This window comes from Sorex fumeus, unplaced genomic scaffold (genome assembly GCF_029834395.1).
Source record: "Sorex fumeus unplaced genomic scaffold, SorFum_2.1 ptg000063l, whole genome shotgun sequence".
NCBI classification, from domain to species: domain Eukaryota; kingdom Metazoa; phylum Chordata; class Mammalia; order Eulipotyphla; family Soricidae; genus Sorex; species Sorex fumeus.
In genome coordinates, this window is record NW_026606120.1 from 35541372 (window position 1) to 35685550 (window position 144179).

General features: G+C 45.7%; 1 protein-coding gene across 2 annotated transcripts; it reads left to right on the top strand.

Moving 5' to 3' along the window:
• Positions 1-3109: 3109 nt before the first annotated feature.
• On the top strand, positions 3110-75635 carry SNX4 (sorting nexin 4). Of its 2 annotated transcripts, none has more exons than XM_056126854.1 (14): positions 3110-3250; positions 16862-16983; positions 24544-24679; positions 24757-24906; positions 25608-25655; positions 30280-30335; positions 35667-35739; positions 56327-56388; positions 62729-62794; positions 65898-65987; positions 67441-67540; positions 70030-70175; positions 72003-72117; positions 74365-75635. In XM_056126854.1, the coding sequence occupies exons 1-14, from the start codon at positions 3110-3112 to the stop codon at positions 74410-74412; spliced, it is 1353 nt and encodes a 450-aa protein (XP_055982829.1). In that variant the 3' UTR covers positions 74413-75635. The 2 variants fall into 2 exon arrangements, with proteins under 2 accessions (XP_055982829.1, XP_055982830.1); XM_056126855.1 differs by lacking the exon at positions 3110-3250 and adding an exon at positions 3323-3340 and having other exon boundaries at positions 16861-16983; positions 74365-75633.
• Positions 75636-144179: the final 68544 nt, after the last annotated feature.

Below are 144179 nucleotides of genomic sequence, written 5' to 3' on the forward strand. Positions count from 1 at the left end.
GGTACTGTGTTTGGCATATGGAATACGTCACGGGGAGCTTGCCAGGCTCTGCCGTGCGGGCGAGATGCTCTCGGTAGCTTGCCGGGCTCTCCGAGAGGGGCGGAGGAATCGAACTCGGGTCGGCCATGTTGGCTGCGTGCAAGGCAAACGCCCGACCGCTGTGCTATCGCTCCAGCCCTATACTGGAGGGATGGAGGATATAATTCAATGATAGAGGCCATACTTTACCTGCAGAAGACCCTCAATTCAGTGTTCAGTACCTATCTACTTCCCCAATAGTTCTCTTCCAAAAAGTAAAATATTTTAGACGCAGAGCAATAATATAAAAGGAAAAGAGTGGGGCAGAGAATATAGCTGGTAGGTACTTGTCTTGCATTTACCAAGCCCAGTTCTGACTTTGGCACACATATGTCCCCTGGAGGACCACCATTTGTGGTCTCTAGGCAGAGCCAGCTGTGACACCCCTGTCAGACACCCCCATCCCCACCACCGCCACCACAAAAATAAACTAGAAACCCTTGGCTTCTTTGAAACAAGGACTTCTGACTTATTCTTGTGTGTCTCTTTCTCTGTTGGGGTCCCATGTTTTTCATTTTAATAATACTTCCCCCCAGAGAGTAGGAATTATTTTTTTAAGAAGCTCAAGAGTGGATGCAGCAGAATATTCTAGCCCATGAATTTAGGCTATTATTATTTTTTAACCAGGTAGTGACTTGCCACCCTGTATATCTTTAGTCCCACCAAATTTATTGCATTTAAATAGACATTAAGACCCATTAAGACTCAGATGTGTACTGAGTTGTGTATGGTATCTACATACTGGTTAGTGGAATTTGTAAGTCGTGGCCTATGTGACCCCAATGCCTCCGTGTCATCAAAAATAATTAAGAAAATATTGAGTCCCTCACTTCACAATCTGGTACTTTATTTTGCCCCTCTAGAAATACTTGGCACCTGAGGAGCCAACTTCTACAGATAAATTCTTAAAATGCTTAATTATATGACTTTAAATTTTGTTAAATACAACTCCTTAGTGGAACTGGAGTGTGGCTTTTCAGTAAAGTGCATGGCTTACATGCATGAGACCTGGATTTGATCCTGCCTCCCTCCCTGATTCCCTGCAAATGGTTAACTTAATGTTATTCCCCTCCCCCAAGAAAGGCAAATTAGTGTGGTTACTCCAGAATCTACACTGGAAGATCTCTTTATACAGCGATGGAAACTGAGTGGTGGATTACCAGAAATAATAGGAAAGGAAGGAGATGATTCTACCAGATGAGAATTTTAAAAAATAAAGGTAAGGGGTGGGAGGGGGTGGGGCCGAGTAGGCGCTTGCCTTGCATGGAGCTGAGCAATGTTTGATCCTGGCATCCCATCTGGTCCCTTAAGCAGGCAAGGAGTGATCCCTGGCACAGAACCAGGAGTAAGTCCTAAGTACTTCCAGTTATGGCCCCCAAACAAAAGGTTGGTGGGTTTTTTTTGTTTTGTTTTGGTTTTTCTTTTTCACACAAAAAGGGATACGAATAAAGGCGAAACAGGTGCCCCTATTATTTCAGAGTTACTATTTTCAGTGCCAGTGTTTTCCCACTGAGCTACATCCCAGGCATTAGTCACTGCTTTGCCGCGCTTTTCCTTGTTCCTACTCCCTGCTGGTTTCCTGGTTGTCTAAAAATCCAGGAAAAGGCACAGGATAGTTAATACAACTTGTCCCTGGAAAGAAATATCAACTTCCTATAATAAAAGGCTTCTAAGTTAAAAATAGGCTTTTTGAGAGTGTGCCATGCATAAATAATCCCCATGCATAAATAAATATTTATCTAAAGATACAATATCTTTAGACATTTATTGAGTAAATGTCCTAGGTTTGGTAAGAGAAAACTAGTTAGGATAGGGTCCCTTATCTTAAAGTAGCCCAAAATCTTGTTGAGGCTGACAAATGCGTAATTACAAGGAAGGTGATAACTGGTCGTTGTTGGGGGCACATTCCCTGTGCTGGAGGATTACTCCCGGCTGTGGCAGGCTCAGGACCATGTGAGCTGCTGGGGATTGAACCGGATTGGGTGAATGCAAGGCAAGTGCCTTTTCCACGGTGGTGTCTCCATGGCCCCGATAATTGATTTATATATGAGTAAGGTGATATTGACATTTGGGTGTGACTTAAAGGTGAATGGGAAATTTGCCATCAGGTCTCAAAAAACCTTTCAGTAGGAGGAAATTGTGTTAAGAGTGTGAAATAGCCATTTGGAGCGAAGATCAGTTTTCCTTTGGAGAATGTAACGCCTCCTTCTGTATAGCAGGTACCCCGAGGCACTGGAGTCTCACACACAGTCAGGACCTTCGGTCTGGGGCCAGAGTGATAGCAGCAAGAGTCAGGGTCTATTAAAATCCCATGGGTTTGGGTTTGAGGAAGGAAGCTCGCCTTCAGGGCGCCGTCCATGGCCCGTCCCCAGTAGTCTCCCGCACCCGGGGCCAAGAGGGAGCCCAGCACAGCGTGGGTGGCCTCCCACAAACCACAGGACCATTCTGTTACCAGGCGAATGACAAGGAAACAAGTCCCAAAGCTTCAGCTGCAGACACCTGCAGAAGATCAGCAACCGCAGGCCTTTCTGGACCGCGGCACTGCTGGAGCCCCGCCAGGGCTGGGAGCGCTGAGCACTGTCCAGCCTGCGCTGAGCTAACGATTCACGGGCCCCTCCGGGTAGTCGAGCCCGTGGCGCCTCCGCAAGTGGGGAAACAGGCCAGACCGCGGTCTCCCCTCATCTCCCTTGAGCTGCGAGTTCTCTGGGCGCGCGCCCCCCGGGCACGCCGGGGCTGCACGGGGCTGCGACCTCTCCGGTTCCAGGCTGTCACAGTACCAGCCAGCCGCGCCGGTCTCAGCCCGGGCCCATCCCCATCCCGGGGGCGGGGCGGGGCGGGGCCTGCCGGGGGCGTGGCATGGAGATGGGCGTGGCGGGGGCGTGGCGTGCCGGGGGCGTGGCGGGGCGGGGTGTGCCGGGGCGGGGCGGGGCGTGGCAGGGCGTGGCGGTGGCGTGGCGTGCCGGGGGCGGAGCGCGCCCGGGGGCGGGGCTCCGGGAGGCGCGCGCAGGCGCAGTGCGTCCGAGCTGCGGCCATGGAGCAGGCCCCTCCGGAGTCCGAGCGGCCGGTGCAGCCGGCGCCCGTGGAGCCGCTGTGCCCGGAGTCCCCGGGCCCGGGAAGCGAGGGCGGCGACGGAGCTGTGGGGCCCCCCGCCGGGCGCCCGGGAGCCGGCGCGGTGAGCCCGCGGGGCCGTGCGCGCGGGGCCGAGGTGCGGGCCCGAGGAGGACGGGGCCGCGGAGAGGAGTCGGGCCTGTGCTCGGCGGCGGCGCGGGCGGCGCGGGGTGTGCGCGGGTCTGGCCCGGCCCGGGCCCACAGTCGGCGGTGCCCGCGGCTCGGCCATCGCTCCGCCCCGCTGCGGGTGGGCGTTCTCCTGGAGCGGACCCTGGTGCTCATCCCCGTGAGGGAGGGTAGGGGGCGAGCCAGCGCGGAGCCCCTCTGCGTCTGCTCGGTTGGGGTGGGGGCCCGGGGCTCGCTCCTGACTGGGCACCCGCTCCTGGCCGCCGTGGGCCGAAGCGGGGTCCAGCGCGTGGGTGCAGGCCCCGGCCGTCCTGCTGCCTCTCCGGCCCCCGCAGCGCCCCTTGGCTGGGGGCCTGGCCGCCGGCCCCGGGGTCGCCCCTGCCCAGGGCCCCACCCCGGGAGGACACGTGCCGGGCAGGGCCAGCCCGCGGCCGCCTGTGGCCTCTCGGCTCCTCGCCCGTGGCCCGCCGACTTTGAGAGTGATGAGAGTGAAGTACCTTTTCTGTGACTGGTTTTCTCAAAGTCGCGTTTTTGTGACTCATCCCGTTAGTTTATGAGTTTAAACCTACGGAGGTCCAGCTGCTCCCCCTTGCACCCTCCAGAGAGTTGCCGTTTCTGGGGAGGATTACTAGCTAGGGGCAGAGAAAGGAGGACGGTTAAGCAGGCAGAGGGCATGCGTTGACCTGGGCTAGGTGCTGCCCCAGTGGCCTCCTGGGCACGGCTGGGCACGACCCTGGAGCCCCTGGTCCGTGTGGCGCCCCGGCACTGCAGGGCCCCTGGCTCCTGCGTCGCGATGGCTGAGAATTGCTGGAAATAACTGCAGGGTCTCCTGAGGACCGCCTGCGAGGACTCCCCCAAATATATGCTGCTGCTTTATTCTTTCTTCAGTTTCTTCCTTTCTCCCTTCCTCCCTTTCTCTTTCATTCTTTTAATCCTTTGGGCCGCACCCGGCTGTGCTCAGAACTCATTTCTGGCTCTGCAGTGCTGGGGATTCAAACTGAGGTCAGCTAAATGTAAATAAGCACTTTACCCCGATACCGTCTCTGACTGTACCATGAATTTCTTCAGGTTATATGTTTTTTGGTGCAAAAGCCTAAGCTTTGGCATTGGAATTGCTTGGTGGTTTGGGATTTGTATGTGAAATTACTAAGTGATGCCAAATTGTTTTCTAGGGTGATGGTACCAGCTTGAACTCTCATTGTCTCATTGTCATATATGCTCTGGTCTCACTAATATTAACTATTTTCATAGTTTACAGTATTTGTAAATCTTGTGGCTATATAGCAAAGCAATTTTAGGGAGTTTTGAAAGGTATCAGAACTTTGGTACAACTTTCGGTACAACACGATTTAATTTTGATTATATAATTTAATAAGAAATTTTTGTTAATAATATTTTATATATGCATTATATGTGTGTGTATATGTATGCATATGCTCTGTATGTGCAATGTGTATGGTGTTGGGGCTCACACTTAGAACCTCATATGTGCAAGACCTGCTCTACTGCTAAGCCACATCTCCTGGCACCAGAGAATCATGGATTTTTTTGGTGAAAATCTTTCAAAAATTAACTTGTAAGTCCATCTGTACTGATGAAGTCCATTGTTAATTTTAAGCTAAATTCCAAATTCATTAGAAATACGTGGTGGAGTAGAGAGAGAGTACAAGGGCAAAGGCGTGTGTTTTGCACACGATCTCCTTGACAACCCTGCCATCACATGGTTCCCAAACATTTACTAGGTGCTACCGCAGAGCCCTGGAGCCCTGAGCACACTTGGCTGATCCTTGGCACAGCCTAAGGAGCACCACATTCTCAGGCCCTTGGATTGAACCAATGTCTGGCTGGCTGAGAATCACAGGAAGAGCCCCCTGGGCCTTCTGAGCATGCCTGAAGGCCCCCTCCCTGTGGAGGAAGCCTGTCTATGGGACGAGGGAGAGGACTTGAAGGACTGGAGCACATAGCGCCAGGACCCTGGTTGGACGCCAGCACTAGATGGTGTCTAGGTGCCACTTTGTGACCTGGAGGCCCCTAGGAAGGCCCCTGGTGGCTGGGGAGACCTAAAGACAAACAGCCAAAAAGCTTGTGTATGTTTAGTGTCAGGTATTTGACAACCCAAAGTTGCCTTATAGTAAAAGTTATAGTTGTATAATATTACTTGATGTTTTAACAAAATGTAATTATGAGATCATTGTTAATAACAAAATTTGTATTTCCTAAAACAACTCCCAAATTTTATAATTCACAAGACACAAGTCAGTTGGACAAATATTTAATGATCATTAGGAGTTAAACATGACATATACGTTCACATCGTCTTTCTACTTATCGTCTCTCTCCCAAGGAGCCCAAGTCCACTTCCTTGAGCATCATAGGATTCATTTTTTTTTTTTTTTTCGTAAGAGCAAGGTTCCCGGGCTTAAAGCCAGGACCTTATACATGGGAGAAATGCACCCAGCTAATGAGCCACATCCTGGAATGTAAGGGCCAGCTTTTTCTTCTCCCTGTTTCTATCCACTTCTTTATCAGCCCCCTTGAAAAATAATGTCGTGAGTCTAGCCACTTGGTAGTGAGTAATGACTGATACAGACAGTGGACTAGGCAGAAAGGTAAGTTAGATTTGTTGTTCATGTATGCCATATACAATCAGATTCTACTTTTCATTTAATTTTCAGAATTACTCCAAAAAAGGAAAGTGATGAGAAAGCAAAGGCTCAGAGCGAAATTACATGGCCAAGATCATAAACTAGTTAGTGGTGTGCCTACATTTGCACCTCAGTTTGAAATCAGTGCTATTTCTATTAAGCTTTGTTGTTTATTTTTTTTTTTAAAAAGGTGGGGGGGTTATTTGTTTTGGGGGGAAGTTGCTCTGCACTCAGAAATTACTCCTTGTGCTGCTCAAAAAAAAAGTTTCTTGCATGAAGTTGACCTGTTTGGTCCCCAGCAATGGCAGGTATGATTCCTGAGCACAGAAAAGTGCTCTAAAGTCTCACAGATTTCTCCAAAACTGTATATAAAATGCTGTGATTCTGTTTAGATTAAGTTGCAGTTTTCAAAAGAAAAGAAGGAATAAAAGATGTGAGACTTTTTTTTTTCACCACAAATATAGGCAGATGTTGTGCATAGAGAGCAGAAATACTGTAGCACTGTCCTCCGGTTGTTCATCGATTTGCTCGAGTGGGCACCAGTAACGTCTCCGTTGTGAGACTTGTTACTGTTTTTGGCATATCGAATACGCCACGGGGAGCTTGCCAGCCTCTGCTGTGCGGGCAGGATTCTCGGTAGCTTGCCTGACTCTCTGAGAGGGATGGAGGAATCGAACCTGGGTCAGCCGGGTGCAAGGCAAACTCCCTACCCGCTGTGCTATTGCTCCAGCCCAGAGAGAGCAGAAATATGCCTCATAATTCTTATTTTTACTGCAAATTTTAGATAGAGTGTAATTTGTGCCATTTGCTCTATATTTAGTTTTGGGTTTTTTTTTTCTTTTGGTGTTTGGGCCTCGCCCAGTGGTGTTCCTGTGTATTGCTTGAGGTCACTCTTGGCTGTGTGCAGAGTACTATGATGACAGGGCTCACCCGTAGGACTCCCACATACAGAACATGGGCTGAGCCCTTTGAGCCACGTCCCCCGTGGCTGCCCTATACTTGAGAGTAGTAGAGACAAGCGTTGCAAGACTTTTCTGGTTTTAAATCTCTTAACCAGGATTCTGTTTTTTGTCCTGTAGTATCAGGGTTGAGCATGTTCAACTGACTGGTTTGGTCCCCAGCAATGGCAGGTATGATTCCTGAGCACAGAAAGCTGCTCTGAGTCTCACAGATGTGTTGCCATTGAGCCACATCGTGAACCTGGGAAAATAGAAACAATTCCCTGACTGCTATGGCAAAAGTAAATATCTGTGGCACCCTGCAATAATACAGCACCTGATAGGCGAGAAATATTTGGTGCATCAACTCTAGTTAAGAGTCAGGGGTCTATAAACTCTTATTCTGTGGTTTCATTTTTACTGAAGAGAGCCTGCCGTTTGCTTCCTTTTTCTAATTAGAAGTCACTTTTTCTTTTGTACCTTTCTCTGTGAGGAAGAGGGGGGAGAGGGCAAGGGAGAGACAGACTGTATGTGTGTATCTGCACTCAGAAATTACTCCTCGCAGTGCCTAAGGAACCCTTGGGATGACGGGTTTTGAACCCAGGTTAATCACATGCAAAGCTAGTGCCTTACCCCCTGTACTATCTCTCCATGCTCCACTTTAAAAAAAATATTATTTTCACTTCTATTTGATTTAGCAAACAGAAAAATGAGGAAAGGAATTTATTCTCCAAGAAAGTAGTAATTAGTGTTGACCAGAGAGGAAATGGCAAGGGAATGAGGTACAAACAATTCTTTATTTGGATGGAAGATTCTGTTCCAGTCAGAGTGAACAGTATTTGTCCAGAAATGAACCATTTTCTGAGAAACTCATGTGATTTTTCAAAGGGAACTGCTCCAAACCTTGGAGTGCTGATAAGAATACCTGGGCAGTAAAAGCATTGTTGGGGAAGAACCCATGTCTCAGGCATGCACTTTGCAACTTAGTCATATCCTTGGCTGAAATATATTTATTTGTAAAAAATCTCAGCTTTAGGGGTTGGATAGAGAGAGTGCTTGCCTTGCAGAAATCTGACCTTAGTTCATTCCCCAGCACCCTGTTTGCCTCATCAGGTGTGACCCAGCCACACCCTCCCCCCAATTTATAAAATTTATAAAATACTAAGAACCCTTTTTCCTTGAAAAATTTCCCCTAAGTACATTGTTCTTCTATTTCCTCATCCCAGTCCAAAATTTTTAGTGTGTATTTATTTCAAAAGTGAAAAAGTGAACAGGAAAATTTTTCTATGGAATTTCATTGCTTTTGTCTCCAATTATGGAGAAGACATTATGAGTTTCTCAGTCTTTGGTAGGGGACCAAAGCAGTGCTCAGGGGACCAGAACACCACCCCTAGTGTTAGCCGACCCGGCGTGGAGACTGAGCCTGCCTGTGAGTGCCAGCCTGAGTTCTTGGTGCCCAGGCCTTGTGTGCTCAGCCTCATGGTGCCAGAGGCCATCAGTACCTATGCTAGACGGCTCATCCCATCCCGGGAGCAAACTTGGAGTTTGCGCATGTGAATCAAATCTGCCTTTTGAGTCATCTTCCTTGCCCCAATTTCTCTGTCTTTACTTTTGTGACCATTTTGAAGATTGGAAAACAATTTGTAGAATGTCCTTTTCAGATTTGCCTACTGTTTTCTAATGATTAAATTCAAGCTATCTATATTTAAATTTTGGTTTTGTATTTTTTTTTTTTGCCTTTTTGGGTCACACCTGGCGATGCACAGGGGTCACTCCTAGCTCTGCACTCAGGAGTTACTCCTGGCAGTGCTCAGAGGACAATATGGGATGCTGGGAATCGAGCCCAGGTCGGCCGCGTGCAAGGCAAACGCCCTACCCGCTGTGCTATCTCTCCAGCCCCACTATGTTTAAATTTTGATTATTAAGAAATATATAATGTATTTGACCAAAATGTATTTCTCATCTCTGTATTTGGTTTTCTCTCACAGCCTCTGACTTAGAGCTCCCAAACCTCTTTGAAGCTAGGGAATTAGTTAGCTCGGTAGAATGTCTATTCTGTGTGTATGAGGCCCACGGTTTCAGCCTTTCCACCACAAGAGCTAAAACCTAAACCCCATCCTGCCTGTAAAACTCTTGGAATTTCATAAATGTTAAGAATAACAGATGTCTTTTGTTATGTGAATGAGGTGCCTTTTGGATTTCACCTGAGGATGAGGCTAGTTTGGCTTTCCCTCTCACCCTTCTCCCTCCCTTCCTTCCTTTTTTTTTTTTTGCCCCCCCCCCCCCCCCCCCACCTCTCCTTGCTCTGGGCTTACTCCTGGCTGCACTCCAGGCGGGGACTATATAGGGTGCCCGGGATAGAACCACATGCAAGGCCAGCACCCTACCCACTGTGCTGTCTAGCCCTTGCAGAGAAAAACAAAACAAACACACAAAACTTTCAGCCACCCAACAAACTTTACCTTTTTGTTTGTTTTGGTTTTGGAACCAGACCCAGCAGTGCAAGCTCAAGGATCACTCCTGGTGGTGGTAGGGAGAATATATGTAGTGGCATGAATCAAACCTAGGTTGAATGTCTCATTGTCCCGCTCCCCCCACCCCCCCTTTATTGTGGAATAAATGGCAGGGATCTCACACACTTTTGATTCTAGTACTTGCACACACCTGACCAGAGAATGCCATGCATTTGTGATGCTGAGCCCCAAACAGTAGATCCTCTGGTATGTGTATCTGTGACACTGGGGACAGGACTTGCAGCCTCAAGTTTGTAAAGAAAACAATTACTCTTTTCCTCTTTGTTTTGTGAGAATATGTTTTGAAATTGAAAATAGATTTATTAACCTGCAAACAAAGAACCAAACTGAGGTATAGTCAGGCATTCACTTGGGATTAAAGAATTTCAATACAGGGTACACAGTCCATTATTATTATTTTTTTTAATTTGTTTTGGTTTGCAGGGAGCCACACCTGGCCATGCTAAGGGGTTACTCAGAAATAACTTCCTGGCTGAGCTCAGGGACCCATATGGAGTGTCTGCAATGAACCCAGGTTGGCCTTGTGCAAGCCCAGAACCCTACCCTCTGTACTATCTCTCCTGCGCCAACAATCCTTTAGGTTTAGGTAGAAACCTAAAATGTGTCCCAAGAAAGGACGAGAATTAGGGTTTGGGGGGGGGGGGGGGAGCGGTGGGGGAATAGAAAGATGAAGCAAGTTGTTAAAGGAAATTCGTGTTAGCAAGCTGTACATCACTGGTTACTGATCCATCTGGAGACCCAGACAGAGATGAATAAAGCGAAGTTATTTGGGGTGCGTTCCTAGGCGAACCCTATGAACCTCTGATCAGTCTGGAGTAGAGCAGAACCCTGGGAGAGACTTAGCAGATTTTTAAGTTGTCTTGGGCGGGAGAGATAACCAAGACAGGAAAGATAACCAGGTGGGAGTGGGGCCCTTGGTAGACACAGAGTAGAGCCTAGGGGCTCTGCTGAGGGGCTAGTCCATCTTTGATTACAGGAATGTGTGTCTGTTTTATCAGCTGGTCATGTGATCCCTGAGTGAATTACTAATTCTTTGCTCTGACAAAAATCCACTCAGGATGTCTATTCTATTGGTTACACAAAGAAGGGTTCTTGAAGTGTGCAGTTTTAACCTACACCAAAGATCTTTGGACAAGTATAAACAAGACTGTAATTAGATATTTTTTTAAAAAAATATTGAATGCAGGGACTGATAGTATGTGCTCTTCATGTGCTTCACATTTGCAGTTTTCTACTGTGGCATTCTATTAAAATGATTTTTCTTAAGCATGGATTTTGTATCTTGTTCCTCATTAAACATTGTTTGTTGGAATGGATTTTGTGCTTTTTTCCCCCATTTGTTTATTCTGTTTTGAGGCCACACTCAGCTGTGCTCAAAGTTCCTCCTGCCTCCGTACTCAGTGATTATTACTGGTGATGCTCAGGAGACAATATTTGGTGCCAGGGATTGAACCAGAGTCTGCCATATGCAATACAAAAGCCTTACCTGATGTATTATCTCTCAGGCCTCTGTTTAACATTTTTTGTTTTGGGGGCCACACCTGGCAGTGCTCAGGGGACCATATGGGATCAAGCCTGGGTCAGCCATGTGCAAGGTAAACAGCTTACCTGCTGTGCTCTTTGTGTGGCCCCAGAATTGTGACAGCTTATTTCGGTTTGGGGGGCCATGCCTGGTAGTGGTCAGGGCTTGTTCCTGGTTCTTTGCTCTGGGATCACTTGTGATGCTTGGGAGACCATATGTAGTGCCTGGGATCCAACCCAAGTTGGCCACCTGGAAGGCAGGTGCTCTCCCCACTGTGCTATTGCTCCAAACCCCTTCCCCATTTTACTTTTAACAGTTGTATTATTATATCTGTGTACCGTAAAATTCGCTTGTGGTAAACAGTGATTTTCAGTATGTTTACAGACCACAACACAATTTTAGAATATTTCTATCTGGATCCCACCGGGAGTGATCCCTGAGCACAGAGTCAGGAATGACTGCTGAGCAGCTGGGTGTGGCCCAGAAACAAAAAGAATATTTCTATCATCCTTCAAATTTCCTTATTCCCTGTTGTAATTAATTCCCTTTTCCCATCCTTTATGGGGTGACTGTTGTGTGCTCTCTGTGTGTCTCATTGGCTGCTTTGTACGTTAGTTCGTAGTTAGGAATATTTAATATAAATCAACTCATTCTGTTATGGTTTTAGTCTGACTTGTAAATTTTTGAGGTTTATCTTATAGCATGTGTAAGTAGATGTTTTTTGTTACTGATTATTGTATATTGCTTTTTAGAAAAATTATTCATTAGTAGATAGACATTGAAGCTGTTTTTGGTTTATAATTAATTGTTAACAAGAGCTAATAGTTATTTAGTTGATAGTTAAATGGCTATTAGTTTTGACCTTTCATATGCAAGTTTTTGTATAGATGTATATTTATTTTTCTCTCAAGATAGATTTGTAGGAGTGTAATTTCTGAATTATATGATAAGTTCTATTTTTGAACGTGGTTGTATCATTTACCATGACCACAACAATGTATGAGGTTCACACTCTCTACTTTTGGTAGCGAGGGTTGTGGGGAGAACCCACACCAGGGTGCTCAGGGCTTATTTCTGACACTGTGCTCGGGAATCACTGCTAGGGAACCATATATGGCTCAGGGAACCACATATAGTTCCAAGAATCCAAGCTGGGTTGGCAGGGAAAGGACCTTAATCTCTGTACTATTTCTTCAGTACCTTTCTACTTTCTTGTCAGCCTTTGGCAGTGTCTGGCTTGATTATAGCCATTGTAGTGGAGTGTGAAGTGGTTTTAATTAACATTTCTTTAATTGCTGGTGGTGTTGAGCTTTTTTTCATTTGCTTAGTTTTATACATATGTGTGTAGCTTTTTTTTTTTTTTTTTTTTTTTGCTTTTTGGGTCACACCCAGCGATGCCCAGGGGTTACTCCTGGCTCTGCACTCAGGAGTTACTCCTGGCGGTGCTCAAGGGACCATAAGGGATACTGGGAATCGAACCCGGGTTGACCGCGAGCAAGGCAGACGCCCTACCCACTGTGCTATCTCTCCAGCCCCACATGTGTGTATCTTTATAAATGTTTACAAATACTTTTCAAATCTTGCTCATTGAAAAAATTGTGTTTTCGTGCAGAATAGAGAGTGGGGAGGGTGCCTGCTTGGCACACAGCTGACCCAGGTTTGATCGCTGGCACCAGTTATGGTTCCCCAAGCCGTGACGTCCCCCAACAGTGATCTCTAAGTATGATCGAGTGTGTCCCAAAAGACAAAAATAAAGACTGTCTTCATTTTATTTATTTATTTATTTTTCTCTTTGGGTCACACCCAGCAATGCTCAGAGGTTACTCATGGCTCTGCACTCAAGAATCACACCTGGCAGCCTGGCAGTGCTCAGGAGACCGCATGGGATGCGAGGATCTAACGCAGGTTGGCCATGTGCAAGGCAAACGTCCTACCTGCTGTACTATTGCTCCAGCTCCAAATTGTGTTTATTATTGAATTGTTAAAGTTGTTTAGATATTCTTTGGGTACATGTTTGTTTTTTCAGATAGTATGATTTGTGGATGATGACTTTAAAATTTAATTTTATGAAAACACTGTAAGTTACAAAGTTATTCACAATATAGTTGTTTTAGGCATTAGTGTTGCAGCACTAATCCACCACCAGTGTGACTTTCCCTCTACCACTGTCCCCAGTTTCCGTCCAGTCCGCTAGCTTATCCCCTTAACAGGCACATTTACTTCAAAACTTGAATGACAAATGGAATTATTAGAGAATAAATCAGTAAGTTAGTTTGTGATGATTGATTACTATATGATTTTAACCTAGGTAAATAAAGAAATTAAGATAATTTAATATAATGCCTATTGTCATTTACATAAATAAGTGTTCAATTCTGACATCTAAATGTATCGCATTAAATTTTACTTTGTACTTGGGTTCCATTATGGTAACACTCTTGTCTTCCCTGTCATTAGCGAATATTCTGTAGTTTACATGAAACTCATAAAGCCTACAAGAGTAAAATTTAGTGAGAGGATTAAGAAAAAGAGGAAGGGGCAGAGAGAGGGTACAGCAGGGAAGGCACTTGACTTGAATGCACCCTACCCAGGTTCAATTCCCAGCATCCCAAAGGGTCCCCTGAGCACCACCATCAGGAGTGATGCCTGAGTGCAGAGCCAGGAGGAATCCCTGAGTATCACCCGGTTTGGTCCTTCCCTCCAAAAAAGAGAAAATTTAAAGGGGAATGTCTGCATAGGCCTGTGAAAGTACAGTGCTTTATCCTAAGAAAGGGAATATTATTATTGTCTTTACATTAGAAAATATAGGTACTGCTTAAGTGTCTGCTAATGCAGATGTAAGAGTTTGAAATAAAAACTAAAAATTACTGGTAAAGCAGAACATTTAATGTAATTGAGGCATTGATTCATTATTTAAAATATATGAAATCCTTTGCAAGCTAGGAGTAAACATACTTTTCTTAATCTAGTAGAGGCAACCATAAGCACCATGAGTAAGGGCCGTACTCAGTGCTCATTCTGGGAAGTTTTCCTGTCTTTTAAAGAAGATCCTTTTATGCTTCTTGTAAAACTGGTTTCAAGACTGAATTCCCACAGCTATTGCCTGTCCCTGAAACTGTATCGTTCCTTCAAATCAGAATGATAATCTAGCTGCAGAGAGTATTCTTGGTGACATGTTTGTTTCATTAAGGTTTTGTACTTGGATAGATCTGCGTGAGTCCTAAAGGACTTTCCTTTGTATACAAGTACGTTTTTGATCTTGCTGTTTTCAATATTCTCTCTCGTTAGATTTTCTCAATTTGAGTGCAGTATGTTTTGAGGATTTCCTAGTTGAGTCAGTTTTCACTGGGACCCTTCGGGCCTCTTGGATCTCGCTGCCTGTATCTTACCTATGATTTCTGTAACTGTTGTTTTTTTTTTTTCATCAAATTTTTCTTCCTGTTCTTCAGGGACTCTGATGATTCTTACATTGTTCCTCTTGAACTCATTCCATAGTTCCCCTGGTATGCCGTTCATTTCTTTCAGACAGTTTTGCTCCTTCTATTGTTTTCTGGCAGTTTCTCCGTTACTGGTGCCCACTCAAGCAAATTGATGGACAGTGGGAGGACAGTGCTACAGTGCTACAGTATCAGCCAGTGCTCTTGATCTCGGTGTTTGGCTGTACCATCCCTGTTTTGGTTTTGGGGTTGGGTTTTGCTGTTTGTTGTTGTTGTTGGGGGTTGTCTTAGATTCCACCTAACCCTCTTTGGGGACTGTTTCTGGCTCTGTGCTCAGTGATCCCTCCTGGAAGTGCTCAGAGAGCCATTGCTGAGTGAGAGGTTTTGTTTTGGGACCACTCCTGACTGAGATTGTACTCACTGTACTCTCTCGCTGGCCCCCCCGAGTGAAGGTTTTTTGACCGTCACATAGCAGTTTCTGTTCAGAGTACATAGTTTTAATTTTTTGCATGTAAAGTATCACCACTGTAACTTTTCCCTTTACCTTTTGTTTTTGTTATCCGTCTTTCTACTTCCCCTTCACACTCTGCCCCTTAGTTATAATATAGTGTTGTGTATTATTTTGGGCTGGAGTGATAGCACAGCGGGTAGGGTGTTCGCCTTACAAGCGGCCAACATGGCCGACCCGAGTTCGATTCCTCTGCCCCTCTCGGAGAGCCTGGCAAGCTACCGAGTGTATCTTGCCCGCCCGGCAGAGCCTGGCAGGCTCCCCGTGACGTATTCGATATGCCAAACACAGTAACAACAAGTCTCACGATGGAGACGTTACTGGGCCCGCTCGAAAAATTTGATGAACAACGGGAGGACCGTGACCGTTTTATTTTACCTTTTTTTGGGGGGGGTCACACCTAGCGATATACAGGGGTTACTCCTGGCTTTGCACTCAGGAATTACTCCCGGTGGTGCTCAGGGAACCATATGGGATGCGGGGAATCGAACCTGGGTCAGCCACATGCAAGGTAAATGCCCTACCCACTGTACTGTCACTTTAACCCCATAATATAATTTTAAATTAAAGCTCACACAGAATTTGAGAGCAAGCAAGGCAGAAAAAATAAAACCACTAGAAGACATTTTGTGGAGTTACTCTTTATCTTTCTCAGTGGCCCTGTCTAGTGTGCTTTGTTCTTTTTGATGCTTTGATATTTTCTAGAACTGGGAATGTTCTAGAAAAGAAAGAAGTCCTTCCTTCTTTCCTTTCTTCCTTCCTTCCCACCCTGTATGCTCAGGGCATACCCTGAGCACTGCACTCAGGGATCACTCCTGGAAGGACTCAGGGATAATATGGGGTGAAAGGAAGCATATCTGGGTTAGCTGTGTGCAAGGCAAGTGCCCTGCCCGCTTTTCTTATGGGTGGGGCTTATTAGGCACAGCAGAAATTTTGCTTTCTTGGCAAATTTAAATTTGACTATGCCTCCTGCTTTTTAGTTTTTTGGGGGGTACCGGTACTCCTGGCATAGTGTTTGGGTGATCATGCAATGCTAGGGTGTTAACACAGGGCTTCCATGTAAAACATGGGTTCCAGTCATGTATGGCATCTTACAGACTCAATATTTTAATTAAACTGCTGATATTACCTTTAGCATATGTATATATAGTATTCTATTTTTTTTGTCAGAGACATTGATAACACTAAAAATTAATTGTAAGGATTGTTCATCATTGAATTAATATATTTTAATGTTTATTATGCATTTGGACTGGAGCGATAGACAGCGGGTAGGGCATTTGCCTTGCCGACCCGGCTGACCCGAGTTTGATTACTCCACCCCTCTCGGAGAGCCTGGCAAGCTACTGAGAGTATCTCGCCTGCATGGCAAAGCCTGGCAAGCTACCCGTGGCATATTCGATATGCCAAACACAGTAACAAGTCTCACAATGAAAATGTTACTGGGCCCGCTCGAGCAAATCGATGAACAACGGGAGGACAGTGCTATAGTGCATTTTTATGCAGTTTCTAATGTCTTTATAGATTTATTCATTGATTTGAAATGTCTGCTTTATTGGCGAAAAGAGTTAGGACACACCTGTAATGTTTAGGGGCTACTCCTGACTCTCCTCAGGCGTGACCCTCGCAGTGCTGGGACTGTGGGGTTTCAGGGACTGAATTGGGGTCAGCCATATGCAAGACAAGCTCTTTACCTCCTTTATTCAGTCTTAGACAACAGCCTCCCCAGCCCTGAAATGCCCACTTTCAATAAATAGATTCCATCTTAAAATAGCTACTAAAAAAGTTTCATGTACGTGATGTGTGGATAGATTATTTGCTTCTGTCATTAGCAACACCTAGCAACTCAAGAAATACAAGAAACTTACTACATGAAATATATACCAGTAATGGATTTTATTTTAATTGCTTATAGTTTCCTCCCACACTGTATTAAAGATTTTTCTTTCATTTGTTTTTATCCAGATGACAGAAAATAATTTTGGCTTGAAGAAGATAGAAATTAGTGTTTCAGAAGCAGAAAAGCGAACTGGAAGAAATGCTATGAATATGCAGGAGACATATACTGCTTACCTCATTGAAACAAGGTGAGTATTGAGAATTAAGAATCAGGCTTCGGAGCCAGAGAGATCATACAGGTGTTAAGGCACTTATCTTGTATGTAGTGTACCCTGGTTCAATCCCTTTCACCATGTGTGGACATCCCGAACACTATCAGGGATCACTCTTAAGCATAGAGCCAGGAATAGCCCCTGAGATCCTCTGGAAGTGACTCCAAAACTTAAGAATGAAAAAAATAAAAGAATTAGATTTAGATAGAAAAAAGTTTAATATATGCGATATGTGGATAGATCACTTGCCTCTACCACTTAGCAGCCCCTAGCAACTCAAGAAACATTGGAAACTTACATAAAATATATAATAGTAATAAATTTTATTAGAAAAAAATTTGATAACTATTGGTATAAATTCCGTTACATAATTGAATTTTTACAGAATATTCTAGAAGAATTTTTTGGTTTGTTTTGGTTTTGGGGCCATACCTGGGCAGTTCTCCAGGGCTGCTCCCGATTTGGTGCTTGGGAGACCATGCAGTACCGAGGAGTGGGCGTGGGGCCCTGGCAGCAAGGCAGGAAGTTTATCTGGCACTCACCTTCTCGGCTCTTTGTTTCTTTACTTTTTAATAAGCTACACGTGTGTCTCTTCTGGTATGACTCTTTGTAGCTGCATAGAGCATAAGCTTTGTGGGAAGAGGGAAGATTAGTATTTCTGACCTTTTTGTTTTGGGGCCCTACCGGATGAGCTTGGCGTCCTCCTGGCTCTGCACTCAGATGTCTCTCCTGGTAGGGCTCAGGACCTTTTTTGTTTTTCCCTTTTTGGGTCACACCTGGTGATGCACAGGGGTTATTCGTGACTGCACTCAGGAATTACTCCTGGCAGTGCTTGGGGGACCATATGGGATGCCAGGGATCAAACCCGGGTAGGCTGCAAAAGGAGAGAGACAACAAAAGGGAGTGCCCTGCCACAGAGGCAGGGTGGGATGGGGGGTGGGAAGGATACTGGGATCATTGGTGGTGGAGAATGAGCACTTGGTAGAGGGATGGGTACTCGATCATTGTATAACTGAAACCCAAGCACAAAAATTTGTAAGTCTACAACTGTACCTCATGGTGTTTCACTAATAAAAATTAAAAAAAAAAATCCAGGTAGGCTGTGTGCAAGGCAAACACCCTACTTGCTGTGCTATAACTCCAGCCTAGGGCTCAGGATCTTATAGGGTGCTGGGTCAGCCACAGGCAAGGCAAACACCTTACCGCTCTCCTATCACTCTGACCCCTAATACTTTTGATCCGACATCCAGTGTGGTACCCACCCCGCCCCCGTTTCCCCCTCCCCCCCAAAAAAACCACCAGGAGTGATCCCTGAGCACAGAGCCAGGAATAAGCCAGAAATGAGCACCACTGGGTCTGGTCCTAAAACAAAACAAAAACCCAAAACCCTGAAGAGGATATTTTCAATATGTGCCTGTTTCTTTACCCAACTGGGTAATAAAATTAGGTCCTTTTTACTTTTACTGCTGAAGAGATTACTTTTTTGTTTGGTTGTTTTTTAGTTTTTGGACCACACCCAGCGATGCTCAGGGGTAACTCCTGGCTCTGCACTCAGGAATTACTCCTGGCGGTGCTTGGGGGACCATATGGGATGCCGGGGATCGAACGCAGTTCTGCCATGTACAAGGCAAATGCCCTACCCGCTGTGCTATCGCTCCGGCCCCATAAAAAGTTAATGTTTTTAATTCACTTGATTCTTTTTTTTTTCTTTTTCCTGGGTTGGGATAGGGAACTTCGAAGTTGTGCTCAAGGAGCCTGTTTGCCACTTCCAGTGGTATTTGATGCTTGGCCAAGTAGCCAGACATTTTAGTGCACGTGCCTGGTGATGCAGCACTGCTCAGGCCCAGTGGTGCTGGAGATCGAACTCAGATCCTTATGCATCGCTGGCTCCTGACCCCTTACCTATCTCCCACTCATCCCTCACTTTTTTGAGGGGGTCATACCCAGCGATGCACAGGAGTTACTCCTGGCTCTGCACTCAGGAATTACTCCTGGCGGTGCTCGGGGGACCATATGGGTTACTGGGAATTGAACCCGGGTCGGCTGCGTGCAAGGCAAACGCCCTACCCTCTGTGCTATCACTCCAGCCCCTATCCCTCACTTTTTAAATACAAGTAGGAAGTCTATTTAACAGTTTCCTTTAGTGTTGCAGTTTTTGTTGTCTAAGAGTGAGTAAAGGTAAGTGACATTAATGATTAATTTCTCCAGACTTTTATATTTTCCTGCTTATAGATTATGAACCCTTTAAAAATATGGTGCTGGACCTCAAAAGAAACAGTGAAGCCAGCCCATCGAATTGGAAAAACTAGTCACCCAGTACCCATCTGATAAGGGGTTAATAAAGATACATAAGGCACTGGTAGAACTTTACTAGAAAAAGATACCCAACCCCATCAAAAAATGGGGAGAAGAAGTGAACAGAAACTTCCTCAGAGAAGAAATTCAGATAGCTAAAAGGCACATGAAAAAATGCTCTACATCATTAACCATCAGGGAGATGCAAATCAAGGTAACAGTGAGATATCATCTCACACCAAAGAGACTGACACATATACAAATAACAACAACCAGTGCTGGCTCGGATGCAGGGAGAAAGAGACCCTCATTTATTCATTGCTGGTGGGAATGCCAACTGTTCTAGCCTTTTTGGAAAACAATATGGACATTCTCAAAAAACTAGAAATTGAGCTCCCATATGATCCAGCAATACCACTTCTGGGAATATACCCTGGAGGCCCAGAAACACTCAGCAGAAACACCATCTACACTTTTATGTTCATTGCAGCACTATCCCTAACAGCCAGAATCTGGAAAAAACCCTAGTGTCCGAAAACAGACTCTGGATTTAAAAAAAAAAAAAAAAACTATTGCATACATCTACAGAATGGAATACTACACAGCTATTAGAAAAAATGAGGTTATAAAGTTTGTCTCTAAATGGATGGACAGGAAGAGTATCATGCTGAGTGAAATGAAAGTAGAGGGACAGGTACAGATTGGCTGCAATAGTCTGAGACTGACATCCAAGGCCAGGAAAAACAGGCCAGAAAGACTGGTCAGTGGTTGGAAGCTTGCCATGAATGTGTGGGGGCGAAGGGCGTTAGGATAGAGAAGGGACCATTATGGCAGTGACAGTTCTAAATTATCACTTTGGCCAAGGACTGAGTGTTGAAAGCAATTAAGGGATATAATGATAACCCTTCAGCATCTGTATCACAACCCATATGCCTAAAATGAGAGAGAAAAGAGGTGCCTGCCATAGAGGCAGGCTGGGGCAGGGAGTGGCTTGAAAGGGTGGTAGGGAAACTGGGGCCACTGGTGCTGGGAGATTACATTGGTGGAGGGATGGGTGCTGGAACATTGTGTGACTGAAACACCATCAGGAACAATTTTGTAATGCTCTGTCTAGTGGTTTCCTAATTTAAGAAGAAGAAGAAGAAGAAGAAGGGTGCTGGAGAATTAGTCCAGTGGATAAGGCGCTTGCTTGCCTGGCATCCAGCCAACCAGGTTCAATCCTCAGTGTCTGTCCTACATAGCCCCCCAGGCACCTCCAGGAGTGATTCCTGAGTGCAAAGCCAGGAGTAAGCCCTAAGAGCAACTGGGTATAACCCAAGAACCAAAATAATAAATAAAATTAAAATGGAGTAGAAGTTGGGAAGCAGTATCTTGTCATTGCTTAATTTCTCTGATTTATAAAACTGTCAGATACCATTTACTTTTTTGGTGAGGGTTAAATGTTGCATCTCAAACAAATTATGTGTTTTTATTCTATTAAATATTTGTTACTTAATTGGATAAGTGGGGTCATTTTATAGTTCAGTAAAAGTCTCTGCTTTTAATGTTTTTTCCCAGTTATCAGTGTCTTGATATTTAATTTCTTTTTGGTTTTGGGGCAACACCCGGTGGTGCTTAGGAGCTGTTCAAGGCTCCTGCTCAGGGATTGCTCCTGGTGGTACCAGAGATTAACCCTGGGCTCCAACATGCAGTGTGTGCTTGCCCCGTTGAGCTAGTGTCTGCTTTCAGTGGCCCTTATTTGGGTTGTGGGGCCCATACCCAGCATGGTGCTACTGGGGGTTGCTTTGGAGACCGAGTTGTGGTACCAAACCTGAGGGTCTTCTGTGCAAGAACATGAGTCATTTGAGCCATCCCTCTAGTCCTAGAAATGGCCTTTATAGGGCCATGATTCAAATGCCAGTGCACATTGAGCCTCACACCCTGCACAGTGAGCCCAGGCACCTCTGGGGTCCCCAACAATTAAGTAGAGCACATCCACCAAACTGTTTCCCCAGCCCACTATTGATTTTGAAGACAAAAAAAAAAAGAAATTTGGCTTAATCCTACAATTTTGCCATAGGAGCTATTTTTTTTTTCATTTTGAATTTCAAACTGTTTTCTTTTAATATGAAATGAGTCAATTTGGTGACCAACTTTTATATTTTTTAAACATTGAGCATTTCCTGCTGAGCTTGGCATAGTGTGCATGCTTAAAATGTTATCCCAAATTTAATGTAACTTCTGGGCTTTTATGCCCTAGTGTACAAATGTGGATTTCTTGAGAAGCTGAAAGTCTTCCTTTTGGAATTGGAAAATAAGAAGGTCCTGGCGAGATTGTTCAGCAGGTAGGACATTTGCCTTGCACACAGTCAGCCCGAGTTCAATCCCTAACATCCCATGTGGTCTCCTGAGCACCACCAGGAGTAATTCCTGAGCATCGCTGAGTGTGGCCCAAAAACCAAAAAAGAAAATAAGAAGGTCCTGATAAGTATTAGAAGCTTTCTAACAGTGATTATACTAGTAGAAATATTACATATTATCAAGCTAATTTCATATATTGTACATGATTTTACCCTAACTTGGCAAATATAAATTGAAATTTGGGGGAGCCATTCCCAGTAGTGTTCAGAACTACTTACTGGCTCTGCACTTAGAGATTACTTCTGGCTAGACTTGAGGGACTACATGGGATGCCAGGGCTCAAACCTGGTCAGCTGTTTAAAAGACAAGCGCCTTACCCAGTCTGGCCCCCCTATAAATTGAACTCTTAAATTAATATGACGAATCTTTGCCTATACCTCTTTATGTTAAAGATATGAATTCCTCCCCCCCCCCCCCCAACCACACACACACTTTACTTAAGCACCGTGGTTTGCAAAGTTGTTCATGATGATTTCTTACAGGCATTCAGTATTCCAACACCAATCCCACCACTTATGTCACCTTCCTTCCATTGTTGGCTCTGTTTTCCCAGCCACCCATTAGGCTTGCCCCCATAGCAGGTCCACAAAAATTTTATTTTATGTTGCTTTTTACCAATAAATGACTAACAGAATGATTAAAAAATATTTCTTTAGAAAAGAATCAGTGAAAATTATTGTATCTCATCATGGGGACATTACATCCTTGTCTGAGCTATTTCTAAGATGTTACAAGTTAAGCCTTTTGTGTTAATGTTTTTATTAGTGAAGATTGGTTGGCTTCTAGTTACATCCTATCTAATCTGGTGTACTACTACTGGATTATTAGTTTAGATTTAAAGTTGAGGGATATCACATGGTTGCAAATGCAACCATGCATTCCAGAAAATTCAGAATTTTTAACTGGGTATTCCAGCTGGAATTAAAATCTTAACTGGGATATGTCTGAGAAAGTTTTGCGGCTAGTTGATCTCTTTCGAAGTTTATTTACGAATCTCTGGGAAAAGGCTGTTAGATGAGCATCTGTGAGGGCAACAGCAGAGGTGATTCATGGGCATGGTTTCCAGGGCTTCTGGAAGTACAGGAAAGTACATCCCAGCTCCAAGGAGGCCTGGAATTTTCTACCTTAGGACCCACGTACCTGAAATTTTTAGCAGGTTTAGTTCTCTGTGAGGCACAGTCCTGAGGTGATGGAGTCCAGCCCCAGACTTGGCAATGGTTTTGGGGTCTGGGAACTAGTGGCTGCCAGGGCTTTGTCTGGGTAAGCACTGTCCAGCCCCACTCTGAGTGCACCCCAGGAGTCTCAGCTGGGAATGGGTGTCTGGGAAATTTTTGTGGCTAGTTGATCTCTTTCAAGATTTATTTATGAGTCTCTGGCACAAGGCTGGTAAATGAGCTTACATGATGGTGGAGGTGGTTTGTGGGCCGATATATGAATTTTTATAACCCTTTTCCCCACTCTTTCAGAGTTAATATTTTGCTTTTGTGAATACTTCCTAGTACCTGGATGCATATGGTATATTCATAACCCTGAATTGAGGTTTTGGCAATGTCTGGGTTTTCAGCAAGAATACTCTCTCTTTGTGTCAGAGGTGCAATTAAAACTTATTTATATTAGGTCCTGTAAGATAGTTCAGAGGGATGGAGACCGTGCTGTAAGTTTGGTTCCTGACACAGCTGTAGCACAGAGTCGGGGGCTGGTCTAGACCCAAGCAGCAGGACTTGGCTTGGATTCCCAGGCCCCCACTTCCCCGCTTGGGGGATCTCTTAAAAATAACAGATAACTTTGTGTTTAATGAAACAGTAAGTCAACTTTACTGTATTTGATGAATTAAAATAATGTATTAATTGATTTTTATTATATATTGAGACTTTTAGAATGTTCCTGATGTGACAGTTTCTCTTGAAGTTAAATAGGCTATAGCAGAGAGAATGTGGTTGTTCCGAGAGGTTTGGAACGAGATGGATCTGATGAGCACTGTGCCGTAGGAAGAGCGTGCCCCTGTAGGTGCCACCTTATCCACACAGTGGGCACAGTGGTCCCCACAGAGTTCTTGTAAGAGTTGGGGCTGGAGAAATTTGCAAGAAGAATTCGATGCTTTAGAATCCCAAGTAGAATCAATTCAGCGGGTGTTGGCTGATTTGAAAGTACAGTTATGTGCAAAATTTGGAAGCTACATAAATCTTGAAGCTGATGAAAGTTAAACATTTTATAATTTTGTTTAATAAACTTGAATATTGTTTAAAATGGCAAATTCCCTTCTTAAAATGGTATGGAAAGTAAACTTGCTTTAAAAAATTTTTTTCATTTATTTAATGGAAGCGCCTGTTTTTACATGTCTTGCTTATTTATTTTTTATTTTTAAAGCACAGTATTTATCTTTGTATTTTGCATAACATGAAGTGTAGGGGCCATAATGTTATGTTGTTAAAGTCAATTAAGCAAAAAAGAAAATAGAACAGTAGCACAGCAGGTAGGGCGTTTGCTTTGCACGTGGCCAACCCGGGTTCCATTCCCAGCATCCCATATGGTCCCCTGAGCACCGCCAGGGGTAATTCCTGAGCGCAGAGCCAGGAGTAACCCCTGTGCATTGCCAAGTGTGACCCAAAAAGCAAAAAAATAAATAAATAAAATAAAAAATAAATGAATAAATTTAAAAAATAAATAAATAAAAAATTAAATAAGGCTACTTGAAGAATTCTTTACTCGGGCCTTGTTTGTAAGCATACATTAAGTGGGATTATAAATTTTAAAGCTGTGTGTGTGTGTGTGTGTGTGTGTGTGTGTGTGTGTGTGTGTGTTTTAAGAAAAGTGATAATGCTTGTCTGTTATTTCTTTCAGGTCAGTTGAACATCTTGATGGTCAGAGTGTCCTGACTGACTCACTGTGGAGGCGGTATAGTGAATTTGAGTTGCTGAGAAACTACCTTTTAGTGTGCTATCCACATGTTGTTGTTCCACCTCTACCAGAAAAAAGGGTAAGAAATGAAATGACAGTATAATGTGTAGGTATTTAGCACTGAGGTTATTCTTCATGATTGTTTTGTTTACCTAGGCAGAATTTGTTTGGCATAAGCTTTCTGCTGACAACATGGACCCGGATTTTGTGGAAAGACGACGGATTGGTTTAGAAAACTTTCTCTTGAGAGTTGCTTCACATCCCATTCTTTGTAGAGACAAAATCTTCTATTTGTTTTTAACACAGGTATTTTTCTTCTCTTTATTTTTTCAGAAATTCATTGACATGGGATTTTACTTTCTTTTAAGTTTAAGGCTTTTTTTTTTTTTGGAATAGCTTTGTTAATGTGCATTTCGTTGTTTGCCAGGATTATAGATTGCTTCATTCTTTAAGGTTTTTTTGCTAAAGATATACAAGATGGGAGACACTGGGAGATAATAGAACGGGTAGGGTGCTTGCATGCAGCCAGTCTGGATCTGATCCCTGGCACCCCTGGTGGTCCCCTAGCCCCACTAGGAGTGGTCTCTGAGAGTGCAGAGCAAGAGTAGGCACTGAGCACTGCCAGGGGAAACCCAGAAACAAACAGGAAGATATTCAGGATAGTGCTTTTTGATGACACTGTCTCTCAGGCTTCAAAAGTGACAAATTTTAATTTAAATTTTTTTTTACCTGAAAGAAGAACGTAGCTACAGATACTCTATTTATTTATTTATTTATTTATTTGGCTTTTTTGGGTCATACCTGGCAGTGCACAGGGGTTACTCCTGGCTCTGCACTCAGGAATTACTCCTGGCGGTGCTCGGGGGACCATATGGGATGCTGGGAATTGAACTCAGGTCGGCCGCGTGCAAGGCAAACGCCCTACCCACTGTGCTATCACTCCAGCCCCCTGTTTAATTTTTAATATTTTGTGTGTTTTTCATATTTCTAAAAATTTACTTTTTTAGGAAGGCAACTGGAAGGAGACAGTGAATGAAACTGGGTTTCAGCTGAAGGTAAGACTGTGTGAAATAATTCATTGTTCCTATACAGTACCATGTACTTAGTGGAATACTTGATGTTATAAAGTGAGTGATGTTGGAAATTAGCTTTGTGTTTAGTATCAGTGATAGTGTTTTCAAAGAAACTCTGCTGTTTGCTTTGGATATGTATGATTTTAGTTTTGCTGGTGAGAATGTGATGGGCATTATTTGTGGGTTTAACTCTATTGGGGAGGAACGTTTGACGATTTGTTTTTGTTTTTGGCCGTACCTGGCAGTGTGCTCAGGGTTACTGCACTCAGGAATTACTCCAGGCAGTGTTCAGGGGATCATATGGGATGGCAAAGATAGAACCTGGAACTTGGGTCGGTCATTCCATTCTCTTTTCCCTATTGTTCCAAAATAATGTTCACTGGTTTTGCAGGGTTTGGAAAGTTGTCATCTCTTTTGTAAACTGAATGTACAGGTAGTTAAAATGTAAAACAAATTGACAAATGGGCCGCGGGTGTAGCTCAATGGTAGAGGATGTATATTGCATGTACAAGGCTCTGAGTATCCCTGGCACCATAAAAAGAAAGTAACATATACTTGACGCCAAGGGTGCATGTGCCTTAGAGCATGTGTGAGTGCACCAGCACCACACACAAAAATTATTTTAAGAATTTAAGTTGTAAAAACTTTTAAGTTGATAAATGGTTCGTGCAATATTATAATAAATGCTCAACATGCATGGGCAACAAGAAAAAAAATGTCTTAACAGTAATCTTAAAACAGTTGTCCAAGTATTAGGATATAGGCATATGAAATTTAGCATAAAAAGAAAAAAATTTTTTTGATTTAATTTTCTGGGCAACATCCAATGATTCTCAGGACTGACTTCTGCCTCTGTGCTCAGGAATCCACCACACCTGGCTGTGCTCTGGAATTATTCTTGGATCTGTACCTAGGGATTACTCCTGGCAGAGCTTGGGAGACCATATCAGGTGCCAGGGATCAAACCCAGGTCGACCACGTGCAGGGCAAGCACCCTGCCTGCTGTACTATCTCACGACCTCTTTGACAGGGTTTTATTAGGACTATGGTCGAAGGTGTTAGCAGTTTACAATAAAGGAAAATGCTAACTAGACTAAAAATTTTGTTGATGTCTCTGTATAATAGAAAATACATAAAATTGTCATAAACCATTGGCCATTACTAAGCTGTTGCCAAGCAGTGGCTTGGGGCGGGGGGGCGGAAGAGGTATATTAGAAGTGCTGTGAGAACAGTGAGAGACCTGGGGACAGCGGAGCAGTGAGCATGTGAGCCTCTTGTGTACCCAGCTCTGGCTCAGTTCCCTCCACCTCCCGGGAGGCCCAGGGTCCTTCACACCATAGGGTCTGAGCCCACAGCATCCTTAGACCCTGCATTAAACAGCCTGCTTGCCCAGAAATCAGGGGCTTTGCTGGCGCCCTCAGAACTCCTAGCACAACTTCGGGGCTCCCCCTCCCCTAAGAAAACGAACAGTGTTGAAGCGTCTTGGGCACTTTGGTTCAGGCTGAATGCAGTAACTGTACATCAAAACTGTTAGCACGGTTGTAATCATAATACCTAAACTATTTTTAAAAAATCGCTGTCATTGATTTTATCATCAGTTTAGTAACTACTTAACAGTTTGTCCTTGAACCTAATTTTTAGCTTTGACTTTGGTGATCTTGAGAACACTCTTGAATTTCTCATTTATACAAGCTAACATATTTTCAGAGTGATTTGAGTCTTCTGTGTGGGTGCCGTCTGATTATATTTCTGAATACGGTAGCTTTGTGTTAGAAATCTCCCTTCCACTTTTTAAAATTTATTTGGGGGCCACAGGTAACTGTGCTTGAGGGCTGCTTCTGGCATGATGCTCAGGAGTTGAACTCTGTCTCTAGCCTCTCTGGCCTTTATTTTTAGTTTAGTTTATTTTGGCTTTGGGGACATACCCGATGGTGCTCAGGGTCCACTCCCAACTTTGTTCTTAAGTTGTTCCTCAAGTTGCAATTTTGTTGTCAAGTTGCCTTCCTTGATTTGTTTTATTAGAAGATTTGACCTTGACTGTTGATGGTCATTCTCTTTATATGAGATGATGGAGAAAGAGGAGAGAGAGAGAGTGAAGGGGGCGGGGGGGAGAGAGAGAGAGAGAGGGAGAGAGAGAGAGGGAGAGGGAGAGGGAGAGGAAGAGAGAGAGGAGAGAGTGAGTTCTGGCTGACTCAGGGCACCATATGAGGTACCAGGCATCAAACCTGGGCTGGCTGTGTGCAAGGCAAAGCACTTACCGACAAAACTGTTGCTCCATCCCCTCCTTAAATCTTTTAAAAGAAATCATCAGGCTCAGAAACACTGATAATTTTTTTGTTGTTGTTTGTAGGTGCTCTATGCATCATAAATTTAAATAACAGAACTTTTCAACATAAAAAATGCAGAAAAAAGAGGAATCAATCTAGAAGCCAGGAAGGAGGCATGTTAGTGAGGGGCCCAGGCTGGGTTGTAGCAAGTCAGGGTTTGGGAGTTACGATAGAGATAAGGGACATCGATAGCTCAGGGGGCTGGAGCACATGCTTGGCGTCTTGTGACTGAGTTAAATCCTTGGCACCACATGGACCCATGGGTACCAGTGGGAGCAACCCCCAACCGATGGCCCCTAAATCAGAAAGAAAATGTAAATATAACAGGAAAGACAAGCCCCAGGACAAAGAAAACATGTAGGGACCAGAGCAGTAATACAGTGGATTGGGAGTTTGCCCTTAAACAAGTGCAAGCGAGTGCCTTGCCCACTATAGTATCCCTATCCCTGCTGATTTTGTTTGTAAGGACTTTCACACACATCAGTTCATTTGTCCTTCAAATACAAGAAAGAGTAACATGGTGAAATGCCACTTTGTGCTCGTGAGACATTTAGTTTTTTGTAATAGCTCTTTCAGTTTCTTACAGTTCAGTCTAGGCCATACCACCCTGAACAAACCTGATCTCTTAGTTTCTTTTGGTCTGAACTTCTAGAGAATGAATTTATAGGAGTATATAATTAATCCAGAAAAAAGTAATCTGAGGAACCCTTAACTTGTGTGTTAAATTTATTATTTGGGGGGGGAATATTTATAATTATAGATTGGAAGTTAGAGTAGTATAAGGTTTTCTGTTTGATTGGAATTTTCAAAATCATATCACATTGTGAGATTGATTCCTGATTGAGCGAACTAAACTGTTCGCCTTGTATGCCTTTGTCAGAAAAGTAATTTGGTATCTTTTTTAAAATGAGGACTTAGAGTGAGACTTGGTTATATTAAGTTTGCGATAAAATATTTAACATCGATATCTCTCAGAGAGCAGTTATTGAGGAATATAGTTTAAACATTGTGCTTCCTTTCCTGCTCATTCTTCCTCAGGCTGAGATATTCATTACTCTTCTGACTTGCTACTCTAGAGCAAACATCAAATCAACAATGTTCAGCAGGCTCTAAATTTTAATTGACTTAAAAGTGTCATGAGAGCGCAATCAAATAAAATTTAAAATAAGATTTAAGCTATCAAAAAAATGTTTTGTAGTCTTTATTCTTCCAAACTATGCCCACATTTTCTTACACTCCAGTGTCTTCAGTTACCTACTTTTTAAATAGGTTGTATAGTTCATAGTTGTTCTGTTAGTATGCTAAGCAGTATGAATTTATTTTTCCCTGGAAGTGAGCACTGCCAACACTGGGTGGGACTCGGAAGACGGCTCAAAGGACTGGAGCAGATGAGCAGATGCCTTGCATGAGGGTTCCCTGGTTCAGTCAGTCCCCAGAACTGCATGGTCCCCTGAGTAGCAGAATATAAACACCCCTCCAAAAAACAGAAAAAAGGGTCTGTCATGATTTGATTAACCGAAAAGTCCTGTCAAAATCTGACCGAATCCTGTCTACTTCTTATATTGCAACTTTCTCCCGTTTGCTTATAACTTGCCAACCATACTGACCTTTCCTAAACATTCCAAACTCGTCCAGCTCTAGAATTTTTTTCTGCATATTTCAGATCTTAACTCTCCACCTACAAGGTGGCTTGCTTTTCATTAAATTATCATTTTATCTGTAAAAATGAGATAATATTTTCTTCCAACTTGAAAGTAATTTGTCATCTAACTGGTTTTAGTATATAATATTATTTTAGCACAGCCTTTTCTATATTTTTTCTTTTCTAAAGCACTTAACATGAAAGTGAGAAAAACCAGTGTTCCCTAGGTTTGATTCCCTCTGAGAGCTCCACTCACCTATATGAGCTCTCAAAGCAGAGCAGTTTCGTTTATTTGTACGATTCATTGCTTTTTTTACTTTGGAGAAAAAATCACTTACTTTTTCCATGCGACCTGTTTTGAGCCATAATTACGCAGAGCTGTGTCCCTTCTTCGTGTCTGGATGTTCACAGGTTTTTCTTTACGTCATTGACTGTCATGTATTCAGTTTAATGTATGGCATTTTTGTAGTTTTGAAAAAATGATTACTGTTATATTTTTAGGTGTGCCTGCTGTGCTCATTATAAATGCTATGGAGAAAATTGTGCTTGAGCATCTTGTTTCTAAAGGGGAAGTAAAACTGTTTGGATTTATACCCTGAAATGTAATTGTATTAAGTGAACAAATTATTTTTTCCAGGCAGACTCCAGGTTAAAAGCGCTTAATGCAACATTCAGAGTGAAAAACCCAGACAAGTAAGGTTTTGTTTTAATACAAGTTACAGTGTTGTTTTGAATGATGCCTATCTATTTAATTTTTCATTTCTGAATGTATGCACTTTATTTGCTAAGTATTTTTAAATAACAGTTCACTTTTAGTGAAACACTTTTGTAGTCTGATAAAACTGATTGAAATTTGATAACATAATTGGGTCTAAGATTGAAAGTAAAGTTTTAGAAAAGTAAACCAATGCTTTTTCCTAGAATTTATTGTTGGTGAAGTTGTCAGAAAAATGAGTAATTTTAATTTCATGTGATGTTTCTAATGACTTTGTTTCATGTGTAGAGGCAGATTGTATATTATATGTAGTTTTAATAATAATAAGTTGTCTACTTTTACATACCACGAAAACTTGATAAAAAATGCATACCCATATTAATAACTTTAGAGATTTTTTATATAATCACTGTTACTGTCACTGTCCTCCCATTGTTCATCGATTTGCTCAAGCAGGCCCAGTAGCATTGTGAGACTTGTTACTGTGTTTGGCATATCAAATACGTCACGGGTAACTTGCCAGTCTTTGCCGTGCAGGCGAGATACTCTTGGTAGCTTGCCGGGTTCTCCGAGAGGGGTGGAGGAATCGAACTCAGATCAGCCGGGTTGGCCGCGTGCAAGGCAAACGCCCTACCCACTGTGCTATCGCTCCAGCCCATCTAATAATTACTTGACCTAATGTCAGTTTTGTATACATGACGGTATCTCTATTTTGTTTTTGTTTTGGGGGACACACATGTCAGTGCTCGAGGATCACTCCTGGCAGTTCCAGGCTCCTGGCCCATATGTAGTTCTGGTGACCAAACCCAGGTTGACCTGCTGCTCTATCACTCTAGCCCCAGGCATTTCTCTGTTAAGGGTAGTCCTGTTTACAAAAATAACTTCAGGATGGGATAGTAATATTTTGGTTTTGGTCGTTCTCTGAATTCCTGGATAATTCAGGCCTTTTGTTATGTGGACCTTTGTGTGGCATTTGATTTGTTGAAATTTTCCAGTTAGACATATTTTTAGTCACATGAAGTCTTTTCATTTTGGCAGCCGAAATTTATGAGTGCTGTTAGCATTCTTCTAGTTAAACATTTCAGCATTCATATATATGTGTGTATACATATACGTATATGTATGTATCTATGTATGTATACACACACATATCTATATGATGTGTGTATATGTACTAGGATTGCGGAAAAATCTCTAAAAGCTTGAGCACAGGCAAGCTGAAGCACCAGTTATTCCTGGCACCACATGGTCTACAGAGCATAGGTGCAGTCACCTCAGTGCTCCCCAGCACGGCTGTGTACCCCTACGTAGTACACGTCATGTGTATTCTTACCAAAAGCCAAGGTTGCATAGTCTGATGACTTATTATGCCTGACTTTATATACCATAATGTGTTCATATACTGCCTGTTTTTTTTAAATATGTTTTAGCATAAATCTTTTATTTTAAAAATTTGCTCGTGTATCTTTGGACCTCCCAGTAAGTGTTCAAGGGACCGTGGGGGCTACTTTTGGCCATTCTCAGGCAGTTAAGTAGGTGGTTCTTTAGAGGACCTTCAAACGAAGTCCTTCAAAGACCCTGTGGTACCAGCGAGCACCACGGTCACACCCAGACGTGTGGAGGGGAAGCGTGTGATGCTGGGAATCCAGTCAGGGTTAGGTGCATGCGTGCCCCAGCTCTCCATCTCCCCAGCACTAAGGCGGTGTTTCTAACTTTTGGTAATTTGAAGTTGTGATGGTAACAGCAGATGAGGCTCAGCAGCCTGGTGCCTGCCTCATATCTCCACAATGCAAACGGAAGGAAAAAGGGAAAAATTGCTGTTATAACCATAGAGAAGTTTTTGGGTTTTTTTTTTTTTGAGAGAAGTTTTTTGGGGTTGTTTTTTTTTTTTTTTTGAGGTTTTTTAGACTTAATTTTTATGTTTTTGGTGTTATCAGGGATCAGATTCAGGGTCTCATACATGAGAAGTGTTCTACTGCCGGGCTGTATCCTTTGCTTTCGAAGGATGTTTTTGTGTTTGTTCGGGGCCATACCTGGTAGTGCTTAGGGTTACTCCTGGCTCTGTACTCAGGAATTACTCGTAACAGTGCTCAGGAGATCATATGGGATGCCAGGGATCGAACCCAGGTCGACTGCCTGCAAGACAAACACCTTACCCACTGTCCTATCACTTTGGTCCCAAGATGTTATTTTTTAAGAGTAATTTTAGATTCGGCGTGAAATTGAAGTCAAAGTACAGAGTTCTTATTTAAATGCTGTCTCCAGACATATACGGCCTCCTTCACTATGATCATTCACCACTAGGGTGGCACATTTATTCAAATCAGTGAACCTGCATTGACACCATTGTCACCTAAAGTTTGAAGTTGATACTAAAATTCACTCTTGGTATTGTATGTTATCTAAATTTTGAAAAGTGTATAATGATATATCTCTAGATCATATTAGGCAGGTATTTTCACTGCCCTAAAAATTCTATCCCTTGCCCACTGTCCTGGCAACCACTGATTTTTTTTTACTGTTTACTTTAGAATTTTGGTTTTTTCAAAATGTAATTTATGTAGCCTTTTCATATTGACTTTACTTAGTTATATGCATTTAGGGTTCCACTGAGCTTTTTATAGGATTACAATGACTTCTGTGGTATATTAGAGGTATTCTCCAGATTAAGAACAGAAAAAAATCATTCTAGAGTCAGGGAGACGGCTCAGATGTTGGAACACATGCTTTGAGCTAATCTGGGAGCCCCAGATTAGACCCCTCACACTGAGTGGTCCCTTGAACACTGATTAGGCAACTCCCATGCACTGCCAGGAGTAGCCATTGAGCACCATTGGCTGTGGCCCCAAAAAAATTTTTAGGAAGTTTTAAATTAAAGTGTTTGTTTATGGAAAAAAAATTTAGAAAATTTTAAATTAAAAAAATTTATTTGTGGAAGTAAATAGAATTAGTAGCTTATCAGTTGAGTATTTTTCAACTTAATAAAACACATTTGTTAATTGGATGTCTTTCCTTTTCTGAACAAAACCTGATTTTCTAGATTGCTAAATTTTATTTTGTATACATATTATACATAGAATTTCAAATGTGATATGACCAAGCCAATTTTTGTTTTTAAGTTCATGTTAACATATACAATTGTTACCTAAAGTTCATGGTTAAAGAATCACCTATATCAGTCATTGTTAAAAGTGTCCATATATATGTATATATACAAACACATTATACCATAAATATAATCTCTTTTAGATCTAACTGCCTTAATATTCATCCTGTTATTAAAGTGGTTCAGAGCCCCAGAAATAGCTTAGTGGACTGGAAAGAACATTTTGCATTTAGGAGGCCTGAGTTCTATCTTCTGCACACCATGATTCCCTCAGCACTGCCAGAAGGGACCCCTGAGCCCCTAACCATCTCTGGATATTCCATAAGCACCTCAGTCACCAGGAGGTGAGACCCCTGTCTTACTGAGATGCCCTCGGTAGTGTTTGGTTGGCTGGTTTTATGATACCAGAAGTCTTGTATATTTGAAACATTTGTTCTACCTTAGAAGTGTTTTACACAAATACTGTGTAAGTTCTTTGCACACTAAAATTGGAGGTGTAAGAGGTAGGTGAAGAAATTGAGTACCAGAGATGACTTGAGGTGTGAGAAAAGAACATTTATGTCAAGGAAACAAAGTTTTGAGGAAAGTGAGACCAATTTTTCACATTGATGAACAAAAGGGTCATCTAAGATAATAACTAAAATATGTCAAGTAAGATGAGAACTAAATTATGTCATTGGATTTTAGCAGCATAGAAGTAATTGGTAACTTTGACAGGAATATCTCTCCAATGTAGGGAACTAGTAGTGATGGAGGAGGTGAGAAACAGTTTTGGCTGCACAGATAAGGCCTTGTAAAAGCGTGGCTATAAAAGAGATAGGTATTAAGGCACTCTTGCTAGGTGGGTGCATTGTCATGGAAATAGATGCGTTGTTTTTGTTTTGTTTCATTGTTTGGTTTTATCAAGCTAGATTATTGGCAAGAAGGATCCTAGAAGGAAGGAAAGGAAAGAAGGACAAAAAAATAACAGATGTGGGTAGATCTTCAAAAGTTACTCAGTTTATTGGCTAAAGATGTGAGTGATTTTTATCAGATTGCTTCTGATTTATCTGTGGGCTTTATTTGCGAGTGAGGTTTTAATCAGGTCTTCATGGAAAGTGACAGCGAATAGATTACTGTGAATAGTGACTAGAATGGCAGTGAATCAAAGATGAGAGAGTCAAGCCCTGATATCTTTTGATAGCTCTTAGAAATTACCTAGGTTGGTAAGAGGAAATGCGGAAATGCTTTTTCTTTTCTTTTCTTTTCTTTCTTTCTTTTTTTTTTTTCCACTTTCTGGATCACACACAGCAATGTTCAGGGTTTACTCTTGGCTCTGTACTCAGGAATTACTCCTGGCGACCATATTGGAGACTGGGGATCAAACCTAGGTCAGCCACGTCCGGCCATGCCCTACCTGCTATCTGTGCTATCTGTGCTCTTGGTCCCAAGAGGAGACACTTGTATCAGCAGTAGCATGATCACTCTGAGAAATACCATCTAATAAGGACCTCATTAGAAAAAGAATAAAAATGAAACTGTTACATAACTGCATTGCGAAGTTCAGTAGCTATGAGGCTTTTTTTTTTTAAATGTAGTTCCTAACATCTTATTGTTACATAGATTGGGGAAAGTAATTATAGAAAGGTAAGGCTTCTATCTTTTTTCTAAGTAGACTTCCTTTTCTAAGTAAATAGAATTCCTCAAGGGTTATATTCGTAAAATTTCTCATGGTAAGAAAATTACTTGTTGTAACCCGTAGAGGTTTAAATAAAATTAGGGTAAGTCCAGGGGGGGAAAAATCACAAAGATTATTGAGCATCATTAGGATTGAGTTTAAGTTTATAGTTTCACCATAAGATCCTTTAGCACCATAGATTTCCCCCCTGATTCTTGTTTTCAGGCCATTTTTTTAGGGAGTTTCTGGGGATCCAACCCAGGCCTCACACATGCACCTCACACACGGTACACTACTGTACCACAGAGCTGATCGTTGTCCCCTTAAGTTTTATCTCTAAGTCCCATGGTGTAAATTATGAAGTATGACAACTTTCCTTGGTTTTAAAGATATCAAAGAAAAGCATGGTGGTTTTATTTCAGAACTTTAAAAATTACTTTGTAACTGTTCGAGGTTAAATAAAATCAGTTTTATTAAGCTCATTAACGATCTTTCTGTTTTTACCTCTTTATGAAAAGAAAACTGGTGTTTTATTTCCTTTTTCAGGAGATTTACTGAACTGAAACACTACAGTGATGAGCTGCAGTCTGTCATCTCACATCTCCTTCGAGTTAGAGCTGTAAGTGATTTCTCAGGGATTTTCCAGATCTTTTGGCATACATTTCTAAGGAAGTGTTTATCACTTAATCATTATATTTTTAATAGTATGTATAAGAACTGATTTAACATTCAAATTTGGTGTGTTCGTCATCCAAACTGCATTTATTTTTAAAAGTGAGATTTTTTCTGTCATAAGCAGCTTGAAAAATTTGTTTTCTCTGTGGTTTGACATCTTGTCAAGAAACCTACCTTTTGGGGCTGGAGCAATAGCACAGTGGGTAGGGCATTTGCCTTGCACACGGCCAACCGGGTTCAATTCCCAGCATCCCATATGGTCCCCTGAGCACCACCTGGGGAAATTTCTCAAGTGCAGAGCCAGGAGTAACCCCTGTGCATCGCCAGGTGTGACACCCCCCCCCCAAAAAAAAGAAAGAAACCTACCTTTCAGTGTTGGAATATAATAAGTGTAGGTTTTTAAAGTCGTGTATAATATTATTATTTTGAGGTTTAAAAAGAGGTCTGTGGAATAATTTTTATATGTTAGATTATCCTATGTCTGTGTGCTTAAGTTGTACTAAATGAGCTTATGAGTAATAGCCTACCATGATAAAAGGAATTAGAAATTAAGGAATAATCATTATACTTAAATCTTAAATTTGACTGTTACATATATGGAGGAAAATACTTTTGGGTAAGTTAATGAACCTGGAAAAAAGCTGTGTAATCCATGCTAGTTCTTTGTGGGTAGTCTAGAGCAGTATTTTTCACCTGGGGGCTATGTACCCTTCCCTGAGTATTCCAAGGGGACAGTAGATGAAATTCATGTAAAAGGCCAAGTAGTGTGACAGAAGGCCCACTGAAAGTAACAAGCTCAGAGGGGCCCCTGGCTGGAAGAAGATGGTTCCTCAGAGGTTACCTCAGAGCTTTCCTCTGCTCAGGGCTTCTGAAAGACACTAGGTTGTCAGACTGAAGATGCTGATTGGAATCCTCTAGAAATGAAGTATGTAATCTGGGATTTGTTTTAATGGAAGTCTATTGACAAGGGGTGGAGAGACAGGTTTGTTTGCTTGTTAGTGGTCCACACCTGACAATGCTTGGCATCTGCTCTCAGCTCTGTGCTAGGGACTCATTCCTGCAGTGCTGGGGGAGCAAACCTGGCCCTCCTTCAGGCAAAGCATATGCTCACCCCTTTGAGTCACCGCTCTAGTCCCTGGGAAGCAGCATTAGGTCAACCTAGATTGGCCTTAGTAACAGTGTTTGAGGTGAGTATTAGAAATATAACCTACTACCCTACTTGCATTTGAAGACTTCCATAATAATTAAATAAAATAGAATAAAAGGAAGAATTCCATCTGAATCTACTCAGTGTCCTGGTTAAACATTCAGAGTGCCAGTGGAATACGGGAATAAGTTTTAAAATGTATCTGTAGGAAAAACAACAATACCTGTGAGAATTACTAGGCAAAGTCAAGAACTAAGGACTGTGGATTAATGAGGTAAAATTTCAAGACCTTTAATTTTCTTGAAATTGCCCAAATGAATTAGACAGTTTAGTGGAAAGCAGCAGAAATTATATTCATCAGATAAATTGTACAATTCAGAATTATATTCAGAATTCAGCAGAATTGTATTCATCAGAACCTTAGAAGTGAGTGATAAATTGAATAAAGTTTAACAGTTAAATCATCAAAACCACAAAGCATAGGGAATAAATTTAGATGTGATCAAAGGAGGGAGAAATGATAACCATTTTAGGGCACTGGGGCCAAAGCAATAGTACAGCAAGGAGGGCATTTTTGCCTTTCACGCGGCTGCCCTAGGTTGATCTTCAGTATCCCATATGGTCCCCTGAGCACCGCCAGGAGTAACTCCTGAGTACAGAACCAGGAGTAACCCCTGAGCATCGCCAGTTATGACCCATAAAGCAAAAATTAAAAAGGTATGGAAGAGTCTTTTAGAGTAAGACATATAAGAAGACAAAGCAAATAAGGTAATAAAGTAGATAAGACAAATGATCAAGTAAGACGAATAAGAAGGTCATGACGAAGATAGTTAGAACTGGTTTATAAGTGTGGCTGATAATTATCTGTAAGATTATAAAATTTTACCACGATAAAGAAAATGCTTAAGCATTTCCCACAAGGCTTTCCTAGCCCTTGTGTTCTGTTTTGATTTGGGGACCTTCCCATGACCCCATGAAAGTGCATCAGTCCCGGTAGCTCTGCGGACCTTGCTGTGCTACGGATTGAACCTGGGACTCTGCATTACAGGGCTGTATTTCAGCCTCTGAACGCCTTCCTTGGTCCTTCCTTTTGTTCTTTTATACACTCAACTTTTGCTCAGCTGTCTTTTTTGTGTGAGCAGGGGTGTTGAGCCACACCCAAAGGTTTTCAGGGTTTACTCCTGGCTCTGTACTAAGGGATAAGTCTAGGCAGTACATAGGGGACCATATGTGATGCTGGGGGTTGAATGGGTTGTTTATGTACAAGGCAAATGTCTTGACCCTATACTATCCCTCTGGTCTTCTGCTGCCCTTCAAATTATTTTTTCTTTTTATTTTTTGTTTCGTTTTTTCGGACCACACCTGGAATGCTCAGGCTTACTCCTGGCTCTGCACTCAGGAATTACTCTTGGCAAGCTCGGGGGACCATGTGGGATACCAGGCATTGAACCCCGGTCTGCTGCATGCAAGGCAAACACCCTACCTGCTGTACTGTCACTCCAGCCCCATCCTTCTAATTATTCTTAAGCTTTCAGATTTGTTTCTGCCACAGGACTAATTTGCTTTTTCCTAGGTTGTCTTTCACTCTCGTTGCTTTTCTGTCAAGATTCTCTCATAGCTTATTCACTTTTTAATGACATTCAGTCCTTGGTTCAAATACTGCCACGGTGAAATATTCCCTCAACATCTTAAATGAAATACGGTACAGGTTTCTATCATTTTCTATTATTTCATCATCATTGTCTTTATAGCAATTCTGTCTGATCTTTGTTACTCCTTTGTTGTCTCCCTGCAATAAGAAGTCCATAAGAACAGCAGCCAGGCTTCTGACTGCTGAGCCCCAGGACAATGCCTGACTCGTGATATATTCACTAAATGTTTTAGTGGTTGTACATGCTGATAGTTGTATGCCTAAAATGAGATCATAAGGTGATGAAGGCATTTGCCTGGCACATAGCCAACCAGGTTCAATTTCCAGTCGGGAAGTTAAGCCAACCAGGGAAAATTGGTTAGTGCTGCATATGTGAAAAGAACTTTTGAATAAAATGACCTTGTCATCAAAGAAATTGTAATATGTGAGAGTTGTGGGTGCATATCTTTATCCTAAGCTTTATGAAAGCAGACTTCAGAATCTTGATTGACCTGATGGTTTGACTTCCTAATGGCAAGGGAATGCTTGCTATATAGTCAGAGTAAAGTGCTAACTATAAAAATGAGAGCTCTGCAAGTGAAATACACAAAATGCTTTCTGATAAGCTAAGGTCTGGTTGTTCTAAAATTGAGAGTGGCTATTCAGTCGATAACAATAGAAAAGTGAAGTAAATATATAAGATTGAGACCTGTGCTGACTGTAAAGAGCACAGAAGCACCACAGGAAAGACCTTTTTCTAGTGTTCAAAGCATCAGGACAGGGAGGCTTAGATGCTATTTGATGAATTGAGATAGTTGAATTGTTAACAGATGGAGAGAGAATAAAATCATTTCACTTCTTTTTGTTGAGTTTTTTTTTAATTGAATCACCGTGAGATACAGTTACAAAATTTTCATGTTTGAGTTTCAGTCATATATTGATCAAACACCCATTCCTCCACCAGTGCACATTCTCCACCACCAATATCCCCAGTATCTCTCCCCCTACTAGACCTCCCTCTGGCTTTGTGGCAGACAATTTCCCTCATCCTCTCTCTCTACTTTTGGACGTTATGGTTTGCAATACAGATACTGAGAGGTTATCATGTTTGGTCCTTTATCTACTTTCAGCACACATCTCCTATCTTGAACGATCCCTCCAACCATCACTGACTTAGTGAACCCTTCTCTATTCCAGCTTCCTTCTCCCCAGCTCATGAGACAGGATTCCAACTATGGGGCAATATTCCTGGCCCTTGTGTCTACTGTCCTTGGGTGTCAATCTCATGTTATGTTATTTTATATTCCACAAATGCATGCAGTCATTCTGTGTCTGTCCCTCTCTTTCTGACTCATTTCTCTTACCATGATACTTTCCATGACCATCCATTTATAAACAAATTTCATGACTTCATCTTTCCTAACAGCCGCATAGTATTCCATTATGTAGATGTACCAAACTTTCTTTAACCAGTCGTCTGTTCTCGGGCACTTGGGTTGTTTCCAGATTCTGACTATTGTGAAAAGTGATGCAATGAGTATACAGGTGCAGATGTCATTTTTGCTGTGCACTCTCTTTATGCACCCTCGGGATATATTTCCAGAAGGGGTATTATGGGGTCATATGGAAGCAATTTCTAGTTTTTGAAGGAATGCCCTTATTGTTTTCCAAAGAGACTGGACCAGTCAGCATTCCCACCAACAATGAAAGAGAGTCTCTTTCTCCCCACATCCATGCCAGCATTGGTTGTTCTTGTTCTTTTTTGAAGTGTGCCAGTTTGAGTTGTGTGAGGTGATATCTCATTGTTTTGATTTGCATCTCTCTGATGATTGGTGATGTCGAGTATTTTTTCATCTGTCTTTTGGCCATTTGTATTTCTTTTTTGAGGATGTTTCTGTTCATTTCTTCTCCCCATTTTTTCATGTGTTGGAAGTTTCTTTTCTTGTACAATTCTACTAATGCCTTGTATATCCTGGATATTAGCCCCTTATCTGATAGGTATTGGGTCAACAATCTTTCCCATTCCATGGGCTCTCTATATTTTGGTCACTGTTTCTTTTGAGGTGCAGAAGCTTCTTAGTTTAATGTAGTCCCATTGGTTTATGTTTGTTTCCACTTGCTTGGTCAGTGGTGTTTCATCCTTAAACATGCCTTGAGCTTCAATGTTATGGAGGGTTCTGCCTACATTTTCCTGCACGTACCTTATGGATTCATGTCAGACATTGAGGTCTTTAATCCACTTTGATCTGACTTATGTGCTTGGAGTTAGACAGAGGTCAGAGTTCATTTTTTTGCAGGTAGCTATCCAGTTTTCCCAGCACCACTTGTTGAAGAGGCTTTCCTTGTTCCACTTTACATTTCTTGCTCCTTTGTCAATGATTAGCACTGTAGCACTGTCCTCCCGTTATTCATCGATTTGCTCGAGCAGGCACCAGTAATGTCTACAACAAATTGTGAGACTTGTTGTTACTGTTTTTGGCATATCAGATTCATCACAGGTAGCTTTCCAGGCTTTGCCATACGGGCAAGATACTCTCGGTAACTTGACAAGCTCTCCGAGAGGGGAGGAGGAATCAAATTCAGGTCGGCCACGTGCAAGGCAAATGTCCTACCCCCTGTGCTATTGTTGCAGCCCATCAAAGATTTTAAGTGATCATATATTTGAGAGTCTGTGACAGAATATTCAGCTCTGTTCCATTGGTCTGCAGGTCTGTTTCTAGCCCAATACCATGCTGTTTTAATTATTACCGCTTTGTAGTACAGTTTGAAGGTGGGGAAAGTGAGTGATGCCTCCTGTCATCTTTTTCCCAAGGATTACTTTGGCTGTTCATGGGTGTTAATTGTTCCATATGAATTTCAGGAGTGTTTTGCCTATTTCTTTGAAAAATGTCATGGGTATCCTGATAGGGACCGCATTAAATCTGTATAGTGCTTTGGAAAGTATTGCCATTTTGATAATGTTAATCCTCCCTATCCATGAACAGGGGATGTGTCTCCATTTCCTATTGTCCTCTTTTATTTCTTGAAGTAGTGTTGTGTAATTTTCCTTGTATAGGTCCTTCACCTCTTTAGTTAAGCTGATTCTGAGGTACTTGATTTTCTTAGGTACTATTGTGAACAGGATTGTTTTTTTAATGCCTCTTTCTTCTCTTTCATTATTTGTATATAGGAAAGCCATGGACTTTTGGATGTTGGTTTTGTAGCCTGCCACTTAACTATGCAAACCTATTGTTTCAAGGAGCTTTTCAGTAGAGTCTTTAGGATTTTCTAAGTATAGTCTTCATATCATCTGCAAATAGTGATAGCTTAATCTCTACCTTTCCTATCCTTTTATGCCCTTGATATCTTTTTTCTTGCCTAACTGCTATGGCCAGAACTTCCAGTACTATTGAATAGGAGTGGAGAAAGCAGGCAACCTTGTCTAGTGCCTGATCTTAGAGGGAAGACTTTTAGTTCCTCCCCATTGAGAATGATGCTTGCCGTGGGCTTGTGGTAGATGGCTTTACTATCCTCGTAATCACTGTCATCACTGTCATCCTGTTCTTTGATTTACTCAAGCGGGCGCCAGTTAACATCTCCATTCGTCCCAGCCCTGAGATTTTAGCAGTCTCTCCTTACTCATCTTTCCCAATGACTGGAGGCTCTTTCAGGGTCAGGGGAATGAGACCTGTTATCATTACTGTTTAATACACCACGGCTAGCTTGCCAGGCTCTGCCGTGCAGGTGGGATATTCTCAGTAGCTTGCCGGGCTTTACAAGAGGTGTGTGTGTGTGTGTGTGTGTGTGTGTGTGTGTATACATATATATATATATATATATATATATATATACCTTTTGGTATCAGGGTGATATTTGCTTCATAGAAACTATATGGAAGAAATATATATATTTCTCTATCAAATATGTTGTGGTAATTATGGAAAATGGGTAAGGAGTATCTTATGATGTGTCACACTTCACAGCTTTACTATATTAAGGAAAATTCCTTCAGTGCCAGTTTTGCTGAGAGTTATCATCGTAAACAGGTGCTGGGTCTGGTCAGGTGCTTTCTCTGCACCTACTGATATGATTATTTGGTTTTTATCTTTTTTTTATTGATATGATCGATTATGTTGATTGACTTGCGAATGTTAAACCATCCTTGCATCCCCGAGATGAATCCTACTTGGTCATGGTGTATGATCTTTTTGATGAGTCATTGGACGCAAAGATCCTCAACAAAATCCTGTTTGCTAGGATTTTGTTGAGGATCTTTGTGTCTGTGTTCATCAGGAATACTGACCTGTACTTCTCTCTCTTTGTGGTATCTCTGTCTGCTTTTGGTATCAGGGTGATATTTGCTTCATAGAAATATATGGAAGTGTTTCTGATTCTTCAATTTCCTGGATAAGCTTAAAAAGGATTGGGAGTAAGTCCTCTTTAAAGATTTGGAAGAATTCACTAGTGAATCCATCTGGGCCAGGAGTTTTGTGTTTGGGGAGACTTTTTATTTTTGTTTTAATTTCCTTAATGGTGATAGATCTGTTCAGGTATTCCAGGTCTTCTTGTTTCAGCCTCAGGAGGCTGTAGGAATCCAGGAATTTTTTTATTTCCTCGAGGTTTCCTTGTTTTGTAGCACAAAAATTCTCAAAGTAATCTCTGAGGATCCTTTGAATTTCTGTGGTTTCTGTTTTGATGTCCCCCTTTATGTTTCTGATTCAGTTTATGAGGGTTTTCTCTCTCCCTTTCTTTGTGAGTCTTGTAGAGGTTTAGCAATCTTATTTATTTTCTCAAAGAACCAGCTCTTGGTTTCATTGATCTTTCAGATTGTTTTTTGGGCTTCCATCTCATTAACTTGTGCTCTAAGTTTTATTATTTCCTTCCTCCTGCCTGTGTTTGACTCCTTTTGTTGGTCATTCTCCAAGCTTTGAGGTTAGGTTACTTATGTGGGCTCGCTCTTCTTTCCTGAGGAATGCTTGCAGAGCTATAAACTTCCCTCTTAACACAGCTTTTGCCGTGTCCCATAAGTTCTGGTAACTCGTGTCCTCATTCTCATTTCCAGGAATCTTTTGATTTCCTCTTTGATTTCCTTTCTAAGTCTCTTGTTGTTCACCAGTGAGCTGTTTAATTTCCAGGTGTTTGATTTGGTTTTCTGTTCGTGTGTGTGATTTACTTGTTTTCAGCACATCATCGTCTGAGAAGATCGTTGATACAATCTCTATTTTCTTAATTTTATGGAGGTATGTTTTGTGGCTCAGCATGTGGTCTATCTTCGAGAATGTCCCATGCACACTTGAGAAGAATGTGTATTCAGCTTTTTGAGGGTGAAGTGTCCTGTATATATCTACTAAGTCCCTTTCTTCCATTTCTTCCCTCGGATAAAGTATGTCCTTGCTAAGCTTGAGTCTGGTTGATCTATCAAGAGGTGATAAAGCAGTGTTGAAATATCCCACTAGTATTGTGTATCAATGTCTTTCTTCAAGTCTAGGAGTAGTTGTTTTAAGTATTTTGCTGGTCCCTCATTAGGTTCATATACATTTAGGAGAGGGCTGGAGCCATAGCACAGTGGGTAAGGGCGTTTGCCTTGCACATGGCCAACCCGGGTTCGATTCCTCTGCCCTTCTTGGAGAGCCCAGCAAGCTACCGAGAGTATCCCACCCACAAGGCAAAGCCTGGAAACCCACTACCGTGACGTATTCAATATGCCAAAAACAGTAACAAGTCTCACAATGGAGACATTACTGGTTCCCATTCGAGCAAATAGATGAACAACGGAAGGACAGTGCTATAGTGCTACATTTAGGAGTGTAAGTTCTTCCTGATGTACAGATCCCTTGATCAATAAGAAATGACCTTCACTGTCTGAAATCAATGTGGTCTGGTACCAGAATGGCTACCCCAGTTTTTTATGGGAGTTGTTTGCCTGTAGAATTGTTTTCCAGCCTTTGACTTTGAGTCTGCCTTTGTTTTAACTGTTCAGATGTGTTTCTTGCAGGCAGCAGAATATTGGATTAATTTTTTTTTTCTTTTTGGGTCACACCTGGTGATGCACAGGGTTACTTCTGGGTCTGCACTAAGGAATTACTCCTGGCGGTGCTCAGGGGACCATATGGGATGCAATCCCTGGTTGGCCGCGTGCAAGGCAAATGCCCTACCCGCTGTGCTACTGCTCCAGCCCATGGGTTCAATTTTCTTATCCATCCTGCCACTCTGTGTCTTTTACTTGGTGCACTTAGCCCATTGACATTGAGAGAGATTATTGTTATGGGGTTTTGTCCCTTCTTTCTGCTAAAGTTTGGTGTATTTGAGGGGCTTGTCTTATCTTAAAGTAGCCCGTTTAGTTGTTCTTATAACAATGGTTTTGAATCCATGAAGTTCCTGAGTTGTTGTTTGTCTGTGAAACTGTGTGTTGTTTCTTCTGATATAAATGAGAGTGTAGCTGGGTAAAGTATTTTTGGTGAGGTTTTTATTTCATTGAGTTTTTTCACTGTATCCCACCACTGTCTTCGGGCCCTGAGGGTTTCATCAGAGAAGTTGACTGTCAATCTTAAGGATGCTCCTTTATAGACAATTTCTTTCTTTGATCTTGCTGCTTTCAGAATTTTGTCTGAGGTTTTCATCATTCTGATCAGGATGTGTCTTGGAGTATTTTACTTGGATTTCTTCTAGCTTGTACCCTTTGGGCCTCCTGAATTGGTTGCATGTGCTCTCCAGCTCTGGGAATGTCTTAGCAGTGATGTCTTTGACAGTTTCTTCCTGTCCCTCTGGGACTCCAATGATTCTTATGTTATTCAACCTCTTGGCTTCATCCCGATTTTCTCTTGACATCTCTTGGTTCATTTTGAGTCTCTTCCATTTCTGCTGTTGTCTGGAGATTTTCTGCACTTCATCTTGGAGCTCACTGATTCGGTCTTCAGCAGCTGTTATTCAGTGGGCTTCTGCGTTGCTTTACCATTGTGACCTGTTGACCTGTGCAGTTTAGACTTTCATGCTCACATTACTGTTGAGTTTTTGGTGTAATATTAATTGAGATGGGGCTAATGAATTATTGGCCTAATGTGTTTCTCATGATCGAGCTGCCCTAGTGAAAGTTCCACCTAAGGATAATTTATGGTTCTTATGGGATATGGAGGGAGAGAATAACTTGTGGTAGCTAATGCGGCTGTGACTCTGGACAGCACCCCCACTGGGCCTATATCTGGATAGGGAGAGATTAAGCAGGTCCTTGAAAGTTGGTTGCTATTGGTGTGGTCCAACTGGGTTCCCATCCCCCGCAGATCTGGGCTTAAAAACGTCATTAAGTTTTGTTTTGTTTTGTTTTTTATAATTAAAAAAATTTTTAATAGTGAGACATCATCAGGTACAGTTGCAGACTTACACATTTTTGTGCTTGGGTTTCAATTATACAATGATCAAACACCCATCCCTCCATGAGTGCCCATTTCCCACCACCACAGATCCCAGTATCCCTCCCATCCCCCATCCCCCTCATCCACCTTGTCTCTGTGGCAGGGCATTCCCCTCTGTTCTCTCTCCTTTTGGGTGTTGTGATTTGCAAAAGAGGCATTGAGTGGCAATCACGTTTGGTCTATATCCTACTTTCAGCATGCTTCTCCCATCCTGGGAGAATCCTCCCAACACCTTTATTTGGTGTTCCCCCTCTTTATCTGAGCTCCCTTTTCCCCTAGTATGTGTGGTTGGCCTCCAAGTCATGGAGTAAAATTCCTGGTACTGTGTTTTTTTGTTTTTTAATGGGGCTACACATGATGGTCTGAGTCTGGTACTGCAGTGCTCAGGTCCTGTGATTCTAGGCCACAAAAGGAATAGTTGGTGTGTCGGACTTCCCAGAGGCACATGTGGCAGGGATTGAACTCATCACTTCATGCATGCCATTTGCTCACACTTTGGAATTATATCACTGGCTCTAGAGAATTCTTTTGAAATACAAAGTGGGGGTGGGGTGGGGGAGTTCGATAGACTTACAGGGTGAATATTTGTAGAGAAATGGCCCAGCTCCACAACTTCTCTTGAAAAGAACATGCTGCTGCTAAATGTTCCCAGGTAGACCAGTTCTGGCTGACAACTCTGGGGCCTTCTCGGAATGGGAGCAGGCAGAGTCCCCTTCCTGCTAAGGGCAGAGCAGTTGAAGCCACCCCTGACACCTCCCCGATAGATGCGTCCAGCTCCACAGCTGAACCTCCAAGTGACACATATGCAACTGCACAGACCTCCAGTTGTCAGACTAGTCGGGTCCCAGCAATATGCCTGATCAGGGGACAGGCCAGGGTGGTAGGTGGAAACTGGGAACATTGGGGAAGAGAAGATCACACAGGTGTTGGATTGGTGTTGGAACATGTAATGCCTGAAACGGCTGTAATATGAACACCTTGGTAAATCATGGTGTTATAATAAATTAGTTTTTAAAAATTTAGTGTCAACCGTGCAGCCAGAAGAGCATATTAACTTAGGGAAGAGCTGGCTTTGGAACATCTCTGTAATTTAATGGATTCTTCTGGCAAATCTAGTAACCCTTCAGAGTTTGCTTCTATTTTCTCTTCCCTCTTTTGTCTCTGTTGTTGCAGTGACCAGGTGTCACACACACTTGGCGAGGGGGTGTCAGGAATCGCATACCTACCATTAGTTGTGCTACTCGTGCTTCTGTTGCGAGCCAGGGATCATTGCTGTTCACGTGACACACAGGGATCTAACCCATGGCCTCTTCTTGGAGAGTAAGCAGGCCCCACCCCTACGCCCCACCTCAAGAGTTTTTGTTTTTGTTTTAGTGGGAAGACTTGCCGGGCTCCCAGTAGACACTCAGTTACTATTTGTTTTACAGATGAGTGCCTTATTCATAGAGTTGTGATTCTCATAATTTAATAAACTAAAAAGGGAAATAATATGGATATCTCATATTTATTTGCCTCTGTGTATCAGTAATGGTGTTCGTTCAAGCCTACTGGTTTTTTCTTTTCCGGGGAGCGGGGAAGGGTTTCCCAAGTGATTCTCGGGAGGCCCAGGCAGCTCTCTTCCAGCTAGGCTAGAGGGTCAGTGCAAAGGTCATACCTGGTGATGCTTTGAGGACATGTGTACTAGGGAAGAATCAGGGTCTGCCTCTGCAAGGCTTGCATCTCACCATCTTTCCTGCCTCCCCACAGGGCCCTTTGAAGGTAGGTGCTGTTGTTGCTCCCATTTCACAGATCAGAAAAAGATCAAAGTTTAAATAATTGAAATTATGGAATTTTCCTAATATCACATTATAAATAGGTCTATGGTACCAAAATTTAGTGGTTGTTGCTTCTGTTGATTTTTTAACTTATTTTTTGTACCACACCCAGAGGTGCTCAGGGATCCTACTTGGCAGGGCTCAGGGGGCCATATGGGGTGCTGGAAATAGAACTCCGGTCAGCTCAGTTCTATCAGACAAGCACCTTACCCGCTTTGATGACAGAATTCAGAACTTTACCTGATTCCCAGCCCTTGGTCTTAACTAGCTACAATGATACATTGATGAATGGCATGAAAAGATAACTTTTGTTTGTTTTAAGCAAGTAAATTTTTTTATTTTTGGAGACTCCATTACTAAACTCCTTTCCCACATTTTGCTTTTTTGTTTAAATGTCTTTCTACTTCTGGGCCGAAATTATTTGCTTTTAGTAGAAGAACATTTAGTATTTCATAGAGTCAATTTAGTGATCACTAATTCCTTTTTTAAAAATTTACTTAAAAAAACTGTAAACTGTGGTGACACAGTTGTTCATAATACACTTGTTATGGACATTGTTATGGACCCAACACAGTCCCTCCAGTCGGTGTGACCTTCACTCCACCATCGTCCCCATTTTCCCAGCTATCCCCTAGCCTTACCCCCTTAGCACAAATCATCTATTTAAATTGCTTGTTACCGCTCGATGGCTGATGAAATCATCGAAAAATACTCGGTCAAAGCAAATTTGTGAAAATTGTTGTATCTTACCACAGGATAATTAAGTTCTTGCCTGGAGGTCTGCAAAGCTGTTCGTTGCTGGTTGAGCCGTCTGTATCCCTTCTGTTTATTGGGCTTGGTCCGTTGCTTTCCCGTCTGATTTGGAGTGCTCCGACTGGCTGTCAGCATTGTGGAGTTTGGAGGTCTCGTGCAGCTGCAGCTGCTCTCGAACTCCAGGATCTATAGAACTGGACCGATGTCTGAGCTTACATGGGAGCTGTGGGAGGTGAGGGAGGTTTCCCAACCCTGTTCGGAGAAGACCCCGGAGTTTTCAGCCTAGAAAGCGGTGTACCTGAAATTGTTGGCAGTTTGTGTCTCTACAGAGATTAGTGAGGCAGTGTTGTGGGTTTGGCTGCCAGGTCTCCAGCGGGGCGGGACTTGCCTGCCCCCTCTGGAAGACACCCCAGAGTTCTCAGCAGGCAGGCTGCTATACCCGTGAATTTTAGCAACATGGCTCGCATCTCCTCCAACATTGAGTCATGAATCTGTAAACCTGAGCCAATGGATTAGTTTACTCAATGGCAGCTGTGGGATCTGGGTGTGTCACAGACTATCTTGGTGTTTTGTTTTGTTTTTCTTAACCATTTTTATTAAGGTACCAGTGTTTAAAATACTGTTCATCACACTTGTCAGGGGCCAGAGCAATAGAAGCCGTTAGGGCTTCCAGTAGAGGGTAAGCATAAGCGTTATGAGTGCCACATGTTATAAGTTTGCCCTGTCCTTTAAAGACTTCCTTTAAAGTTTCTCGCAGATCTGGTAACAAGGCTGTGAATTCCCTCAGCAGTTGCCTGTCTGCGAAGCTCTGTATGGGTCCTTCAAATCTGAATGATGATCTGGCTGAATGGAGTATTCTTGGGGGGATGCTCATTTAGTTGAATTTTCGTACTGTGTCCCTCCATTCTCTTCTCTGGCTTGTAGACTCTCATGTGGTAGGTCTCCCTGAATCTTAATGGGCTTTCCTTTGTGTGCAGTTTGCTTTTTTGATCTTGCCGTTTTCAATGTTCATCTTCTTGGATTTTGTCGTTCTGTCTATAGTGTGTCTGGGAGTTTCCTAGTTGTATCTGTTTTCAGTGGGACCTTTTAGGACCTTTGTTTCGGTTGCCAGTGTTTTTCAACTCTGACAATATTTGGGGCTTGGAGGAAGCCACACCTAGCAGGGCTTACTTTCGGCTCTACTCAAGGATCACTCCTGACAGTGCTTGGGAGCTGAATGTGGTGCCAGGGATCAAACCTGGGTCAGCTGCATACAAGGCAAGCACCCTACCTGCTACACTCAGGCCTTACTTTGGCCCAGCTCTGGGAAATTCTTAGATTTCTTGAACTGTTGTCTCTTCATCAGATTCACCTTCCTGGTCCTCAGTCTCCAACGATTCTTACGTTGTTCCTCTTGAGCTGATTCCAGGGTCTCTAGTGTGTTACCCATTTTTTTAGACTTTTTTCTATCTTCTTGTTTTCTAGAGGTCTTCTCCATCGCATCTGGGAACTTCTTTTCTTTAACTGCTCTTATTCTGCTGTTCAGAGCTTCTAATGAGGCTTTGTTTTGGTTTTGGTTTTTGTGGGAGTGGAGTGGGCCGCACCTGGCAGTGCTCACTCCTGGCGGGGCTTGGAGGACTGGGGATTAAACCCAAGTCGGCCGCATCCTAGGCAAGGGCCCTATCCACTGTACTGTCACTCCATCCTCATCTACAACCACACCATACTCTTCATTGAGTTCGGTTTTGCCAGTAGTTTTCTCATTTCAGTTCTCATATTTTCTTGTGCTTTGCTGACTATTTGTGCCATCATTTCTTTGAGCTTATTAACCCCCTCACCGTGGTGTCACTAATGTTTTTTGCTGGTTGATGTTGTTTTTGTCTTTCATGTTCCTGTTTTTGTTCACTGAACTAGGTGGACTTTTACAAGCCTTCCCCATTGGCATTCCCGTGTTTCTGCTGTGCTAAGGGTGAGTCCTTAGACCCCCAGAGAGACGGAGGGAGCAGACTCGGAGTTGCTCTTTTCCTTCTCTGGCTGTTCACCCAGTGATAATCATAACTGTATGTGAAATACGCTGGGTAGACTGGTGGTAGGGCCAGGTATGCTACCCACACTTAAGAACCACCTGTGCTGTGAGCTGTTAATATGGTGGAGAAGGGTGTGGAGGCTTCCTGGACATAACCAAAAAGGGGGGATCAGCCTCCCAGTCCAAGTAGAGCCAGTGATGTTGGCTAGAGATGACACCTGGAAGGGTGGTCAACGAGCAGACTGCTTTTCAAGAGAGCGGATTTTCATTGAGCAGCTTTAATTCCGCAAAAATCATTACAGATGGATTTTTATTATAGCTACATTTATGATGAATTATTTAAAATGGATCATTTTATTCATAAACACAGCTTTTTAAATATTTCCACATTTCCATCAAAGTACAAAGCCTTAAATTCTCCAAAATTAAACCCTGAAGTAAAAATGAGCTGGAATTTAATATTAGTTGTTTGAGTCTAATCCCTTGTTTGTCATAATTATATAAATCTGTCTTTAGGGGAAATATGTCTTATTATTTTTTTAAGGGGAAATCTATTTTAAAAGGGATATTTAAATTTGCTAATACTCTAGCGACATCGTGTCGTAGCACTGTGGCACTGTTCTCCCATTGTTCATCGATTTGCTCTAGCGGGCACCAGTAACGTCTCCATTGTGAGACTTGTTGTTACTGTTTTTGGTATATTGAATACATCATGGGGAGCTTGCCAGGTTCTGCTGTGCGGGCGAGATACTCTCGGTAGCTTGCTGGGCTCTCGGAGAGGGGCAGAGGAATTGAACCCGGGTTGGCCTCGTGCAAGGCAAAAACCGTACAAGCTGTGCTATCGCTCCAGCCTCAAGAAAATGTAATTTATAATTACTAAATGAGATACTATTTAACTTTAATTTATGGTTATTTATAAAAACAATAACATTTATGGCCCAGGAGATAGCTCAAAAGGTAGAAAAATCACATGCCTGTGTGCATAAGCCCCTGAATTAAGTCCCAGCACTGCCAAGTGTGACCCAGTTGATAAGGAAAAGGTGGTTCTATTCAGTGGCTGCTCGGGAGGTCCTTGAAGGGTGGAACACATGCCCTTGCTTGCTAGAGGCCGTTTTTGATCACCCAGCCGACAGTCACAGCTGGACCAGGCATCACGGGGACCCCCAGCCCCGTCACTAACAGCCAACTCTCACAGCTGGACCAGACATCACTGGGAATTGCCCCTTGAGCCACAGAGCACTCCTAGGAGACCTCTATAAAGGAATAAGAGCTTCTCCAAAGGAACGCCAAGTGGCAGGTAGTGCCAGTGCCGCAGGAAGCCCCAGAGGCCAGAATGAGAGGTCTCGGAGGTTTCAGAACTGCAGAGGCTTTAGCATTGGCATCATGGCACCAGTGCCCATGCTGATAATGATAACGACCGCCCCCTACCCTCCCAGGGCCAGGGTTGGGGGCAGCTTCCTGGAGGCAATACCAAGGACAGGGAATGGGTCCTTGGTATTTCCAAACTAGGCCACTTGGACAAAGACATTAAGATCAAGTCTGTCTTAGAGATCTGTCTCTTTCTCTTGCCTATCAGGGATCTTTTTTTCTGGAACTGTTCCTCAAAGACCAAGTTTCGAAGATCATGCCCTTGGGCTGACTATTGGACCAAGTTTCAGGTTTTTGGATTTTGTTGGCATTGGGGATTATATATTATATACTGGAGCGATAGCACAGCAGGTAGGGTGTTTGCCTTGCACACAGCCAACATGGCCGACCCGAGTTCAATTCCTCCATCCCTCTCGGAGCTCCTGGCAAGCTACCGAGAGTATCTCTCCCGCAAGGCAAAGCCTGGCAAGCTACCTGTGACGTATTTGATTTTCCAAACACAGTAACAAGTCTCACAATGTTACTGGGGCCCACTCGAGCAAATCGATGAACAACGAGAAGACAGCAACAGTGGAGATTATTACAGATATATCAATCTATAGGTAAAATGCTTCAAGGAGGTGGTCACTGCCATTCGAGGGACCTGCATCTTGGCCAAACTCTCCATCATTCCTCTGCCGGGATTGTAGGGGAACAGGTTCGGCAAAAGCCACAGCGTATTGGTGTGCCTTGCCCCTGCCCCAGGGGCACAGACAGAGTCCAGGACCAGTGCCCATGATGTTGCTGATAGTGATAATGACCGGCAGTGATGGCTGCTACACCTGGGCCATGGGCTATCCCACCACTCTGGGCAACTGCCAGTGCACTTCAGGGTCCCCAATGCACTTCAGGGTCCCTGGTGCATGCTGCACCAGGTGCACGCCACAAACTCCTCCCACCAGAACCAAAAGGCAAAAACAACCCATTGTCTTCACAAATTTTTGATCACTTACCTAGTACTTCAATGCAGATAAAGAAGGTATTATCATAGTTCCATTCTAGTAGATGATGAGAATAGAAGATGACTTGGTCTGTCCTCCCCCATCAATTCTTAGATTTTTAGATTCTTAGAATTTTAGAAGGAACAGATGTCAACAGAAATGATAGTGTTTCACTTATGAATCCCTAGGTAAACGCATCAGTATTCTTGATTACCAAGGACCATTGAGTCATTCTGGGTCATAGTAGTTCATGTTTTATTTGTATACCATCTTTGTTTCTTCTTTGGAAACAGTTTTTGGGCTGATGCCTCATTTATAAGTAAAATAGTTCTTCCTGTAGTTAATCATATATATGTATGTGTGTGTGTGTGTGTGTGTGTGTGTGTGTGTATTCTTTATGGACCAAAATATTTTCCAGAGCTCCAATTACTGTATAGAAGCTCCTTTTTATCAGCTGCCATGAGTTTTATATGAATATGTATATGCAGGCACACATTTTCTTTTTCTGGGTGCCAGAGATTGAACCCAGCGCCTTATAAGTGCAAGGATAATGCTCTATTTTTGAGCCATATTCCTGGCCCTGGGAATGATAAATTTTTAAAAAATTAACTTGAGCAGATAAAGCTTGGTGGCAGCGCATGTAGTTTACATTTGTGAGGCCCCAGCACTGCAAATAATAATGATGATGATAATAATAATAAAAAGAAGCTTTAACTGTAATTCACTAACATTTTCTTGGCATATTTATTTATGATCTGCATGCTGCTTTTTATTTTTATTTTTACATGTTTATTTAACAAACTCTAACCCTTTTCCATGTGTAATTTGGATGATAAAATGCTCGGTTTTCAGGATTGAGATTTAAAAGTACTTTGGGGCTGGAGAGATAGTTCAGCGGGTAGGGCATTTGCCTTGCACGCAGCTCACCTGGGTTCAATCTTCAGCATCCCATGTTGTCCCCCAAGCACTGCCAGGAGTAATTCCTGAGTGCAGAGCCAGGCGTAACCCCTGAGCATCGCTGGGTGTGACCCAAAAAACAAACAAAAAAAAGTATAAGTACTTAAAGTAGAACTCAACCAATTTCATCCTGATCTCTCTCTCTATATATATAAATATATATATGTGTATATATAAATATATATGTGTATATATATATACACACAAGGCTCAACCTTTAACAACATGTTAGTAATCTCTCATATAAGGGCTTAATGGCTCCAGGGTGAAATACAACAACCTTCCCACACTTTCCTCTAAGGAAACTTTTTTGGATCATTTTTAGCAGATTCTTCATAACAGGCAATCTAAAATAAATTATTTAGGACCTGCTTTGGGGCCAGGTTTGGGTGGTGGTGGTGAAATTCAAGATAATGGTGGTAGGAAGGTATTATGGTGGTGGGATTGGTGTTGGAATATTGAATGTAATTATTGCGAAGAACTTTAAAAAGTAAAATTGAATTAAGAAAAATAATAAAAACAAATCACAAGTATCTAGAAAAAAGCATTGTTGTAGAATTTTGGAATGCTAATATATAAGATGTTCTCTACTGCAAACCACCTCTCTTGAAAGATCAGATTTATATATGGTCTTAATGTCAAAAATTTTCCTGAAGTAAAGAAACCTGTTAAACTTTATTTATTGTCTTAATATTTCTCAAACTTAGTCATTGTGGGAGGCCCAGAGGATTGATTGCTGGCACTGCATTGTCCCTTGAGCCCTACCAGAAGTGACCTTCAGAGCATTGAGTCAGAGAACAAGCCCCAACACCAGTGGGTAGCCCCAGACAGAAACTAAATTAAAAATAATCTTCCATAGTCTGTAAGAAGTGTCTCAAAAATAATTGGAAGACAGTATACTAGAATTTTGTTTCATTTTGAGGTCACACCCGTGGCTGCCCCGGGCATACAGGCTTTGTGCTTAGGGATCACTCCGAGGGCTGCTTGAGGACCATATGGGGTTCCCCAAGTTGAGCCCAGGTCAGCCACGTGCAAGGAAAGGACCTTATCTGCTGTACAATTGTTCTAATCTCAGTCCAAGAGTTTCTTATTTAGAGGTTTATCGGCAGCCTCTGAAAAGTTTTGAACAATATAAAAGACCTTGAATCTTGGTTTGTGTGTGTGTGTGTGTGTGTGTGTGTGTTGGCAATTTTTTTCCTGCTGGTGAAAAGTAAATATATTCAGCTTTGGGACCAAATGGTCCTCCTACAGTCTGTTCATCTCTGCTAGGAAAGCAATCATAGGTTAATATGGACGAGCTGCTTCATTAAGGCCACTGGGTTTACACACTCCCGCTATGTTGCGGTGCATTTTCTCAGAGCCAACCATGAGAATGGGAAACATTTTACCGTCCTCTTACACTGTTCCGTGTATTTATAATGATTTGCTCTTTTATGTTCAACTGAAGTATCGAGAGGTTGACTTATTCTGTGGTCAGTGCCTAATTCCTCAAATTACTCATGTTTCAGTAAGGTTTTAGGAGAGAGATTCATTCTCCGAGTTTGTGTACCATAAATATTTTTTTAAAGACTTTATGTTGGATTAACAATTCCAACTGTATTTCCATAATACTTTAGGAGAAAATTAAGCAAGTTAATTACCATACGTAGTGTTTTATAAAATTTGCATGAATAAGACAATGAGTATTTTCTTTCAGTGATTTATGTTATGATTGTTTTTATTTAAAATATAATGTGTTTTCTTGGTTACAAAGGGTTAGCGTGACAAAGTAGTGTTGAAGTATATTGTGTTCAGCATTTATGTCTAAAAGTTCAATTAAATTGAAAATGTTTATATTCTTGTGATAAATCCCATTTAAAGATTTTATCTTAAGAAAATAGTCTAAATCTCGAAAAAGCCGTTTCCTCAGGAACTTACTATTTATAATACTGAAAACTCAAGAATAAATATTTTTACAAGGTGTATATGTATTTGGAGAAGCTGGGACCAGACCCTACTAGTGCCTGAGGGCTACTCTGGCACAGTTCAAGGAGGCTGGGCATTGCAGGTGATCTTACTGCGTGCAAGACAAATGCCTAAACCCTTGTACAATCTCCCTAACTCCAAAATAACTTTAACGTTCTTTAGATTAACAGGTTAAATTTCATGTAACTATTCAAGGTGATATTTATTATGAGTAGAATATTAGCACTCGATATAGACCATTTAAAAACAATAATTAGAGCCTGTATACAGAAAGAAGTATGAAAGCAATTACATAACTAAATAACTATAGAGTACTGATTTTGCTTTTTTCCCCCACAATAAGACTTTCAGAGATTTATTCTTTGCCATATTTTCTAAGTTTATTGTACCAATAAGTAATATCTGCTTTTATGTGTGTATGTGAATTATTTGTTTACTTTTTAATGAGACTGAATTTTTTTCCCCTCAAATAATCTGTATGGAATTTTGACCTAATAGTGCTTTCTTTTAAATATTTGTTCTAGAGAGTAGCAGATCGTCTCTATGGTGTATATAAAGTACATGGAAATTATGGGCGAGTTTTCAGGTAAGCACTCGACAGATTTTAATAAACAGCAGGCAGAGGCGGGAGGAACAGCACGAAGGTCACATGAGGCCCTGAGTCTGCCCCCCTTCGCTGTGGCACTAATGCCCTAGTATCCCTGGGCCTGAGCGCTGACCCTTCATGCTTTTGCCATTGAGCAGGGTGTCTGGTGCGAGGACTGCTTGGGAGCTTCTCCCTATCCCCACCCTAAGCCCTCCACTCCCCCAAAACAGAACAGCTTTTCGCCTAACAACTATAATTCTTAAAATACTGAGTCTGAAAAATATGTTTTTGAATGTAATCATTATCGGATTTGCCATCCAAGCCTTCTTGGTGTGAGGCCTCACACTTTGCAAGGCAAGAGCTAGGATACCCTTGTTACAACTGGGTGTGATCTCCCGTCACTTTATGTAATGTATAATAAATGCTCCTGTCTGGGGTGCTTGGGATTGCCAGCCACGCAGAGGCATATGTCTTCCCCGCTGTCCTGTCTCTCTCCATGCCATCATTTTGGTAGCTATTGCCAAATTACCCTGTATAGAAGTATACCCGCTAGCAAAGTTTTTATATCAGTATCTTCACATCCTCACTCGGTGTGTTAATAAATTGCCTTTACCAGTTTGATGGTTTAAAAAAATATGGCTTCTTACTATAGCTGTAATTTGTGTTTCTCTAGTTATGAAGCTCACTAACCAGTGAACTTTCTTGTCACTTGAATAAACTTCGTGTGTTCAGCTGTTGCTCTTTTTTCTATTTGGCTTGCTTTTTCTTGATTTGGTGCGGGAAGGGCACACCTGGTGGTGCTTGGGGAACTTTTCGTAATGGGGATTTCATTCAGGACTCCAGTATGCAAAGCTCCAGCCCTTGGAGCCATCTCCGTAACCCTGTTATCCAGAGAAACCAGAGGTGGTTGAGCTCACTGAAGCAGGTGATCAGGAACCGGAACGAAAGCAGCTGGCAGTAGAGGCGAAGGGGGGGCGGGGGGGCACAGCTAACTCCAATAGACCCTTCCAGTTCTTCACACATTACTGAGCTCCTGCTACCATAGTGAGTGCTAAGAATACTAAGATTTAATTTGTGATTAATGTCTGGGTAAGAAGATCGTAACAAAGAGTGCAAGGGGAGGGCGCGAGACTGCCATTGGATGGTGCGTTTGTCTCACTTACACAGCCCAGCCAGGATTAATTCCTGGCACCGCATATTCCTGACTCTGCCAGCATTGATCCCTGAGTGTAGAACCAGCTGTGTAAGCCTATAGCACTGCTCTAGTGTGGCCAAAAAAAAAAAAAAGAATGTAGAAGAGCAGGTTTGAGGGTGAGTTAAAGACTTGTTTTGGATGAATTGTTCTACTATGGCCAGAGCAGTAGTGCAGTGCATAGGGTACTTGTCTCACACATGACTAGCCAGGCTCAATCCCTGGCGCCACATGTGGGTGCTCAGTCCACCAGGAGTGACCAGAATGCAGAGCCTGGAGTAAATCCTGAACACTGCCAGGTGTGACCCCAAAGCAAAGCAAAAAACACTATTTGAATTAAAGATTTCTCTTAAGCAACAAAAATTTGGACCAAGAGTCTACGTCACAGATGAGAGCAGTGGTTTGGACAGTGTTTCACAACTTTTTTCCAAATATAGTCCCCTTCTAACCTTTCTTCGACCCACTGTCCTACTGGTCCTACTGGTTGGTCTTCTGGCCATGTGCCCTACCTCCCACTCCCCCATTTTACACGAGTTTTACCTGTGGTCCCCTTCAGGAATGCTGAAGGTAAGGGACCATAGAGCCCCTGGTTGGAACCACTTGCTTAGAGCACACTTTATAAGCATATAGGTTTGCTTCTCAGCATCCTGTATGGTTCCCAAGCCCCACCAGGAGCGATCCCTGAGCACCCTGTGGCTTTAAAGCAAAAATTAAAAGAACCAGCGAGGAGGGGCCAGAAAGCTAGTTCAAAGAACTGCACATGTGGCACTGCCTGGAGCCACCGAACACCATTGTATCCCCAAAACAAAACTTTTTTTTTTTTTTTCGGTGATGCACAGGGGTTGCTCCTGGCTCATGCACTCAGGAATTACTCCTGGTGGTGCTCAGGGGACCATATGGGATGCTGGGAATCGAACCCAGGTTGGCCACGTGCAAGGCAAACACCTACCTGCTATGCTGTTGCTCCAGCCCCACAAAGCAGTTGTTTCAAAGAAACAGTGGGGAGACTGTTCGAAGAGTGGCAAAGAAAAGGTGTGTACCGTGTCAAGCAAGCAAAGAAAGTAGTTCAGGAAGGTGAAGGTTTCTATAATTCTCAAAGCTGAGATTTTCTTCTGCACTGAGAATGTAGTACAGTGTTAGAGTATGTGCTTCATGTGATTGGCAGCAAGAGAGAGAGAGAAAAAAAGAAAACAAAAAAAGAGAAGGGAAAGGAAGGATGAAAGGCAGCAGGGAAGCTCTTGGATGCAGGAGGGTCAAACAGGATCCCTGGCCTCTGTCCCATGCAGCAGCTGGGCTGTCAGAAACTTAATGGACAGAGGAAACTGACTGTGGACCTGCTGTGTTCCTACCCAGTCATGTACCATCTCTATAGAACCGGGAACAGCTGGGGACAATTGTATGCAGATATATTTGAGAGCTTCTATCAGTTTTTGCAAATTTTGCCTTTTTTAAAAAAATTTGATCTCTGGCATCAACTGCACGTGCCAAGTGCAGACTCAGTGGTACTGGCTGTTTGTGATCTTAGTGCTACAACCGAATGTACAAACACTGCAGCAGCAGCCCCCGATCATGGCAACGCACACACATATGTATCTGCCACATGGGTCACACTTGTATGTTACCGTGTAGACTGTACCAACAGAAAGAATCGTCACTGCCAAAATTTCATGTTACATTTTAGTTCCACATTGGTCCAAAGTAGAGCATTATCAATGAAGCCACTAGATGGTGAGAAGCACGAATTGCAGTGCCAGTGACTGTGGGATTTTTATGTACACCTAGATAATGAACCTCTTCTCTTTCTTTCTCTCTCTTGCTCACGCGCGCTCGCTCTCTCTGGCCAGAGAGAGAGAGAGAAAGAAAAAAAAGAGAGAGATAAAAGTTTTTACCTTTCAGATGTAAAAGCAAATTTATTATTCAGAAGACTTGTGCCATGTTTATTATAGGACTTCTGATGTCCATGATGAAATTTCCAATTTGGAGAAACAGTGATGAGTGAAATATAGGGACTGAGGTGGGCAGAGAAATAGCCCAAAGTGCTGGTCACACGCCATTTGGAAGCCCCACTTTGAGCCTGAGCACCGCCTTTTCCACCAAACACTGTTAGGGACCGCCCCTGAGCACAGTCTGGAGTAGACCCAAATGATGCTAGGTGTGGCCTAAACCAAATCCCAAATCCCTTCTCCCCACCAAAGAAGAAAAGGGTTGATGAGCAATGTCAGTTGTTGAGGTGCTTTTTACTTATTTATTTTGGGAGTGTCGGTTGTTAACCTGTGAAAGTAATGACAAAGTTGAAAAAGAGCTTAATTGGTTCTTATGCTTTGGTTTGGGATTTAAGAAGGGAAGAAATACAAAACTGGTTTAATCCGCTTCACGTTCGTTTAAGTTTTTTCTAATGTGTACCACAAGTGCTTTTATTGAGTTAAGCTTTGGTAAGTTGGAAATTGAAGTGAAAGACTGGATTAAGAAAAAAGATTTATGGTGAGTGGAAAGGGATTTTCAACATGGGAAAGACAGATGGCAAGATAGGCATATGTAAGAAATGAGAGGAATTAGATGCCCAGAGAAGTAATAGGAAAGGTTGCATGGTATGTTTATGTCACATATTGCTAGTGCTTTTTTTAAAATACAAGAGTTTATTTTGTATTCTGAAGTTCTTAGGCTTTGCAGCCCCTCCTTGATTGCAGCTTTGACTCTAATTCAGGGTAGTCGACAGGCCATTCTCAGTAGGGGCCATTATCATTGTCTGTATTTTCTTTTGACTTCAGACTGAGCCTTTCCAGTGAACCTGAATTGGACTGAATACAGAGGTGGATTCATGCTGCAGAAGATTTAGGAAAAAAGGAGAAAAAAAAATTTGTGTTTTCTTTATTTATTTGCAGCTGATGAAAGTTGTCAAGAGCTAATAGCATGAAGTTATAATTGTTAATTGAACATCTTAAATACATTAATTGGACATCTTTAATACATAGAAACCATAAGGAAGCAACCTAGAAAGAAACAACTCTCAAATTATAAATAATCTCAAATAATTTAACAAATATTAAATTTAAATATAAATGGTATAATTCTTTTCAAGGGATTCCAGAAAAATAGCTGATGTTTTTCAAAAAGACATTTGCAAAGGCAAATCATGAGAGGTACATAAAATTGGTTGTGTACCTCAGAGTTGAAAAACACGGAGTATGTTTAATGATTCTGCATTTGACTTTTCTAATTTGGATTAATGTGGGTACAGAGCTCCTGTTTGTTTGCTTGTTGTTTGTTTGGGGGCCATGTCCACCAGTTTCCAGGCTTTCCTCCTGCTCCGCAGTTAAGGATCAGTCCTGGCAAGCTCGGGAGGACCATATGGGGTGCCAGGGATCGAACCAGGGTCAGATACGTGCAAGGCAAACACGCTGTCTGCTGAACTCTCTAGCCCAAGAGTTCTTTTGACTAAGAACAAGAAAAGGAATTATCAGCTTGGAATTTGAAAACAGTGCACACAACTGGCAGTCTATACTAGTCTCAGCTCTGTCTCTGATCAGCCACCTGACCCTAACTTTAATTGTCTGTTCAGCTGTGAAGTTAAATGAAGACATTTCAAAACCCTTAGTTAGCTCGTAACTTTAAACAAAACTGTATACAGAGCTATAAACAAGTAACATCTTTCACCGCAGACTGATGAACACAAGTTTGGGTGACTAAGTTTAGCTCTCAAGCGCTATCACTTTCGTTGTAATTTTATCCCTATTTTAAATATCTCTCTTTTAATAGTAGGATATTCCTGGAGGCCCTCCCCCCCCCCCCCACGTTCCCCTTTTCTTCTCTTCCCTTTCCTTAGTTATATTGTTGCAATGACCAAAACTCACACCCATGCCTAGAAGTGTTGGTGCATTTTGTGGTGGTGTCCAGCAGGGGTTCCACATCAGGTTCTCATGGGTACTCAGAGGGCCACACTTCTTTAGTGGCATCACTTACACACACGCTCACCTGTGGTCACACTTCCTGGGTATAGTACTTGCCCAGTTCTTAATTCTGGTGCTTACCAAGAGTTGTACCCCTCTAGTTGAGCATGCTTGCACACACACCTGACTGCTTGTGGCACCGGGGATCACAGGGGAAAGAGGGCAGGCTCAGACAGGCGAGCATGCTTCACACAGGCAGAGTCACTGCATCAGATCGTGCCTCGTAGTTGGCGTGCTTGGAAGGCAGGCTCTAAGCCCCTGAGTTCTCTCCCAGAACCCCATCCTTTCTCTAAAAGTCATAAAGTAATAGAGTTGGGGCTGCTTTAGTGGTATTGGAGTTCAGAGTTTTGCATTTTAATCTGATTTTTTGGTTTTGGGGACACAACTTGTTGTGCTCAGGGTTTATTCCTATCTCTGAACTGAAGCTGGGTCGGGGGGCTTTGGGGGACCATGTGGGGTGCTGGGGATCGAACCCAGGTTAGTCACATGCAAGGCAAACATCTTGCCCACTGTACTATCTCTCATACCCTATTTTGCCAATTATTATAAAAACATATAAAAAGGAATTTTTATGTGAAACATTTTCTGGGAATGATAACAAAATAAGTTTGTAATTTTAGTGGTAGTAGACTTTATCATGCAGCTTTGGTTCAAGTTAGTGAAGTTGTACTATGCACCTAATATATCTGTGCAGATTTCTGCATCATCCTTAACTGTTAGATACTGGCATATAACCAGGAATATACATCAGAATGTCCATTGAGGCCTGTAAAAATACTTGCCTCAGTTGAATCAAAAGTGAGACCATTTGCCGTTTCAGGAAGTCCCACAGTCAATTCAGTGGACACCCTAGTGAGACGCTTCACTCAGTAGGAAGCTTTCAGCACTTTTGGGTTGAATGGTTTTGCAGGGGTGGGCTGAGGACTCCTCCCAAGCAGTGCTCAGGAGTTCAGGGACTCCACTAGTGATTCCGAGCCAGACCAGCTGGCAGTACAGTACCAGGGTTACTAGGCCATGCTGGTGGCAGTTTCTGAACAAACATTTTAAAGTTACACTTGTATTTAGTTGTAGTTTTGAGCCACAGATAGTCAATCCAAGTATAAATACATTGTCTATAAGCCGTCTAGGGATGAACCTTATAAAGGATTTCATGTGATGTTTCATACTCTTGATACTCATGGTTATGTCTGTTTCTTCCTAGTGAATGGAGTGCCATAGAAAAGGAAATGGGGGATGGATTGCAGAGTGCTGGCCATCATATGGACGTGTAAGTATCTGGAGAATTAAGGTAAAACAAGATGAATGGCTGGTGAAAGGGGTGGAGTATCCACCCTGCATGCAAGAAGGCCGAGGCCAAGAAGCACCTGGCTGCCTGGGCACTGTGGGTGGAGCACTGAGCTGTCAGTCTCACGTATGGGGCACTGCTGAGGAAGCCCAGCAACACAGCAAAAGGCCTGGTCAGTAACAAGATGGTGGAAATTCTTCTGTCATTGGCTCACATGTATATTATATTTTATACCTACCTATATGCTTATGTGTTGTGACATTTTAAAGTTTATTTCAGGAACAAAAGGTGAACTGAACATTCGGAAGTCAGGCCTGTTCACATACTAGAAGAAAATCTTTCATATATTTAAAAAACATTTGGACGTCTCTTCACAGTAAAACTTCTCACCAAACCAGGGTGAATGAGAGGGATTATAGAGCTAACAACTGAATTTAACAGGGGTTAAGATACAAGATGAATACACTAGAAGTCATTGTTATACTGTCAGCAACAATTGGAAAATAGACATTAAAAACAATAAAAGCAATACTGCTTATCATAGAATCGGTTCAGACCAACTGTACACTAATTTGTTGTTGGTCACTAGGGTACCTCTGGCAGTCCCAGGAGGCCAGGCTGTGCTGGGCGTCAGACCTGGGGCGGCCCAACGGGCACTCTAGCGCTTTGTCTCCTTGGTCCTAACTGCCCGGTTTTTAACCCATCTGCTAAATTTCTTGGTTTTTGTTGCTCAGCCATAGCCTTCAGTACTCAGGGCTGCTCTCTGCAGTGCTCAGGGGACATGTGGTCCCAAGGAGCAAACCCGAGGATCCTGCCTGCAGAGTGTGCACTCTCGCCCTTTAGCTGTCTTCTGGCCCTCAGACAGTTGAACCTTCCTGCATTCTGTTGGCTCAGCATTTTCAGTACTTTCGGAACTGAGAATTCTCTCTCTGGTTGATTTATTGAAGTGTTAAGTGATGTCAATCCCAGTAAAAGCATTCACTCTTTCCCCTTGCATCTTTCTACCTACCTCTGTGCTGTTTATCACTCCCCTGTGTTCCTGTCGTCAGATCGTCACTTTGGTCCCCCTCTTTTTAAAAAATTCTTCAACAGCTCTTTCAGAATCATAAATTTCCTACTCTCAACTGTACTCAGTCATGTAGAAAAAAATTCCACTCTTAACAAATGCAAGCTTGTAGTTATAGAATATATAATTTTCCTATTTTTATAAATCCTATAAACAGTGTTTTCAGTCAGCTGTAATAAAAGCTTATTTTCACAAATTCAGTAAGTTTCATTTTCTTGCCTACATGAAGCAGCCTGGAGACATAAGAATTATATTATTTTTATTCCCATGAGAAGTAATCAGAATTAAGAAATAGGACATGACATAGACCAGGTCCTTATGGAACTTATAATGGGATCAGAGACATAAAATGAAATTCTAAATTGTTTATAAGAAGTCAGAGATGAAGGATCACAGATGTGGCTCAGTGGTATAGCACATGCCTTGCACATGGTTCCACTTCCCAGCACCCACAAAGTATAAAAAAATTATAAAGAGATCTGTGCTTATTGGATCAGGGGAAACTGCAGCTCTGAGAGTGAAGGGCTTGTTCAGATCTAAGCAAAGGTGGCTATTGAGAATATGAATAAAGGCTAAATTTCTTGTAATGTTCATTTGCTTCAATTTTTCTGAGCTTTCTAACATTACTGTGTACTGCTATCAGGAGTGTATACTGTTCTCATCTAATTTTTCTACCAATTTTCTTTCTTTTATAGTATCTTGGAATAATATATTAATATGTACATACACAAATATATGCTTCTTTAAAACCTGTAATAAGAATTTTTTTGCCCCCTAAGGCATTGCTGATAAAAATATTTATAAAATTAACATGGTGGGCCAAAGAGATAGCACATGGAGTAAGGTGCTTTCCTTACAAGGAACCAGTTCAGGTTTGATCCCTGTTGCCACATATGGTCCCCTGAGTACTGCCAGGAGTGACCTGTGAGCACAGATTCTGGAGTCAGCCCCGAGCACAGTAGGTGTGGTCCAACCCCACCCCCCTACCTCAAAACATTTTATCATGTAACTCAGTATTGTTATAAATGTTTACAAATGTTTTGTCTCACTTTCCGTAATTTACTTGCTGGGACAGTCAGTGATCTGTGGACCATACATTGACAATTACTTCTTTTTTTTTTTTTTTTTTTTTTTTATTTATTTTATTTATTTATTTATTGACTCACTGTGGGAAAAGTTACAGAGCTTTCGGGTTTAGGTCTCAGTCATGTAGATACCAAACACATTTCCCTTTATCAATACTCATTTTTAACCCCAAACCCCAATAGACCCCCACCTCCCACCCCTCCCAATTCTTTGTGAGGCAGATGAGTTCTAGTTAATACTCTATCTACTTTGACTAGATAGATTATTTCGATAGAAGATGCACAATTATTGTTTAGAGTTTACGACCCCCCCCCCCCCCAATCAGACATGCTGAAACAGCGTTGTGAAATGATTTGCTTTCTACAACTTGGTTTAAGAATAAAATGATGTCACGCGGATTGCGGCCGCGCAGTTTTGAATTTCTGCTATTTTACTTATTGACTCTGGAAGAATTTCTATTAAAAGTTAGCTAGTTAAGAGATTGGTTTCTGTGCCCTGGAGTCGTGGCTGTGCCGGAGAGCCGCTCGTGGGGGGCAGCTGGCGACCTCGGTGGGGCGTGGGGGACGGCCCACAAAGCCCCCCTTCCCATGAGGTCCCCGCCGCTCCCCCGAGCCCGGCTCAAACCCGCTTTCCACAAGGCTCCCGTGCGGCCGCCATCTTTCTTTCCAGAGAGGAGCGGGCGGGCCGGTCAACGCCCTTCCCCCTCCGGGCAGGCTTGGTGGCGCGGATCAACACAAGTCCATTTGCTTTTCTGCTCCAAGAGGCTGGTTCTCTGTGCTAAGTCCTTGTGCCTCCGGGGCCGTGGCCGTGCCGGAGAGCCGCTCGTGGGGGGCAGCTGGCGACCTCGGTGGGGCGTGGGGGACGGCCCAGAAAGCCCCCCTTCCCAGACAATTACTTCTTTAAGATAAAAGACATGCATTGCTTTTCCAATAGGTATGCATCTTCTATTGATGATATTTTGGAAGATGAAGAACATTATGCAGATCAATTGAAGGAGTATCTTTTCTATGCAGAAGCACTGAGGTAAGTTTAAGGAATGGTCCAGATGTGGCTAGTCACCAAGACCATTTTACAGTTGTTAAAAGCAACTATAAAATAAAGGTAGTAAGATGATTTTTAAGTGAAGTCATTCCTCCAGATATTGAATGAACTTTCACTGAATTTCTCATTATTTCAGAGTGCTAGGTATAGAAATTTAAGGTGTGTCTTCATTTGAAACATACTGATAAATTCATCAATTTCAGACACTAGGTTGCCAAATACTGTGGAAAATTATAGAAGAGCCAGGGGTGTGACTGATGTGATAGAGCACATATGTGAAGCCTTGGATTTGATCTCTGTCATGGCATGTACCCCATGACACTAGGTATGAATCTGGTAGCCCTCAGCACTGTTGGGTGTGGCCCCACAACACTAAAATACTATAGAAAGCTGGGGGTGTGGCTTGGTGGAAATGCACGAATTAAAGATTCGTGTCTTACTGACTTGGAAAGATTTCTATGGTATATAGAATTTTATTTTTAAATAGTGAGCACTTACAACTTTAAAAAAAATAAAATAAGGGGTGGGTGGCCAGAGGTATAAACAGGTAGGGCATTTGCTGTGCACATGGTCGACCTGGGCAGTAGCACAGGAAGTAAGTGCTTTCCTTGCAAGGAGCCAACCCAGGTTTGAGCCCTGACACCCCATATAGTCCCCTGAGCACCGCCAGGAGTGACCCCTGAGTGCAGAGCCAGGAGGAACCCATGGGCACTCCTGGGTGTGGCTGCCCCCCAAAAAAGTGGAGGTGGGGGTCCACACCTGGTGGTGCTCAGGGTTTCCTCCTGGCTAAGCTCAGGGGACCATCTATGGTGCGAGGATATGCCACATGCATGGTAAGCACTTACGCACTGTGCTGGTGCTCTGGCCATACTTACAGTTTTCAGGACAAATATTTCTTAAAGACAAAAAGTCACTGAGATGCCTCTTCAAAGACTGCGCATTGCTTGTGAGATTCCAGCCTCTGTTCCTACGTTATTCTTTGAAATGTGATAATGTATGTTTTGTATTGTTTCTTTGGGTTTGTTTGGATTTTGGTTGCTTGTTGGTGGGGTGGGGGGGGAAGTACACCCAGCGGTGCTCAGGGTTTCCTCCTGGCTCTGCACTCAGGAATCACTCCTGAGTGCTCTGGGGACCCCCTGGGATGCCGGGGATCAAGCCCGAGTTGGCTGCATGCAAGGTCAGTCAATGCCCTTTGTGCTGTGCTCTGGCCCGGATTCTTTTTAATGTTGAAAATCTCCAGGAAGCCACTCTTGTTTCAGTACATATAGGTTTTATGATTAGGTTCTTCAAGATTACATTTTAAACTTGAACATTCTGGTATCAGCTTCTGACCCTAGTAAGACATTATAAATGTTTTCCCGTTAACTGTAAAAAAAGTTTTAGCATGTTGAAAAAGAGAAGCCTCAAAATTGAAATTGCAGTGCTTTTTCCCCAGGGCGGTGTGCAGGAAGCATGAACTTATGCAGTATGATTTGGAAATGGCTGCTCAGGATTTAGCATCCAAGAAGCAACAATGTGAGGAACTGACAACTGGGGTGAGAGTTTTCCTATTGAAGTCTCTGGTATTGTTGCAAGCCTTACATGGAATGAGCAACAGTTGTTTTTACAGGGGCCTAATGTGTGGCAGCTTTATAGTTCTTGGGGTTGCCTTGATGTAAGCTATCTGTGAAACACTATAATGTTGTGTAGTATTGTAGGGATCTTGCTGTTGCTCACTGTGAAGAGTGCCCTTTGGAGGCCCAGGGTTTCTAACTCAGTGGTAGACCACTTTCCTCACGTATGTGATACTCCGAGTTTGATCCTGTCTTTGAGATACACAGACAAAAAACAGCAGTTCTTTTTTGGGTAAATCCAAGTGAAAAAAACACTAGTAAATTGAAATACTGACCTGTAGAAAGTTTGGTTTACTTAAAAGCATTTTCACTTATTGCATATCCTAACGCTGAGCTTCTGTGGGCTCCATTCTGGTATGCTCTCAGTGAGTGCTTGCAAATAGAGTTCTGTATCATCAGCTTCCTACTCTGGCTATTTAATTGGCATAAGTTAGTCTCAGAATTATTAGCACTCCTAATGATCTAGTTCAGAAGGGTAGAGCACAGGCTCTAGAAGCTACTTGATAGTTAACAAGCACTTTGCTTCCGAAGGTCACCACTGCTACTCTTTGCAAAGTGGCATAGATATATGTGGTCAAAGTCCTTTGACCATGAAACAGGTATGTACCACGCTTGGCTTACTTTAATTTTTATTTTTTTAATTGGGCTGGAACAGTAGCACAGCGGGTAGGGCATTTGCCTTATATGTGGCCAACCCGGGTTCGATTCCTCCACCCCACTCGGAGAGCCCAGCAAGCTACCAAGAGTATCTCACCCGCACGTCAAAGCCTGGCAAGTTACCCATGACATATTCAATATGCCAAAAACAGTAACAAGTCTTACAAGTTGTTGTGAGATGTTAGTGGTGCCCACTCAAGCAAATCGATGAACAGCGGGAGGACAGTGCTACTTTTTTAATTACTACTTCGTCACTCTTTCGGACCACACCAAACTCTGCTGAGAGGTCACTCCTAATGCTGCTCCGGGGACCATGTGTAGTACCAGGAATTGATCCAGGGTCAGTTATATGCAAGCAAATCCTCTTAACCCATTCTCTCTCTCTCCAGCCTTTTATTTATTTTTAGGGTTTTTGTTTTGTTTTGTTTTGTTTGCAAGGGCTGGGAGTGGACCACACCCAGAGGTGCTCAGGGCTTACTCCTGGCTCTGTGCTCAGGAATTACTCCTGGTGATGCTCAGGGGATCAAACTCGGGTCAGCCGCATACAAGGCAAATGCTATACTATAGTATAGTATACTATACTATAGTGTATAGTGTAGTGTATACTATACTATAGTATAGTATACACTATACTATCTCTCTGGCCCCTGATTAAAACTTAGGAACTTCCCAGGCCATTTGTTATCTCCAAATTCTGGTCTCTACAAAGGGAATTTGGTTCTCCCACATGTGAATGGAATTTCTCTCAAACTAGAGAGTGTGGAAATGTTAAAGCATTGAAACTTAAAACTTTTCCCAAGTGACTAGGCTTTTATTTCCATTTTTGCCTATTGAATTTTACCTATTTTTTTAAACCTCAGAATAGTTTGGAGGTTTTTTGCTTTTTTTGGGTCACACCTGGTGGTGCACTGGGGTTACTCCTGGCTCATACACTCAGGAGTTATTCCTGGCAGTGCTCGGGGACCCATATGGGATGCTGGGAATTGAAGCTGGGTCAGCCACGTGCAAGGCAAACACCCTACCCGCTGTGCTGTCACTCCAGCCCCTCAGAATAGTTTTTAAAATAGGTGCACTAATATAAAATACAAAGTTGCCCTTATACTTCACCTAGAGGTTTTCTGTATTATTCTAGGATTAGAAATCATTATAAGAGCTCCCTGGTTATAAGGCTTATAGAGAGCTTTAAGGTGTCGGAAATTTTCACGTTCCCTTTTCTTTACATTTTTAGTCTAATAAAATACGCAAAGCATAAAATTTGTCATGAACCATTTTTGTTCGCTTTTGGCCACACTCAGTGGTTGAGGGCTACTCCTGGTTTTGCTCAGAGTGCATGGTGTTCCCGGTTCAAACCCTAGCCTCCCACAAACAACACATGCACTGACTAATTAGCTGTCTCTCCAGCTCCCATGCTAATAACCATTTTTAAGTATACAGTTAATTATTACTAAGTACTTTAGCATTGCTATGCAGGCAACCTTCAGGACTTTTTCTTGTAGAGCTGAAACTCTGTACCCACTAAACATCAATTGTCAGCTTCCTCCTCCAGCCTGGCACCCACCCGAACCTGTTCTGCTTTCTCCTTGTACGAATTTCATGACTCTAGATTCTTCACTTAAATGGAAGCGAACAGTATCTTTCCTTTTGTGACTGCCTCATAATGTCTGCAGAGTTGTAGTCCATGTTGTTGTGTATTTGGGTTTCTTTCCTTTTTAAGATTGAATACTATTTTGTTGCATGTTTACATTTCCCCTTAGACTGTGAGAACATTTTCTCTGAAGGGAATGACTAACAAGCTCTTTGGTCAAGAAACTCCAGAGCAGAGAGAAGCCAGAATAAAGGTGCTAGAAGAACAGATCGGTGAGGGAGAACAGCAGCTGAAGTCTAAAAACTTGGAAGGCAGGTAAGAGTGTGGAGGGGCCTAACCAAGCGAAACAAGGACTGCTTGGCAGGTAGTTTCTTTGCTGCAGTTCTTCTTCCATTAGCACCCCTGCTTTACGCTTGCTCTTCAGAAACTTCAGGGATTTAATTTCTTTAAAAAATTATCAGCGATCATGTAATAGAAACCGTTTCAGTGTGCAGAAAAGAGAGTTTCGTCTTTGAATTATTATTTTCATGCACTTTATTGGACTTCTGTTCATTGCACATGGCCAGTGCCTTTACTCATTATCTGACACAGTGTGATCATTGTCCGTGCCCCGCTCGCGTGTGTTTCCTTCAGGAGGCCTCCTCCTGTACTACTGGCATCATGCCGCTGTAGCTGAACAGTTTGTTTTGTGTTTTGTTTTTTGGGGGGGGTGCCACACCTGTTAGCTCAGGACTTATTCCTTGTTCTGCACTCAGGGATCACTCCTGGTGAGACAGCATGGGGTGCTGGGGACTGAGTATGGATCAGTCGTGTGCGTGCAAGACATCTGCCTCCTGTGCTCTGGATTCGCTGAGAAGCGTAGTATTGGGTGGGTGGGTGGTTGTGTGACTGTTCATGGCCAAATTACAATTTCTTCAAAGTCAGTGACTTTTTTTTTTATCTTTATATTCCAATGCCTTGCATAGGTCTTGATATATAACTACTCTATAACTATTTCTAGAAATTTAAATTTTTTAAGGTCTGCCATCACTATTTAGACTCATCTGATAGTAAGCCAGGGCAGGCAAGAGTGCATCCTTGGTTTTGAATTGGTTTTATTAGTTTTCAGAACTGCAGGGCCGGAGACCATAGGTAGGGCACAGGAGACAGTACAGTAGGTAGGGCACTTGCTTACACTCCGCTGACCTGGGTTCAGTCCCTGGTATCCCAGGAGTGATTCCTCAGTAGAGCCAGGAGTAACCCCTGAGCACTCCTGGGACTGGTAATTTTTTTTTTTAAGAACTGTTGGCATAATGTAAGTTAAAGTCTCATTTATAGACAAATATCACTCAGAATTCTTAAAATTCTTTTATTTAATGCACACTGCACTGTAGCACTGTCCTCCCATTACTCATTGATTTGCTCGAGTGGGCACCAGTAACGTCTCCATTGTGAGACTTGTTACAGTTTTTGGCATATTGGATATACCACAGGGAGCTTGCCAGACTTTGCCTTGCAGGCAGGATACTCTCGGTAGCTGGCCAGGCTCTCCGAGAGGTACGGAGGAATTTAACCCGGGTCGGCCATGTGCAAGGCAAACGCCCTACCTGCTGTGTTATCACTTCAGCCCTATTTAATGCAAGTATATAATAAATATGATATACAGTCTTGATCTTTTAAAAAAGAAAGTTTTTAATCCAGTGGCCCCTGGAAGCTACTTCATGTTACCTTTCAGATCTTTCGTCTGTCAGACTTTGAAAGCAGGTTCAAGGGACCATTAGTCTCTGTTAACAGGAATAATCTGAAGCAGGAATTTTTTTTTTTTTCCTTTTTTAAGCTGTTGTGGAGTCCCTGTGGTGCCTGGGACTTGGCAGTTCGGGGAGTGAGCATGTGCCTAACACATAAAAGACTTGGGCTTTACCATTGGAACCACATCCTAACCCAAAGCTGAAGTTCTTCTGACAAAAATATGGGTTATTAAAATGTCAAAGAATGTATGATGGTCTCTCTTTCCCTAGTATAATTTTCAAGAAGAGAAAAAACAGAAATGTCTTACAAAAGCTATTGTTTACCTTTATTTGGACGAATACCATGTCAGATGAGAACTGATTCTTTGAATTTATAGTTTACTTAAGCAAGAATAGTAACCATATTTTATTATAGAGAATTTGTGAAAAATGCTTGGGCTGATATTGAACGCTTCAAAGAGCAGAAGAACCGTGACTTAAAGGAGGCTCTCATAAGTTATGCAGTCATGCAGATCAGTATGTGCAAAAAGGTGGGTTTTGGTTCCTGTGAAGGTACTTGTATATTTAGAAATGTCTACAAAGTTATTTAAAACTAACTTTTCTTACTTTAGATCAAAGAATTGTTGTTTTAATTTTTAAAGGTTATTCCTCTCTCCTTTCTAGAATGTGTCCTAGTGCTAAATCACTTTAACTTTTTTAAGAAGTGCTGTAACCAAAGTATCAATTACTGAGATTCCACTCATCTATAAGATTCACATTTGTATAACCAGTTAATAAATTATCTTTGAAAATACATTCTGACAACTTTTCTTTGACTATGCAATGTTCTCCTAGAGGGCAGTAAGTGCGCTTCTTTTGCTAGGAGAGGTTTTGGTTTTGGAGATTAGGGGCCACACCTGACTGTGCCCAAGTTCTGTGCTCCTCTGTCATGCTCAGGGATGAGTCCTGACAGGGATCAGGGGACCATATGTGGTGCCAAGGATCTAACCAGAGATGACCGTCATGCATGCAAGGCAAGCATCTTACCCCTGTACTATCTCTCGAGCCCCAAATCCATTTTTTTTTAGGTCACACCCGGCGATGCTCAGGGGTTACTCCTGGCTCTGCACTCAGGAATTACTCCTGGCAGTCCTCAGGGACCGTATGGGATACTGGGAATCGAACCTGGGTCGGCCATGTGCAAGGCAAACACTCTACCCACTGTGCTATCGCTCCAGCCCCCCCCAAATCTACTCTTAAGAGGGATGCATTCTATAATTGGAAAATGGCTGAAGCATTATTTTGGGAAAATGCTTTGATTGTTAAAAAGACTTGTTTTTAGAGTAACTTCATGTAACTGATGCTGTTAAAGGTGATGAACATTGAAACTTAGTCTGGCTACAAGCTGGTGGGGTCTTACCAGTCAGTGCACACACAAGTGCTGACGTTGTGTGGAGTTCCGTGGTGTGGAGTTGTGTGGAGTTGGTTGGAGTTCCGTGGGTCCCTGTTTCTGTGCTGCTCTGTTTCCTCCTGCCTCTGCCGATTTGCTCCACACTGACAGTCTCTCTCTCTTACCTGCTTTCCTTAGTCACTGGGAAGCTGAAAGGTCAGGTCACAAACTTTTTAGAATTGGTTGTGTTTTTCTGAGTTTTTTTCCTGTTGTTTTACGATGCAGGGCATATGCTTCTTGTGATTTTTTTCTATTTCTTTTCTAAAGTAAAATGCAGACTACAGACCTTATAATGTCTTAAATAACTTTTTCCTCCCTTTGCTTGAGGGTGGGTACTTGCAGGTGATAGGAGTTAATCTCTGAATAAAAGTGACATCCTCTAGGCATATCTGAATGTAATGTCCCAGGGCTGGAGAGATAATCCAGGGATTAAGGCACTTGCTCTGGACTCTGGTTCAGTCCCCAGCACTGCCAGAAGTGGATCCTGAGCGTGGCCAGGAGTAACCCTGAGCCAGTTTGGTCCGATTTACTGGCATATGACCTACGTGTACCCTAAGATAGTAACTTAGTAAACAAGTTTACACATTCATGCTGTTAGTGAAAATATATGTTCACTGCTGGAATGATTCTTGAGTGCAGAGCCAGGAGTGACCCCTGAGCATTGCCAGGTGTAGCCCAAAAAGCAAAAAAAAAAAAAAAATTGTTTCTGGGGCCGGAGTGGTAGTATCGTGGTAGTGACCCCTGAGCATTCCTGGGTAAGGTGTTTGCCTTGCACGCGGCCAAGATGGTTTCAATCCCCAGAAGCCCATATGGTCCTCCAAGCACCCTCAGGAGTAATTCCTAGGTGCAGAGCCAGGAGAAACCCCTGAGCATCCCTGGGTATGACCCAAAAAAAGCAAAAATAAATAAAGAATTTTAAAAAACAAAAACAAAAAATCTTTGTTTCTGTAATTCTTTAGATTTTCCTGTACTTTTTTCCAAACACACTGTTTTACTTTTAAAATATTAACTATATTACTCATATTACTCAACATTGCTGATTACTGGTATTACCATTGAGAGGGATTTGGTTCTTTAACATAAAATATCTTTCATCAAAACATTATTAGAGAGATTACATGCAAATAATTGTTTCTCCTTTTCAGAAACATTATCTGTTCACTAGTACTAGCCATTGCCAGAACAGTATTTTATTTGCTGGACTTGTTTGTTATTAATTATTCCAAAAAGTTAAACTTAGTAGGCAAGAACCCCTAGTATGCAAATAACCCAAATATTGCAGCTTTCTAAATCCTTCCAAAATCACTTTTTAATTTTCCCTTTTTATTTTATATTTTATTTTTTTAAGGGAATTCAAGTTTGGACCAATGCTAAGGAATGCTTTAGCAAGATGTAATCCTTCGAAACGAATTTCTCTTCAATCAAAATGTCCCAAAACAGAAGCACAAGTAAATTTATTTTTAATTTAAGTTGTTAACCCAGTAAACATGAAATGCAAATTGATTAGATTTAACTTTTTAAATTTTAACTGTAGTTGTGTTAATATTGCATAAGAAGGATAGGATGTATTTTAATAGTAAAGATTAATTATTATAATTTGAGGTTTTGGGGACTGGTGCTGATTCTAAAATGTTTGTTTGATGATACATACCAACAGACTGTCAGGCTTCTGAACCAATGACTTGATGTCAAGATGTTAAGTAATTTCTAGATGTTTGTTTCAGTGTCAACTGTTTGACATCTGTGTATGTAGGGAGTTGTTGTGTTTTTTTTCCCTAAGATTGAGTTTCTATCTTTACTTGGTAAGACCCGCTAATACTGTTAGGAGGGTTAGTTTTTCTTGCCTTATAGTTGAGCTGTTTGGTTTGACAAGGCTCAGCAGAAACCTAGTGTGAAATCAAATATTTTCTCTCACATTCAATGATGTCCCCAGTAACGTCCACATATACTAGAAAATGCCTTCAATTTTTGTTTTACCGGAATTTTGATATTGGTCAAAATTTTGTATTAACAACGAAAAAGACAACTTCTCAGAGTAAGTAGAAGAATATACATTGTTATGATAGAGAACTTGCTATATAGAAAGTTTTAATTGAATATGTTATTACATATTACGTATAAGCATTAAATTCTTAAATTTTTCTTAACCTCAGCAATGAGCCTAAATCTCCTCTGTTTGGCTCTCTACACATGGCACTTCAGGGTACAGATGTAGCATTTCAGTGTATGAGACATATGCGGTAACTGTGTTAACATCTTCATTATTCACATCCTTTCCTATTGCTTGGCTGTAATTTTTGTAAAGATAAATTATGTTTCTATGTGTGCTTATTTGTGGTATATTTTCAGAAGCCAAGCTCCCTCATTGTGCTTGCTTTTCAGAATCTTAAATGTGTACTCATTACTAATTATGTAAAAAAAAATAAAAAAATTCCCAGTACTGTTTAGCATTTGACTTTTTTACATGTTTAAAATGTTACTGGATTTTTGTGCTGTTGCCAAACTTAAAAATAAAGTATTGTGCTGGTTTTCAAATGGTTTGGGTTATTTTTAACAAGTGATATATGCATTTTAGAACCTGATGCCCTGTAAGAAAGCATACCAGTACATGCTAAATTTTGTGTTGAAGTGTTTACCTGTGTAAATTTGCCTTATCAAAATGTTGGTTTCTTTTTGAAAGATAAATAGTGTGCTGAAACGATAAGTTGCTTTGAAATTTCTAGCTTTTAAAATGAGGCACACCCTTTGGTGCTTCAGAAGTACTCCTGGTCCAGTACTTAGAGTTGCTTCAAGTTTCTTTTTATTGTGGAGGCCAAGTGCATTAGGCTCCAGGGGTCACGGTGGTGCTGGGAAGAAGTAGAGGAGGGGGAGCCTGCGATGCTGAGATTGAACCAAGGTCCTTGCACATGTAAACATGCTTCTTTTTTTCAAACGTGGGAGTGTTTGTTTCTCAAATGTGCTGTTTATTGAGACACTGACTAAGATGACTGAAGGGGACAGGAACTCCACGTTACTTTGTTTTTTAATTTTTTGTTGAATATCCATGAGATAGATCATTACAAAGTTTTCATGATGGGGTTTCAGACATACAATGATCCAGCACCCATCCCTCCACCAGTGTACATTTCCCACCACCAGTGGCCCCCGTTTTCCTCCCACCATCCCCGACACCCCACCCCCAGCCTCCCTCTATGGGAAGCACTTTCCTTCTTGCTCTCTCTCTCCTTTTCCTTTTATGCATTATGGTTTGCAGTACAGGTGTTAAGACGTCATGGTGTTTGTTCAGGGCATTCAGTATTTTTATCTGGATGGTGAGGCTGGAGTAGCTTTTGAACTGGGTGGCCACTTTGGGGTGTGGATGTAAGGCTTCCGAAGTAGAGGGAGTTGTGGGGAGGTAGCCCATCCTGACCCCGAGAAAGCCTGGAGATATTAGTCACAAAACGCACATATCTGAGTTTTCAACAGGTTAGGTCTTGGTGAGGTCCATCCTGAGACGGTAGAGTCAGGCCAGGGGCATGGCAGTGACTTTGGATTGTGGGAGCAAGTGGCTGTTGGGGGCTCTGTTTGGGCAAGCACAGGCCAACCTCCCCTCCCCCCCCCCCCCATTTACCCTAGTCTATTCAGCTATGCGCGGGTCTGAGATTAACTGTAGCCTTTAATCTTGCTGATATTTATTTATGGGTCTCAGAAGCAAGGCTGGGAGTAGAGTTTACATGGTGGCACTGGAGCTGGTTCATGGGGATGACTGTCCATGTTTCCAGGAATACTGGAAGTGGGAGGAGGTAGCCCATTCCAACTCCGAGAAAGCCTGGAGATTTCAGTCACAAAACCCACGTATCTGAATTTTCAACAGGTGAGTTAATATCTCGGTGAGGTCCATTCTAACAGTGGAGTCTGACTGAGGGCATGGTGGTGATTTTGGATTGTGGGTTCTGCTTGGGTGGGCACCAGGCTAACCTGCCCCCCTCCAGTTTACCCCGGTCTGTGCAGCCATGCACAGATCCAAGATTGTTACTGTGTTACTGTGCTTGGCATACCGAATACGTCACGGGGAGCTTGCCAGGCTCTGCCGTGCGGGCGAGATACTTTCAGTAGCTTTCCGGGCTCTCCGAGAGGGGCGGAGGAGTCGAACTCGGGTCGGCCATGTTGGCTGCGTGCAAGGCAAACGCCCTACTGCTGTGCTATCGCTCCAGCCCGATCCAAGATTAACTGTGGCTTTTGATCTCTTTTGAGATTTACTTTTGGATCTCGGAAGCAAGGCCAATAAATGAGCTTCTATAGCTGAGCCAGAGGTGGTTTGTGGATGTGGCTCCCACATAACTTTTTACCGTTGAATTTCTCAGGAAACTTGGTCCTGAGTTGTTGGGATCCAGCCAGAGGCACAGCGGCAATTTGGGGGTATTAGGAAGCCTGAAGCCACTGTCAGGCTGCTGATGCACTTGCCCCGCAGGTACAGTTGACCTGTTGACAGCACCCCACCCCCTCAAGGAATATTCTTTACCACTTCCCTGACCCCTATACATTTTTCCCTATACTTTTTTGAAAAGATGAAATTGTTACATTCAAAAGTCATCTATGTGAACACACATTTCTATTTGATTGTGTTGTTTCTTGACTCATGAAATAAAGTACTTGCCATTTGCAGTTAAAAATCAAAAGCTGATGCAGAAAAGGTACCTGTAACCCTGTGTTTATTGCAGCACTTTTCACAGTAACCAAAATCTGGAAACAACCCAAGTGCCCAAGAACACATAACTAGATTTAAAAAAAAAAAAAACGATAGTACAGGGGCAGCAGCAGGTAAAGCACTTGTGTTGCATGCAGCCAACCCAGGTTTGGTTCCTGGCATCCTATATGATCCCCTGAGCACCACCAGGAGTAATTCCTAAGTGCAGAGCCAGGAGTAACCCCTGAGCATCACCAGGCATGCCCTGCCCTCCTCCCCTCTAAAAGAACAGTGGAATACTACATGGCCATCAGGGGAAAATAGGTAATGGGGCTGGAGCCATAGTACAGCAGGGAGAGCATTTGCCTTAAACCTGGCCAACCCAGGTTCAGCCTCCTGCATCCCATATGGTCCCTGAGCCCTGCCTGGATTGATTCCTGAGTACAGAGCCAAGTGTAAGCCCTGAGCACCACTGGGTGAGGCTCCCCGCCCCATACTCCCCCCAAAAATAGAAATGAAAACAATGAAGTGATGAAATTTGCTGATACATGGACGGACATGGAGAGTGTCATGCTGAGTGAAATGAGTCCAAGGGAGAGGGCAGACATAGAATGAGGACACTCGTTTGTGGGCTGTAGAGCAACGTAGGAGTGTAATGCCCAAAGACAGTAGAAATGAAGGCAAGAGGACTGGTCTGAGTAAGATTCTTGTCACAGAGCGGGGAGGACAACAGGTAGGCCAGAAAGGGACCACTGCCAGTAAAGGAGGAAAGTGATCGCTCTGGACAAGAGCTGGGTGCTGAAAGGAGCAAAGTGATGCGCATGACACTCTTTCAGAAACAGTATTGCAAACCACAGTGCCTAAAGGGAAAAGGTCAGTAAGAAAGACGTCTGCCATAGTACGCAGGGTGACAATAGGGAAACGGGACATTGGTGGAGGGAAGTGGGCCCTGGTAAGGGTTGGGTGCTTGACACTGTATGACCGAAACTCAATCATCAATAACTTTGTATCTCACAGTGATCCAATAAGTTTTTTATTTAAATTTTTAAGTCAAAAGCTGGGGGCCAGAGTGCTAGCTCAGTGGGCTGGAACTGCTTTGCACGGAGGAGGCCTGAGTTTGATACCTGGCACTGCATGTTCTAGCACCACTGTGAGCGACCCCTCATGCGGCCTGGGAGGAGCCCTGAGTGTGGCTGGGTGGGGCCCAACAATGGGGAGTCAACAAACAGCTTTTACAGAAGCAGCTTAGTAAACAGAATTGTATAGTTTTTGCCTTTTTTTTTTTAAATCTTTTTGGCTTTTTTGGGTCACACCTGGCAGTGCTCAGGATTACTCCTAGCTCTGCACTCAGGAATTACTACTTGGCATTGCTCTGGGAACCATATGGTATGCCAGGTAATTGAACCCAGGTTGGCCACATGCAAGGCAAACACCCTACCTGAGGTACTATCGCTCTGGCCCCCATAATCATATATTTTTTAAAAGATATATTTTCCCTCCAAGAGGGCCTCCGTCCCTCTCAGAGAGCCCGGCAAGCTGCCGAGGGTATCCCGCCCGCACAGCAGAGCCTGGTAAGCTACCTGTGGCGTCTTTGATATGCCAAAAACAGTAACAATAACGGGCCTCATTCCCCTGACTGAAAGAGCCTCCAATACGGCAGCGTTGGGAAGGACGAGTAAGGAGAGGCTGCTGAAATCTCAGGACTGGGGTGATTGAAGACATTACTGGCGCCCGCTCAAGCAAATCGATGAATAGTGACGACCGTGATACAGTGATTATTTCCTCTACAGTGTGCAGATAGGAGCCAGGATGCAGCTGTTAGTAGAGGACATGTTTTGTCTGTGTGAGGCCCTGGGTTCGATCCCCAATATCGCCAAAAAAAAGTTTTAAAAAGACTGAATAAAATAAGAATGTATAAATATCCATTTTGTTATATGCTTATAGCTGTGAATATCTTGATGGATTGGTTTTGGAAATGCGTTTTATTTGGCAGCACAGTCATTTCTTTAAAATAAAAATCTGGGGGGTATAGTACAGGAGGTCGAATGCCTGCCAACTGGAGTCAATCCCCAGCGTCCCATCCCCAGTACCAGGAGTGATTTTTGCATACAGAGCCAGGAGGAACCCCTGAGCATAGCCGGGCATCCTCCAAAAACATGATAAAGAATAAAATATGGAGGCTGGGGAAATAGCCCAGCAGGCCAGAGCTCTGCATGTGGAAGGCCTAGGTCTAGTCCTGGGACTGCAGGGTCCCGAGAGTGACTGAGCACAGCGCCAGGAAGGGCACTTGAGCACTACCAGGTATGGCCTCCCAGAAAAGAGACAAAAGGGAAACTTTTAAAGGGATTTCATGCTAGAAATCAGATACCCGTAGAGAAAACAGTAATATCTGCATGACCATTTTCGGTATTTAAGCATCAGAACTAGGACCAAGAGATGGTACTGGCGTTGAGGCCTGTGTCTTGCATGCAGCTGATCCTGGTGTGGTTTAGGGAGCATTGCAAATACAGCTGGGTATCTCCGGGATTCCCAGCATGGCAGGCCTATCAGCACTGCATCCTCAGGTGGTCACAGGAGTAGCCCGTCCCTCTGAGCAGGACACCCTGGGGGGCTCCCAGGCCTCTTGAGTACCACTTATCAGGTCCAACAAGTATAATTAAAATTCAGAGCTCAAATGATTTTAAAAGGGTGCTTAGAGCTCCAAAGATAAATATAAAAAAGAATACTACAGGTTATAGCTAAAGGAAGATGGCTTGTTACATCAGTGTAAATAATATAGAGGAAGATTTCATCTTGATAATGCACATGGGATGCAGTTGCCATAGTCAAAGTATAAAAATTAATTTAAGTCACACTTCGCCTTTACTTACATCAAAATACTTGAGTAAGGATAAATGAATGAATCATTGCTAATTACAATACTGCATCCAAAGCAGGAATTGAATTGAGGGTGCTTAAAAAATTTAACCATGGCGGTATGGTGCCGTCAGCAGGTCAATCTGTACCTGTGAGGCGAGTGCATCAGCAGCCTGATGGCACCGTCGGACTTCCAGATACCCCAAAATTGCTGCTCTGCCTTTGGCCAGACACCAAAATCTTGGGGCAAAGTTTACCAAGAAAGTAAATGGCCAAAAGTTAGGTATTTGGGAGACACACCCACAAACCACCTCGGGCTCAGCTATATAATCGGAGGCAAGGCCTCTCTGGTTCCTGATCGAATTGCTTAATGGCTATGATCCTAGAGACTCAGAAACAAATCTTGAAACCCAACGGCTTTTGGCAGAAATGCGTCTGGTCCCTGCAGTAGGTTACCGGTGCTGGGCCACCCCAGGTGGGAAAAGGTTTCATGCCTTGGCCACTGGACAGTCAGGTTTGGGCCCACAGTGACGAGACACGCGGGGCCTCACAGGATGGGGGTGGAACCGACCCTTTCCTCCCCACCCCAACGAGAGTCCGAGTCGCCACCCACAAACGGCCTCTCTGGTTCCTGATCAAGCTGCTTAATGGCCATGATCCTAGAGACTCAGAAACAAATCTGGAAACCCAGCGGCTTTTGGCAGAAATCCCTCCAGATTTAAGTGTTCAAATTTCAAAATTTCAAAATCCTGCGGCCACTACTGCAGCCATGCAACAACATTGTATGTTATTCTTAACCAGCAATGGGAAACAAATTGTCTACTGTTGCCTTTTCAGCAGATCTGAGTGTTGGGGTAAAATCCTAAATAATAACGGTGGGTCTGGTGTCAAAATGTTGAATGTGATCAAAGTAAAGAGAGAGAGTAATGTGGAAATCATCTGCCCCACAGGTGGGGGGAGGGTGTGGGATGGGGGTATACTGGGTTTTTGGTGGTGGAGAATGGGCACTGGTGAAGGGACGGGTGTTTCATTGTATGACCGAAACATAAACCCAAAAGCTTTGTAACTGCTCTCATGGTGATTCAATAAAATTATAAAAAAATGAAAAAAAAGTAAGGTGCAGTTCATGCCCAATTCAATCAGCTAATCAGTGGCTGAATAAATAGCAGTTCTCCTACATTTAAAAAAAAAATTCAACCATCATTAGAAGAAACACACCCAGTTTGGAATGGAATGAAAAAACAAGAGTCATGTAACAGGAATGCTAGATATTTTGTGTCCTTACAATTACTCTTTAAATTTATATGCATAGTCTGACCCTGGATAAATTCTCCTGGGGCCAGAGAGATAGGACAGTGGGTGGAGCTCTTGCCTTGCATGTGGAAACACCTCCAGGAGTAATTCCTGAGTACAAGTCCTGAGAATCGCCAGGTGTGGCCCAAAAACTTAAGATTATTTCAAAGATTTTTTAAAAGTTTTTCCTAAAAAAGAAATTAGAAATTTCTTTCAAGATTGAGTAGCCGTGTAGCACTGTCCTCCCATTGTTCATCGCTTTGTTCGAGCGAGCACCAGTAACGTCTCCATTGTGAGACTTGTTACTGTTTTTGGCATATTGAATACATCGTGGGTAGCTTGCCAGGCTTTGCCATGTGGGTGGGTGGGATACACTCAGTAGATTGCCGGGCTCTCCGAGAGGGGCGGAGGAATCAAACCCGGGTCGGCCGCGTGCAAGGCAAATGCCCTACCTGCCGTGCTCTTGCTCCAGCCCCAACATTGAGCAACCCAGAGAAATTATAAGATGCCAAATCAGTAGGATTGTGCTTTCTTCCCAGATTATGTAACTTTAAATATGCCTATATTTGTAAAGATGCTGGGGGGGTGGAGACAGCAAAAATCAATGATAACAGTACCACAAATAATAGCATTAATAAAGCCTAAGGTTGGTTTGGGTTTTTTGGACTGTTTTTTTGTTTGTTTATTTGGTTGGTTTTTTTTTTTTTTGGTGGGTGGGCCACCGAAAATGTGCTCAGGACTTCCTTCTTTTTTATTTTTCTTTTCGTTTGTTTTATTACAAAGCTGTTTGTGATGATTTGTTATATTCAATATTCCAGCACCAATTCCACCACCATTACTTCCAATTTTCCCAACCACCCTTTAAGCCTGCCACCATCACAGGCCCTCAATAATTTACTTTATATTGCTTGTTATAGACAATTTGCTAAAAGAATGATCAAAAAATGTTTCCTTAGAAGAATGTTGGTGAAGATTGTCGTATCTCACCATGGAGGTATCAAGCCCCCATGTAAGATGTTGTACAGGTTAAGCCTTCGGTGTTTACGTTTTGTTAATCAAGATTGATTGCTTTCTGCACTCCATACTCCTGGCTTATCAGTGCTGTAGAGTTAAGATGTCACTCAGCCACGAGTCCATAATGGGATGATACAGGCGGGGTTAAATCTTTAACTGAGTGGCAGCTTTGGGGTGTGTGTGATTCCCAGGGCTTCCAGAAATACAGGGAGCTGGCTAGGGGGTGTGAGGTAGCCCATCCCAGACTTGGTGAAAGCCTGGAGATTTCAGTCACAGAACCCGCATGCCTGAGTTTTTCAACAGACTGGTTTCTGGGTGAGGCTCATCTGGAGCACTGGAGTCTGGCCGGAGCACAGCAACCTTTGTGGCATGTGGAGGTTTTCAGCTGCTGGCGTTTGTTTGCGTGGGCACTGGGCTCATCCAACTTCGCTTGCTTCTGGCTTTGCTCTCAGGTCTCACTCCTGGCAGGGTTCAGTGGACCATACACAGCGGCAAGGACGGAACCCGTTTGGCCACTGAGTTCAGAAAGCATGGACATGCGGTACATGTGCGTTGGGTGGCCGAGAACCATTCCCCTGGCCAGCCAACAGTGAAGAGCGAAGAAGGAAGGAACAGGCTCCCGGCTGGTTGGTCATCAGGGTCTATTATTTCATTCTCATCCTCATCTGTTGGATAACACTTTGCTGTTCCCACAGGGAGCTTAAGGTCTACTGAGCCACTCCTACAACAGAGCAACTGAGGCACAACTAATAATCCCATATTGTTTTTCTCTTTCCTTTATGTCATTTGTATGATTTATTCAGCAATGTGCTTTTTGTATTGACAGAGGAAGACAATTAATGCTATGCTATGTAACACAGGAGTTGATTGACTCTAGAATAATATTTAACCTGGGCATCTGTATTTACTTGACTTGAGCCTCAGTTGCCCTTAGTTCCTAGCACTCCAAGAACAGGGTCCCGACGAAGGACTGATGGACCCAGGGCAAGCTGTGAGCTACCCTGGCATTCAAATGGGTCAGCCCAAGTGCCATAATACTTAACTATAAGTTAAGAGCACGGTTATGGATAAACTCTGTCATGACCCAAAAATAAATAACTGAATAAGGACCCTGCTGGGGTTAGGAAGACTAACTTGGCCTGAGGACTGTGATCTGGAATATATAGTGAGATATCCTCAAGAAGAACCAAACTTTAAGTTTGATATCTCTTACTGTGCTCATACAAAATGACATTGCTAGAAATATTAGAAGTAAATTTACTATAACCATTTAAGTGGATTACTAGCTGAGGAAAGAAGAAAGCAACACACCCTGAATAGAATCCACCCTTGAGCGGATCTCCTTAGTAATCTGGAGTAATTTCCTTAGATGAGATTTTGTCCTTGAGTTGATCTCCTGGACGAGTGGCCTTACCTCTCTTTGCTATTGGTTAATACTCAACCCCACCTTTGTATCCCCACCCTACATGATTTCTATATAAACTAAGCTATAAGGGGCTGGGGTGGTTCGAAGGTTGCCAAGGTTGGAAGGTCACAGAAGTCAGATGGTCGGTCAGTCTCCATGGTTGGAGAGAGAGAGAAGAATACAGTGGTACACACAGAAGCAGAGCACAAAGGAAGAAGTAAAAAGAGAGCACAGCAACAAAGAGAAGACAACAAGAAGACGAGGAGGAAAACAGACTTGAGAGACTTTGAGGTCCTCGGGGAGACTAGGATGATGGAACTCTGGTGACCGAGACTACGGCCATAACTGACGTCAGTGACGTCGTTCCCCAGTGTACTTATTTCTTCCCTCCTCTTCTTCCTTACAGCATCATTATATAGAAATCATGAAGGGTGAGGGTACACGTAGGTGAAGTTGAACATTATAACAACAAACGGTTGTAAAGCCACTCCTTCAGGGGAAGTTCTTCCAGGAGATTAACTCGAGACAAAACCTCATCTGAAGGTTCAGTACTCCAGATTACTAGATCTGCTTTCTCCTTTCCTCAGCGAATAATCCATTTAAACAATCATAGTAAATTTACTTCTTACTAATCTGTCACTGTCCTCCCGTTGTTCATCGATTTGCTCGAGCGGGCCCAGTAACGTCTCCATTGGAGACTTTGTTGTTACTGTGTCTGGCATATCGAATACGTCATGGGTAGCTTGCCAGGCTCTGCCATGCGGGCGAGATACTCTCAGTAACTTGCCGGGCTCTCCGAGAGGGGCGGAGGAATCGAACTCGGGTCGGCCATGTTCATTTTGTATGAACACAGTAAGAGATATCACTGTATAACTATCATACCGTTGTTTGTCGATTTACTTGAGTGGGCACCAGTAACATCTCCATTCGTCCCAGCCCTGAGATTTTAGCAGTCCCTCTTTACTTGTCTTTCCCAGTGCTGCCGTATTGGAGACTATTTCAGCAAGGGAATGAGACACATCACTGTTACTATTGTTACTGTTTTTGGCATGTTGAATAGGCCACGGGTAGATTGCTGGGCTCTCCGAGAGGCATATATATATATATGATTTGTAAGAGATATATTAAGCTTACAGGTTGGCTCTTCCTGAGGACATCTTGCCATATGTCCCAAACTACAGTCCTCAGGCCAGGTTAGTCTTTCCTAACCCCAGCAGGGTCCTTATTCAGTTCCTTCTTTTTTGGGTCATGACAAAGTTTATTCCAGGACTGTGCTTTTAACTGACTGCCTCTTATGGCACTTAGCCTGTCCCTTCTCGAAACCAGGGTAGCTTACAGCTTGCCCTGGGTCCATCCTTGGCCCTCGCTGGGACCCTCCTCTTGGGGGTGTTAGGAAGTAAGGGCAACTGAGGCTGAAGTCAGATAAATAGGATGGATGCCCAGAAGTAAATATTGTTTAGAGTCAATTAACTCCCATTTACAAAGCATAACATCAACTGCCTTCCTGTATCTAATCAAAAAGGACGTTGCTAAACCATGCAAATAACATAAAGGAAAGAGAAAAGCAATATGGGATTATCAGTGTTTGATGGAATTGGGTGTGCCTCCGGGGCACTGTTGTGGGAGTAACTGAGTAAACCTTAAGCTTCCTCCGGGAGAAGCAAGAACAGTTTATGCAACAGACAAGAGACAGTGCAAGTACCCTGTCTGCTGCACGATCTCTCCAACCCCAAAGTTGTTTTTTCAAGCGCACAGGGCTGGAACTCAGTGGATCCATCGCCTTGTATGTGTGAGACCTGGGTAAGGTTCCATCCCCACTTCTACAAACAAAATGAAAGTTCATTCTCTGAGAAGATTAATGAAATTAAGTCTCTAGCAAAACTGGAAAGAAAAAAAGTGTATATGATATCAGGAACAAGATGGGTGGTGTTATTATAGGTCTTACATTGGAAAAATACATAAATGGAAAAAAATCATTCAACTGTTAGCTAACTGAATCTAACAGTGTCTATAAAAAGGCATGATGTACCAGGATCAAGTGAGTTTTTCTAAAATGTAAGGTTGGCTTTGATTCTTGTGATCTGCCATATTAGGGAAATAGGTAAGGGCTTGATGAAAGGTCTTGGGCATGCTGGTGGATGGAGATGGGGTTGCCGTCTCCATCGGAAACAGTCTGAACACTGTCTGAGCCTGTAGCCTGCACGGGAAGAAGTCAACTTTAAAAAGACATTGCTAATGGGATGAGGAAATACAGTCAAGGGGGGGATGCCTAGATCACCCTTGACCCCAGAATCTAGAGGAGAAAGAGAAGGAGAGAAGTCAGGGCGGGGAGGATGGTGGAGGGGCTACGGCTGGTGCTAAGCATGAGTGGCATAGCTGTGCACCCAAAACAACCGCTCAGCACTGAGCACATGAGATCTACGCGGGGACCGCTGTGACTCGTATGACAGATGGGGAGGGGAGGGACTTTGGGAGCACGGGTGGAGGGAAGGTGACACTGGTGGTGGGATTGATGTTGAAATATTACATGCCTAAAACAACTCTCAGTAACCTTGGAAATCATGGTTCTCTCATTAAGAAATGACAGAGTGCTTGTGTATTAGGCTGTGTAATGACAGTGTATTAGGCAGCACATATACTAGAAATGACACAAAGTAGAAAACAGAGAAGACACTGCTGAAGAGGCAGGTGGGAGAGGAAAGGGGCCTTGCAGTGTTGGTGGACGAACACTGACACTGGAACACTGAATGCCTAAAACTGTCATCAAGAGCTTTGTAAATCACGGGGAAAAATAAACTTTAAATAGCATACGAGACAATGCCTTCAGTAGGATGTGTCACAGAACCCGGGGATCGGCCAGATCAGCATTTCAGTGATATTTGTCATATATGGAAAAAATTAAAGGTGGTACCTCATAATTTCAATGAATACAGAAGAAACATTATAGAAAATTAACACTAGCGTGTGATTTAATGCTTGAAATAGAGGGCCAGAGAGATTGTTCAGAAGGCCGAGTGGAGTGCCTGGGTTTGAGCTCTGCATGCCAGCCTTGGCCCAGCCCCTGCCAAATCTTGGAATAGAACAAAAGTTCCTAAATCTGATAAAGAGCATCAATGACAATCCTTCAGATAGCAAAATGCTTGGAAACACAGATCTTTCCCCCACAATCAGGAGCAAGACATACCTGAGCCTCATCAGACACACCCCACTGTTGGCCTGTTTGACCTTCCCACCAGTGCTGAGGCTTCTCAACCCCACTGCCCACCCCCACCCCGGTTCCCTGACCCAGTGGTTCCTGAACTCACTGTAGAGCCTTTTGTTCGGAATATTTGGTGAAGGCCAGAGTGATATTCCTCCTGGTATTCATTATAAGCAATAGAAAATAAATTATCTAGCATCTGCCTGTGGCAGACAGGTTTGACCGGTGGTGGGAAGGTGTAATGGTGGTGGGATTAGTTCTGAAGCATTGAATGTAATCAATCAATGTGAACAACCTTATGAAAATAAAATTTAAAAATTAAAAAAATATAAACCTGGAGAACTGGTCTAGCATTTCACCACAGCCTGGCATGTGAAGAGGAACGCTGTATTCAGCTGGGGCTTTGCTACAGGAACAGTGACCACCACTCATCTGCGGACGGACTTTACAACTGGGGCAACCTATAGGCATCCATTAGCTTCACTGTCACTGTCACTGTCCTCCCGTTGTTCATCGATTTGCTCGAGCGGGCCCAGTAACGTCTCCATTGGAGACTTTGTTGTTACTGTGTCTGGCATATCGAATACGTCACGGGGAGCTTGCCAGGCTCTGCCGAGCGGGCGAGATACTCTCGGTAGCTTGCCGGGCTCTCCGAGAGGGGCGGAGGAATCGAACTCGGGTCGGCCATGTTGGCTGTGTGCAAGGCAAACGCCCTACCACTGTGCTATTGCTCCAGCCCATCCATTAGCTTAGGGTTCATCAAATAGTTTTTTGGCTTCCCCCCCACCCCACCCCGGTCACACCCGGAATTCACTCCTGGAATTCTAAATATGTAAGTGAATGAGGGTGGGGGTGGGGGCAGACATCTCTGTTGGGGGCTAGTTCATTCTGAGATTCATTTGGATCAAAGCTGGAGGGGAACTTAAGTATGGTTGGAGGCAGCTCGTGGGGGAAGGACCCTGTGGGGGGAGGAGGGGAGACAGAAGGGACTGGCCTGGTGTCCTCAGACCCTGCGCCCGCCTACCTGGGTTTTTATTCTGGAAGTTTGTGGCCACCGGTGGTTCACCTGGAGCGGGCAGGCAGAGGGCCCAAAGAGATCTCTGGGGAGCTGTGTCTTCCGAGATTCACTGCTGCATCTGAGTTCTCCGATTTTAATGTGCTTGTGAATCGTTTGGGGATCTAGTTAAAATGCAGATTCTGATGAAGTCGTGTGGAGGGGAATCTTAGAGCCAAATTTCCAAAGTCACATCTCAGGACAGGGGCTGGAGTGATAACACAGCAGGGAGCTGTTAGCCCTGCATGCGGCCGACCCAGGTTTCATCCCTGGCATCCCATAGGGTCCCCCGAGCACCGCCAGGAGTGGTTCCTGAGTGCAGAGCCAGGAGTAACCCCTGTGCATCACCAGGTGTGCCCCCCCCCCAAAGAACAAAGCAAACAGATAACAGGTCAGTTCATCTCTGGATTTGCAGAATAGCATGTTATTTTACATTACAAAAGCACGGGAAGAATGAATGGTACTCTAAACCTCTCTCCTAAAAACAGGGATTTTAGACCCCTGCTTCTTGTCAGAGACACTGACAGGAAACTGTAAATAAACTCTTTAGCTCTCTTAGGTTGTTCAAACTAAAATTTTCAAGGATATCTTTGTCCTGTTTTTGCTTCACGGATTTCTGTTTTATCTAAAAACCGTTTTAACTGGGCTTTTTTAGTCATTCACAAGATAATTTATGGATTTTTGTGCATACAAAATTAAATTTTGTGGTTTCTCAAAACTACTCTTAAATGACAGCAATATTTTTAAAGTACCTCTAAGGACAAAGGAAACTGCAGAAGAAATGACTGTACAAAAAGTGTTCACAGCATTTCCTAAGAGGTAAAGCTAAAGAGTGTTGCTTGGGAAGTGTGATCACAGCTGGAGCCTGCCCCGACCTGGGCTGCCCGGGAGCAGAGGCTGCAGGGAGCAGGTGGTTGAAAGTCTGTGCCGAGAACCGTTTTTTTTTCTTTTTGGGTCACACCCAGCGATGCACAGGGGTCACTCCTGGCTCTGCACTCAGGAATGACTCCTGGAGGTGCTCAGGGGACCGTGTGGGATGCTGGAAATCAAACCCGGGTCGGCCGTATGCCAGGCAAACGCCCTAGCAGCTGTGCTATTGCCCCAGCCCATGTCCAAGAACAGTTTTGAAGCTCAGTTTCCCATCTCTTCCCATACGCTTAGGGGGACACATATTAGGAAGAGTCCGAGTGGGCTGGAGCGCTCAGGCAGGGCTTGCACACAGCCAACCCCAGCTCCATCCCTAGCACCTGGAGTGCAGAGCCAGGAGTAAAACCCAACACAGGCTGGTCTAAAAGCAAAAGACAAAGTCTTAAGAAAGCAACTGATATACAAAGAATTACCATCAAAATAGCACCAGGCTTGCCCATACAAAATGCAAAATTTCCTAAAAGCCAGAAAAGAATAGTCAGGTCTTTATAATTCAGTGGGCAGGAAGAACAAAGACATTTTTGGATATGCAGCCACTAGCCTGTACGCTCTGGCTCAGAGAGCTACCAGAAGGGCTGAGGAGAGAGCTTTGCATGTGGGACTCCTACGGACCATCCCCAGTACCACATGGCCTACCATACACCCCAGGGAATAACTCCCTGCTCCCGTAACTCAAAAGCACACTAGGTGTGGCCCTCAAGCAAACAAACAACAGCTCCTGGGAGACAATCCAGCAAAACCGGAGCGAAGAACCTTCAGGAGCCCTGGCGCTCCCACGGAAGAGCAGTGCAGGGTGGCATCCGGGACACAGGACTTCTGGTACCTCGGTGCCCTTTCTGTTTCCCCCTAAACTGTGATGGATCGGGAGAGTATGCTGCGTGATGGGTCGGAGGGGGAGGTCGGACACAAGGATCTCGCTCGTCTGCAAGGTATGAAGCAGCATTGTAGGGAAATAACTCACACTCGGAGCAGAGGAACCAAGAGCTGGGGGACTGGCCCTAGGAGGAAGCTGGCCTTGGGGAAGGCGGGTGTAGTTCAATGATTTTTAAAAAATGGATTTTTCCCCCTAAAACTGAGACTGAGCTGAGGGAGTGAAGCCCCCTGTGAGAGAGCCCCTGGCACTGTTTGTTTCCCGTTCTGTGTTCTGGAGGCTCTCACTCTGACTTTGATTGTACCCACACGATCTGAAGAATACTCCAGGGGCTCGGACGTGTGTCTTGCGAACTGCCACCACCAGTTCAGTTTCCCAAGCCCTGCCAGGAGTGTGTCCGTACACCGCCGGGCGTGGCCCCCGGCTCCCCACCAACAGGTCCCCTGGCGTGGCTGGTCACGGGGACGGACACTGCATGGGGGAGCTCGTCCGGACCTCCTTCCCTTTCTTTGCACTCCCACACTCAAACCCCGTCCTGAGGACACTCTGCCCGCTTTCTGCACAAGGCCATTGTACATTCCTCAGCTGCACAAGCCCACCGGCCTCTCCCCCTCATAAATACACATGAGTTTCCTGAAAACCTGCTAAATATGTAGAGGCAGTTACATCACCCTAGCTACCAAATATAAAACCAGAGCCCCGTTCACTGAAGCTTGTGCTGCAGCCCATACTGGTTAGACAGGCTGCCCAGCTTATGTAAGTTCTTTTCTTGCCAATAAAGCCCATCTTTTCTGTCCCATCTTTTCTGTGCTTTTTAACAACAAAAGAAACTCAGGAAGATACTATCCGGGATGCAGTCAGTGGTGGATGGGGCCAGTCTGAGGCCCCCTAGGGGAGAGCAAAGAGAGCACAAGAGTTAAGGTGCTCTGCAGGTATGGCCTTGGCCCCCTCCCTGGGACTGTGCATGGCCCCCACCTCGCAACCACTGACAGGAGAATCTGAGCACAGACCCAGGAGTAAACCCTGAGTATGGCCCTCAAATAAGATTTTAAAAATTTTTAAGTGGGGATTGTGTACTTATATATAGACTTGACGAATGTGAACTATTGGATTTGGTGTGGGGTGGCTCGGGCGTATACAGAAAGCAATTAAAAGATAAGGCTGTTCCAGTCAGAAGAAAAGAATGTTTGGGTGCAGAGAATCAAAATGTCCATGGCTCTGCAGCTACAATATTTGCATAATTATAATAATGGAAACCTGATCATTGGTCTGTCCAAGCACAGTGAGAGGCAAAGGGAGCCAGCCGCTCATCTGACGCAGCCAGAGAGAGGTGAGGAGAGAAATGGCAAAGTGGCCACAGCAGAAGGGACAGGGCATGCCATGCTCACGGCCAGCCCAGGGCTTCTCCCGGCACCCCGAGTACAGTACCAGGAGCACTGCCTGAACACCACTGGGGGTGCTCTAACCCCCCCCATTAAAAAAAAAAGAAAGTTGCTAAAACAACTGGGTGGGGGGAACTGCTGGCGATAGTTTTATGGTTTTACCGTAAAGCTTTAACTATTATTTTAAACTGTGTGATTACTGATTAAAATTTTTATTTTATTTTATTTCATTTTATTGGAGGGATTGCAGGGCTGAGCAATAGCACAGCGGTAGGGTATCTGCCTTGCGTGCGGCCAATCCAACCGACCTGGGTTCGATTCCTCCGCCCCTCTCAGAGAGCCCGGCAAGCTACCCGAGAGTATTTTGCCCACATGGCAAAGCCTGGCGAGCTACCTGTGACTTATTAAATATGCCAAACACAGTAACAGCAAGTCTCAAAATGGAAACATTACTGGGTCCGCTCGAGCAAATCTATGAACAAGGGAGGACAGTGTTTGTTTGGGGGGATTGATTCTTTATTTCGAAAAGATACGTGTCAATTTTCAGCACCAAAACAGTCGCATTATCGTTTCCCTCCCTCCCACTTGGCCCCCAGAGAGGCTGCAGCGCAAGGGAGGGCATTTTAAGCCCATGAGCTTCCGGTGAATGCACCTGAGCAAACCTCACAGAACCTCCCTAAAAAGGAGGAGTTGGGTAGAGAAAGGAAGTTTTCAGAGACCACACTGCCAGCCAGGTGGGTGGTCACAGCGCCCAACCCCCAGAGAAGCAAAGTTTCCAAATACTATAAAAAGTTCTATTCAAGCTTTCTGCGGCACTAACCAGCAACTTCAGACTCAGAAAAGGACACTGAGATGAGTTTTATATGGCAAAATCGTTTTCCTCTTTCAAGAATGCAGGAGAGCAAGTAAGTGGTTACCTCAGTCTACAAGGACACATGATTCTGCTGGGAAAGCAGAAGGAAAAAAGATTTGGTCTCGGGTGTCTTCATCTTAATTTGAGTCACTTCCTTTTGTATGTTTCTGGGTTTCGTCCAGCTGCGCTCAGGGGTTACTCCTGGCTCTGTGCTCACTCCCAGCAATGTACGGGGAACCACCTGGAGGGCCTGGCTGGCTGCATGCAAGGCATGCCCTTTACACACTGTCCCACATCTATGGCCCTTTGAGTCACTTCTGATTTGAAAATAAGAAAAAGACGAAAAGAAAAGTAAGTTGCATAGAAGTACTTGAAAGCTGAAAACCTAAACAGCCCTTTTTTTTTTTTTTTTTTTTTTTTTGCCTACCTCGTTGGCAGGCCCTGTCCTCATCTGGCTAGTTCTGTGCAGACACTGGGGTTCTCTGGTGTACATCTCCGGAAGGCAGGCCGGTCCTTCCCCTTCTCTGTGGAGAGGGCGAAATGCAGTCAGCTCAGGCGTTCCCTTCTGAGAGAGAGGATTTCATCACTGCTTCAAAACTCTGGAATGGCTTGGAATGCCTCATAAATAAATGCTTGCTACGCCGGGAAAAAGGGTCATTACAAAATGTGTACATGACAACATGTCTTTTTTTTCTAATTTTTCAAATTTTATTTTCTTAAGTTTACTCACATCAATTGATTACATTCAATATTTCAACACCAATTCCACCACTAAATTAACCTTCCCATCACCATTATTTTGATTTTTCTCACTACTGAATCAAGCCGTTAAGGCAGATTCTAGATATTTTATTTTCTGTTGCTTATTATGAATGTCATTTTGTGGCCACGCGCTTCTGGGATTCTGTGTAAGTGACCGGGGCCCAGACATCTTTGTACGGGGCTAGTCCATGCTGAGATTCATATGGGAGTCTCTGGATCAAGGCCGGGACCCGAGGGGGCGGGCGGGGAGATGGGAAGGGACTGGCCTGTTGTCCTCAGACCCTGCTCCCGTACCTGGGTTTTTCTTCTGGAAGTTTGTGGCCACCGGGGATCCACCTGGAGCGGCTGAGAGGGGACTCTGCCCCATTTGTGGAGAGACCTCCAGGGAGTGTGTCCCCCAGGATTCCCCTTTGCATCTCTTCACAACATGCCTTAAAGACCCTTTGTGCTGTGCTCAAGTTCCTTCGGATGGTCCCAAAGGGCATCTCTGGGGGAGGAGAGGCAGTTGGCAGCTGGGCGGGATGGCACCGCGGCAGAAGCAGCTGTCCTGGGAAGGTCAGGCCCGTGGATTCAACCTGCTGTGCAGAGCCGGCGCTTGTGTTGCTCAATGGGGTGATGGTCCACGGTCCCCAACCCTGCTGGTGCACCCTCGGCCGCCTGATCCTCCTCTCAGCGCTTCATGCGCTTCTCCGGATTAAAAATTTTTAATAATTTTTTTAAAAAATGAATTGAGATTCCATGTCCCTGGTAGAGAGCAAATACTACAAATTTTTGAGCAGTGTGTTCAAGAACCAGTCATCTTTTTTTTAATTTAAGTGCATTTATTTTAGACAAACTATAAGATATGCATTTTCCTTTTGCTTTGTTTTGTTTTGTGCTCTGGGATTTGTGCTCATTGATGTCTCCTGGAGGGAACTGAGGGACCACACATGATACTGGACCCACAGTCGGTCACGTGGAAGGCAGGCATCTTGCCTCCCTGTCGTATTTCTCCAGCCTCATTTTCTTTTCACTGTAGTTTAGGTAACAGGATCAGAGTAGCATAAAAGTTTGTGTGTTTGCTTCAAGATTGTACCTCAGATAGTTCTGCATGGCAAAAAACAAAAACAAAAAACCCACAGGCTAAAACTGAATGGGGGTGGGGGGGCTGGAGCGATAGCACAGCAGATAGGGCATTTGCCTCGCACGCGGCCGACCCGGGTTCAATTCCCAGCATCCCATATTCCCCGAGCAATGCCAGGAGTAATTCCTTAGTGCAGAGCCAGGAGTAACCCCTGAGCATCTCCGAGTGAGACCCAAAAAGGAAAAAAATAAATAAATAAATAAATAAATAAAACTGAATGGGAAAAAAATATTTGTATTCAACACATTAAATAAAGGTTTGTGGGCTGGAGCGATAGCACAACGGGTAGGGTGTTTGCCTTGCATGTGGCTGACCCGGGTTCTATTCCCAGGGAGCCACATTACTGCCAGGAGTAATTCCTGACTACATGAGCCAGGAGTAACCCCTGTGCATCAAGTGTGACCCTCCCCCCTAAAAAAAAAAAGAAAGAAAAGAAAACTTTTTTAAAAATAAATGAATAAAGGTTTGATGTCTAGGATATATAATGTACTCAAAGAGATCAAAAAAATTTCAAAGCCCTATCAACAAACGGGGAGAGGAAATGAACAGACACTTCTCAGAGGAAGGCAGGTGGATGGCCAGTACTAGCACATGAAAAGATGCTCAGTGTTGGCATATATGCTGTTGAGTCCATGTGCTGCTTGTGCCCAATAGCCAAGCACATGTGTCACCCGCATCTCCCCTCTTCAGGTGGGTACTAAGGCTCTCCCCGCCTTTGGAGAAGCCCGTGTTCTCTCTCGAGTGCATTACCCTCCCTTGCTCTCCCTCCCTCCCTCCCCTTTCTAAAAACCCTCAAATAAAATCTGGTTTTACTTCCAAAAAAATATGCTTAGCATCACTTATCACCAGAGAAATCCAAATCAGATGACAGTGAGAATGGCACATGTCAGAAAGAGAAGGAACAATCTGTTGGCGGGGCTGGGGTGAAAATGAAACTCTCATCCGCTGCTGCTGGGAATGTCGTCTGGCACAACCCCTGTGGAAAACAGCACGGAGGCTTCTCAATAAGCTTAGATTGAACTGCCCTATGACCCAGCAATTCCACTGTTGACCATCTACCCCCAGGACATAGAAACACTCTCAAAAGGTCACAAACACACCAGCATTCACTGCTGCTCTCAGTACGGTCGCTACGATATGGAATCAACCGAGGTGTCCAACAACAGATGAACGGGTTATGAAGACGTGGGATGTATACACAATGGAATACTATGCAGCTGCAAGGAATGATGAAATCATGCCATTTGCCACAACGTGGCTGAAACTGGAAGATACCATGTTGAGTGAAGTCAGCCGGAGAAGACAAACACAGGATGATCTCACTTACTGTGGAATAAAGAACAGTGAATCAGGAAATGTAGTAAAAGGGGGGGGGGGTGCCTAGATCACCTTTGACCCGAGTGTTTGCAGAGAAGACAGAGAAGGAAAAAATCAAGGGAGGTGGGAGAAGAAAACAAGAAGTGATAGGTGAACAACATTGGGCTTCAGTGATAGGAGTGAGGCGTGCAGCCACGTACCCCGAACACAGACGACACAGAACTGAAAACATGAGACCTAAACACTGAAACTCTAACGGGGGTGGAGTGGGGAGGGATCTGGGAACACTGGCTGAGGATAGAGGCTCTGATGCAGGGCTTGGCGTGGAGTTTTTGCATGCCTAAAACTCAACTCTCAGTCACTTTGTAAATCATGGCTCTTTAATAAAGTTTGTAAAAATAAAAAATAATTTAAAAAATTCTAAATTAGGGGCTGGAGCGATAGCACAGCGGATAGGGTGGTAGGGTGTTTGCCTCGCATGCAGCTGACCCGGGTTCGATTCCCAGCATCCCATATGGTCCCCCGAGCACCACCAGGAGCAATTCCTGAGTGCATGAGCCAGGAGTAACCCCTGTGCAACGCCAGGTGTGACCCAAAAAGCAAACAAAAAAAAAATTCTAAATTAAAAAAAATTTCCAAAAAAGTGTGTGTGTGTGTGTGTGTGTGTGTGTGTGTGTGTGTTTGATTTGCCACTGCACCTTCACTGCTTAGCCAGAGTGACCAGGACCTCCCAGCACTGTCCCTACAGCCTCTGGTCCTCTTCATCCCCCAGACATGCTTCTTCCTAAACAAGCTCCACTCCATTCAGCCGAGGTCAAATCAGGAAGCTTACAATCACGTTGGCACTGCCTGACCTGGAGGGAAGCAGAAGTTCCAGAGGCGGGAGGCAGACCCCATTGTCACTCTGAAGGCAAGGACAGTCCCAGGAAGGCGGCAGGCGCGGCCCTCGCGCACACGCCAGCCCCTGTGGCTGCAACAGCTCTGCTTCACATCTGAGTGGGCAGTGACCTGTGGAGGGTTTCTGCAGATGCAGCGGCCGTGATTGCAGTGGGCAGGCGCTAGGTGTGGCAGTGCCGGGGCCGATCCTGGCTCTGTGCTCTGGGGAGTACTCCTGCTGGTGCTCAAGGGCCGTGAGGTGCCAGGTTTGACTCCAGCATGCAAAGCATGTACTCAGCCCTTTGAGTTATTTTTGTGGCCCTTTTAGGTTTTTTTTTCATTTTTAATAAAAGAGGGTTAATTATAGTCTGGACTGGAGCCATAGGACAGCGGGTAAGGCTTTTTGCCTTGCATTGCAGCCGACATGGCTGACCTGGGTTCGATTCCTGCACCCCTCTCAGAGAGCCCAGCAAGCTACCGAGAGTATCTCGCCCACACAGCAAAGCCTGGCAAGCTCCCCGTGACGTATTCGATATGCCAAACACAGTAACAACAAGTCTCACAATTTGTTGTGAGATGTTACTGGTGCCCGCTCGAGCAAATCGATGAACAGCGGGAGGACAGTACTACAGAACTACAATTATAGTCTGTATGGGATTGTTTGCATATTCTTGGGCACTATCTGGTAAGATAAAAAATTTTCACACCATTATGTTTAGGTATGGGTTAACAGTTGAAATGCTTTTTATTTCAATACAGTTGACATTTTTATGTTTTTCTTATATGATAAGAATAAAAATAAAACTTCTAGCACGGATGAGATAAGATTATCCAAAGAAAAGATATGTTAAAAAAATGTCCCATACCTGTTGGTGGTAAGAACAATACTAGTAAAGATCCTCACCTTATTCCAAAAGCTATTTAGCAGCCGTAAGAAAAACACCAGCCATCACCCCGTCAGGCAATACGGCCAGTGGGAGCTTGATCAAAAGTGGTCTGGGAATCAGACAGGAGTGCATCGGCAGTGGGTCAAGACGGGCCATAGAAGTGACAAACATGTATTTCTCTCTGAAAGTGGCTCCTGAGGGAATCTTCGCCAGAGAAATTAAGACCAGAGATTAAAAGAAATAAATATCAGGAAGAAGGTTACGGACGAAATTGCAGCGGCACCGTGCTGGAGCGGAGACAGTGCCCTCACCTGGCCCCTCAGCAGCCCATGGCGAGCAGGGCCCTCCCGCAGCCGCTGGGAGAGGCAGAGGGGCCAAGCCTGCAGCTGGGAGGAAAGGGCGCTGGGTGGGGTAGGGCAGGGGTCCCAGCTCAAGGCGGGCACCCCAGGGGCGAGCACAGGGCTGGGGGAGCAGGTGGAGGGGAGAGAGGGAAGCCCCCAGGCTGCGTCCGGTGTGACCACTCCTCTTTCTTCCTCCTTCCTTTCAGGGAGGCTCTCGTTCCTCTGCACCTGGACATTAGTCACTGTGCGTGTGCCGCCACGCACAGGCCCACCCCAGCTCCACTCGCATGCCTGGGCCTCAGCTGTGGAAGATCCTCCCCAAACCTCTCAACCCTCAGGCTTCAGCCTCCGGGTGCCGGTGCCCGGAAGCAAGCCCGGACGGCCCCCTGCAGAAATGGCTCAGCCCCCCAGTTCTCCACATGCTCTGTGTGTTTGGGGGACACACCCCAAAGTGCAAGGCCACTCCCGGCAGTGCTGGGGGTCCTCTCGGGGCGGGGCTGAGCCTGGCGCGCTCTCCCGGCCCCTGAAGACCACCCCCGTGAGTGAGGGCTCGCCCTTACATGCCCCGGAGTGCACAGGCTCCTGACACGGAGAGGGAGGGAACTTGCAGCCAGCCAGTGGGGCAACCCACGACCCGGCTCCTGTCCTCTCCCTCCTTTCCTCCTGGACCTTCCCTCACTGATGGGTGCTGGCCCCACCCCCTTTCCATCTGCATCCTGCATCCTAGCCCCCCCAACCCCCCTCCCCACTAAGGTGACTCTTATATGCGCCGATGGGGGCAGGGCAGGGTGGTCACAGAGCCTGGAGAGGCCTGGACCTTCCCTCCTGGGGGACTCCCGGCGATGCTCAGAGGTTATTCCTGGCACGCAGGAATCACTCCTTACAATGCTCAGGAGACCGTATAGGATGCGGGGATTGAACCCAGGTTGAGCTCGTGCAAGGCCAATGCACTTGCCTTGTTGGTGAGGGTCCTGCAACATCGCCCCTTCCCTGAGGAGTTTCTCCCTCCTTTACCTGGAGAATTGACCCCCACCCAGCGCTCTTCTAACCTTTTCGGAGTATTTTGCAGCAGATCCTGGCCAGTTTCTCTGTGTGTGAAGGTAGCATGTGTGTGTGTGTGTGGGGGGGGGGGGGGGTAAGTGCAGGATACAGCTCTATGGTAGAGGCTGTGCCTGCAGCACACGCAGCCTCTGACCTTCCTGCCGGGCGGGGGGCGGGGAGGGGACGCCCTCAGCAGTGCGAGGGGTCATTCCGAGCTGCTCAGGGCACCGTTCAGTGCCAGGAATTGAACTGGGGGCTCCTGGATGCGAGTCACATGCTCAGGCCTCCAATGCTCTCTGCCCCACCAGAGGGCTGTTCTGCTTCCTGGACTTGACGTATCGATTACCGAGAGGTGTATTAAAATCTGCTTCCATGTTAAATCGGTCAATTTCTCCTTCTAGCTTTGCCAAGTTATGCATAATCCCATTCGAAGCTATCTTATTACCCATACAGTCGTCTTTATCTAATTGAACCTTTTTATCAATATGTTATGATCCTCTGTTTTTATTATATCGTGTTTTTCCCCAGGCCCAACTTATGTAATAGCAATTTTCCCTTGAAAAATGTGAAGGACCGCATATGGAGAACCCACAACTTAATTAACTTGTCCTCTGTTATCGAACATTTATTGTTTCTAAGTTTCCACTTTTATAAATCACACAATAATGAGCAGCTTTGCATAATTTTGATTATCTTTTTTTTTTTCTGGGCAAAATTTCTACAGTGGAACGATAAGGTCAGGTAGAAGAATGTTGTGCCTTTAGGGTTTGGGGCCTTCCCAGCTGGTTCCAGGGTCTTAGCTGGGGTCACTCCCAGCACTGCGTGGGAGCATGTTGCTGGGGCCCAGCCCTGAGCGCTGCCTTCGCTTTCGGCGTTGGGGCGACGCTGCTATACTTGCCAGACATTCAGCGCTTGCAGCCCAACTGCACTGGGGTGGGGGCATCCGGTCACACTAGGGCGGTGTGGGGCCGCTCTGATGGTGGCTCCTGGCGTGGGGGCAGGCCTGGGGGCAATATTTACGGCGTGACAGATAGATTATTCCCAGAAGGCTGCTAATCAAATTAAGGTGTTTGGTGCAGGGCCTGGAGAGGCAGTGCGGGTCCAGAGGTTGCTGCCTGTCCATGCACGGCACCACATACGACCCCTTAAAGGCGCTAGGAGCGATCCCTGAGCACAGGGGCAGAAGGTAGGCCAGGGCATCACTCGGTGTGCCCCCAACAAAACCAGACCTGTGGCCTGGAGCGCAGCCTGGGGGCAGTCCCACCATCACACCACCCCCGGCCCCTAGATGCCAACCAGCTGGGTTTGTTTTCAGCACAGAGTGCTCGCCTGGCTCTGTCCTAGGGTCCCCCGGAGCTTCTGGCCCCCGTCCCCACCAGGCCCCCGTTTCTGTGCTGGGCCAACCACCTGTAGCTGCACGCGGTTCAGCTCTGCCTCACAGCTGGGAACCCATGGGGGTAGCGAGCTCAGCTCTGACCCCATTAATTAAAACACTTACTGTGCTCTCGACACACACGCCTCCACTTACTGGGACAGCACAAGGGCCCTCCAAAGGAGGTACAAGGGGCGGGAGCTGTAGCACGGCCAGGAGGGTGTTTGCCTTGCACGCGGCCGACCCAGGTTCAATTCCCAGCGTCCCATATGGTCCCCCAAGCACCGCCAGGAATGATTGCTCAGTGCAGAGCCAGGAGTAACCCCTGAGCATCGCTGGGTGTGACCCAAAACTAAAGCAAAACAAAACAAAAGCGGATTACTCCCATGGGGATTGAAATTCAGAGGACTCTAAGTGGCCATCTTCCCCGAGCTGGTCGGCAGGGGGCAGCAGAGCCAACACGCCCCAGAAGCCCCCCACCTGGGACCTTCAGGAGCCCCGGGGCGGAGTTTCCCCTGCAAAGGTTGCTCTGGTTTACTAGCAAAGCTAAAACTAGATTATTCAAGAAAATAAACATTAACTCAACCTCCACTTGCTTCATTCAGGGTAGAAAGATGAAGAAGCAAACAGACCTTTGAACTTGGCCCTTTCTGCCCTGGGTTCCATCAACACCACCCCGGCCGGGAACCTGGCTTTCCTGGGCAACCTCGGCCCACAGCGCCTCAGGGGGCCTTCCCAGCACCGTTTGTGGGAACCACACCCCGAAAAGGCCTCCAGCCCCCCCCCCCCCACCCAGTTCTGGTTTGGGAAAACTCTGCATGTTCCGGCAGGTGGCTCTCTCTCGGTCTTGCTTCCATGGGGGTCTCATAGCTGGGCTCTCGGGCATCGCCAGCCCCAGACAGAGTGTCCTCTGCCTCCCCCTCAGCTGTTGTTTGCAGGGAGTCCTCCCCTGCCCAGGGACCCTAGACAGCCAGGCCAGTGAGGTCAAGGGGGCCTGCCGCGCCACGGGTCAAAACTGGGGTCCCAAGGAGGCAGCCCTTTGAACGCTCTTCCAGCCCTGGAGTCTCTCTCTCTCTCTCTCTCTCTCTCTCTCTCTCTCTCTCTCTCTCTCGTTTTGGGTCACACCCGGCAATGCTCAGACGCTCAGCGGTTACTCCTGGCTCTGCACTCAGGAATTACTTCTAGTGGTGCTTGGGGGACCCTATGGGAATCGAACCCGGGTCGGCCACGTGCAAGGCAAACGCCCTACTCGCTGTACCATCGCTCCAGCCCCTGGAGTCTCCCTTTTTAAAAAGGCTAAAAGTGCTAGTGCTTTCTTCTCAAACGTTCTAGAGTGGGCCCGGATGCTGATTATCTCTCTTGGTCAGCCGCGCTGTTTCAACCCTTTGAACATACAGCCACCCGCGGCTTGTTGGGGCTGACTCCCGGCTCTGTGCTCACAGGTCACTCCTAGAGATGCTGGGGGGACACCTGGGATGCCGGGGTCCACGCTGGGCCAGCAGGGTGCAGGCAAGTGGCTTCCCGTGGGCTCTCCGTCCTCCCCGCCACACCCCCCTTTCCTGGGCATCCCAGCACACACTCCCCGCAGGGCTCTCTGCCTCGGGGAAGCCTCCGGGCCAGCCTCAGGGCAGCTGCTCTGAAGTGCAGGAGGGGGCATGGGGTCTCCGGACAGGAGCTCAGGGACGGCGAGCAGGGCGCAGACACGGGGCCAACGGGGTCCTCGGGGCTGCTGTCTCTGCCAGCTGACGAGGCAAGCGCCCGAGGCAAGGGCCTCCTCCTCTGCCCACCCGGCCACGTGGTGGCCTCACTGCAGCCCGAGGTGCAGGAGCCGCGGTGAACGCGGGGTCCTCTCCATCACCGCACAGGCAGGAGGCGGGCCTTGCACCTTTCTGGTGCAAGGCCCGCCTACCTTTCTGGAACCCGCGGTCCCTGGACCCTCCCCTTTCTAGGGCAGCCCCAGCTAGGGGACCCCCTCTCTAGGGCACCACCTTTCTAGGGGATCCCAGGCCCGGTGGAACGGCTGTGGGCATGACAGGAAACTGCATTGTGAGGCTCCTCGGGTCTTCTGGCATCGGCCAAACTTGGGCATTGCTGAGCGTTAGTGTCCCGACCCCAAGGGGGTTGTACAGGCACAGCACTGAGCACCCGACCAGCAGGACGCCCACCTCGCCCCTGCGCTGGGGTCGCAGAGCCTCCGCCCTGTCTCTGAGGAGTATAGAGAGGCTGGCCCCAGCTTCACCCACACCGGCTGCATGAATCTGGCAGGACCGTGCATCTGCTTCACAGACGCGTTCAAACGGCGCTGGCTTCCTCCAGCAGCTCTGCCGCTAGGCTGGCTTCCGACTGAAGCAGAGACTACAAGCTCCCCTCAGCAGCTTCACGCAGTCTACCACTGGGCGTTTCTGGCCCAGCTTATGCCCGAGTCCTTCTTGTGTGTTGCCCGGGGCCACCTCAGGCAGTGGTGCTGGACACGGTGTCCTGCGTGCGCAAGCCCAGGTCCACCACCAACCTCCTTGGCTTGGCCTCACTTTCGTTTCTTTGTTCTGTTATTGGGAGCTCTGGGGCCATACCTGGTGGCGCTCAGGACTTAGCCCTGACTCTGTACCCGGGGATCACTCCTGATGGTGCTCTGGGGCCATCTGTGCTGCCTTTGACCTGGACAGGCCCTTTCCCTGCTGCTCTACCACCCTTCACTGTGGGCCTGTGGACTGCTTGAGTCACCCGGTCACTCTCCCCGGCGTCTTCCAGCCACTGCGCTGGCCCTCAGCGCCCGCATTCCTCTCCCTGCTGCCATACTGCCCGAGGAGAGAGGGCTGCCGGGGAGTTGGGGGTCCACGTACTCTTGGGAACTCGGCCCGCCAGCCAGGAGGAGAGCCCAGTCCTCCCCTAGCGATGGCACGGCTCTGCGGGAAGGGGCGCAGTGGGGTGATGGTGACTCCAGCACAGCCCCGAGAGTTCTGCGGCTCCTGTCTCAGCCATGGCACTCACTGCTCAGGAAGCCATGGCCGTGTCACGCGAACACATCCCACAGGACGGTGTAGGGTTCAGGAGTCAGGACCTCCAGCCCTGTCACCCACCAGTCCAGGTTTGCCACTTCCCTTGGGGGTGCTGGGCTGCCAATCTACCCACCCCCATGGAGCTTTCAGATCCTGCAGCCCCAGGAGAGGCCACGTCCCTGCCAGGATGTGAGAGTGAGCTGCACTGCCTTCAGCCATCGGGTTCGGAGTTGCTTGTTATGTGGGAGCAGGTGACCAGCATGAGTTGGCACAGACAGACACAGGTTGGCACTGCCTAGCATGGCTTGGTAAAGGTCGACACTGCCAGACACAGGTTGGCATCTCATGGCATGGGTTAGTATGGATTGGCATTGACTGATATAGCTAGCACAGACTAGCATCAGATGGCACGAGTGGATGCAGATTGGCATGGTTGGCACCAACTGAAATGGTTTGACACAGGCTGGCATCACCTGTCACAGGTGACACAGGCTGGCATGAATTGACATATGTTGGCAGGACTGTCATTGACTGGCATGGGTTGGTGATCAACACAGGTTGTCATGGATAGACAACAATTAGGCATGGTGGCACTGACTGGCACAGGTTGGCAATATTGACACCACTTGGCATAGGTTGGTACCAATTGCATGGTTGCTGCTGTCTGACATCACCTGGCACCAGCTGGCATAGCCCGGCATGATTTGGTGCATTTTGGCAGGTTTGGCATAGGTTGGCAAGCACGGCATCTACAGCAATGGACTATCATAGTTTGGCATAGATTGGCACTAGCTGGCACTAACTGGCACCGGCTGACAGCAGGCATTAACTGACACAGATTGACACAGATTGTGATGGTCTGCCCCATGGTGGCACATGTTGGTGTTGGTTATAGTTGGCTGGTATGGGTTTACACTGCCTGGCAAGGCTGACAACACCTGTCATGAGTTGCCAAGACTGCACTGCCTGGACCAGGATGCCACAGGCTGACACAGACTGGCATGGGTTGGCACAGGCTGGCATGGTGCTGTCTGACCCCGCCCAGCACGGTTAACATGAGCTAGCTGGCACTCACTGGCACAGCCTGTCATAGGGGTGTCAGTGCTTCAGGCCAACCTCATATGGTATAAACTACCATCGTCTGACACCAACTGGTACTCTTGGCATGGACTGACACTGCCTGGCACATGTTGCCAGACACCATAATGGTCCTTCGAGCATCACCTGGAGAGACCCCTGAGCACCACCGGTGAGGCCCAAATCACCCTCCCACCAAAAACAAAGAGTTCTCTTCCCCTTTTGGTGGAACTTTCCAGGTGCATCTTCCTACGCTCTGCACTCTAAGAGTCTTGCTCCTGAGGCTTGAGGCAAATACCTCTTCCCAAATCATCTCGGCCCTTCAACCCTCTTTATCACTCTAACCCAGGAGTCAGAGCTCCTTGGGAAGTTCCCACAGCGCTCCTGCTTCCCTAACTGCTGAAGCCAACCTTTCACTTTCACTGTCCCTGTCCCTGTCCTCCCGTTGTTCATCGATTTGCTTGAGCGGGCCCAAGTAATGTCTCCATTGTGAGCCTTGTTACTGTGTTTGGCATATCAAATACATCACGGGTAGCTTGCCAGGCTTTGCCGTGCGGACGAGATACTCTCCGTAGCTTGCCGGGCTCCCCGAGAGGGGTGGAGGAATCAAACCTGGGTCGGCCATGTCGGCCACGTGCAAGGCAAACGCCCTACTCACTGTGCTATCGCTTAATTTTTTCTATTCTGTGTGTTTTTTTAAGACCACACCTGTGGTGCTCAGGGCTAACTCCTGGACCATATGCGGTGTCAGAGCTTGACCCAAGGTCAGCTGTGTGCAAGGCAAACACCTTACCGCTGTCCTGTCTCTCCAGTCCCCATTTTCCCAATTTTTGTTCTCCCTCCCTCTCCTTCCCTGCTCTGTTCGGTGGTCAGGGGTCACACCCTTGGCCAGGTGCCCGCTGACTGTGCGCTCCGGTATGCGCCCATTCTAGTGCAGCACTCAGAGTTGGCCGCAGGCTTTAGTCTTGGCACTCCCACGCATGTCACATGCATGCTCATTTGCACACCGGAGCATCCTGGCGTGGCACTTACTCACGTGAGATGTGGCGCCACTCCCAGCCAGCTGCGGTCGCTGTGCTGAGGATCCTGGTGGTCACATTCGCTCCCGTGGGCGACAACAGAACAAAAACTGTCAACCTCATTCAGCAGGGCAGGTGCTTTGGCAGCTGAGCCCTCTCTGGGGCCAGCCGCAGGCCTTAGAGACCAGAAGTGTGGTTTTGTGGGTTGTTTTTTTTCCAGTGTATGGGTCATACCTGGCGGTGCTCAGGGCACTGTATGGGAGATCAGAGATGGAGCCGGGGCCAGGACCGTGCATGGCCAGTGTCACCACTGCACTGTCTCTCCAGTCCAGGAGGCCTAGGAGTTCCTGCTGGAGAAAGGGCTGAGCTTACTGAATAAAGGAAAAGCTCTTTCCTTTAAAAGAAAAAAAAACTATTAATTTCTTTTTAAAGCACCATGAATTACAAAGTTATTCTTAGTTGGGTCTTTGCTATTCAACGTTCTAACACTGGTCCTGCCAACATGTCCCCAGATCCATCTCCCTTCTCCCTCCACCAACCCCACTGCCTCTTGGCAGGCGCCATCTAAGTTGGCTTATTAAAGCTCGGGTCCTGCGATTCCTGTGCTGCTGACTCTGAGGCGCGGCCACTCAGCTCTGCCGTTCCTCAACACCACCGATGTGCCTGAACCCCCTTGGCCCCAGCCCCGTTGCTTCTCATCTGTCTCTTCCCCCCTTCCCCTCCACTCCATTTCTCTCCTCCCGATACTTGGGGGCTAAGGGTGTTCCATTGCCTTTCCTCACCCGGTCACTCTAAATACCACCGATAAGTGCTATCAGCCTTTGTTTGCCCTTCTTTCGACTCACCTCATTGAACACGATGTCTTGGGTTTGCTGAGAACCCTCTGTACTATTTCCCACAGCGGCTGAACCACACAGCATTCCCACCAACCGTGGATGAGTGTTCCATCTTCACACAGTTTGTCCCCAGCAGCTCTGGTGTGTGCCATTCTCACAGCGTGAGACGGCACCTCATGGTTGTCTTGATTTGGCTCTGGCTAATAGGAAGTAACACAGGGCACAACTCTGTGCCTGTTGGCATCTCCCGGTCTCCTCAGAGCAGCCCCCAGCAGAGTCAAGGTTCTCGGAGCACTTGGACCTACTCTCCTGCCAGTTTGTGCCCAGCTGCAGATTCCACGCCTGTCTCTCAAGCCCCGGCGCTCGCGGGAGGCCAGTCCAGTGCCCACCAACGGGGTGTGCTCACACTGAGGGTTTGAGTCGAGGAGCACTGAGCTGGGAAGATTCTTGCTCACATAGCACAGAGGTAGGTGCTTGTCTCACATGTAGCTAGCCCCTGTTGGGTCCCGAGCTCCACTGAGGCTCCTGGGCACTGCCAGGAGTGATCCCTGAGCACAGCTCGGTGTGAACCAAAAGCTAAAAAAAAAAAATCCTTCTTGGGAAATAACAAGTGGATCCTGCCCACGGTGTCTCCCTGCTGTCTGTACCTTTCTCTGTGGCCACTCACCGTGTCACAGGCTTGCGTCCATTTTTATCACCGCCAGCCTGGAGAGAGGGTGTCCTGCCCACCCATGGGCCCTGCTCAGGACAGCCGGCACGGGCAGCAGCGTGGCTTGGGCAGACTCTGTTCACATCACATTGAAATCAGGGCGTGGGGGCCTGGGGGCGGGAAGATGCGAGGCAGCAAGCCAAGGGCTACTCAAGGCGGGTAAATATAGCCGGGCTTCCGGGAGCCCAAATTTGTTTGACTTAAGAAAGGGGGGAGGAACACATTTTTATCTCTAACGCATTATGAAACCGACTGTAAAACTCACGTGGGGTTTAAATATAAATTGCAAATCTTCAAAGAAATTTTAGCTTACAGCTGGCCTTTTTGGGCCAAACCTTGCCTCCCCCACCCCCAGCTGGGACAGCACGTGAGGATGCTTCTGTAGCAAAGCTGGGATCTGAGTGCCTGTGGGTGGCAGAGCCACTACCGGGAGAGAAAGACAGAAATACAGCCAGAAGACAAAAAAAAAAAAACCACCACGTTTCCCCCCTCCCTCCGTAGTGCCCCCCCACCCCCTCCCACAGGCCCAGCTTGGGAGCTGGCGTGCTGGGCCGTCCTGCCAGGTGTCAGAGAGTCTCTCAGGCAAGTGAGCTCCTCAGGATTTCTTTGGCAAGGGTTTGAAGAGTCTTCCGTGTCCTTCAATACCCTTTAAGGGAGGATTCACACAGCACAGTTCTGCCTGATTTTCCATCCTGGGGTCCCTGCTGAAGTCTGCCTTGGAATTCTTTGTCTCACTGCACAACGACAGGGATGCGACTGTCTTTCAGCTTCACCACAGGCGTCTTGAACTCACATCTCGCAGGTTAGAATCGGTTCCAGTCGTGGCTCTTCTCTGCTTCTGGGCACCTCCACCCGGGATGACAAGTCAACTTCTGCGTCTGAACAGCCAGCGCAGGAAGCTAGCAGGGCACGTGTTTCATTCAAGCAGCTGTGAAACGGGTGGGATCCTCTTACAGCCAATTCAGATCCAGGACCAAAGCCGACAGAGGCTGAGGGGAAGGCGGCGACCCCTGGAGACAGGCGAGAGCCGCTGCGTGTGCGAGGACGCCCGTGTGCGGTGCCCTCACACCTTCACTCTGCTTTTCCTAAGATTGGTTGTTGGTTTCTCTTTTTTCAAGGTTTATTTCTGGAAGTGAAATTCTCGCCATATGGTGTCATTGTTTCTGAGGACACATTGATTTTCTGTGTCCGTTACGAGCTTAGGGTACCCGGGCAGTCAGAGGGCACTGTGTTTGGGGTGACCCCTAGACTCCCGGGTTGCGATACTTGTTCCACTGCTGAGTGAGGTGGGAAGCTGGCTGTGTCCCCATCCTGCGCCCAGCTCACTGCAGGGGGTAGTGGTAAGTGCCACGGTTAGCTCAACAGAAAATGAAATCAGTCACATTAAATTGAATAGAAAACACAGCTCAGAAGTTTTTTCAGGGGGAGGATTGGCCACACTCGGTGGTGTTCAGGGACTACTTCTGGCTCTAAGCTCAGGGCTCACTTCTGGCTCTGTACTCCGGGCTCACTCCCAGCTCTGTGCTCCGGGCTCACTCCCAGCTCTGTGCTCAGGGCTCACTCCTGGCTCTGTGTGCTCAGGGATCTCTCCTGGCTCTGTGTTCAGGGCTCACTCCTGGTTCTGTGCTCAGGACTCACTCCTGGCAAGACTTGGGGACTATTATGTGGTGCCAGGATTGAACCAGGATTGGCTGTATGCAATGTAAGTAGTAATACTCTGTACTATCTCTCCAGTCCCCAAAATCAAGGAGCAAGGGAACAAAAAAACTAGGTAGCTAAAAAGATAAATGCAACAACCTCCAATACAATTATCCTAAGAATCAAGCTAGATAATTTAAACTTGTCCTGAGTAAGATGTGAGTCTCAATTACCATCAAATATCAGGGAGAGAGAGACAGCTCAATGGACTAGGCACAAACCCGGCACGTCAGAGCTCTGAATCTGACCCCAACACCACTGGGAGTGTCCTCCACTCTCTGAGCGGGTCCTCTGAGAACCACCAAGTGTGGCCCAAACCATCCGCACCCGTAGCAAAAAGGGAAGGAATCAACCGAACATTTGGTGCTTCCTACCATCTGTGACCCCACCCTGGCCAGTGGCAGCCCTGCTTCCCCACCACCACGCTCATGCTGGTGATCGCCGAATCCAGGGGAGACGCCGCTCGTGTTTCTGGACTGACTGCGATAATGGTGCTGTTCGCCCTTCCTTTTCTTCTGAAACAAGCTCTTTCCCAGCTGCTGCCGCTGCTTCCTCTTCCTCCTCTTCCTCTTCCTCCTCCTCTTCTTCTTCCCTTCCTGCTCCTCCTCCTCCTCCTCCTTCTCCTTCTGTTTCTCTCTCTCTCTCCCTCTCCTTCTTCTTGCCACATTTGGCAGTGCTCAGGGCTTACACCTGGCTCTGTACTCAGAGCGAGTACCTTACCACTCCAGCTGAGCTCAGGGGACTATGCGGGGTGCTAGGGATTGAACCCGGGACAGCCACGTGGAAGGCAAATGTCCTGGGACTGTGATATTGCTGTCCCCTCTTTCCCAGCTCCCGAAGGAACCAGAGCTGGGTGCCGCTGGGGCACGAAGGCATCAGCTTAAGAACGCACACTCACCTGGATGCTTCCTAAGCCGCGGTACCACCTTCCCAGTCTTCCCTCTGCTTGCAGGAAGGACCAGGGTTCAGATTCTCGTGCCTGCCAGTGCCTTGTGGTGGCACCAGGGCTGAGACTCAGGGCTGAGCTCGCCAGGCGGGAGGTGTCCTCTGGGCGCTTCTCTGATATCACAGAACAGCGACTTTCTCCTGGTTTCCTCATCTCTGACTCCTCTTGCTGAATGTCTTGGCCTTCTGATCATCTCTGACTGCTGGCACTGCTCCCCAGGGGTCCGCCCTGAGTGCTGGCTTCAGCCTTTTTGTGTGTTCTCCCTGGAGATCTGAAACACGCCCGAAGCTTGGACTGAACTCTCAAGCCAATGGACCCCAAAGCAAGAGTGTGAGAGATCAGCCTTCCCAGTGGATATCCAAGGCTTCCACTGAAGAATTCTGTAGCTTCTCAAACTCAACCCCTGGCCCCGGGCCCCCAGTTCCCACATCCCCCGCCCCAATGGTCCACCAAACTCTTAGTTCTTACTATTGAGTGACACTCCCGCTGCTGTCAGAACCTGAGCCAGTCTGGATTCTTCTCTCCCGGATCACCCTGTCTGTCATCAGACCCTCCAGGGGTCCTTTGCCTCCTGAGTCTCACTGCCAACACTTCCTTTCAGACCAACGCCCATTCTTACTTGTTTTGCTTTGTTTTGTTTGGGGCCAGACCTGGTGGTGCTCAGGGCATACTCCTGACTCTGCAATCAGAGGTTGCAGAGATGAACTGCTGGGGATCGACCCAGATTGGCCACATGCAAGCAAGCATCTTGTACATCGTACTGTCTCTCTGGCCCTTCTTATTTGCTTTTTCTCTGGAGGGCATGCCCAGCTGTGCTCTGGGCTCACTCCTGGCTGTGTTCAGTGAACCTTCCTGGCAGTGCCTAGAGAACCATCTGTGGTGCCCGAGATGGAATCAGGCTCCACCTCTTGCAAGACAACCGTCATCCTTTCTTTTTATTTTGTCTTGCTTTCTTTTCTTTTTTTAAATTAAATTACCATGAGATACACAATTAAAAGTTTTCCCTGATAGGGTTTTGGCCCTACAGTGTTCCAACACTTTTCTCATCATCAGTTTCCCACCACCCGTTCCCCTTCTTTCTCCTTCTACGCCTCCTGCCTCTATGGCAGGACCCCCCTGCTTTGTTCCTCATGGTTTGCATACAGGCACTGTGTAGTGATCATGTGTGTCCCTTTACCTACTTTCCACCATCATCCTTTCGTGTGTGACCGGTGCCAGCCCACGAAGCAGGCCCCGTCTCCATCACGTGTGCCCCTACTGGATGCCCGCTGGTTCGTGGTGCTGCTCTAGGCCCAGCCCCGAGTGCACCATCTTTCTGTGGCAAGGAGCCATGTGTGCCGCTGACTCCTTCTCTCCACGGGGCCTCACTCCCGCATCCAGCCTCGTGCGGTTCTCTCTCCCTAAAATATTATTTGCTATTCTTTTCTTAGCTCACCTCCTCTCCTTCTTCAGGTCTCAGATTAAATGTCACTTTCTCGGGAAGATCTAAAGTAGGTTAGACTTCCTGGCCACGTGCTTCCTTCTCACCTTACAGTCCCCTTCCTCACAGACGCCGCAGTTCCTTCCTGGATTCTGCAGCCTGTTAAATGCCAGGGTCCAGGAGAGGGAAGCTGCCTCTCTCTTCACCCCATGCTCCTTAGCCGGGGGCATGCTGTGGTAACCAGGTGACAGGATATGGGGGCAGGTGGACATCCTCTTCACACTGAAGAGGAGGCGTTGGGGACGTGCCGTTCCCTGGGGCTACGCCCAAGGAGCTTGAACCTACGCATGTCCATGGAGCCCTGGGGTCAGTCACTGGACACTCAAGGCAGGAGCATCATCTAACAACATACAGAAAATGTTCCTTGTGTACCTGTGGGAAGGCCAGAGTGCTGTGTTCTGCTTCACTCTCGTGCTTTTCCATTTCCATCTCTGTGCCCGAGCAACCTTGCGCATGGCCAAGTGCCAACCTGGTCCCCAAGTCATGAGGAGCGATCCCTGGATGCCAAGCCAGCTGCGGGCCCCAAACGAAATGCAAAGAAGAATAGACTCTTAGAAAGCTGTTCATGATTGGGTTTCAGTCATACAGTGTTCCAACACCATCCCTCCACTAGTGTACATTCCCCAGCACCAGTGTCCCCAGGTTCCCTCCCATCACCCCCACCTCCCCCGCCATAGAGGCAGGCACTTTTCTTTTCTCTATCCCTCCCTCCCTCCCTCCCTCCCTCCCTCCGTCCCTCCCTCTCTCCCTCCCTCCCTCCCTCCTTTTGGGCATTGTGGTTTACAATATAGATACTGAATGACTATGAGATATATCCCTTTGCCTACTTTTAACCCTCAGATCTTGTCCAGCGTGATCACTCCCAGCTGTTTTGGTCTTACTGGTCTCTTCTCTATCTTACCTGCCCCTAACCCACACACCTGTGGTTAGTTCCAACCATTGACTAGTCCTCCTAACCCCTGTTTTCCCTGGCCATTAGTCTTCTACTATATATATATTTCATATTCCACAAGTGAATACACTCATCCTATGTCTGTCCCTCTCGCTCTGACTCATTTCACTCAGCATGATGCCTTCCATGTCCACCCATCTATAGGCAAATTTCATGACTTCATCTTTCCTAACAGCTGCCTGGTATTCCATTGTGTAGCTGTGCCACAGATTCTGTCATGCTGTTTTGATGTCACCTCTTTGTAGTACAGTTTGAATTTGGGGAAGGTGTTGCCTCCCATCTCTCCCCACCAAGAACTGCTTTAGCTATTCATGGGGGCTTAATGTTCCATATGAATTTCATGAATGTTTGATCAATTTCTCTCGAAAGTGGAGATTAAACCTCTCGACAACTGCTGACTGGCGTTTTGATTCTGTGATCCATGCGTGGTCCATAATAACTTCAGTTCTTTTCTATTCAGAGGGCCTCTAGGGGAAGTGGCCGGTGCCAGATGTGGGTAGGATAAATAGAAATAAACCTGAGCATCCTGGCCCACAAGACAGTGGGGATTGTGCATCAAAAGAATTCCGGAGTTGATGCCGCTGCTGGACAATTAGGGACCCTCAGGAAGGGCAACAGGAAGAAACACACAACATTCAGTGAAGTCCATGAAACAACACCCCCTCCCAAACCGCCCCCCCACCGCCCCGTGGCCCAAGCTGCTCTCTGTGAGGGGCTTCTAGAGACCAACTCCTTGTTTGACAAGCGGATAAATTAAGAGAAGGAAGCAAGAGCTCATGTTGCCCTTCTTGTCTGACATATGCCACTGAGACACCAAATAACGATTGTGTGGGGTGGGACCGGGAGGGGAGAGCAATTTCTTTCAATAGAAGTATCACAGTTGACAAGTGAAGAAGACAGGGTAGAAATACAAACATCCAAAACCTCCAGTGCAAAGTGGGTCTGAGCTATGACATAAATAGCTCCCCACATTATAAGGAAAAGTTGCGACCAGGGAGCGGAGAGATAATACAGCAGGTAAGGTGCTGCCTTCAATGAGGCCGACCCAGGTTGGATCCCCAGCATCCCATTTGGTCCCCTGAGCACCACCAGGGGTGATTCCTGAGACCAGAGCCAGGAGCCCTGAGCACTGCTGCAACCAGTAATCAAAGAGAGATAACATACACACACATACGCACATGAGAAATGGTAGGGGAAAACTGTACCTAAACTTGAAGATACATCTCCATTTCAACATAATAATTTTAATTGGATCCTGATTCAGTCTTCCCCAAAAATCATGACTTTAAACAATTGAAAGATCGAGCACTGACTTATAATGGTAACAAATACTGCTATAATAAGATATAATTGGTATAATATTGATAGAATAATGATCATACTCTAAAATAATGATATTAGGTTACTGTGGAAATTTTTTTTTCTTTTTGGGTCGCACCTAGTGATGCTCAGGGGTTACTCCTGGCTCTGTGCTCAGGAATTACTCCTGGTGATGCTCAGGGGACCATATGGGATGCTGGGAATTGAACCTGGGTCAGACACGTGCAAGGCAAATGCCCTACCCACTGCTATCGCTCCAGCCCCGAAAAGAAAATTTTGAAGGAGGGGAACACCCACCCCTATTCAGGGGTTCAGAGGCACTCCTAGCAATGCTCCAGGGGCCATAGAATATTAGGGATCACATGCAAGGCCTGCCAACCATATCCCCAAAAGACTTTACAATGTCTTTTTAAAGATTCATGAAAATTATTTATAGAAGAAATGGTAGGATGTTTGGAGTCCGTTTCCAAATGTATGGTGGACAGTGATTGGAATGTAAGGGAAATAAGAGTGCCCTTATTGTTATATTATATTATTATATTATATCTAGCTTTCTGTATGATCTTCTCTATAATAAGTTTCACAGGCTGCATCATAAAATGAAAATTCACTGAAATGAATCTCCTGGCAGGAGCAGTTGATTCCTGCCAAGTGCTGTCTCTGTCCCTCAGGACTTCCGAACCCTCCCAGCACCACAGGTGTCCTCTCTACCATGATTACTGCCTGTGGTCAGCACCTACTGCTAAAATCAAGACTAAATTTCCTGGAAAGTTCTTCAGGTTCCACACCAACGAGTAAGCAAACTACCGTGCACAGGCCTTGTAGTGTTAGTGTTAGTGTAAAGTTAGTCTCATGCCCACCGGCAGTGGTTGCAATAATGTGATAATAAGTGGGATGAAGTTTCCTAAACAATCCATTCCTCTCATCACTATGTTCTGCCCTTGTAAGAGGCATATTTCAGAGGGAGATGAGCAGAGAGGGAATAATTACAATCAGTAACAATGGTCCCTTGATTAGAAATTTGAATACGGCTCTCTTAGAACATTAACCTACCGTTGACAATCACAGACCAATTGTTACAGACCAATTTGCTGGATTATTTCCCTTTTCAGAAAAGCACAGCCCTGTGCTATGGTCCATGGAGAATAAGCCGCCAGGCCTATGTGAGGTATTGTAAACTTTTTGAAAATCACTCCTGGCGTGAATATCCAGAACTGTCCAGGACTGTTGGCCAGAGCATTGAATTTTGAGAGGTCTGGCGCAGGGGCTATGGGGTCCTGGCGTTGGATGTAGCCTTATGCACAGGACAGAGGCAACGTCCCCTACAAGGCTGACTGCATGCGCCTCCTCTCCACATTGAGCTTCAGTGTGCAAGCCCCTCAGACAACCAGCCAGAGCTGGGGAGTCTGCTGGACTCTGCCAAGTCATGTGGTCAGCGCCTGGCTGCTGGGGAAGTGTGGACAGTGCTTTAGATGCAGGCCACCTTGCAGACGATGATGCGAGTGTCCAGGAGAAAGGTGGTCAGGTCAGAGTAATATTCTTCAGGACCCCCAGTTCATGTTCTGGGAAAGGACCTCTCTGGAACGTGCTTTGCAGCCTGGGAGAATGAAGGATTGGGAGAATGAAGCTACCAGCTTGGTTTTTTCTCTTTTAAATTCGAATCTGTGGTTGGTGTGTGGTAAAGGCATTTGCCTTGTCCAATGGGAATTTGAGCCTGGAGCCAATCAGGAATGATCCCTGGATGCGAAATCAGGTTCAATGCGACCGAGCACCACCAGGTGTGGTCCAAACCATCTCCCCCATCTCACCCCTGCAAATGTCAGATGGGCATGCTTCTCCAACAGGTGCTTGCTAATACTACAGGGACGAAACCAGCCTGCCTCTAATTTTCTGGTGAAACACACACACCAGAAGATTCCAGGTGGCACTGGGTCAGTGCCCGCAGACTGCAGGCTTCGGCGCTGGAAGTGGATTGGAGTGGTGCTGGTGGCAAGGTTTCTTAGAACAACCTTTCCAGGGATCAACGGGCTGGGCGAGGCAGCTTTGCAGGGGGACTTCCAGGATGCTCAGATTGCAGGGGTGAAGTGGAGGGGGCGGGTTTGTGTGTCTCTGACCATTCGAGAGAGCGGAGGCATGTCGCTGACCTGTGGATTCATGGCTTCCCTTAGACTGACCTGTGTCCGACCAACTTGTCCCTCCCATCTAACTCAGTGTCCAAAAATCTTTCTCCTGGGATCTGAGCGTTACTATGAACACTAGGAAACCTGAATCTGCACAAATGTATCTTACTTATTTTCAGCTAGTCTTTGGGGTTTTTTGTTTCGTGTTTGAGTCACACCAGGAAGTTCTTGGTCCCTCTGCTCTATGCTCAAGGGTCTCTCGGGTTTTTCTGGGCTGGAAACCCAGGCAGTGCTGGGGGTCGACCCTAACCCATCTACATGCAAAGCATGTTTCCTGCCTACTGTGGTTTTCTAGGGATACACTGGGCTGACCGCGTGCAAGCCAGTGCCCTGCCCTCTACACTGATTCTCCTGGCAGGCTGGGGAGAAACAGGGGTCAGTCTGCAGGTAAGCCGGTGCCTGAGGAAATGTGTTTCCATGTTTCAGACTTCGGAAGCATCACAGGAAGGGGCTTTTGTCCAGGTGCAGGGAAGCTGTTGGGGAACATCCAGGAAAACTCTCAGAATGGGGTAGACAATGGTGGCTCAAACCACAGCCCCTGCTTTTGTCAATAATGACATAAAAACAGGCAGGGGACGTCGCTCAGGCGCAGCAAAGGCTTCATATTCACGAATGTGAAAGACTCCTGGGTTCGGTCCTAGCACTGAAGGCAGGAAAGCAAGATAGAAAGTCATCCCTTAACCTCTGCTCACTCTCGCTCCACACCACAGGCCAGCTGGACCCGAGGCACGAGGTCTCTGAGAATTAAAATGGCAGCTCCAGGCGGGGTGGGGGTAACTCACGGGGCAGAGCACATGCCCGGCGTGTGTGGGTGCTGGGTCTCCAGGGCATGCCTCGCCACTCTGGACGTGACCCACCCCTCAAACACGCCCTACGCTGAGTCCAGTCTCACCTAATAAAACCAGCGGCTGTGGTGGTGGGGCTCAGCCTGCCTGGAAGCACAAAGGGGACTTAAATAGGCATCTTCAGGCCAGAGGAACTGCCAAGGGCACTGGTACATTGGTCTGTAGGTCGATGATGTTTCAAAGGCAAATTCCCAAAGTTTAAGACCCAAGCAGTTGTCAGAAATCTTTAAAGCTGCAAAGCCACCTTTTCTTCCCAAAGCAGCTTTGAAGTTTGAGATTGAAAGCCGGGAAACTGCCATCCTACAGACAGGAATATTTTACATTCCTTGAGAGCAGGTCAGCATTTCAAAGAAAAGTAATGAGGAGAGAGCGGGCGCTCCTGGAGTGGCAGACAGAGGCTCCGGCCGCTTCCGGGCCCTTCACCCTCCCCCCCTTCTTCACAGATACTGCGGCTGTGAAGTCAGTGGTCGGCCCTCGCCCAGCAAAGAAGCCCTGCCTAGAACATCTCAGCTGGAACCGTTTAGAGAAAGAGGCACTTAGCCCTTTCTAGAACCGTCTGCAGCACTTCAGTGTAAGTGGGTTAGTGGAAGGAAGATCTTTGTGTTAGACTGAAAGCAGAAAATGAGTCTTTTCCATCTTATTCTGCTCTCCTGGAAGGAGCCTTCCTCTTGAAGTCTCTGTTCTGGCTGTGACCCTTCCCCACATAGTATCTTCACTAGCTTGTGTGCCTCAGTTTCTCCAATCATTTTCTTTAAAACAATTTTTTTTAATTGAATCGTCGTGAGATACAGTTACAAAGCTTTCATGGTCAGGTTTCAGTCATACAATGTCCCAACACCCATCCCTCCACCAGTGCACATTCCCCACGACCAATGTCCTGTCTCCCTCCTGCGTCCCCGCACCCCAACCTGCCTCTATGGCAGGCACCTTTCTTTGTTTCTCTCTCTCTCTATTGCTGGGCATTATGGTTCGCAATACAGATACTGAGAGGCCTGGTCCTTTACCCCTTTCAGCACACATGTGCCATCCAGAAGGATCCAACCACCACTGTCATAATGGTCTCTTCTCTCCCAATTGCCCTCTCCCCCAGCTCTTGAGACAGACTTCCAACCATGGACCAATCCTCCTGGCCCTTGTTTCTACTGTCCTTGGATTTTAGTCTCATACTATGTTTATTTTTTTATATCCCACAAATGAGTGCAGTCATTCTATCTCTGTTTCTCTCCTCCTGACTTATTTCACCCAGCATGAAACTCTCCATGTCTATCCACTTACAAGCAACTTTCATGACTTCATCTTCCCTAACAGCTGCATAGTATTCCATTATGTAGATGTACCAAGGTTTCTTTAACCAGTCGTCTTGGACACTCAGGCTGTTTCTGGATTCTATCTATTGTGAACAGTGCTGCAATGAACATACAAGTGCGGGTGTCATTTCTGCTGTGTGTTTTTGCAGCCTGGAGATATATTCCCAGAAGGGGTATTGCTGGGTCATATGGAAGCCCAGTTTCTAGTTTTTTGTTTTCCAAAAAGACTGGACCAGTTGGCACTCTCATTCACATCTGCGCCAGCACTGGTTGCTCTTGTTCTTTTTGATGCGTTCCATTTCTGTGGTGTGAGATATATATCATTGTTGTTTTGATTTGCATCTCCCTGATGATTAGTGATGTAGAGCATTTTTTTCATGTTCCTTTTGTCCATTTGTATTTCTATTTTCCCTCATGGCAGAGCCTGGCAAGCTACCCGTGGCATATTCAGTTTGCCAGAAACAGTAGCAATAACGAGCCTCATTCCCCTGACCCTGAAAGAGCCTCCAATATGGCAGCGTTGGGAAAGACAAGTAAGGAGAGGCTGCTAAAATCTCAGGGCTGGGACGAATGGACAGGCAAAGTGCCTGCTCGAGTAAATCGATGAACAACGGGATGACAGTGATTTCTACTTTGAGAAAGTCTCTGTTCATTTCTTCTCCCCATGTTTTTAAGGGTTTATAATTTTTTTATTATAAAGTTCTACCAGTGCATTATGTTGGATATATATATATACATATACATATATACATATATATAATGTATGTATGTAAGGGGTTACCCTTATTTGATGGGTTTTGGTTGTTGTTTTTTGTTTTGTTTTGTTTTTTGGCTTTTTGGGTCATACTTGGCAATGCTCAGGGGTTACTCCTGGATTTGCACTCAGGAATTACTCCTGACAGTGCTTAGGGGACCATATGGATGCTGGGGATCAAACCCAGGTTGGCCGTGTGCAAGGCAAATGCCTACTTGCTGTACTACTGCTCTAGCCCACCTGATGGGTTTTGGGTAAATAAAGTTTTCCACTTCCTGGGCTGTGTCTGTATCTTGGTCCCCAATTCTTTTGAGATGCAGAAGCTTCTTCTAGGACAAAATCTGCTAGGAGTTCCGCTCAAGGGTGGAATTCCATCTAGTTCATATCCATTTAAACAGTCACCTTAAATTTACTTCTTAATAATATTTCTACTCATTTTGCATGGACACCATAAGAGATATGTTAAGCGTAAAGGGTGGCTTTCCAGGGGACATCTGTTAGACATCCCAGACCACAGTCCTCAGACCGGGCTAGTCTTTCCTAACCCCAGGAGGGTCCTTATTCAGTTACTTCTTTGGGGGTCATGAAAGAGTTTGTCCATGGCCATGCTCTTAACTTATTATATGTTTTATGGTGCTTTGCCTGTCCCTTTTCGATGCCAAGGCAGCTTACACCTTGCCCTGGGTTCATCCAGGTCCTTTGTCGGGACCCTCCTTTTGGGACTTTTAAGTCTTAGATATGACAGATGCCCAGGAGTAAATAACATTTGAAATCAATTAACTCCCAAGTTCCAAAAGCATAGCATCAACTGTCTTCCTGTGTCTATACAAAAAGGACATTGCTCTAAAGTAAACTATACAGAAAAAAATAATAAAATAATATTAACATTCAGAATTTAAAAAAAGTAATGTGGAGTTCATGCCCAATTCAATAAGCTTAATCAATGGCTGAATAAATAGCAGTATTCCTATATATAATAGCAGTATATATATATATATATATATATATATATATATATAAAGTATGGGGCTGGAGCAATAGCACAGCGGGTAGGGCATTCGCCTTGCATGCGGCCAACCCGGGTTCGATTTTTCTGTCCCTCTCGGAGAGCCTGGCAAGGTACTGAGAGTATTCCGTCCACTGGCAAAGCCTGGCAAGCTACCCGTGACGTATTCAATATGCCAAACACAGTAACAAGTCTCATGATGGAGACATTACTTGGCCTGCTTAAGCAAATTGATGAACAACGGGAGGACAGTGCTACAGTGCTACATATATATATGTTTGTATATACATATATATATACATATATATATATATATATATAGCACAGCGGGTAGGGTGTTTGCTTTGCATGCAGTCAACGTGGCTAACCCGAGTTCGATTCCTCCACCCCTCTCGGGGAGCCCGGCAAGCTACCGAGAGTATCTCGCCCGCACAGCAGAGCCTGGCAAGCTCCCTATGACATATTCGATATGCCAAACACAGTAACAAGTCTCACGATGGAGACGTTACTGGGTCCGCTCGAGCAAATCGATGAACAACGGGAGGACTGTGCTATTGTAGGAACACTTTTAACAGCTCCCGTGAACTGTTGCAACATATATATATATATATATATATATATATATATATTATGGGGCTGGAGCAATAAATAGTACAGCAGGTAGGGCGTTTGCCTTGCTTGTGGCCGACCCACAATTCCCAGCATCCCTCAAGCACTGCCAGCAGTAATTCCTGAGTGCAAATCCAGAAGTAACCCCTGAACATTGCTGGGTATGACCCAAAAAGCAAAAAAAAAAAAGTAAATTATGCAAAGGGCATAAAGGAAAGACAAAGAAAGACAAAAGCATATTTCACTTGCATGTACAAAATCCAGAGTCCTCAGAAGAATCTGACTTTGCAAGTCACTGGATCTGATTTGGGGATATCGTGATTAACAGGTAAGGAAAGCAGAGCACAAAGAACTTAAATATAAACACAGAGGAATAGGAGTGCCTTGGGAGCACTGTGATAAGTGTAACTCAATAAACATAAGCTCCTGTGGTGGGGGAGAAAGGACACACCGATGTTATCCACACAAGACCATGCTGTTTTAATTACTATTGCTTTTGTAGTACAGTTCCAAGTTAGGGAAAGTGATGCCTCCCAGCTTCTTTTTCCTAAGGATTGCTTTAGCTATTCATGGGGGTTTATTGTTCCACACAAATTTCAGGAGTATTTTGTCTGTTTCTTTGAAAAATGTCCTGGATATCCTTATAGGGACCGCATTGGATCTGCACAATACTTTGGGGAGTATTGCCATCTTGACGATGTTAATCCTTCTGATCCATTAGCAGAGATTGCGTCTCCATTTCCCCATGTCCTCTTTTATTTCCTGAAGTAGTGTTTTGTAGTTCTCTTTGTAAAGGTCCTTCACCTCTTTAGTGAAGCTGATTTCAAGGTACTCTCCAATTATTCCTCGTATAAGGTGGTTTCCAGATCCTTCACCCCTCACTGTTCTCTCGCATCTGTCATTGTATTACTTCTTCTTTTTTTAGAAAATAGACAATCTTATTGGAAAGTAAGTAGAAAATAAAGAAACTCCCTGTAGGGGAGGAACTTAGTATAGGACTAAGTTTGTCATTATATTTCTTAAAGCAGGGCATGAACTCGGAAGACCAAAGCTGTATGCCGTGTATACAGGAGTCTCTGCCTCACACACTCCCAAAGCACTGCCAGGCACTAACCTCTGAGCACTGACCTCTGAGACCTTAGCTGGGAGTAGTCTCTGAGTACCACTGTAAAAAGTTTAAAAATTGACGCTCCTATCCAAACATTGGTTGTAAAAATTAGGTGTGTCCAAGAAGTCTTGTGGCAAGATTTAGACCCAAGACCCCCTGTCAAGTTGCAGTGTAATTAGGAGAGGCACCAGTCAGAAGATACTGGCCTATCTGAGAGAGATCCTGGAAGAAGCACAAATACTCCATGACAATATGGTTTGAAGAAGGATGGACAAGACTGATAGTCAGCATCAATCAACTGGCTCTTCTTGGGTGGGTGGTAGAATAGTTTCTTTGAGGAAGGAAGTTACTACTTTTAGGGAGAATGGGGGGTGAGAAAGGCAGAGAAAGTGTGCATCATAACTGGAGAGTAATGGCACGCTCTGGAGGGTAGGCACCTGCAGACTGGTGTGCTCCTGGCCGCCAGTTTGCAGTCAAGGATGGGACCATATTATGCCACTTCATAATTTTAACTATAGTTATTCTTTTAATGATTCCTTGTGAACATTTTAAAAACATGTGATCTGCTCTGCCATTGTCTTTGTATTGTGAAAAGAGAGGTCAAAGATAGAAAACATGAAAAAAGCAGGTCAGGAAAAACCCCAGGGCATTCCCTACACCCAAACTTCTGCCATATTAAGGCCCCCAGCTCTACAACCCTGGATTCCACACACGCCAAAACATACCAGGTAGGTCGATAACACGGCTAACAACTCTGTGGCCTTTCTGGAACTGAGGCAGGTGAATTTCCCCCTTACAGTATGTCTTGCAGCTCCCACACTCAGATTCTGCCCTAGTGAGACACTCAGATCACAACTCCTGAGGCACAAGGCTGCCAACATGCCTGCACTGTAGCCCCTAGTTCCACACACCACAGGAAGACGGCAAAGCCAAAAGGGAAAACACACAGAAGTTTGTCAAGCTCAGTGACCAAAAATAAGAGCACAAGACCAAGCAGCTCAGTAAATCCTCATACAGGATTTTAGTGACTCCATTGGGAGGATGTTTAATGTGATCAGAGAAACAATAGCACAGGTGGTCAGCAAAGCCAGCAGTGCAGAAGAAAGGGTGAGTGCTGCAATGAGGAAACTACAAGCGGAAACGAAGAACATGGCAGATGTCTTAAAACACTCAACCAAAGCTCTGAACGGCAGATGAACAGCAGCTGAACAAAAATCAAGGAGGGCCTAGATGAGATGAAAGATACCACTAGGAAATAACAGAAGGTGAAAAAATAGTCTGAAAAAAAATGAGCGTTCCAGAGAAGTAAGGGATTCACTAAAGAAGCACCAGACGCCTTCTCCAGATGGAACCCAGGTGACCATGAGTCTCTACAAGCATAGCTCGGGCATGCGGGAACCAGGACTTTTACTCCAAACTGCCAGGACTACCGTGGCTCCCAGGTAACCTCTGATTCCGGAAGCCATGCCCACAACCCACCCCCCAGTGCCATCTTTACAGCACACAGCAGCAGAGAAGAAAGGCCGTGGGGGGGGGGGGGGGCACAGCTCCCAGAGAATGCTCCAGGTCCCAAACAGAGCTGAGATCATCGGGAAGTCCCAGATGGGGTAGGTGCTGCATCCTGCCTTCTCCAGATGGAACCCTGGTGACCATGAGTCTCTACAAGCATAGCTCGGGCATGCGGGAACCAGGAATTTTATTCCAAATCGTGCAGCCGCTTGACATCTCCTTATATACAAAGTGATCAATGGAAAGTAAATCATCCAACGCTTCTCCCTGAAAATCAGGCTTAACTCTTTTATAAATGACAACACCCAATAGGAGAGAGAGAACAAAAGGGAATGCCCTGCCACAGAGGCAGGGTGGGATGGGGGGATGGGGGGTGGGCGGGATACTGGGATCCGTGGTGGTGGGAAATGGTCACTGGTGGAGGGGATGGGTATTCAAAATAAATAAATATTTTTTTTTTTAAAAAAAGAAGCACCAGAGTCCCTCAGGAACAGAAAGCCAAATTAGATAGATGAAAGAACAATATCTGGAGAAACCATTGACAAGAATTTACTAGACTTGAGGTTTATACAGGCACCGAGATCCAAGAGGCCCGAAGGGTCCCAGTAAAAATAGATCCAACTCCAAGAGAACTGCAAGACACGTACTCAAAATGGAAAACTCCAGAGACAGAATATTGAGAGCATAAGATCAATAAAGCAACTTGCAGACATAGGAGAGCCCGTCAGATTTGCGACAGAGATAGCACAGCGGGTAGGGCGTTCGCCTTGCAAGCGGCCAACATGGCCGACCCGAGTTCGATTCCTCCGCCCCTCTCGGAGAGCCCGGCAAGCTACCGAGAGTATTGGATATGCCAGACACAGTAACAACAAAGTCTCCAATGGAGACGTTACTGGGCCCGCTCGAGCAAATCGACGATCAACGGGAGGGCCTTTACCTTTTACCTTTACCTATCTTAAATGAGACTCTGAGCTAGAGGAAGTGGAGGGGTACAGTAAGGCTCAGCTGCTCACCAAGAGTCCCTACCCGCGAGGGGACTGCTCAGATCTGAAGGCACGGCACACAGCTTCAGGGCCAGGAACATCGTCGTTGAAACCAATTCTCTAAGAAGTGTCAAAGGAGCTTCTCTGACACATGGGAAGCCCCAGAACAGACTCACCCGAGGCGCTTACGGGTGCTCTCTACCAGATTAAGGAAGTTACGTTTACCCCTGCTTGCTAAGGGATTTATTCATTTTCAATAATAGATTCACATTTCACTTACAGTGGATTTCTAGTCTTTTCGATACTCTCTTTCTAAGATAAAACACTTTGTACTTTTAAATTTCTATCCAGATACTCCTTTTAATTTTCTTTTCTTTTTCATTTGTTTGTTTTGGGGCCACACCTGGCAGTGCTCAGAAATGACTCCTGGCTCTGTGCTCAGGGATCACTCCTGGTAGGGCTTGGAGGGTCATTTGGGGTGTCAAAGATAAAGTCTGGCTGGCCACATGCAAGGTAAGCGCCCTACCCACCTACTATTGCTCCCACCACTTTAAATTTTCTTAATTCTTTTCAGTCTTACTAAATTTTACAACTGTAGACTTTGCCTATTTCATGAAAGCTCTAAAATATATATACAAAAATGGTTTTTAAACACTAACTTGAATGATGACAGAGAAGACAGGATTTTTTAAAAAATTTTATTGAATCACCATGAGATAGTTACAAGCTTTCATGTTTGGGTTACAATCACACAATGATCCAACACCCATCCCTCCACCAGTGCACATTCCCCACCACCAATATCCCTGGCTACCCACCCCCTTTCCAACCCTCCCCCTGCCTCCATGGCAGACAATATTCCCCATAATCTCTCTCTACTTTGGGGCATTATGGTTTGCAATACAGACACTGAGAGGTTATCATGTTTGGTCCTTTATCCACTTTCTGTACACATCTCGCTACCAATTCCTCCAGCCATCTTTTTCTTAGCGATCCGTTCTCTATTCCAGCTGCCTTCTCCCCTTTGCTCGTGAGGCAGGCTTCCAGCTATGGAGCAATCTACCTGTCCCGTGTATCTACTATCCTTAGGTGTCAGCCTCATGTTATGTTATTTTATACTCCAAAAATGAATGCAGTCCTTCTATATCTGTCCCTCTCTTTCTGACTCATTTCACTTAGCATGATACTCTCATGTCTATCCATTTATAAGCAAAGTTCATGACTTCATCTCTCCTATCAGCTGCATAGTATTCCATTGTGTAGATGGACCAAAATTTCTTTAACTGTTTTTCTGTTGTAGGGCACTCGGGTTGTTTCCAGATTTTGGCTATTGTGAACAGTGCTGCAATGAACATATAGGTACAGATGTCATTTCTACTGTTTTTTTTTTTAATCCTTGGGATATGTTCCCAGAAGTGGTATTGCAGGGTCATATGGAAGCTCAATTTCTAGTTTTTGAAGGACTGTTCATATTGTTTTCCAGAAAGGCTGAACTAGTGGGCATTCCCACCAACAGTGAAAGAGTGTCCCTTTTTTCCCACATCCACGTCAGCACTGGTTGCTTTTGTTCCTTTAAATGTGTGTCAGTCTCTGTGGTGTGAGATGATATCTCATTGTTGTTTTGATTTGCATCTGCCTGATGATTAGCGATGTGGAGCACTTTTTCATGTGCCTTTTGGCCATTTGTATTTCTTTTTTTGAGGAAACTTCTGTTCATTTCTTCTCCCCATTTTTTGATGGGGTTGGAGGTTTTTTTCTTGTACAATTCTGCTAGTGTCTTGTATATCCTGGGTATTAATCCCTTATCAGATGGGTATTGGGTAAATATTCTTTCCTATTCCGTGGGCTCTTTCTGTATTTTGGTCACTGTTTCTTTTGAAGTGCAGAAGCTTCTTAGTTTGATGTAGTCCCATTTGTTTGTGTTTGCTTCCACTTGCATGGTCAATGCTGTTTCATCCTTAAAGATGCTTTTAGCTTCAATGTTGTGGAGAATTCTGCCTACATTTTCCTCTATGTGCCTTATGGATTCATGTCTGATATTGAGGTTTTTAATTCACTTTGATCTAACTTTTGTGCCTGGCATTAGATAGAGGTCAGAGTTCATTTTTGTTTTTTGCAGGTAGTTATCCAGTTTTCCCAGCACCACTTGTTGAAAAGGCTTTCCTTGTTCCACTTCACATTTCTTGCTCCTTTGTCAAAGATTAAGTGGTCATATATTTGGGAGTCTGTGACAGAATATTCAACGCTGTTGCATTGGTCTGTGGTCTGTTTCTAGCCCAGGAAGACAGGATTTTTACTATAATGAGACCCAAGAACAAAATAAAAAATAATGCAATATATTTTAGATACTGGAATTCAAAACTTATCTATATAAATGAGAGTAAGCGTTATACTGTATTGTATTAAATAATTTTAATTTCTTTATTAAATAGATTAAAATCATATAGCAGTCATCACAAATTGACTTTATTGATTTATTTTCTGATAATTGCATTTGCCATTCATTCCTCTCAGTTTTCTTGGAGCAAGAAATATGAAATAAATTTATTTTGTGCCTGTTAAGGGGGTAGCCCACAGGGTTGGTGACAGGGGTGTTGGTGCAGGGAAAGTCACACTGGTGATGGAATTGCTGCTGTAACATTGTATGCCTGAAACAATGTTATTCTGAATAACATTGTACTGAAACAACTATATTATGAATAACTCTGCAAATCATGAAGTAAACATGATTTTTTTTAAAAGAGAAAACACCCTCATGTGCCAGGCAGGGAGAAACCCCTTGTCTGCTCTGGGAGATTGTAAAGAAGGAGAGGCTCTGATGGCAAATCAAAGGGCTATGGGAGGGCCAGGGGTCCCCAGCCAGAAGCTGCGCCATCATCTGGAAGGCAGGGAGGGACCGAGGCCAGGAGTGGGTGTTGGTCTTTAGTGTCCAGCTCCCCTAGCCGGAAGCTCAGTGTTCTGGGGGAGCTTGGAGGAGAAGCAAGGTCACATCCCAGACGGCTCTGCCAAGGCCGCACCTCTTGGGGAGGGAAAGAACCCAGCTTCCAGCACACAGGTTTCTGTCTGTGCCCGTCAGGACTTGATCAATGCCTCATAGCAGAGAACGTCTCGTCTTGGAAAGAGACCAGCGTGCAGAACCTTCCGGGGAGAAGACAGGAGCAGATTGCCCTTCAGGAGGTGAGGGCTGCCAGGGGAGCTGGCGGGGAGTGAGGAGGAAGGAGCACTGCTTCCTCATGATGGAGCAGAGAGAGGAATTGCAATTAGAGGTGATGTCATCGAGCTGCCGGCTTATAATTTCTGCAGCTGTAACGGTTGAACCTTGAGATTCTCCCCCTGCAAGGCCAGCACTGTGAACCTCAGGCACCGAATGTGTGTGTCTGAGCAAGAGGCTGTGGGGCTGGCCAAGGCCGGAGCGGCCCTACGGGAGCCCCTGAGCCTACTTGACAGCGGCCTAGAATCCTCAAACACCTGCTCCTTGCTACTCTGCGGGCGAGCCCTTGCCCCACAAGCATAGCTTCAGCATGAATCACTCCCGAGTGAGAATCTTTCTGATTTTGTGGGTGTTGGATGACAAAGGCAACCTCCCATCTGATTTTCTCCTAGTTTCACCAGCTTACTGGTGAGAATCTCCTCAAATGCAATGTGGAGACATAAAAACAATTAACTGGGTGAACTGGGGGTGGAGGATGAGTGGGGAGGTTGTTTTCTTTATCTGACTATCTGAATTCCTCGACTCTGCCTCGACTTGCCCAACTTCTGAAACAATGTGCTATCAAGGCAATTTGAAACAAAAACAGTCAAGGAACTTCTATGAATAGGTATTTTTCCTCTAGGGACAAAAAAACCCAAACCCAGCCATCAATCTGTTATAGGTACTATTGCTTTCAACTGTAGGGAGCGAATATTTGACCCCAGCGGTTCTGCACTGTCTCCTCTAACCTTGCAAGCAAGAAGCCTAGGGAACCATTTGATCAGAGTGGGGGGAAAAAATCCCAGGAAACCCTCCCTCTTATGCTGAAAAGGCTGGAGCTTTGGAACCCAATCTCTCGTGGGGAGGGGGGTCAGCCTGTACAAAACTGGGGGCTCGGAGAGGAGCAGGAGCGGGCAGTGAGTGAGGTGCTGGTCCCTTTGCTGGTTCTTCTAGTCTTCAGTTCACAAGCAGGCACGGGAGCCGACTCTGAGGCCACAGGTCTGGAGGGTGTCAGCGTGAAAAGCAGCTTAGCCCTCAGGACGGAGCGGAGGGCTCCCGTGCGAGTCCGAATCTCCCAGGAGCAGGGTTGGGCTGCACCAGGCTTGCAAGGAGCCTCGTGTCAGTCCCAGCGCATTGTATATTCAGAAACAGTTGGGAGTGGGAGCCGACCCACCCGAACCCGGACTTGTTCAGCTTCCCTACTTTCTGACCCTCTCTTTGGGGCTAGAAGGGCCTGGAGCACATGCTCTGCATGCAGTAGTCCCCAGACCTGGCCCCGCTGCATTTGTCAAGTTGCACCAGGAGCGACCCTCAGATCTGCAGTTTGAGCCCAGTGACCTGCTCACAGGGCATTCCTGGTGCCACGAGCGCCCCTGCCACACCGTGTATAACCAGGGAAGTGTGTCACGAGAGAGGCGTGACGGCTGGTCAGCGCCATCCCTGAAGCCTCGGTGCCACTCTCAGGAAGCGTGTGTGAGCCTCGCCGCAATCCTGGACAAGCACTGCAGGCAGGACGCAGGGCCTCAGCTAAGGGCACGCAGGAGCCCAGCAGGCCTGTCGGCACCACGGCGGAAGGAGCACAGCCCATAGCGTCCAGCAGCAGGGCCCGCCACAGTGACTGGGAGGCGACGACCTGAGCTCGGCACGCAGTGACTGTGGGCAGCCTTTGGCTGGCATGGGCTGTTCTCAGGGGCCTTGGAGACAGCCCTGCAGCGGCCACTTCGATCTGCTCTCATGCCAACCCCAGTCCTAGTCTCCCAGCAGAACACCGAGCAGGGGCTGAAGGGCTGTGCTGGGCCACATTCAGGTTCCTTGGCACCAGAAGATCCACGTCTCCAAGAAGGGGGTCATCACTGTTTAAGGTGGTGAGTCTGGGGCGGCAGGGCTGGAAAGGCTGAAAAGACTGAAAATCTGGGACATGTCTGAGTCCTTCCAGACGGCCGTGGGATCAGACGTGTCCCAGACCACGAACTCCCGTAGAGGGGTGGGGACCACCCTTCCAGGTCGCCGCTTCCCACTTCCTCCCGCTCCACCACAGAAAACAGAACAATTGGGAAACGTGGCTTGGGTGGTGGTGAGGCTCTGGGTGACAGCCAGTGCCCGCGGAGCCCCCTCGCTGGCTGTCCCGTGTGAGATGGGACAGTTCCTTCCAGGCTTTCCCCCGGGAGGGGGCTCAGCTCGGAGGCTGTGGCGGGAGTGGAGGAAGGGAGCGGCCGCCCAGTGCTCGGTCCTCGAAGCAGAGCCTGGTGCAGGGAGCGCAGGTAAGTGCTGGAATCCATACCTGAGGACACAGTCCCGATGAGGCCAGGCCGCCATGGCTGTCCAGACATTACCTCAGAGTCACAGAGAGTCACAGACGCTTCACAGTGGGGACGAGAGGAACGTGATGGGATTCCTCTGGCTGCTGAGACGCTGGCCTCCTCCCTGCTCTGGCTTCTCACAAAGCACGATAGCTTTCCGCGCCTCTGTGTCCGAGACTTTTTTTTTCTTTCATAATTTTATTTATTTTTTCTTCTTATATTTATTTATTGAATCACTGTGGGAAAAGTTACAAAGCTTTCAGGTTTAAGTCTCGGCCATACGATGATCAAACACCTTTCTCTTCACCAGTACTCATTTTTCACCACCAAGAACCCCAATATACCCCCCTCCCACCCCTCCCAATGCCTGTGAGGCAGATGATTTCTACTTAACTTTTTTCTACATTGATTACATTCATTATTTTGAGAAAAGATGCACCATTATTGTTTAAAATTTCCCCCCAACAATCAGAATTGTTGAAAATGCATTGTGAAATACTTTGCTTCCTATATCTGGTTATGAGAATCATATAATGATTTTGGATTTCTGCAGAGAGCCAGATAATTACGAGATTGGCTTCTGTGAGTCTGGTGTTATGGCTGTGCCGGAGAGCCACTCGTGGGGGGCAACTCGTGACCTCGGTAGGGTGTTGTGTCCGAGACTTTTGGACATCGGTCTGGAATCTCTCCCTCTCCTCCTCCTCCTCCTCCTCCTCCTCCTCCTCCTCCTCCCCCTCCCCCTCCCCCTCCCCCTCCTCCTCCTCCTCCTGTTCCTCCCTGCTTTGAGCTGCACCAAGCCATGCTCAGGGCTTACTCCTAGCTCTGAGCTCAAGGATCACTCCTGGTGGGCTTGGGGGACCCCATGGGATGCTGAGATAGAGCCACACTTCTGACTGGTGCAGGACCAGCACCACCTGCCTGTAACTCCAGAGCCCAGTCTCAGACCTCTCACTTGGCCCCAGCGCTCTCTCCCCCAGGCACTCCCGGGGACTCAGAGGCTCCTGCTGGTCCTCTGACCAGGGGGTGAGATGGGTGCCTGAGGGGCTCGGGGCAGCCACCCTGAGCTCCGCCTGTGAAGCCCGCGGCTAAGCAGCAGAAGGCCTCTTTCCTCTGGCAAAGCTCAGCGTGGAGGGCGAGTGACGGGTGGGGACGGTGGGATCCCTGCGAGGAGAAGGAGGGGCACGCGGGGGGCGTGGGCGGGCTGATGTCCACTCCGGACAGATGGTCTCCGTAAGGGAAGCGGTCCACGCTGGCGTGTCCGCCGGACCCTGGCTTGGAGGGCCGGGCCGGGGGCTGATTCTCTCTCCTGCTATCCCCACACGAGCCCCCACAACGGATCTGGGGGCAGGGGAAGAGAAACCGCAAGAGACCCCCGGAGCCTGGGGGCCAAGTGGAAACGAGGCCCCCAGAGCCCGGTCCTGCGCGCACCTGCGGCCCCCAGCGCAGCCCCCGCCTGCTGCCGCGTGGCCGGTGCGCCCTGGCCGCGGGCCGGCACGGACAGAGGCGCGGGACAGGCTGCAGGGTGGCGTGGACCACCGCTCCCACTGCGGCCAGAGACGCGCCGGGGAGAGCCAGAAGCCCGTCCCGGGGAAAGGATGAGCAAGCCAGGGACTGAACTCGGCAGGGAAGGGAAGCGGGTCAGGGATCAGAACTGGGGGTAGACTCAGAACGCGGGGCCAGGGCCGGCCACAGGGCCAAGGCGACATGGACACAGGGTTTTGAGATCACGGGAAAGAGGACCAGAGAGGTAGAACAGCCTTGCACCCAGCCCCCCTGGGGTCCCTCCCTGGCCCCTGTATATGGCCCCCAGCAGCGCCAGGAGTGAAATCGCCTGCCTGCAGGGGCAGGAGTAAGTCCCCTGGGTGTGGCCCCAAACCCAAACTTCTTCTTTTAAAAAGAAAAGGGGGAAAATGGCGAGAGGGCCAGAAATTAATCTGAGGTGAGTAGATTTTCTCCAAAGGGGCATGAGGGAGATTTGGAAGCAATGAAACTGTTTCATATGCTGTTACAAGATGGCACATGTTTGCAGAACTCTGACCAGAACACTTAGAAGGGATGCGATTAATTGACACTGGTGGTGGATTAATGCTAGAACATTTATATGTCTAAAACTCAACTGCCAATAACGTTATAAACCATGGCCCTTTAAAAAAATTTAAAGAATAAAAATGAAAATGTAAAGGAGTTACCTTAGTATTAATCCTGGGCGTGGGGAGAGGTGGCCTTTGGCAGTTCTGGGGGCTATTTCCACTCTCTGCTTTGCTCAGAAGTGAGCCGATGGTACCCAGGGGACCATATGTGCTTCCTGGGATCAACCAGGCAGGATCCACTGCACACAAGACAAATGACTTACTTTATACTATCTCTCCAAGACCTAAAACTGCCTTTAAAATAATCCCTGAGGTCCAGGTGTGTAGCTTGGTAGTAGACTTGGATGAATGAGGCTTTGGGTTCCAACCCTGGCACTAAGCCAGAGAGATAGTACAGAAGATAAATCGTTTGGGGCTGGAGTGATAGCACCGTGGGTAGGGCGTTTGCCTTGCACACAGTCGACCGGGGTTCTATTCCCAGCATCCCATATGGTCCCCCAAGCATTGCCAGGAGTAATTCCTGAGAGCAGAGCCAGGAGTAACCCCTGAGCATCGCCGGGTGTGACCCCCCCTCCAAAAAAAATTAAAAAGACATTTGCCTTTATGGTACGAACCCCCACACAGATCATAAGCCAGGAGTAGAGAGCCAGGAGTAAATTCCGGGCACAACCAGGTATGACCCAAATTCCCTTCCTCCCAGGATCTATGGATATTGCCAAATGCACCCTGAAGGAAGGTTTCACAATCCTCCTTTAAAAAGACAATACGGGGGTCAACGGGGACCCCAGCACCACATGAGGTGCCCTGAGCAGAGAGCCAGGAGTAACCCCTGAGGCTGCGGGGTGTTGCACCGTGGCCCCCCACTCCAAAGAGAACAGAGATAGTACAGGGGTGACGGCGTTTGCTTTGCAGTGTAGACGGAGCTGATTCGGTCCCCAGCACCACAGTGGGCCTCTGAGCACTCCCAAGGACCGCTCCCTGCGCAGAGCCGGGGTGGGCCTGAGCACTGTGAGTGTGGCTGACTCCACCAAAGAAAACTAAAAAAGAGGCCTGGAGAGAGTCAGCAGGCAGGAACTCACGCTTTGACTGTAAGAAGGATTCTATTCAAGAGACGTCTATGGTTCCCTAAACCCCCTACTGTTGCTGTAACCCCCAAATAAAAATATATAAATTTAAAATTAATTTAAACACTGAGATTGGACTAGAGAGATAGCTTATGAGGTAGAGCAGTCTCTGGCATGTAGAAGGCCCTCAGTTCATTTCCAGCACTCTGTTTTCTTTTTCTTTTTTTTTTTTTTTTTGCTTTTTGGGTCACACCTGGCAATGCACAGGGGTTACTCCTGGCTCTGCACTCAGGAATTACTCCTGGCGGTGCTCAGGGGACCATATGGGATGCTGGGAATCGAACCTGGGTCGGCGCGTGCAAGGCAAATGCCCTACCTGCTGTGCTATCACTCCAGCCCCAGCACCCTGTTTTTTTACACACACACACACACACACGCACACACACACACACGCACACACACATACACACACATACCAGCACTAAATTGCGGGCCAAGCACTGGGATTTCAGCAAGATGCTGCCAAGAAAGCACCTTGTGGAGCTGCTGGGAATGTCGCAGACCCACAGCACAGCAGGTAGCTGGGCACTAACTTAACCAGAGCACGGTGGGGGTGGAGGGGACCCTGGGAAGTTAATTCTGTGTAAGGCTCTTGGGAAGAAATGCACATGTGAAGGTATGAAGTTTCCTCCGTACGACAAATACGTGTGTCAGAATGCACCTTTTCCTCCCTGCGCTCTCGCTCCAGAAGCCTCCCTGCTGCCCCGCAGGCCTCCAGATGTGCCTCTGCCTGTCCCCCAAGTCTCCATCTCCGGGGGTCAGCCAAAAAAGCAACAAAGCAAGCTGGGCGCCAGGTTAGCTGAGTTCACGTCCCTTTTCCTCGAGGTTCTTTTCGTGCAGGAATAGCGCCAATCTCTGTGCTGTGCAGTCCCTGGCCTGCGCGGGCGTCAAGTCCGTACTTATCAGAGGGTGCCCGGCGGTGTTAGTGCTCCCAGCCGTATTCCACTTGTGGCCATGCAGTGTTGGGGTTCTGACTTGGGGACACGAAATGCATGGCCTGTGCTCCAGTCTACTGACGATCTCCCTTGGCCCAGAAAATTTCCTTCAAACAAATTATTCAATGAGAACTTACCATGCGTCTTGCCATATGCAATATCCCTCTGAGTACTCATACACACCCTGTAGCCTATCACAGGATACATGAATGGATATATGTAAAAATTATACATATGTATCAGATATATCAAAATATGAAAGCCAAAAACAGTTGTTAGTTGTATAGATAAGTCTCTTAGAAAATGTAAATCCTCCTTTGGGCATAATCTGATATAATTATAATGCTTAGATTAGGAATTGCTCTTTTAAATATAATCCCAGTAGCTCCCATAGGCTGAAAGAAACAGAGAGAGGCCAGAGAGGCTGCGGGAGGCAAGGCAGTGACCCTGGCTTCTGACCAGCACCACCAGGGGTCACTCCTGAGTCCAGAACCACAAAGAGCCCTTGAGCAAGGCTCGCCCCCACACCCAGCCCCAATTCAGCTTCATCCCAATGACAACTTTTCAGCTGGGGGAGATGTTCGGTGGTAGAGTGCAGACTTCACACACATACCAGGCTCTGGATTCTACCCCCAGGACCAAGAGAAAACAGACAAAATAATGACAAAGTCTTTGCGTTTCAAAGGCTACTGCCAAGCAAGTGTAGAGGCAGTCCAGAGTGAGCAAAGATAGTCTCCAATCACATACCTCATCAGAATCTAGACTATATAAAGAAACTTTGCAGCACAAAAAAGAGGCAGCCCAATCTTTTTTTTTTAGTGGGGGGGGCACATCAGCAGCCTTCAGGGTTTGCTCGGCTCTGTTTGGGGATCACTCCTAGACGACCTGGGGGAAAATATGGGGTCCCCTGTCTGGCTACATGCAAGGCAAGCATCCCACCTGCTGCTCAAGAGGTAGCTGAATTTTATTGATTTACTTAATGGGTGTTTTTTTGGGAGGTGGGGTGGGGTGCACCTGGCAACGCTCAGTGGTTTCTCCTGGTGGTGTTCAGGGGAGCACAGGAAATGCCCAGGGCTGAACTCAGGAACTCAGGTGACTGCATGCAAAGTAAGTGCCTTAGGCAGCCCAATTTTTTCTTTTTCTTTCTCTCTCTTTTTTAAAATTGAATCACTGTGAGATACACAGTTGCAAAGTTGTTCATGATTGGTTTCAGTCACACAATGTTCCAACATCCTTCCCTTCACCTGTGTCAGTTTCCTGCCACAGAGTCCCCAGTTATCTTCCACACCCGCCAGCCTGCCTCTAGGGCAGACATTGTTTCTCTCTCTCTCTCTCTCTCTCTCTCTCCTCTCTCTCTCTCTCCCCCTCTCTCTTTCTGTCCCTCTCACCCTTCTTCTCCATCTCCCTCCCTCCCTCCCCCTCTCTTTCAGTTACTGTGGTTTGCAATACTGTTACTGAAAGGTTATCATGTACATCACTTTACCTCATTTAATTGTCACAATGGTCCCTTCTCTGATGTAACTGACCCCCACCACCACCTGTGACCTTCGTTTCTACTGTTTTTGGGTATTATTTTTATATTATTATTTTTATATCCCTCAAATTCATGCAATTATTCTGTCTATAGTCCCTCTCCCTCTGATTCATTTCACTCAGCATGATACTCTCCATATACACCCATGTAAAAGCAAATTTCATGACTTCATTTTTCCTAACAGCTGCGTAGTATTCCATTGTGTAGATGTACCATCATTTCTTTAACCAGTTGTCTGTTCTCAGGTTGCTTACAGACTCTAGCTATTGCGAATAGTGCTGCAATGAACATAGGAGTGTAGATAAATTTTCTGCATTATTTTTGTGCCCTCTCTCTACTCTCCACAAGCTCAGACAAGCCTCACGCATGAAGGAACTGGCAGAGGAACCCAGGTGTGTGGGACCCGGGATTGAGATCTCCAAGCCTGCTTGGATCAGGACTGGACCTCCTCCACCCAGCTCTCCCATCTTCCAATAGCTAGGCAGTTACACCCGCCAACTGCCCCTGACGTCGTGCAATACCATCAATGGCCAAGATCCAGTGACTATAAAACCAAACTCCAGGAAGCGGCCACGAGGTCTCTTATTGTCTTGGAGAACCCAGCAGGGTACCGAGAGCATCCTGCCTGCATGATAGAGTATGGCAAGCTCCCTGTGGGGTATTTGATATGCCAAAACCCAGTATCAGTGATGAATCTCATTCCCCTGACCCTGAAAGAGCCTCCAATGTGGCACTTACTAAACTCTCAGGGCTAGGACGAATGGTGGAGACATTACTTGGTGCCTGCTCGAGAAAATCGATGAACAACCGATGACAGTGATACAGTGTGATACAGTTTTTGTGTCCCTAGGGTCTATTTCCAGGACTTACATTGCTGGGTCCTATGGAAGATTAATTTCTAGAATTTGAGGAATGTACATACTGTTTTCCAAAAAGGCTGTACCAGTCGGCATTCCCACCAGCAATGAAGGAGAGTCCCTTTCTCCCCACATCCGCACCAGCACTGGTTGTTCTTGTTCTTTTTGATATGTACCAGTCTCTTTGGTGTGAGATGATACCTCATTGTTGTTTTGATTTGCATCTCCCTGATGATTAGTGATGTTGAGCACTTTTTTATGTGCCTTTTACATATTTGTTTTTCTTCTTTGAGAAAGTTTGTTTATCTCTTCCACCCATTTTTTAATGGGGTTGAGTGGTTTTTTTTTCCTTGTAAAGTTCTACCAGTGAGGTAGCCCAATTTAAAAAATGGGTGTTAAAAACACACGGTGTTAAAAACACACGTTTCTTTAAAGAAAGTAAACAAATTGCCACTGGACCTGGGAAAAGATACTCAATATTATCAGCCATCAGGAAAAAACAAATCCCAAACACCAGTAGAAACCACTTCACACTCCCTGAGGCAGCTGCTCCTGGCTAGAAGGGAGAAGGCCAATTGTTTACAAGGAGGTGAAGACTGGAATCTTCACCTATTGTTTTTTTGGAATGTAAATTCCTGCAGCTGCAGCTGTAGAAGAGTTTGGCATTTCCTCAAAAAGTTAAATATAGAGTTAACACAAGCCTCAGCAATTCGACTCTTAGCTAAGCACCCAGGAGAAGTAGAAACATAGGCTGGCAACAAAAACCTACACAGAGAGTGGGAAAATGGTTCAAGTACAGGAGAACCTGGGTTCAAACCCTGGCAGCAGAAAAAAAAAAAAGAAAAAGTGAAAGAGTTGTACAGGAACTATTTGTAGCAACAATATTCATAAATTAAAAAGAAAACAACCCCAAATGCCTGGCTAATGATGATTAAATAAATTGTGACATTGTCATTCAGTGAAATATTTTGCAACTCCCCCCCCCCCCCCCCCCCCCCCGCCAAATGAAAATTATGTAGTTGATGATTGTGAATAAATGTTTTCTGGTTTTATGTATATCATATGTCCAGAGTAGCTAAACCCACAGAGGCAGAAACTAGGTTAATGGGCACGGTTGATGGGGAGTAAGAGTGACTGTTCGGGGGCGGGGTTGCTGTGTGGGGGACACAGTGTTCTGGACCGGGCAGTAGGAGTTGTGCGTGACATTGTGAGTGTACTGAAGGCCTGCATCCTGCACTTTAATGGGGTGACGCGGTGGGTTGGGAATTATATTGCCTGCTTTTAAGAAACGAACTCGGAAGGGCTGAGCAATAGCACAGTGGGTAGGGTGCTTGCCTGGCACGTGGCTGACCCAGGTTTGATCCCCAGCACAATGTGATCCCTGAGCACAGAGCCAGGAGTCAGACAACAAAAAAGACAAAAATTCTGTGAGGTGAAAACTATTATCACATCCATTTTGCATGAATGAAAATCCATGTTCAACTGACTGAGCACATGCTTTGCATGCAGAAGGCCCAGGCTTGATCCCTGGCACCACATGGTCCCTAGAGCACTGCCTGGAGAGACCCTTGAGCACAGAGTTAGGAGGAGAGACCCCCCACCTCAGTGACATATGAGCATAAAGCTAGAAGTAGCCAACCCCACCCACACCAGCACCCTTCAAAACAATAACGAGCAAGAACATTCATGTTCAGAGGCAGAAATCATTCTAAACGACTGGAAATCATGCCAAGGTAAAACTTCCTTGACTTACGCTGCCCCTTTCTGAGGCAGCTGCTCCTGGCAAGGACAGAGAAGGCCAATTGTTTGCAAGGAGGTGAAGACAGGAATCTTCACCTATTGTTTTTGTGAAGTGGTTTCTACTGTGTTTGGGGTTTGTTTTTCCCTGAGGGCTGATAACATGGCAGTGCTGGGGGGCTACTCCCAGTTGGGGGGCTACTCCCCGTTCATTGCTCAGGGGACTATGTAGTGCCATGGGCTGAATCTGCCTCCTGCATGTAAAGCACGTGCATGGTCTTTCAAGCTATTTGCCCAGCCCCGGGGAAACTTTTAAAATGAAAATATAAATGTAAAATTCTCGCTCCTGCTTTCAAATTGTTAGCGTTTAGTGTGTGTTTTTCTAGTCCATTTCCAAGTGGTTTTATATGTGTGTATAATATAAATATCATTTGGATCATGTTATACTGATTATTTGACACCTGTTTTTATTTTCTGCTTTCAGCCAACATATACAGAGAGAGAAAGACAGAGACAGACACACTGGGAGAGAAAGGAGTTTATTACAGTTTCATAAAGTGAAATCATAATAATTCAGTTGATCATTTGTTGCATAGTCTCCCCCAACTATCCTGTAATATGTTAACTCCTTAGGGTCCCATCCTCAGGCCCTGGACTATCACTCCTCCTTTCAGGTCACCCGTCTGTGATGAGGTGCCTATTCTTGCTGCCCTTAGACTTCAACAAGGGCTTTCTGCCCGAGACTGCCTACTGCAGAGGCCCACAAAAGCAAACATGGCTGACAGAGTTCAGTGACCTGCTGGGCACCGTCTCCAGTCAGGGGCCAGCCCTCAGTCCAGACACAATGAGGCCCATCTCTTTAAACATCCTCTCTAATACTCTAATGTCTGGTGCATGCACGCGCGCGCACACACACACACACACACACACACACACACACACACACACACACACATGCACACACACCCCTTTTCTGCCCTTGTCCAGGGAGCAGTTCTCCCTGTGCCCTGTGTCCCCAAGGCTCCAAATCCCTGCTGCCGGCACTGCTGACCACCCTGCCGGGGAGCTCTCTGCGCGACTAACCTGCTGCATCCAAGCTCCAAGAGTGCGAGGAGCAGATAATGGTTCACATATGTAGCATATAAAAGCAGGAGTCAAGTGGATTGTTATAACGGATTCTACATGTAGCCTGAGTATGATGTATTACATATTATAATAGATCATATAAGTTACATAAGTAAACAATCTTATATATTTTAATGGGTTATATATGTAGCAGAGCATATGAATTGTCGTATAACTGTTTCCCCATAGGGCTCAGCTTCCGTTTTCTTCTCTTCGTGTTCTAAACCATGAATCCATTGGTGCTTGCACACATGGGCAGAGGCTCATTTTACAATAGTTAACAGTGCTATGGTTATCAACTCTCTGTCCCATTAATTCCTGTCGTGTTATCTCTAATCGTGTGAGTAACCGGCTCTTTACATTGGCGGCTGGAGGGTCTGTGGCAGCTTCTCTGCTGGGCTGCCTGCCTCCTTCCCGGTCCATAAACTGCGCCCTTCTCCCCCAGACACACGCGTGCTCTCCTGTGGCCACACAGGGCCAAGCCGGACCACTCGCAGCTTCTGCTTCCCGGTTGGCCCAGCCACCTTGTAAGGAAGTGATGTCTCAGGTCCTGCCACAGGGCCCCCAGCAGCCCCACCCCAGGCTGACCCTTACCCCAGCGGAGCCCTGCTTGCTTGCACTAGACACGGGGAGACCAGCAGGACCGAAGGGTCAGAGATCCTTGTTTTGGCCACGGGGGTGTTGTTCGCTGTTGGGGGCCACTTCCCAGTGCTTGGGGTGCGGCCTGGGCCCAGTCACTCTCATTCTTGGTGGTACCAGGGGCTGAACCCAGGACTCCGGTACGCACAGCCTGAGTTCGGCCCACCTATCTCCCCCCACCCCCAGCCGCTATAGTGTGAGGCTGACCGTGAGTAGGGGTGGGACTGGAGGGGTAGTACAGTGGGGTAGGGTGGCCGGCCTGGCTTCCATCCCTGCCTCTCTCCACAGTGCCCCTGAGTGACCTCTCACACAGACCCGAGGCTGACTGGGTGTGCCCCCTCCCAGGACGCCCCAGAGCTGCAGCTTGAAAATGAACGGCCTGTGAGCTGCGTCTACTCCGCTTGCATCTCCAAGATTAGTCATGAAGCTGTGGAGCTGGGCATTCAGAGGGCGGCGGTTGTAGGGTCTGATCTGTAACTGTAAAATTTTGGTTTCTAGGGTATGTGATGATCTGTACCCCCGTCCCCTCCCCACCCCACTCGGACATGTGCCCCCTCCCCCCTCCCCCCCTTTGGTCACGTTGCAATGACTGGAGGCCATGCATGCTGCCTGTGTTGCTCTTGTTGGGAGTACCCTGACCTCAGGGTTGTATGCCGTTTTGCGTTTGTTTACGCACGCAAACAGCCATGTGCTACAGACTACACAGCACTGTCAGGTGTGGTTCCAGAAGCAAAAACAAACAAAAGGGAAAGAAAGAAAGAAAAAAAGAAAGAAAGAAAGAAAGAAAGAAAGAAAGAAATTTTTCGTCTCTCTTAATCAAACTTTCTCCATATTTTATTATTACTTTTTGGTTTGGGGGTCACACCTGGTGGTGTTCAGGGCTTACTCCTTCTGGCTCTGTGCTCAGGAATCACACCTGGAGGGGCTCAGGGAGCTGTATGTGGATTGAACCCAGGTCAGTCATTTGTGTATAAGTAGCACTGTAGCACTGTCCTCCTGTTGTTCATCGATTTGCTTGAGCGGGCACCGGTAAAGTCTCCATCGTGAGACTTGTTGTTACTGTTTTTGGCATAATGAATATACCACAGGGAGCTTGCCAGGCTCTGCTGTGCGGGCGGGATACTCTCGGTAGCTTGCCGGGCTCTCCGAGGGGGATGGAGGAATCGAATCCAGGTTGGTTGTGTGCAAGGCAAATGCCCTACCTGCTGCGCTCCGGCCCTTGTGGATCAGTATCCACAGTATTTCCAATTCCAGACTTTCTTTGGGTTATTTATCAGGCCTAAGCTAGGAAGCAAGAAGGAATCATAGATTTCCCCCCCCGGTTCTTCTTCCTGAACTTTTAAAATAATTCTTCCCATTCGTCCCTTCACATTTTCCCCATGTGCCCTCGTTTGAGCCTGGACTGCAGCCTCTCAAAGTCCACTGTGGGCCCCAGTGTTATCGGAAGGTGGGTTACAGTCCAGATAACGGTCTCCTCACAGCTTCCCTTTCAGTCAGCCTAGGTAATTTCCTGGGTGATGCTTAGCCTTTTCCACTGAAACAACAAAGTCGGGCTTTGAGATTGATTTCAATACTTTTTCCTTTTATTCATTCTGTGTCCTTGGGTGAGTTACTTAGTTTTTCTTCTCTTGCTTCCCGGTCTCTGTAGTGGTGATGAAAGACTCCCCTTAGAGAGATGAATGGAATACGGGTAAGGCATGTAGCACAGGAAGGCCTCGCGGGGCAGGGTTCCGTGAATGCTGGTCATTTCACCCTCGTCTCTCTTCCAGAACCACTTGCTGGTCTTCTCCATCCATCAAACCTGGGAGGGACCATCCCCTCTCTGGCCGTGCTCCCTTCCTTTCTATGCGTCCTAGCCAGGAGCAGTCACCACCCTCAAACTAAACCCCGAGGGCCAAGACACAGTCCACAGGTTCAAGTGTCCTTGCATGGCCAAACCTGGCCCCATCTCTGCCAGGAGTGATCCCTGAGCACAGAGCCAAGGAAGAACCCGAGCGTGTAGTACTTATTTCAGGCGGTCCCGCCCCATTCCACCTGCCTCTTCTGACCATGCAGCTCCCCTTTCCTCCATCTCTGAGCCTCGCCAAAGAATTATCTAGAGTTGCTGTGTCTATTTCTTCCATTCTAGCACACTCTTTGGATCATGATACACTTCCCTTTGCTTCCACACTCTCTGATGTCATCAAGGTTTCCCCCTTTCTGCCAAATTCTGGGCATTTTATCACACCATGACATTGCTTGTTGCCAGCACATCTTCTGCAGAAAAAAAATAGATCTGAAAATGGATCCCAGGGCAGAGAAGATGACTCGAGGGACTGGAGTGCCTGCCTGGCATGTGCGACCCCTAGGTTTGCCCCTCAGCATCACGCTGTTCTTCCAAGACCTTAGCACTGCGCTTGGAACAGCTTCCCAAAAGATGGGTGCTGGGTCCTGACTCCTTTTTGTACTCCGCCCCCTTGTGCATGGCTGAGCCTAGGACGTTTCTTTTAATAAAAAGAATAAGACCAATATAAGATGTGGGTTTTGGGTGGGAGCTTGGGAATGTGGCTCAAGTGGTAATAGTCCATGCTTTGTGTAATCGGAGGTTCAGTCCCCAAGCACGGTCAAGACAAGCCCCCACAACAATAAAAGGAAAAGAAAAAAATTATGACGTGATGACACAGCACTTGGAGGTGAAGTTCTAAAGGACTTGCTGGCACTGTGTCTCTCGTGTCTGCAGGGCCGCCAGCAGCCCCAAGGAGCTGGGCTCTGCTTCTTGAGGAACAGCTGCTGGCAGCGCGGAAGTGGGTCCCTTCCCAGTCAACCCTGCCCATTACGCCACAGCTACTCCCCAAATTTTGTAAGATCTCCCACCAACAGAGGACCCAGCCAAGTAGTGCGTGCATCCCTGGCTCATGGAAAGACGGAGATTTATCAGTGGAGTTGGTTTGGTTTGGTTTTGGTTTTCAGGCCATACCTGTTCTCAGCTTGGTGCTCAGGGATCAGTCCTGGTGGTGCTGGGAGAAACCCCGGGCCTCCAACTGCAAAACACTTGCTTTAATGGCCGCAGGGACTGTTTAAAACCTTTAGTTTGAGAATCATGATTATATAGCAGTAGATAATTAAGGCATCTTCCTTTTTTAGTTAGGAGAGGGCTCCTAGGCCGTGTTCAGGAGGCCTCAGGGCCCACCCGTGGCTCTCCCTCCACCAGACCACTGGTTTGATGCAAGGGCTGAGTATGTAGAATTTGGTGCTGCTCCACCCTCTGGTGCTGGTGCCACAGATTCTGGGCCACCTCATGATGCTGAAGGCCTTGGGGACCAGTATTAAGTGTGGCTTAGGGAAACGTGGTGAGAATTGAACCTGGCCACTCTGCTACCTCTGGTCCTTGTATCTACCATCTCGTTTATTTTCCATTCTAGGCACTGTGATTTACAGTACTGTCCATGCGGGGGCTTCATGTACCACCCCCTCCACCAAGGTGCTCTCCCACAGCATTCTGAACGTAGCTCCAGAGGACAGTTTTCAGATGCGTATCTTCCTGAGCTCTTCCCAGGGGCTCATGCGCTCGCCTTGTGTGTGGCACATCCCAGTAGCACCACATGTTGTCCTCCGAGCACTCCCAAGAGTGATCCCTGAGCAGAGCCAGGAGGAAGCCCTGAGCACCAACCAAGTGTGGACCCCCCCCCCCAACAAACAAAACTCCTTTCCCATGGTTGCCACAGCTCCTGGTTTTCCTCCTAATTCTCTTTTTTCCCCTCCTCTCTCATGGATTCTTCTGATATGCTGTCTGTCATCTCCTGCTATTTTTTTTTACAATTCTCTTCTTCATAAACATTTTCTTGCTTGTCTCATTCATTCAAATGCTTCTTCTTCTTCTTCTTCTTCTTCTTCTTCTTCTTCTTCTTCTTCTTCTTCTTCTTTCTCCTCCTCCTCCTCCTCCTCCTCCTCCTCCTCCTCCTCCTCCTCCTCCTCCTCTTCCTCCTTCTCCTTTTGGGATCACACCCAGCAATGCTCAGGAGTTACTCCTGGCTCTGCACTCAGGAATTACTCCTGGAGGTGCTTGGGGGATCATATGGGATGCCGGGGATTTAACCTGCCTCTGCTGAGTGCAAGGCAAACACACTACCCACTGTACTATTGTTACAGCCCTCAAATGCCACTTCTAACCCAGTGACCCATGACCCACTTATAGCTTTAGCTCTTGTGGGGCAACAGTCTCATCAATTCAGTTACCCAAATCACCTCCTCACCTGAATGTTGATCTCATAAATAGTTGAACTCAGCAAGTGCCAAAATGAGTTTGTCATTTTACAGCCACTCTCACATTCTCCTGTGTTTCCTGCCCCCTGGTGTTGGCCCAGGCCAGAAACCTGAGGAAGCGCGCTTTCATTTTCATTTTCTTTCAGGAAATACTTATGGAGAACTGCTTTTGTTCCTGTTTGGGGAGGCACACCGAGATGTACTCTGAGTTTATTCCTGTATCTGCACCCGGTGATCACTCCTGCTGGGCTCAGGAGCCATATGGTGGCAGAGATCAAGCCCTGGTCAGCCGCAGGCAAGACAAGTACCTCACCTGCTCTGCTCCGGAGCTGGCCTGCATGCTTTCTTTTTCTTTTTAATTTTATTGAATCACCATGAGAAAGTTACAAGCTTTCATGTTGGGGTTACAATCACACTATGATCAAACACCCATCCCTCCACCAGTGCACATTCCCCACCACCAATCTCCCCAGTATCCCCCCTCCCCCCTCCTCCCCTCCCCCGGCCTCCATGGTGGACAATATTCCCCATACTCTCTGCAATACAGACACTGAGAGATCACCATGTTTGGTCCATTATCTATTTTCGGCACACGCCGCCCATCCGACTGATTCCTCCAGCCATCATTTTCTTAGTGATCTCTTCTTTATTCCATCTGCCGTTCTGTCCATATTGTTTTCCAGAAAGGATGGACCAGTTGGCATCCCCACCAACAGTGAAAGAGTGTCCCTTTTTCCCCACATCCACGCCAGCACTGGTTGCTTTAGTTTTTTTGAATGTGTGCCAGTCTCTGTGGTGTGAGATGATATCTCATTGT

What these genes read in the sequence shown, in the direction of transcription:
- SNX4 (XM_056126854.1), top strand. Translation starts at nt 3,110, where the DNA reads ATGGAGCAGGCCCCTCCGGAGTCCGAGCGGCCGGTGCAGCCGGCGCCC. An exon ending in TCTAAAAACTTGGAAGGCAG is followed by an intron (nt 70,176 to 72,002) that starts GTAAGAGTGTGG and finishes ATTTTATTATAG; the next exon opens with AGAATTTGTGAAAAATGCTT. An exon ending in AGATCAGTATGTGCAAAAAG is followed by an intron (nt 72,118 to 74,364) that starts GTGGGTTTTGGT and finishes TATTTTTTTAAG; the next exon opens with GGAATTCAAGTTTGGACCAA.